The sequence below is a fragment of the Glycine soja genome, chromosome 11 (genome assembly GCF_004193775.1).
Source record: "Glycine soja cultivar W05 chromosome 11, ASM419377v2, whole genome shotgun sequence".
Taxonomy (NCBI): Eukaryota; Viridiplantae; Streptophyta; class Magnoliopsida; order Fabales; family Fabaceae; genus Glycine; species Glycine soja.
This window is the reverse complement of record NC_041012.1, coordinates 49,157,125-49,287,643: the sequence shown is the minus strand read 5'-3', so window position 1 is coordinate 49,287,643 and position 130,519 is coordinate 49,157,125. Positions and strand designations below refer to the sequence as shown.

Here is a 130,519-nt window from a genome sequence, read left to right as displayed (position 1 = left end):
TAAATGGTAGCAAATAGCATGTCTTTCTTCAATTCATTTCTCCTAAGTCCTACCTTTGCATGGATTTTGAGAGATGTTTTGAAAATCGAACCGTCCAGTTCAACCCGTCCAACCGGAAATTCGAACACTCTTAAAACTAAGATATTTTACAACCTGTAAAAAACCGACCAAATCGATCCAAAAATCAATAAAAATTGAAGTTGAATCAACATAGAGAACTAGTATCTAACTGGTATTCTTGATTTTTATTTTTAAGTTTTTAATTAATCTAGTTTTTAAGATAAATAAAATACATAATTTAAATATTTGAAATATGCATCAATTATTTTGTCTATTATTATTATTTTTTATCAATAAAACATATAATTTAGTCATTTATACTAATTTATAATTCTTTAGATCTTAATTTTTTACATATCTAAATTTTTTTATTACTTAAAATATTAAAAAATGTAAAAATGATTCGATCAGAGTTCAACTAGGATTAAATTAAACTTGAATTAGTATATTACCCATTCGATCATGAGACCGGTTTTAAAAAGGCAAAATTATATTTTTGGTTTCCTGTTTGTCTTCAATTTTAATTTTAATCTCCCTTAAAATTTATTCACAAATTTAGTCTTCCAATTATGTCAAATCTAGTAAATGTGATCTCCAAGCCTACTTTAAACATTGATTGTTACAAAGAAACTTTGACTTCAACGTGTAACATCCTGAACATGGAAAGGTGCATCCAAGAGTCATCTCTAACATTTTTTGTTCATCATCCACTCAGAACGTGACATGTGTTCGTCAACGTTCAAACGTAAGCTTGGGGACCATATTTACAGGATTTAACCTAATTAAGGGACTAAATTTGTAAATAAATTTAAAGAGAGACTAAAATCAAAATAGAAGATAAATAGAGAAACCAAAAATGTAATTTTATCTTTTAAAAATGTTGGTTTTGAGGCAGTGGTGGTTCCATGAGTATATTTTTTCCCTCTCCATTACTAGTGTGTACATCTTAAGAAGAGAATTCAGGCCCATCTTAGCGAACATACATTTGATAACTAAAATAACCATAAAGGTATAATCAGGCATATATGTGGTCATACAAATTAAGTGGTTTTGACACTTTCTTATAAAATGGAACCTACGAACATGACGTAGGATCAGTCAAACGAGAAAGAGAGAGAGAGCTATATTATCTCTTACATAATTTTGATTGGAAAATAGTTATTATTAATAATTGTTCTTTAAATTATTTTTTACCCATCGTCGTTTCTGTTTTTCTTTTATTTAATACCAGCCACATCATTCGTGCACACTTCGTAAAAAAATAAAATTAAACCAAACAGCACAATTAATTTTTTTTAAGAATTTATTTTGTATGTTTGTGGGTTTGAAGGAGATTGGAAATAAAGAATGCCTTAGCCTTAGACAAATGTAGACAATCGAACCTTGACACACACGCTAAGGGATAGTTGGGGATGAGTAACAGCTATCGACTCTTTTTTTTTTTATTTTATTTTGAAATTCTATTTATATATTTGATTTTAATTTATATAAAACAAATATGCATGCCCCAGTAGCAAAACAAAACAAAACTATGCATATTCCTATACTAAGTATGGTTTATCCGCAAATTATGATTGTAATTCCAAAGAGATGAAGTCTGGTTTTTTTTTTTTTCAGAAATACACTCTTTCTCCCAGATTTTCTTAATATAAACCGGTTTATATATTATTGTTCAATCTATATTTGAATTTTTAGAAGTCGGGTTTGGCCACCCCTGACGCCTTTTTTTTAATTTAATTTTTATTTTATTCTTAATATTTAAATTTAAATTATTAAAATAATATAAAATATTATAATATATAAAAATATTTTTAATTGATTTTAAAAATATTTTTTATAAAAATAATTTGTATTTGTTTAAAAATAAAAATATTAAGGATAATTATTATTTTTTATATTATTTAATTTATACAAGACTTTTTTTTAAGTTAATATTTAAATTTCTTTTAAAAATCTGAATTTTGTCTAATAATATTTTTGTTTTAATTCACAATCACTTCTCATGATGCAATATTATATTACAAATGAAACATATCACAATAAAGCGGTTTTTTGGATTACTTCTTCACCGATAACAAACCCAATAAGATTTCAAATTCCTTCGGAATGTATCATTGAAAAAACTCAAATATGTCATCAAGTAAGTTAGGCCGGTAAGGTTTCTCCCCTTATGAAATTCAGTAATCACAATTGGTCAAAACAATTTTTTTTTCACAACCACGACATACAGAACATCCAAGTAATAGAGTTGATAACCAATGAAGATGTGTTAAAGATGCTAATAGAATCCACCAATTGAAAGTGTTTTTGTGAAATAGAAATTTTAACTACTTCTAACAAATAAATTTCAAATTAAGATTATTTTTGTCATTTGCATGTTAAGATTGTTATTGTTATTATATTGTATTGTTTTCGTTTTATCTTGTTCTATTTATTATGTTTCAAATTCATTTTATTATTTTTAATTGTTATTTGAAAGTTTTAATCTCTTCAAAATTCTTATATAAATTAAATTTTATCAAACAAAATTTATTATCAATTAAGTATTGTATAAATTAAATAATATAAGAAAAATAATTATACTTAATAGCATCATTTTCTTAAACAAATAAAAATTATTTTAATAAAAAAATATTTTTAAAATCAATTAAAAATATATTTATAATATAATATTTGTATTATTTTAATAGTTTAAATTAAAACATAAATTTAAAAATAAAATAAAAATTAAATTAAATAAAAAAAGAAGGCGTCTACAAAAGTCGGAATGATGATACCCGACTTCTCAAAGGTGAGAAAAAATGGTGTAGACTATGCAATAATATACAACTGATTATATTAAGAAAATCTGGATAGAGAGGATGTATTGGTAGAAAAAAACCGACCAAGTGTGAAAGCTAGTTGGTAAAAAAAAAAAATAGATGGTTAAGATTTTTTTTTCCTTTTCACTCTCTCTGTCTCTGTTTCCTGTTTTGTCCTTCTCCCCTTCCGCGACTCCACTGTTCGTGCAGACCCCGCACTACGGCGCCTCTCTCTCCCTTCTATCTCTGCGGTGGTTTTTCCTTTGTCATTGGTTTCCTTCGATGTCGTCGCCGTGGTGATTGCGGTGGTGTCGCCGCCGTTGGTTCTTGATAGCGACGGCGCGGTGTGCTTGCTGTTGGTGGGTGGGGGAGAGGGGAATAGAGGGACAAAGTGGGAAAGGAAGAAAAAGAAAAAAAAATGAAAAAGTCTTAGTTTTTTATTAAAAAAAATAGTATATCCAGGAGTTAAAATAAACTTTCCCCCTGTGGAAAACTTGGCTAGCGTTCCCATTGTTAGACTTCATCTTCAAACATCGAAACTTGAAATACCGAAGCAGTGTCTCAAATATCAATGTCTCACCTCTTCCGGCCCACAATAGCAGAAATTTGGGGCAAAATTAAGCCCAACATTTTGCAGGAATGCTGATGTCCAATTCTATAATTCAAAACAAAGGCCCAAACATAATAGCCCGTTAAATAACAAAACCGGTAAAAACAATGCAGAGGGCATCGTTTATGTTCTTCTTACTATAGCTTTCAGGACATGTGTGCCATGATGATCATCTTATATTTATACCCAATCCACTGACGAACTCAAGCATGCATGCTCTTTTAGTAGTAAAATTTTATAATTAACGCATACTCAAAAATATTTATGCAAAGCTATAATAAAAGTTATTAGAAGAAGAAATCTCACTAAAAAATTATTCATCAACAAAGATATCAATAAAGTTGGTAGATACATCATATCTATAATATGATAAAAATAAAAAGTATTTAATACAAACACAAACTAATATACCTTTAAAATACTTGTAAAGAAATAAAAAAAAATGATAGTCATTATACAATAAATATGTTATATTATGCAATTAATTTACAACTATCAAATGTTTAGTGTAAGTATAGTATCAAGAGAGATTTATAATACTTGCACATTATATTTAATTAATTAAACTAAACTCTCTTGATACATATAACTTTTTGGAGCTGAAGAAAGATAATTTACTATTTCACAGCTAAGATATATCATTTTGAAGTTTTTCAAAATCCTAATTTGTAAAGTGGTTAAACTATTTGAGCTCAATCAAAGATGAGTTGAAAAGGGGGAAATCAACAACATTTTCATTTATTGATAGATTAAACGTCTTATGTCACTTCCAATTTTAAAAACACTTCTAGAATGAGCATTTGAATTTTAGTTGGAAAAGTTCTAACTCTGATTTGGACAAGAGGTCATTTCTTGTAGTAGTTTTTATTCAAACCATGTATTCAAGGTTCTATATAAGCTGAAATTCAAACACACTATATCATGAATCAATTATCTTAGAATAATAATAAACTGGGTGAGAAAACATAAATGACTTTACATTACAAGAAAAGAGAAGCTTGAAGATAAAAAGTTAGTTCACACTCCAATGCCAAATGGAGTGAACGGATTGACTTGTGTCGTTAAAAATTGGTGACACAAATGGAATCAACTGACTAAAACAAGTAGCACCTTTTTTTTTTCCAACCAAAGTGTTCGTCCTATATTTTAAGTTTATCATTTATTTACCATGTGGATTTCTAGATTACCTTTTATCAACTCATTTCATTACTTTAAAAAAAATCAGCATGCTAATAATAATTTTTTATGTATTAAATTAGAATATATACTTTTTATTGTGACTTATTTTTTAAAATATTTATTCTTAAAGAGTGACACATACCTTTTAACCTTTGTATTCCAAATTTAAATTCCTTTAAATTATTATACATGCTTTATTATTCTAAATATTTCTTATCTTAAACAGTTTCTCATTTTATTAAAATTTTGAAAGTTTACATAAAATTAAAAATTCCCGTGTAATATACAAAATTAAACTAATAGATCTTGCTTTATGGTGTGGCCTACATTAATTAGTTCAGGTGTGGAGCTTGATTAGGTTAGTATGGGCCATTTGGACTACGATTACTCCAGTTAGGGGTGATGTATGGGCCTTTTACTAAGTCAAAATGTTTTTTCTTTTAAATCTGTATCCCCGGCGGACTGAAAGAAAAAATAAAGGGTGTTGCTAAGCGCACCCAGCACTTAAGGTGAAATGACGAAAATACTCTTGATCCGTAAAAGGCTTACGGATTAACTTGATTCGTAAGCCTTTTACGGATCAACTTCATCCATATTTTTCCGTAAAAGTCTTACGGATCAACTTGATCCGTAAACCTTTTACGGAACAATACGGATCAACTTGATTCGTATCAACCTTACGGATCAACTTGATCTGTACGATTTACGGACCACCCTCACACACACCATCACAAATGCGAAAAAAGCGCAGGGGCAGTTTTAGTATTTTAAAAAATGCTGGGTGCACCAGCAATAATACTGGGTGCACCTAGCAACACCCAAAAATAAAATTCATTGAAGGTCCAAAACCCATCCTTACTCCTAATGAGTTAAGCCCATAAAATTTTGGTCTTAGTACTCAGGGTAAAAAATATGCCCATCAATTTTTGGTCTTAGTAGCCAGGGTAAAAATGTGTTTAAAACTAGAGGATCCCCTCCCAAAGAAAAATAATCTCTTTAAAATTTTGGAGTTGTTGGACCCCTTTTTTAAAAAAATAAAATGAAAAAGACAGGTTAAATTAAAGAAATAGACACAACTATTTTTTCTTTTTCAGCTTATAATGGTTTTAAAGCCATGTGAACTTTATCTTGACAAGTGATTACTGACCAAAAACAAATTGTGGAACCATGTGACACGAGACTCATAGTCAATAACACCATTCATGTTGTTACGATAACTAACATGCCTTGTAGAGAACCGTGTGGGGCCTCCTCTTGGGTACTTTATTCCATTTTGATGCCTAGTGAGAGTGGTAAACCTTTCCTTTTGGTGTTTGCTTAGACAATGATGCGCATTCTAATTAGTACAATCTCACACATATTCATATTCTTATTCTTTTGCTTAGCCCTCAATCCCTATCTTTATGATGGACAACGCTATCTATAATAATCAGATTTCACCTGGATTTTCCATGCATCTTTCTTTTTCTTTTTTCTGATTTTTTTGTTCCATTTCCTAGAATTGAGTCTCGTGAGGTGAGCATGGGTAGTAGGATAGGATGGCATATCGTATCGTCCCTACAGATCCCAATGCACAAAAAAACATCCCTTTTGGATATTGGGATTGTTGTTTGTTTAAAAATGAGAAGATGGGGGGCACGTCGCAATATAGTATATCTAAGGAACAATCACACTACCAAATACCAATCAAAATACCTCACATGCGAAACGATGGATCCGGTTCGAACAATGCGACAAATGTGCCGTCTTTTGTTTTTTCTCTTCCAGACCCAAAACTGCGTCCACCCACTTTTTTTTTTTTTTAATGTGAATTTTTAAACTTCTGATTTTGAAACATTTCACATACACTCAGTGAGATTAAATATACTGAGGGATCTATATCATTTGGTTAAGCATAACACGTGTATTGATTGTAAATCTTCGTCACTATCCATCTTTAATTGGAATGATTTCTTACGGATAAAAAAATGTTAAACATAAAAATAATCACATATTATTTTAGAAAATTAAAAATAAACATATAGTTAATTTCGTTATCAACTCAATTCAAATGTTGAGTCATTAGTTCTAAACTTTACGAAAAAAATTAATTACATAGTAAGAAGATAATTATACTAAGTTCTCTTTTAAGTTAGTGAGACTATTCTTAATTCAAAAATAATACTAATTTTATATATTATTTTTGCACCTTAACTTCTTCTTTTAAAATTACATGAACATTCCTTATTTTCATGTACCACTCATATAAATAGTATTATTAAATTAACAAAAACAAGAGACTTAAAAGAGATAAGTGTAATTTTTTAAACAAACAGGATCTAAGTACATGACGATAATCTTTAATTGCATGACACTACAAAATAATTATATTTTTAACATATAAAAAGATAAAATAATGTTATTTATTATTATACTATATGTATATATATCATATGATTACTTAACTTTGATTTGAAGAGAAATATTTTAAATGAGTAATTATTAACTTTTATTTTTACAAATATTGTGATCTCAACTATAAAAATATGGTGTATCTTCTAGTCCTAAATGGAGTTTTTTTTTTTAATTTCTTCACAAAGAATAAAAAATTATTTCTGTTATATATTTCAATATTTCAATTTGTCTTTTAGTATAAAAACGTTTGTTGAACATTAAATTATCTGTATTAATGAGTCGAATTCTATTATTAAGCTGGCAATTCAAATTTAAAATTTATGATAATGTAATGAATTTTTCTGTCCAAAAAAAAGATAATGTAATGAATTTAATATTAACTTTAGTTAAATGGGTCACCAAGGTGTATGTTAACCACCGCTTGGGATTCCAAAGATCTATAAAACATGATATGATTGGCGATGGAATTGACGACCCACCTAAAGACTTTAATAAAAATAAATATAAAAAAGTTTGGCTCCTCTATGTGATCCTGTTTCTAATTAATTTGATTTTTTTCTGCTTATAAATTCTGAGTTAATTAATGGAGCCCACACGGTTTAAACAAAGTTGGCATCCATGATTCTCTAGGATTCCTTCCGACATGTGTTACCCGTTAAGACCCCACTCACGGTGGACTTGAGCACTTCCCATTTTATGGATTAATCTCTTCTAACTTAATCAAAGGTATATTCCATATTTGATATAACTTCAAGCTTATTCAAAATATCGTTTGTTTGTTCCATTTATTTTAAATTTACAATTATTCATTTTACAAATGCAATTTGTTCAGCTCATCACATGTCTACAATTGCTCATATTCAAACTTTACGGACCTACACTATTTAAGTTTAATATATAGTAGTATTTGTTATTGTTAATACGTATGCATGCCTGAAAGTAACGTGTGGTATTTTTAAGTTTATCTAATTAGAAGGTTTCGAAGTGGACACCAACTTCTTACTAGGATTTGATTTTTAGACTGTTTTTAAAATAAGGATATATTGTTCAAAATATTAATGTTCTACTTGTTAATATAAACATCAATTGCTAAAGTTTTGTTTTAATATATTCTAATTGTAATACGAAAATAATATACTACACTTACACGATGAACCCAAAGTTTTGTTTGCAGGCTTATAGCAAAGCTGTGATGGCCTCACTTCAATGTTATTAGAGTATCCATTTGCAATATTTTTCATTGAGATTTGAGACTTGACCAACGATGGCCTAAGCTTTAGGTAATTAATTAGGTGTATCATGTATTATGGTATAGTGTAGGCATGTATGGCACTTAAAAGTGGACAAGTCAAAAAGTGTAGAATGTGCCTTTATCCAATCCAAGCACACTTTTTTTTATACCGGACTAGAGACTCTCTAAGTGCCCCAAAAGAAATTCGTTAATTCTTTTCTATAGTCACATTTTTCCCTTGCAGAACATTGCAGTTAACTTTTGGGATCACTTTGATGTGTAGCCCGCGAAATGATTCTTCGACTAGCAAACAGGGTTGTTAATAAGTATCATATTTTCCTTTCTTTTGTTATCAATACAGGTTATTAAAGCGATTCCCTTTGTATCCTTAACTTAAGCATGGACGAAAATCTGTTCTTAATCACAAGACGAAAAAAAAAAGGTTTGTGGTTTGAATAGCTAGGTAATATTATAAAGGTCAATATAGTTGATAATTTGTGATTAAATAATATAGGACCTTTACACTATTAGTAATAGTATATATTATTTATTAAAGTAACGAAAAATTACAATTTATTTAAAAAATTAATTCTTTTTAATTTAAAAAATAACAAACAAGTTCAAACACCAATTTTCTCCTCTTCAGCCCCAATGTCCTCATCTAGTTTCCCTTGCAATCCCATGTTTACGTGAAATTCCCTTTGTTCATAATGAAAATTATTCTTCTTGAACATCAAAATTGTACTTAGAACTCTCTTTTTGGAAAGACACACCAGCACATAATAAACTTAATAACAGAATAATAGGTAGTGGAAATAAATTTTTTGAAACTTGCAAGAACCTCCGAGAAACACCAATAAAATATAGAGCGTAAAATAGAAATCAAGAGCACACAAGAGACACAATTTATTTAAAGTGAAAAACCCCTCAATGCAAGGATAAAAATCACGGGTCGTCTAGATCAAAGAAATAACTTCATTATAATCAATAAAGATACAAGAAAGTCTCCAACAAGTGCACTGAAACATGCTATAAACAGTCAAATCAAAATAAAGTACCGATGCTTACAATAGAGACAAGAAGATGAAACTCCAAAATATAGAAAAGAGAATGTGAACTATTTATCTTCCTCTCCAAATAAGTTTTCAGCAATCCAACCAAACAATTGGAAGTATCACATGTGTAGAACCTGCTTTCCAAAAATCAGTTCGATCCAACGGTGAATGAATCCACAGTTACAATCTGAAAAACGCTTTCTAGTAGGTGTACGAAAATCACAATGATTTTTTCTCACATTTCTCTCTCAATGTTTTGTAACAGGTTTTTTCCTCACAAATGAGTCTCTCTCTCATCCTAATCTGACCCTTCTCCATTTAAATAAGTGAAACAAAATGAGTCTTCTCATTTGAGTCTTTATTCCACATAGGAAGGGAGAAAAAAAAACCCAACAAATCTCCCCTCACAACTAGGTGGAGGTGACCGCCAAATCGACGATCTCACAACAAGCTTCAAATTTCATTGCATCCAACCACTTTCTCTTTTCTTCACTTTCCATGGCCTCTCTAAAGCATTCAGGTTCTCCATCAACTATTAGGATCACATACTCATTAGTAGAATACCTCCTAGAAGGTTGCATCTTCCTATTGGACCTCTTGAGTTGAACTTGAGGTGGTTCAGTAGCATCACCAAGATTTTCATCTTGTGACATGTTATGCTCCTCTTAATCATCATCAACAGGAACATCTACCTTATCTCCAGGTTGCTGGACACCAACATCATTCTGAACATCAGTATTCAAATTCTGAATAAGCGACTGAACTGGTTTAAAATCAACCACACCATTGTCTTCCTTGGGTGTAGACTTCTCCACCTTATCAATGTCTTCAATGGTTTGGTCTTCCATGAATTTCATATCACCACTTCTAATAGGTTTCTTCTCAACAGGATCATAGAACCTGTAACCAAATTCATTCTCACCATAACCAAATCTGTAGTTGTAATCTAAAAAATGCTCTCTAATAGATGTGCAAAAAATCACTATAATTTCTTCTCTCAATGTTTTGTAACATATTTTTCCTCACAAATGAGTCTCTTTCTCATCTAATCTGACTCTTCTTCACTTAAATAAGTGAGATAAAATGAATCTTGACTTCACATAAGAAGAGAGTCTAAAAATCTCAACAACACACATGTAAATTTCATAAAAACAGACTTGTGATTCCTGAGATCAAAATCTCTCTAAATCTTTCATCTGCAGAAGAAAAAAATAACAACCCCTACAACATAAGAAATTATCTAATTTTATAATTTGAATTGATAAATATTAACTTCTTTCGAATCAGTATAACTTCATTAAAAGTGAACAAGTGACTTCTCTTGAACTGCAGGAGCATACACGTATATATAAAATCATTGGCAACATATTGTAGGATGGTGACAATTCATTCCAAGGGCACAGGCACATTTGATTATGATATTCCTCCGACGTTATTATGGATATATATCTTTTTCATTTAAGAGATCATTAATCTTATAAAATTAACTTCTAATGTGAGATGTGAGGATTATCTAAGAACTACATTATCAATCTACATCATCAATCTGTATGTTTGATTCCGCGTCGTATAGCTCTGGATTCATGTTTTTTACGTAAAAACTTAAAGATTCACCGAGTAACTTATGTCTGGAAGTGAAAAGTTGATGTAATTATGGCTGGACGTGACACAATACCAAACACACAATATATCTCTTTCCATGTGTGAGCTCAATAATAAGAATTCAATTTTATATTTATAGATGTAGATTATTATTATTATTATTTATAATTAAAAAATTTTAAAGGAGTTTTTTAGGCTAAATGAACACATTAATTCAAATACAAGCACTAACTTCTTTTAATATTTATTTATTTATACAGGTTATTATAAAAAACATTTATAAAAAAAAATACAATACGCCTTACCACAGACTTAGATATATTGGATTTTTTTTAATATAGATTTATTGAATTGTTAACTAAAATATCAGAATTAATTAAAAATCACCTGTTAGTGTATTTAAAAGGAAAAAAGGTTGAGATGAGAAATCTTGATACTGAAAATGTGCATGATGTGTTATCTACGAGCAAGAAAGAAGTATAAAGGATACATGTAAGAAAAAATAAAGTATAAAAAAGATCCCAAAGTATCTAAAGCTCAACTATGTTTTTTTTCCTATGAAAAGCAAAATAACTGAAATGGAAATGGAGTAAATGTCACTCCTAAGACATTGATGCCAAAACAATTAAGAAATCAATTGGCTCTCACGTGTTTGTGTCTTTGCAATGAATTTCTTATCCATGCTTGAACAACATCGACGTTACCATTTTTGGTCGGCGAAGTACTATCTCAAATTGCAACCTAAATGGGGGGACTTTGATTCGTATTTTTCTTTTTTGATTCCCTTAGTTGATAACATATCGGAATACTTTGTAGGCTTGCACAGGGTTCAAACTCATTGATTCTCAACCCTCGCATTAGAATTCTGCACTCAAAATAGCCAACCAGATCATAGCCTTTGATGCAATGTAGTAGTACTATATGGTCACTGAAGAGGGCACCATAAATTAACGATAACGTGGGGCCACGTTGAATTGGTCCCACTCCCACGAAGGTAGTATTATGGAACAAATTTTATAATTTATATAATTTAACGTATTAAAATATTCACAGCTTACTGTAGTGTGGGTAATTTATTTAATTTAGTAATTAAAGGTGATAAGGTAATGGTGCATGATGTCTTTCTCAAATATTTATTAACTAGATGAGGTCTCAAGATTGTATGGATTATGGCTTGCCTTTTCGTTAATATTTGATTGATTAATAATCATAATTGCTAGTATCATGCCATGTCTATCACTATTTTAAATTATGGCTTCATCACATGCCTAAGACATACAATTATATGTCGTTGACAACGGTAACTATAATAGTGCAACGCAACCTCTTGCAGTTGCTCTTGTATATCACCTCTTAGAGCAACCGGTATGCTAACTACTATAACTAACATTAAATTATTATAGTATATACTAAATGAAGGCTATGAAATAAGAAACACTGATTGTGGGTGGATACGAAATTATACTAGATACAAGTAGGAAAATGGCCTCATTTCACGCTTGCTAATTGTGTATGATAACATATGCCACACCCTAATCAATCAAGGGCATAAATTAATTATAAGATCACCAGTAGTGGACAGCACAAAGACCAAAAGCACCTCAAGGTATTTAATTAATCCTTTAAGTGGACAACATATCAAAGCTATCTCTTTGTACCATATTATAAAAAATGTATTCAATTATTCAATTTGAGAAAAATAAGAGGAGAAATCAACCTCACTATTCATACATGAATATGATAACAATTAACAAAAGGCTTAGAAACATAAGCAGGGTTTCAAGGTCCTTCCTGTCTGGCATCTTCCCCACCCAACAAGCTTATTGGCGAATTAAGTTGTCCTTGCACCAATGCTTAAATGTGCCGCTTCCTATACATTGATTGGCACCCTTGAGCATGCAGGTAATCTTCATAGATGTAACAATAGAGAAATTTTTTAGTGGTTCTAGATTATTGTGGTTTTTATTAATCTTTATATGATACATAATTAAATTATTAATTTTTTAAAAATTATAAAATTCAAATGAGAATTTTTAGCATACACGTATTTATCTTTTAGTTAAAATATGTTAAGAAGTTATAAATAAATTGTCTTAATATATATATATATATATATATATATATATATATATATATATATATTAATTTATTAATATATTATTGCAACTAAAAAATAAGGGAGCACATATTAATAAATGTTTATAAGATTTGTTAATTTATACTTTCTTATTTTTTAATTAAAATAAATTAATAAATTATAACTAAAAATTATCTTAAAATCAAAATGTAACTTATTAACATACTTTAATTAAAATACAAGTGTATAACAATAAATCTAAATTTAAATCGTGTTATATAAATATTGGTTGAGATAGTAAACAAATGGTAGTTTAATATTTTACATAAACAATTCTCGGTAAAAATAACCAGGCATAGACAGAAATCAAAACCAAGATGGGACATAAAGATGCGGCGTCCCATTTTATTCCCTTTTGGGTTTGGGCTTTTTATTGTGATTTGGATTTACTCTTCTCTTTCTTCAAAGTAGAAAAATTATAAATATGCAGTTAAAAGGTGACCTATGTGATGCAACATCAATGGATTAACTAAATTACCCTCATCATTTGTTTAACAGTCATCAGTCATTGTCTTTAAGGTTGAAAAAGTACACGTGTCTTATACTACAGAATATTTTTATGTTATAAACTTATAATAAGATGTAGGATACCCTGCTAACATAAATCAAAACTTAATAATTAATTAATGTTTCTACAAATTCCAGGGTTAGGGTCTTGATTAAGTCAAATGGAAGGCCCTTCCTTTCCTTACGGTAGGACTTTATTGTTTCAAAGGGGTCCATCACCTTTCTTTGGACAAATATTGGTGGGAAAGTTTGGTTACCAGCTCCTTTTTCTGACCAATGAAACTAATAATATCCCTAGACCCAACTATTAATATTACCAAGCAGAGTGAAACAGACTAACATAAAAAGGGGTAATGTCTATTAATTAGGCTTCTATACTGAGGTAGTCTGCTATAAGCACATGTAGGATACTTAACAAGTCAAAGATGAGTACATTGAGATTTTTCTATAAACGCATATTTTCTTTCATCTAACTTGGTTTGTCAAAAATGACATGCTAAGAAAATCAAGCTGTTTTTTTCTTTTTTTAAATATCATTTTCGAAGGACTCTCATGATACATTCCAAAATGCAAGTCAAGAAAAGGGTTATTGATTACAAGCACGCTTAATGACCGGGATTATATATATGATTACCATTCAAGAAATGTAGCAGTAGCATACTAAGTAACCAACATCTAATATAGGAAACAAGTAGCATGGAAACGTCCAATTAAGAGAACTTCAGCCTAAGATAGCGCTATATATACTCTTTGATTTTTCTCATCCCCTCTTTAATTTTTTCTATAACAAAATCCAAAAATAAAAATTAAATGATGCGTAATTTTTCTTAAGTATTTATGAAGGAATTAACCAATAAGTTATTATATATTATACATATCTGAGGGGTGGTTGGTTAGCAAATACATTTCTCTAGCCAGGTTATAAGTCTCTCTATAAATAATCTCTAGTTTATCCTTTCTTGGGGCCAAATGAGAGCATTTCTAATGATGGGATTTACATATTGTTTAATTTTAAATTTTATTTTATTTTTCACTGAAACATATAACATTGGTATTGTTTATATAAATAATAATTATTTAACAATATTATATCATAAATAACATATTTTCAAGTATTATAAAATTCATAAAATTAATTTAAACACTCGATCACTTTAACAATTTTAGTATTTAAGTGAATTTTTGTTTAAAATTTTTAAATTTATATGAAAGTATAAGACCTACAAAATTATAATAAATAATTCATATAAACAACTATACATTAGATGCTCTTAAGCATCTCCTTAGCACACTTTTTTTTCACAATTGAAAAAAGGAGGAGGGTATATCTCATAAGTCATAACCTATATTAATTAATATATTTTTTATTGGTAGATACGTTAAGCAATGTTGAGTTTTGATAAAATAAAGAATCAATTTTGAATTAATCTAGTTTAAGAGAGTAAACTTCATTGAATAGAAAAATCAAAGTCATTCCAAAGATGAAAGAAATATGTGGAAATGTAGAGACAACAGGCTACTAGGTTTTTCCTGTTATCAACGTCGAATTAGTTATTTTATTTAAACTAGAAAACATAGTGAGTATGATTAATCTAGTTTAAGAGAGTAAACTTCATTGAATAGAAAAATCAAAGTCATTCCAAAGATGAAAGAAATATGTGGAAATGTAGAGACAACAGGCTACTAGGTTTTTCCTGTTATCAACGTCGAATTAGTTATTTTATTTAAACTAGAAAACATAGTGAGTAGGATTAATCTAGTTTAAGAGAGTAAACTTCATTGAATAGAAAAATCAAAGTCATTCCAAAGATGAAAGAAATATGTGGAAATGTAGAGATAACAGGCTACTAGGTTTTTCCTTTTATCAACGTCGAATTAGTTATTTTATTTAAACTAGAAAACAAAAATTCTCTTGAAGTTCTAGTATAAGTTAGAAGAATCCTACCTAATTGCAAACTTATATGGTTGTTTAATGTGACTATACAATTTAACTTTGAAATTATTGATAAACTTCAATTTAACTGCAGTGGCTAGTCATTTCAGGCAGCTGCTGCCGGTTAGTATGATTGGACATACACACAGCCCCTTAAATTTGTCAATATTTTTGGCAAGTATTCCTCACTCAACTGCTGAAATCGTCAAGCAAGACAAAGATGTACAGTTATATAATTAATATATTAAGATTTATAATTATTACAAAATTTAAATTGCGATCTTTCTATTTGATGAATTGTAATATTTTTAGTTTCATATTTAAAATAATTATAAAATATATTATTTTATTTTTTCTACTATTGTATCGTATAATAACTATATCTGAGTTCTATTATTTGCATTACTTATGTAATTTCGTGATATCTCAAGAGATTTAGAAGGAGTTTCCATTTTACTACTTTAGTGATATCTCAAGAGATTAGCTTTTTACATATTGACTAAAGGATGCTTTAAAAATATTAAATACTTCGTTGACTAACAAAAATAAGTAGAATATAAGTGATTCAAAACTCAAATAAATAATCCTATCACAACCCTTATTTTAATACACTTTTAGTTTTTATAAATACGACCTTATTTTATTTTAATTATTTAAAATTTTCTTTAATTTTGATTTAATTAAATTAAAAAATCAAGTTGCTAAATATTTTTATTTTAATTTCTTAATCCATTAATATGAGATTAAACATGTAAATATTTAGTTAAAATCACATTAATATTATGTTTGGTTGATGAGATGAGAAAGTGAAATAGAGAAAAAAATAATATTTTTTATATGAGAAGAAATAAAGTGTATCTCATATTTTATTCATTCTATTTTAATTTAAATATCTCTTTTTTAATTTTATTTTGTTTATTGTTATCTTGTCAATAAAACACAACATAATTAATGTTTCAGGAGATTCTAAATAATTCAACCTAAATTTAAATACGTAGTAAATAAAGTCATATTTTTGAAGAACTTAAGAGTATATATTTGACAAAAAAACTCTCACGTCAGTTCAACCAATTGGAACTGAGCAGTACAAACAAAATAACGAAAAGAAATACTCTACGACGCAGCCCACGTGTGAGGGAAAAAAAAAAACCCCGAAAAAATACGTTTCCTTGCCCAATAATGGTTATATAAGCACTTAAGCATATCCAAAAACATAAAATTAATATCAAAGACAAAGTGCGTGGTGCACAACTCACGAGGACAAGACAAAGAATAAGGGTAAGAAACTTTTAGTAGGACTTGGAAGACCTATGACAAGAACTAAAATAAAGAAGGTCAAAGAAACTTTTCAACAAGTGTTAACCGTGCTATTTGAATTTAGGTCTACGTTAGAAGTGGAAAAATTTCAGATTATCAATTGTATCATCTTCCAAGAAGAGTAGAGGGTGCCACTTTTATTGAGTAATTTTATTAGCATTTTGTTAGTTGAAATAAAGGCTAAAACTTATGTTAAAGTGACTGTCAATTCTCTTTTGATTTACATCCCTTATAGACTTGTTTTAATTTAAAGAAATTAAGGTTCAATAAGATGAAAACTTTAGGATTGTGGTTGCCTCTTGGCTGACCAAAGAGTTGCACAATTTTCCATATGTTTTTGTATATTAATTCTAGTTTTAATAAGGTTTAATGACATCATCAATTGTTGTTATTGGTGATCAGTTCATCTTCTCAGTTTATGTAACTAACTTGATGTCAATTCCTATTTATAGGCTGCACATTTTCTAATAAAAAAACAGATCTTGAATTGAGTTTTAATCACCTTCTAAAGTGTGAGAGTAAATCTCCTTAGTTACTTGAATAATTCAAGAGATTGGTTTATTAAGGAACAACACTTCGTGTATGACACCAATTCTGAAGGAGTGATTCTTCCAACCACCTTCTTCATTTTCCTTATCCATTTTATTTTCTAAATTTCATAAAGTACAAAAAAAATAGAAAGAAAAACCTTTGAAGATCCATTCTTAACCCTTATAGAGATGAGTTTACATCAACAACAAAATGGTTTGCATATGTTTGGATACAGAGTGAGATAGCTGAAACTGAAACCCTCGCTAGCCATTTTTCTATTTAATATATTTGTGGAAAATCTTATGTTGGCATTATATTTTAAATGAAACTTGAATTTTAAGACCACTCATCAGAAGCAAATCTTAATAATCTAATATTTGTTGGTTTTTAAATTTTATATTAATATGTGCTATAAATTTATTTTTAAGTTTAAAGTTTTTAAATAGAAATTACTTTAATTAAATTCAATTTTAGTCAAAATTTATTTTATAAAATGAAAATCTTCTAAAACACGAGGTTAAACTCCCCCAACCTGCAGACATACATTTAATCCTCTTCCTTTAAAAGCACCTACATTCGTTTAATGACCAATAAAAAATAAAATAACAAAATAAATAATAATGAAGAAAGTACTAGAGTAACATACGTACAAAGGGTTCAAATTTAAATAATTACTATGTACATATTTTCTCTGTCTTATGTCTTATATATTGGTCACTTTTAACCGAATCATTAATATTAAGGAAGATAAGTTAAGTCATTAAATATGTCTAACAATAAAACAAGTTTTCAATTATACACTAACATAATTACACATTCAACTAATTTCACTAATAACTAATTAAATCTTTAGCTTAAATTATCATCTCATATTCTCTCTCTTCCATGTCATTATTAATATTTATCCATTATTTTACTATTCTCATCAATGAATATGGACCAATAACAACCTTTAATCTCAATATTTCTCTTTCCTAATAATGAAGTGTTGAGAATAGTATAAATGATAGAATTGAAAAATCATTATTAATAAGTTAGTTAGTGACTTATAAATAAGATCAAGTATTCCTCTTAGAATGTGATCAATATATAGAACCGGATGGAGTATATAATAAGAAAATTGTAAGTATATATTTTTTTTGTTAATCAAGTTTTAGTTAACTTTGTGTTGGAGTGAGGATCTGTGTCTAAATTTTTGCTCAATTTGTTGTTTAGGTTATAGTTTTTACTCTCTTTTGGAGTGAGTACCAAGTTTAGGTTTTTATTTGTTGGTTTCGTAGGTCTAAATTTGCCAACCTCCTATTAGAAGAAAAACCACACCTAAATGTTTATTTGTTATTCCTATGAACTGAAATATAAACAAAAAAAATTATGTGAGATAAACTAAATTACCAACAAATTTTAATTAACTTACCCCTATTTAATGAGTGGTACATATTTAAAAGTGTTGAGAGAATTAAATACATTACCGGAAGTTTTTTTTTTCCTTTCTAAATATGACTTAACATAGATATGAACACGTTCAAACATTTAATGTTTGGCTAGCGTGGCTTCACTCCAAACTGGTGTTGAGTAATAAATTTCAGATACGATATAATAAATGTAGTTTTCATGAAGATATGAATAAATCCTACCAATAAACTCCGCCTGAATTGATTACAACTCTACAATAATTCGGGAGACTTCTACCCTTTCAATTTTTAAAAGGGAAGAAAAAAATAAAAAGGATTTGAGTATTCCATCATTAGTCTTCTTATGTTAAATTAAATGTCATGTCCACTCCAGCTCTTCATTCTTGTTATTATTATTGTAAATTCTCTATGGTTGGAAGAGGGGATAACTGTTTTCCACGGTCACTACGGTCACTTTCATGAATTTCTTCATATATTTTTATTGATCATTCGTCTCATTCAATAATCAATAGTATGAAATGCAAAAGTGGCTAGAAAAGCAAAGTAATAGACGTGAAGAGGACGTGCCTCAGATACAGACTTCTTGTTCCCGCTTTTATTGCTGATTTTTTTTCTTCCCGGCATCACTACAATACTACCGATATTCCTTTCCCTTTGTGCCACCAAAATTAAAATCAAAACATTTCTGTTTAATACATGTTTTATTTACAGTTAAAATTACATGTATTTTAATACATATCTAACCAATAATGATAACATAAAAATAAAAATATGAGTCTTAATCTTTCGACAGAATAACTTTTACTTCAAAAATCATTTTACGTTCAATTTCCAAACATGCAGTTGGTCTACTAGGATTTTGCCTCTTTTATGTGCATTTCTTCCCTCAATAGCCAACAGTGACTTGGACTAGTTCTTATAAAAAGACCTTCCACCTCCACCAAAACACTCCTAACAAAATCTCTCTTTTTCTTTCTCTCTCTCTCTCTCTCTATTGTTGCCCACCCTTTTCTTCCCTCCATTTCCCTTTCCTCTTTCGAAAAAGCATATATTTATATAAAACTGTGATCTTGGGATAGTTGAAACTAAACTTGAGAAAATGGACAACCAACGTAGCCCTCTTCTAAGTTGGGCTTACTACTTCCAGGGAAAGGTTGGTACTTTGCTTACCCTTCAACCATTTCCATTGAACACACACATTGATAATTTCATAGTCCTTAGTTGTTGCAATATGTTTTAATTAGCCTTAAAAAAAGTGTAATGGAGCTTATAATGGTTGGAATCTGAGCACTAATTTTTCATTGTTGTTTGTTGTTTAATTGAATTGGTACATGCAGTCAATGGAGGAGCTGAGGCAGTCCCTGATATACACAACTCTGGAGCTAGAACAAACAAGGGTTGCAGTGCAAGAAGAGCTTAAAAAGAGGGATGAACAACTACTCAACCTAAAGGACCTCCTGAGCAAAACCATAAGAGAGAGAGATGAGGCACAAGAGAAATGCCAGAGACTTCTCTTGGAGAAGCTAGTTTTCCAACAGCAGCTACAACATGCAGCTCCTGTGTCTGGAATTTCAAGCATTGAGGATGAGCCGAGAAGAGGAATTGACTCCAACAATGGTCATTCATCATCAGATTGTGAAGAAAGCATCGTTTCCTCTCCAGTCATTGACCATTTACCTCAACCTCAACCACAATCAATGATTGAACTAACACCAGACAAACCATTACCAGAAAAGGGTAAGCTTTTGCAAGCAGTGATGAAAGCTGGTCCTCTCCTTCAGACCCTTCTCCTTGCAGGACCTCTTCCTCAATGGAGACACCCTCCTCCACCACTTGAGTCCTTTGAGATTCCACCTGTCACCATTCCCTCACCACCACCACCACCACTACAACTACTCCACCAAGACACTTTTTTTAACAAAACCAACGGTAGCAGCAGTACCACAACCAACTGTGGAAGACTCAGTAGAAAAAGGGTCTTCTGTGATGGCTCTGATTCTCCTACCGAGACCAAGTACCAAAGGCTTGTACTTCACTGACTTATTACCAAAAGTCAGGATCCACACACTTAGTAATTTCTAATTTATATATATATATATATATATATATCTTCAAAGTTCTTAGGATTAGAGGGTAAGTAAGTAAGAGTAACAAGCTAGTATGCAACTGATCTAGCTTCTGTACAGTGGTTGTTCACTTGTTCTAGGATACCAGAACACAAGTTATCCGGATTTAACTCATTCAGAGAGAAGATGAGAGGATGAAGAAGAAGAAGTGCTTGATTTTAGGCTTTCTGGCTTTATTTTGGTGAAGAATTTGTCAACTCTTCACATTTTGCTTCCTAGGGGCCTTGATTTCTCTTAAATTGTTATTGTGTTAAGTGTAACAATTAAAGATTACTGTAGTCCAACAGTTAAGCATGTAGTTTTAGTGTGTAGGTGTGGTTGTGGTTGTGAAGTGAGTTTGATTGATCTCTATAAAGATCGCATCAACAATTAAGAGAATGGGTGTGGAGTGGGTGGATTGGGAGATGATGAGTGTGACCAACGACCAAAGGGAAGGTCTTTGAGTTCTGCTTGTCTGGTTTGGTGGACCCAAATATTAGGAACACAAGATCTGTTACTGGTGTGGTGTATCATTATGTTAAAGCCTTTGTTAGAAATGTTATCATTATGCAGGTCTAATCTTGTGCTTTTCCATAAATTATTTCTATTTCCTTTTGTTTTAATTAAGTCCGTGTTTGGCAACTGCTCCCACTAAAAGTTTTTTAACTTACATGATTCTGTAACCTCAATGTGAGCTCACAAATATATTTCATCCTTAGAACTTAGAAGAGCAGAAAATGTTGACTAGTATCATGTTCAATGAAAGCATGGCAATTGGGGGCGAAAAAAGAGAGATTCTGCAGACAAACGTAACATGCTGCATTATTATGGTATAAAAAAGGGGTTGAATTATATTTTGCGAAAAAGAAAAGGTTAAATTATGTACTAATCTCTCAAAACGTTTCTTATTTTATGAAGCAGCAGGTTCCCCCTCACTTTCTTCCTATGCCACATCCTCTCCTAGTACATCGCTTTACTAAAAGAGAAATCATAGTATATTTTAATTTTGTACAACAATTTATATATGAAAAAGAAAGAATTTGAGGAAAAGAGAGAAAAATATATGATAAAAAAAATGAAGAAAAATAATATTGCAGAAATTTTTACAAGAATAGTCTCTATGCTCTTTCTAGAAGACTCTTATTGTTAATGAACTGTCTTGGCCACATTATTGGAAAAACCTCGTTACCGAACTGTGCGTTGGCTGTTTGTCTTAATCACTGTGGCGGCCTATGAAATGGATCCTCACAGTAGCTTTTGTTTGTTTAATAACAATTTCGAAAGGACTAAAATACAAAATGATTTTATTTTATAATTTAAATAAAATTAATTATATTTGATTCACTTGAAATATAACTTTTAAAATTGATAATTATTTCAAAATTAAATTATCAAAACATAAATTACTATTAAGCACGTAGATTAGTAGGCAGAAACTATTATAAATTAACTAGGAGTCTCTGGTTTGAGTCTTCAAAAAATGCAGCTCCCTTGTAAATTTGAAGGAAAAACTTTACTACCGTGTTGGACTTGAATCTGTCTGGTGCCTGATATAGTAATTAAATATTGGTGGATGTAGGATAAAAAAGGAAGGCAACTATAAATTTTTTGTCCCAACTTGGTTGTTTTGATTGTACAATACAAGAATGAAAACGCATCAGTTGGCACACAAAAGCTTGCAAAAATAGAACAAATAAGTATTTCTACAGTTTTTTTTTTTAATAATAAATGGTTGTGATTACTTTTATCTATTTTTCTTTCTTTATATTTTATCCTTTATTCAACGGCTCATAATTGTTTTTCCCGTGTCAGTGTGAAACTATCTGTGCATCTAAACTAGCCAGTAGCCACCTTATACAAATGTGGAATGTCTTACTGTGCAGTGCAAAATGTGCAATGGTGATATATGGTCAAGGCAAGGGAAGAAAAAGTCACATGGATAGTCTTCAACAGAGGAAACAGATAGATGTAACGAATGTAAGGCTATGCTCATGAATAGTGGATTGTTCTAAACGTTACACCATATTAGCTTTATTATTATAATGATTTTTTGTTCATATTCAAGAGCCTAAAAGTTCATATCATATGACATTTTGACCTCGGGTTTTTTTTTTTGTCTTTCTTTTCCCAATGGAAAGAAAGAAACTAAAAATGTGTTACTTTCATAGTTTCATATAGCTAGCTAGCACTGCTTTGAAACATTACATCGATACATCATTTCCAGTGATGGAAGCAAGAAGTCCTGAAAAACGCGCTTAAGCCACATTCTGGACAGTTGTGAAATAGGCCGCAAATGGCGCCACTCATGCATCACAAAACAACACAAGCATTCCAACTTTGGTCAATCAACAGGGCTAAGCTGCCAGACATATCCAACTAACTTGGACCTAAATTTGACATTACAAAGAAAAGTTCTGAGTTCACAAAGTCCAGGTCCATACAGAGGCCCAATTTCATGGTTTCTTTCCGGTGCAGACCCAGGTTAACAGTTTACCCTCGAGGAGAAACATAAATTCAGTGTGTTTTAACTTGTGAGAGTAATTCGTTGCAACTATATCCAAATAAAGGCTTTAAGCATGCTTTAACTTATAGCCAAAATTGTAAATTGGATCTCCTTATTTGTCTCATAATTTAATTTTGGTCTTCCTATCATTTAATTCACTAATTTAGTCCTTTAGTTTTTTATAATCCCGTTATTTGAGTTATCAACTCCAAAATTTGATGTCAACCTCAACGTCTAATAAAAGTATGACACATAACATTCAATTAAAGCACTACACGTGACTGTCAACGTCCAATAAAAGCGTAACACGTGATAGTTAGCATTCAATTTTGGGGTTAGAGACTGAAATATCGAGATTACAAGAAATGAGGAGACTAAATTCATGAATTAAATTATAGGAGGATCAAATTTGTAATTCTAAAACAAATAGGGGGACCAAATTTATAATTTTGTCTAACTTCTCAAGATATTGAAATCTATTTAAAGAATTGATCTCTATTAATTGATATTTTTCTATATGGTTGAATGTGCAATTGAACTTTTTATTATATCTTTAAAAGATAAAACTATTTGTTAACTATCTCACATCAAGTTCATTATTAGTATTATCATAATACTCTTTCTTCACCATCATGTGTTTTTTTAAGTATCATTAGATTTTTTAATTAACGATCATTTGAAGAATAAAAGATTATAAATAAAAAAGTATTGGAAAAATAAAAGATAAGGGATCAACTTATTTCTTATTCTAAGAGTAAAATATTACTCTTCATCCAAATCATTTATTACTCTTGAAGTAAATTGATCCATCTTAAAACGAAATTATTGTAATTAGTTTATAAAAAAGAAAGTAGAGTAATAGAAATGGGTGAAGTCTAGGTTGGATTATTCCACGGAACGCGGACGCTTGAAGAATTGCACCATCATATATACCAAATTGTCCAAAACATTAGGCAGAGTTCTACCTTTAAATCTAGTCCCTTTCTCTGGCTTCCAAAAGACCCATGGAGTACATAATATTCAATTTCTCTTCTTACTCAAGTCTATGGGGACATCACATTCACACATGTTATATTGAGTTGTAGACATCAATATCATGAATAACAAAGAAAAAAAATATGTAACAGCTGGAAAAGGACAGACATTAGTCTTTTAAATGAGAAATTTTATAAAATCTAATTCAATAAGAGTAGTAATAGATATATTGACACTTAGTCTTTTAAACGACAATAGTGTCTATCATTGCCACTCCCATTTACATATTTATTGTTATTATTTAAATGATAGAATATTTTAAATAAATTTTAAAAATCTAATTATATAAAATAAAAAATTAAAGAGGAAAATTTACATGATGCAATTAGGTATTAAAAATTAGAAAAAAGAAATATGCAACACTTGTAAATGGATAACCGGTCGACAGAATCTAAAGCTAACAAGAAAAATTAACGAGCAATAGGAGGAGCATATACTCTTTGATATACTACCTCTGTCTTATATATAAGAAATACAAGACAAATCATTAACACCAAAGAAAATGATGGTTACATTTAATTATTATAATTTTAAATTTTATTTTAAAAGTATTCTAAAGTTTAAATGTTATAAATGATGATCTCATCTAATATTAATATTTATAGTCTAATGAGTAAATGTTTAGAGTTAACAATGAATTAAGGGTATAAAAGAAATTTAACCATGATAAAAAGTTTGAAAATGAGTCATTGTTTCTTATTATTAGGACCAAAGAAAAAGTTAATTTGTTGCTTATAAGACCCGGAGGTAATATTTCTTATGTGATGATAGGTGAAAAATACTTCCAAAGGTGAATCGCAGGAAATTCATGGTGTCTGCTAACAACGTATGAGATTTGATTCGATTCTTTGCGGTTGTATTAAATTTGGTGCTTGTGGATAAGGTATTGAGTTTGAGGGTACTGAACTAGGGCATTAGCTTGATTCATTATCCTAGGCCTAAATCCTCTAAAGATGGGTTTAGAACAGTTGCAAAAAAAAGTTGTATATAAATAATGAACAAATAGAATTTTCTTTGATGGCCAAAAGGTTGGTGTTTGTTGAGATGCAGTCAAACTTGTATTGCAATAAATCGGTTTACCCTTGTAGAAGGGAAGAGCCCTCCCTTTTGTTGTCACGAGACATCAGGTCCTATCTCTGTCTCTTACACACTGTTCCTTGTTAGGTTTAGTTACCCTCGACGTGGGCAACTGGTATGATGGCTACATGATTTTCAAGTTGCGAGTGTATATGTAAATTTAGGAGAAACATACCCCAGGATTTAATGTCTCACACCTAAGCAAAAGTAGCCCCCTCAATGCATCAAGAGTTCAGGTTTTCTAACTCTATAATATATAAATATAAATTCTTAGAATGTGAATTTGAGATTAACTCAATCTTATATAACTGATTTATAAGATAAAGATTATCCTTCTCTTATATATCTTATTTTGGTTTCATCATTGGTTAATGTGGAATCTTTAACATTGCGTTAAGATCTGAACATGTTGAAGGCAAAGTTTGTAGGATTTTAACCTTATCACTAGTTAATATGACATCTCTAACATAAATAGAAAATATAAATGATGGACTTGTCTATAGCCTATCTGAAAAGGAATAATTTCAAGACTCCTTAAAAGCTGGCTACTGAAAAGGAATAATTTCCTAATTTGATTTGTGGTCCTCAGTTAAGCAGAGAGTTTTGTTATAACTTTACTTCATTTCAAGACTGCTGCCTTCATGAGTTGGGCATAGAGACGCATCAAATTTAATTAATGCTATGCGATGCAAGCAGGGAAATGTGAAGCAGAGTTTGGCTCAGTGGAATTGAATAATGCCAGACCTTTAAGGGACCAGCTGTGGCAGTTATCTGTTCGTTGGTGGTTAGTAATATACTATTATCACTTAAAAAGTTAAAAAGTGAAAATTGAGTAAAGAACGAAGAGAATGCACAACCTCTAATCCTGTTTTATAGTCCTACTTTGCCCTTGTTGTGGCATAGAGACAAAACATTAAAACCTTCATTCATCCTTACAATATAAGAGTTACCATTGATGGGAGAGTATATGCTGTATTTGATCACCATCAATGCTACAACCTACAATCAGAACCTTGTGATAAATTTCCATTTCTTGATGAAGAATGAGCTACTAATGCTTTTCGTTGTCACAATAAATATTCCATCCTACGATTTGAGGTATCTTCTGCAGGGACTAGGAGACAACAATTGTACCTGGCTTTTTAATGATTTTAACTATTGAAATATAATAAAGCCATGAGATCTCTCAGTATCCTTTATTCCTTTTACATGTCTAAAACCATTTGTTAAAATTTTTGTTGGGTTAAGATAATCCAAACTCAATAAGTAAAATAAATTTTGTAATAGAACTCCGAAAATTCACTAGGTTTACACATAACTACACTGGCTCAGCGTCATTCTCTTCATACTTCATAGTGCTTTAATACACTTCTCTTTTACTGTAAAATTCTTGAAGACCCCGAAAAGTAATGTAATTATAACTTCAGATCTGCACCACTTTGAATATCTGATTAATTAATTGGCTGATAAAGCATAACGAATTTTACTTTTGCACCTCGCTTCTTTGTAACGGGTGATTCAGAGTTGTTAAACAAAAAGGAACCTTCATGACGCCACGACACTGTCCCTAATCTTATGATGTCTAATTAGCCTTTTTTTAGTCAAGTACATTAACGAATTTGTTTCATGCACATACATAATTTACATATTTCGCACAATTGGTGCAATCTCTCTCACATTTTGCACATGCCCTTGTAAACTGGTTGTACTGACAAACATTATCTTATCCAACAACCTGTAATATATGATTACATGTTTGTTGTTTACTCCTTCCCAACTCTAATTACAGTATATGGAAGATGAAAATTAGGGGATGCAGCTAAACAAATAATTGGTGGGAAAATCAGGTACATGTATATATATTTTAATTTTGAGTTAACTTAGGGTCATTCAACAAGTTATTTAATTAAGATTCAATTTGAGAGTCTTCACCTTTTAAGGTTGCTTCATGGCTAACGTTCATTGGAAAGTGATGTTCAAACCGTTATGAATTATGATGATCAAGTGAAACCATGCAGTTTAATTAATTTGCCGGTGTTTAATGGTAATAACTAACAAGTACCTGTGCAGCTATGCAGGGGAACAGGGTAGTTGTTGAGTGAAGTGAAACCAATTGCCACAACGAGAAACTATAAAGTGAAAGCTTGCAATACAAATAACAATGGCACACATTATATGCATAAAAATTCGTTAGCCTAAGTTTCGTTTCCAGCTTTCCATAGCAGCGTAGCCTCATAAATTAAAGAACAATAAAGCATAGAGAGAAGATGAAAGAAAAATATTCCAACTATATTCCTTAAGTCAAAAAACGGAACCGAACATGTTTAAGTCATTAACAAGTGTCATTACCTTGTCATGACAAGTGTTACTTTTCTTTACACTTTCTCTTTTTCCCCATAATTGCCATTTTGCACTTTTTGTTGTACAATATTCTCAAATTTTTCATCTTGCGACCCTTCACCGTCAAAGGGAGCGCGAACTTCCACAGTTGCAGATTCATCTTTTTAGCTAACTAAACAATTAATGTGGATTGCTTATCCTGAAAGAAATGAAAGGAATTCGTTATATCAGATCTCTATCACGTGGGCCTTTGTTGAAGTTTATTTCTCTCCTACCCGATCGATTTATTTTATATTAAAAAATAAGTGAAATTTAAATCACAAATCACTTAATTAAAAAATATAAGCTGTTGTTGTTGATATCATTTTGGATAGTTACTGTTGTAATTTTTGAGTTTATGAGGCCCAATATTTAGAAGACTAGTAGTATGCAAGTATTATTTTAGATTTATATTTTACAAATATTTTACTCTTTTTTTTCATGTCTAATTCACATACATTTCATTTTTTTATGCAAAAATAAGGTAATGCAATTTGTAAAACTTCCACAGAAGTTGGTATTAGTTAATGTTATAAACCTAATTTAAATTGATTGATTTGAGCGACGATTCATTGAATTGGAGTTGGTCTATGACCTGATAATTAACTCTGGTGACCTTGGCCACTACACTACAACTGTATGCAAGAATAATGTTTTATTTTTATATATACACAGGAGCAAGCGGTTCAAGTGGTAATCCCATACCCCGAAGAATTGATGATACAGCCAAAATCTAATAACCTGATTGGCATAAGTGAACTCACACAAGTAATAATTGTATGGTAGTAATATTTAACCTCACAAATAGCTAATAAAAAAACTTAGGTTAAATTATTTTCAAAATTCATATAATTCATATCACTTATTTTTTATAACTAAAGTAATACCTTTAAACATCTGTTAACTTCCAATCAATTTCAAGTGACACCCATTTGCTTCAGTGCCTCCACTTCTACCTCATTCGTACCAGAAAATTAGTATTTTCAGTGTATTGAATTGATGATTGGGATTTTTTTATTTGATAATAAATATAGATCAAACAGCCCTACCACTTCCGAGCGCCTCCTTTACCTCCATATGTGGCAATTGTTTTGGTGACACAAAATATTCCGCCATCACAACCACATGCTTAGCATTTAGCAAACACTAGCACAACATCAATATTCAATACCAGTCATCGACTATAAGAATTTTAGAAGGGTTTTACAAGAAAAGTCATCCATTCAACGACATCGATGCCAACACCCGAACAGTGAATTTTTTCAATAACATTCTAACACCTATTGGAATTTTGCTTTGATGCGTAAAAGCAATGTTAAAGATTATGTCTTTACACTTTAGAAAAAGATCATAATTTTTGTCTACCGAATTCGAATCCAGTCGTTTATGATTATTATCATAAGACAAATTACCATGAAAACCAAGTTTACCAGTAAAAAAAATGATAATGATACGTTGACTGTAAAATAATTTTAAATTTAAAATTATTTTACACTTTTAGTGTATAATTTTTTTCCCTCAAAAGATGTCTTTCTTACTTAATAAATAACTTAACCAAGACTTTTAAACATTCATTAGCACCTACATTTTTTATAGACAAAAAAAAACAATCAAGAAAACTCCTCTACCTATGAATTTTGGGAAAAATATTTTTTTTTTAAAAATCTTACTTATATATTTATTAAAATTAACCATGTTAAAATGGTGATACCTACTAAAATAGGTGAACAAACACAAACCATCTATAAGCTTTGATGATATGTTAAATTTTATCTTAAAACTAATTGATAATAAATAAAGTTGTCTAACATGTATAAATTACATCCTAATGCTTTGTTTGATTTAATAAAGAAAAAGACAGGAAGAAAAAATGTAGAAGGTGAGATGATTTTTAAGTTGTTTAATTAAAAAAAGTGAGAGAAAATAAAGTTATATATATATATATATATATATATATATATATATATATATATATATATATATATAATATGACAGAAATATACTATATTAAAAAATAGAAGTACGAAAAGCAAGAATATTTTAATCATTTGTGCATAAAAATCAGCTTTCTTCCCATTTCTCTCTGTTTTGGGTATAAGATTTCATATCTGAGTCTATCTTTTATTTTTATCTTTTCTCTCTGCTTTTCAAGAAGTAAATAAAGAAAGAGGATATGTTTTAAAAACTTCCATTCCTCTCCTCTCCTTTCCTTTCTCTTTTAGCAAGAAAAAAAATATAGGGGTTGAGTGTGTGTTTTGATTGTTGTTTCAGCAAACACCTATTTGCACGTTCCAATGCATAAAATGGAGAAATAATCAGCATGTGAGACTTTATAACAAACCAAAAACACATAATAAATTCATATTGACCCGTGCATGTCCAAATTACACAATTTGATATCTTAAGAATGAGTTGAATTTTCATTGAATTGTAGCCAAATTTGTAGCATTAAGTTGATTGTGAATGCTAGACCATTCATTATCGTTTGAATTTTACCGCGCTTGAATGGAACCGCTAAGATATAGTACTAACGTGCATAAACAAAATTGCCATTTATAACTAACATTAATTAATCTTGAAACTAGAGCTTCAATTGTAATTACATGCTAATTAGAGAACATTTCAAAAGTGGTGAAAAAGGCAAAAGGAAAAGTGAGTGAACATAACTCGCATCTGTCCATCAAATCAGCCAAAAAAGATTACCAGGAACTAAGTTGCAACCTTCACTTCTTGTCTCGTCTCTGTTTCAATCTCTTTCCCAACGCTTTATATCGGGACTTTCAGTTCCCTCTTCCATAATTCTTCACACCTGTTTCTCTCTCTTCCATTTTCTTCTCATTCCCTCATTAACCCCCCAATTCATTTGGAATTTTGTAACACTTCACGTTCTTCTAGGCTTGATTCTTAATTTGCAACTAAACAAGCCAACGTGAGACTACATAGATTCCTGTATGACATTTCTTATTGGTCATTTTAACAAAGGTCTTTCTTTTATTGTTTAATAATTATTGCTTTGTTATTCAATAAGATTCATGGTGTGCTGTGAGTGATGGTGGAAGAGAATTAACAATTTAAACCCAGTAACAAGTTGTGGAGAAAGTTTGCATTTTGACAAGTTAGTGAATGTGGGAATGGAAGCTCGGATGAGGAAGTACCGGCAAGTGAGTCCAGAGAGGGCAAAAGTGTGGACGGAAAAGTCCCCAAAGTACCATCAGAACCGGAAGGTGCCGGTGCTTTACTATCTTTGCCGGAACAGGCAGCTAGAGCACCCTCATTTCATGGAGGTTCCACTTTCATCCCCTGATGGGTTGTATTTGAGAGGTAGAAAAGTTCAAAGTTTTTTGTGATTTTTGTTTTGTTTTTGTTTGTGGGGTGTGGTTTTTTGAGGGATTCTTTGTGTGCAGATGTGATTGATAGACTAAACGCTTTGAGAGGTAGAGGCATGACTTCTTTGTATTCATGGTCGTGTAAGAGGTGAGCAAGTTCTTTTGTTAATTAATTACTGTCTCCTCTTTATGTGGTGAGAAATGCAAAGGAGGATGAAGAAAGAATAATGATGAGACTTGATAGGATCTGTCCTTATCCCTTGTTTCGCTTTTGCATTTTAGGAAAAGTCAACGCTGCTTAATGTTTATTAGTTTTAGTTGGATGAAGCAATCTAGATTGTTAAGCTTTTTGTTGCTTGACTCTATGGCCAGATTGTTTGTGCTTTGTGTTCATTTTTCATATGTAGTTGTTTGTTTTTTTTTTTGGTTATTCAGAAGCTACAAGAACGGATTTGTGTGGCATGATCTCTGTGAAGATGATCTAATTCTACCTGCTCATGGGAGTGAGTATGTTCTCAAAGGCTCTGAGCTATTTTACGAATCAAATTCAGGTCAGGAATGTTATGTTTATGTGTTGTTTGTCTTCATCATGTTGTGTTTTCTTTGATTCTGGTGAAATCTTATGATGGTTGTGGATTTTGCCTTGCAGAACGTTTTGGCCCCATTAGCAATGGGAAAATACAGAGCCTGAAGCAGTTACCGGAGCCGGTTACTTGTAGGAGCCATGATGAGGCTTCCACTTCTTCTAGCATGACTGAGAAAGAGACAAGAAACTCCCAAGAAGATGATGACCTTTCCCCAAGACAACAAACCGGTTCATCTGATGTGTCTCCACAGTCTAGAGCTGGAAAGAGTGATTCTCTTAGCTTACCGTTGACAGAATACCAAATCTACAAGAATGATGGATTGGCAGATGCTTCAACTCAGACAGAAGAAAATGTTAACAAACCCGAAACCCAGAAAACTTGTACCAGGGGTGTATCGACTGAGGATGATGGGTCATTAGAACCTGAATGCCATGAAATAGGTGAAACTCAAGTGCCGCAAGTGAAATATAATTCTGAAATCTGTAGGGATACTGTTTCTCCTCCTCCCTCAACTCCATCCTCTTCTGGAGGGAAAACTGAGACTTTGGAGTCCCTGATAAGAGCTGATGTGAGTAAAATGAACAGCTTTAGGATTCTGGAAGAGGAACGCATTCGAATGCAAACCAATGCAAGGCTGAAAGCATCAAATCTATTGATGCAATTGATCTCGTGCGGGTCCATATCAGTGAAAAACCATAGTGTTGGCCTTATTCCTTCCTATAAGGATAGGCTTTCCCACTCGAAATTCCCCTCCCCGTTGTTCTCAACTTCTGTTACGTTTGGAGACTTTGATTGCGTAGCGGAGAAAGCAAAGGTGATGGGCCTCAAATTGGAAGACAAAGAATATTATAGTGGGAGCGTAGTTGAGTCTAAAGTACTGAAGGAAGGAGATGGACATGGTGTTCTGAAACGCTCTTCTTCTTGTAATGCTGAGAGGTAGGTTTTGCTTTCGATTCATTTCTTGCAACATGAAAAATTTGCACTAGGAAGAGTTACTACTTCCTTTCCCAAAATCATGGCTTATCTGCTAGCTGGATGGTTTATTATATACTGCTGTTTGGTTGGTTGCACACGGACTGCACTTGGTCATAACTTCGGAGAACTCTTGTTCAAAGCTGAGGAAGTGACTGCTAGAGGTCTGATGAAGTAGTAGGACTCATTTTTGGCATATACAGTCATTCTTTAAAAAGTGAATAATGCTAGATTAGGCTACATTAACATATACGTTGTGCTATAGTACAAAGGGTGAAAATGCTTGAATTCTGGTGTTAAAATGCCTGTTACTTTGAGTTTTTACCAGACTTGAAGTTTGTCCTGATTGAGCCAAATTCTCATTCTCTCATTAAATGAATGATTTTGTTGTTAGAAACAAACAATTCTCGAAGCTGCTTGTTAATTGTTATTACCTATTCGAAACTCAGTTTAAATGACTGCACTCTATTTCTCTACTTCCATATTTCGCTTATGCTTTCACTCCTTTTAAAATATAAACAAGATCACTTTAATCGCTTATTTGGATTAAAAAAATGAGCATATATCTATTCTAATTACTTTGCCAGTTCTGAATTTGTTCAAGGTGAAAGATTCTAAAATTTTTTCCGACTTATATTTTTGAAACTTGTTTTTAAAAGATTAACAATATTTAATGGAATATAATGCTTTCTCATGCTTGTTCAGATCTATATTCAGATAGATAGTATGGAAAGATGTTTGAAGGAAATGGAGGCTTCAAAGGCACAAAAGAAGGGGGCTTTATTGCTTTTTAATTAAGTTATTGTTCTAAGAAAAAAATAGATATCATTAGAACTTCCAATATCAGGCATCCTCCTGCGCACAGGGGAAAAGGAAAAAAGAAAACAAAATAAAAGTAAAAGAACAAAAAAGCCTGGACAAATGGGAGATTTGGATCCTTTTGAGTTTTTTATTCGTTTATTTCGAACTCCTATCATGTGAAACACTTAAAACTGATAAAAAGGACCCGTGGAATAATAAAGAAGAACAAGGATTTCATGTTTTGTATGCCCCTTTGAATAAATGTTGGGGATAACATCATAATTTGATAATATATTCTGCAGTAGAGTTGATGGAGGCCCCTTGGGAATAAGTAGAATTTCTCTTATAAATTGTTACTAAATAAAAATTGCAGTTTACAAAATTCTTCAATCTTCCTAAAGCCTTTTATTTTAATGTGATATAAAACTTGTTTTATATCACATGCTGCTAAAACTGGCTTGGGATAAAAAATTATTGTGGCCATCTTTGTGGATTCATGTTTTAGATTAATTGATTATGATTGGCATGTGATAGGAACACATTAGTCATCTCATCCTGGCCAATGTTTCATCTGTTACAAATGCGCAGGACATCTGAAGAGTTGAAATCACAAGACACAGAGGGGTCATCATCCTTAGGAAATTCAAAATATGCTCCACAGTCAGTTAAGGCTTCATCAACCAAGCAGCAACCAAGTGAATGCATGAGATCTCCTGTTTCTGATGGATCAAGAAATTCCACGGATAAAACTTATGGTTTAGGCATATCCCCAGTACCATCTATCGGTAGCAGCAAAAGAATCACTGAACTTTCAGCAGGATCAGGGAGAAAGCAATCTAAGAGGGTAGACTCATTTAGAGAAGAGGAGAGGGTGATCAAAATTGAAGAAAGTTAAGTGTTGACTTTATCTTTTTTCTACTAATGTTCTTAAAAATTGTTAGGACTTAGGAGTGTGTTCTTACTTCTTACAGTTTTCAGTCATTGATTGACGAGTTTGATTTTAACTCTACAGGCTTGCTTCAGGAGCTCGGGTTATAATCCAATCTAAACCATGTTGAGACACAGCAAGTAACAATGTTTTTGTTTCAGAGGTTAGGCAGCTCGCAAAAACTGCTAGTTTTCATCTTTTGTTTGAATGCAACATGATGATCGTATATATCTATCATGTAGGTACACGTGATATATCCGTAAATCTAAAAAGTGAAAATGTTGTGCCAGAATTATAATTTTTTTTGGTGAATATGTTGTGCCAGCATGGGGGGGCTAATAGTGCATGTGGTCCCAATGGTCCATTATTCATCCTGTAAATTTCATGTGTTGATTATAACCTTATAGGGACTGCCACCTGAAATGAAGTGAGTGCACATTTTTTTTGTAACTACACATACTATGTATTCTTTTGCCCCCAGCTTTTGTTTGCTTAAAGTTAGTGCATAGTACTTTGCTTGCATTTCCATTTTCCAAGGCTAAAATTTGCCACACCTCACAGAAAAAGTGCAGGGTCGTTTTCAAACCCATCCCCTTCTGGCACTGATGGTGGCGTTGCCAAACCAGATAATTAGAATTGGTGTGTAATTGGCTTGCAAATGAGTCTAGACCATTAACAAATAATTGGAATAATGAAAATGTCCTTTGGTGAGGAAATAATTGTTCTCTAAAGGTCTGTCAGGAAATTATATAAGAAAATGCAATTATAGATGTGAAATAATCAAGTGTGTGTCTATAATTACTTTTAATCTCGTAAACTCCTTCAAGCCTACAAAAGGAGACATCAAGAATGGGTCGACCCGCTGAGATGAAGATTAGTTGAATGAAAAATAAGAAATCCCAAATATCTTCTTGTTACACCCAAAAGGTTTAAGCTTTAAAGGGCAGGGGTTGATTTTTCGAAACATTATATAGCTTGTTGACTAGTAAGAGTAACATTCAAACTTGGAATTTCTATGCAACAGGTAAAGGTCCTTCTGAATAAAGGCACTATCCCAAAAACTAATAAGATTCTTTATGTTACCAGGACAATTTTATTCCAAAATTGTACGAATTCTTTGAACGGATGAGTTGTAATATTCTTGCATATACTTTCTAATAACATTCTTTATATCTATTTTTTTCTTCTTTATATCGCATTATTTATTTATTTAATAAACTCGCATCATGTATTTTAGTTTGCAATTCTTGTTTTTTCACTCTTAATTATAGAAAAATAATACAAATAGAAATTTTCAGCAGATAACAGTAACACGCGAAATAGCTTTCTTCTTCGAAAGCCTCATGCAAAGAAATAGGAACTCTCACCCAAACTGGAATCTAGTCAAAATGTTCTTTGTCTGGAAAGGTTATGGGTTACTGCTTTCATGCTCGTAAATGGCCATTGTGATCTTAAGAATCGAGAATTTGGATTTCACTATCACATAAAGCATGAAGGCATTGGTCTTTTTCTATGCAATCTCTCTCTCTATGTTGTGAATTCTTTTCATAACACAATTAATCAAGACACTTTCTTTATTGATGAATATAAATCCACATTACAAAACTCTTCTTTAATTTGTACAAAATAAAGTCTATTTATAGATAACTAGACTTAACTAACATTTCTAAGAAATAACAAAAAGTTAGTTAGTAACATAATTGAATAGAATGAATAGAATTGCACAGGTCAATATAGTTAACTAGACCTATAGTTGACTGGATCAAAACCTATAAATCTTCACCTTAGTACAGTAGCTATAATTTTTTTTTTTCTAAAGGATCAACACTATGGCTGCTAATTTTTTTTTTTGACAGAACAATGGACAAGGGATCACTTGAGTTGAATAAGATCCAAACAATAATAGAACTTGCTACTTGGTAACATTTTAGTGATCATGTCAGATGGATTATCATCAGTAGTAACTTTTTGAATAGTTACATCTTTGACTTCTGTAACAAAATGTAGCTTGATGTCCACATGCTTAGTTCTCTCATGATAGACTTGATTTTCGATGTGTATTGCACTTTGATTATCGTAGTGTACTATGATGATTTGATCTTAAAGCTTGAGTTCTTAAGCTATTCCTCTCGGCCAAAGAGCTTCTTTTACGGCCTCTGTCAGTGCAATATACTTTGCCTCTGTAGTGGATAAAGCCACCACCTTTTGCAGGCTTGCTTTCCAACTGATAGCTCATGTGAGTGATTTCCTGGTGTTAAGGCAGCCAGCATAACTAGAGCCCACAAACCCTTCTATTGCAGCTGAACTATAACTGTTCTTATCAGCTCCACCATAAACCATACCCTTCCTAAGTGAACCTTTGATGTGTCTCAGAATCCACTTCAAGGCTTGCCAATGCACCTTCCTTGGATTTGACATGAACCTACTCACCAAACTCACTGAGTATGCTATATCAGGTTGAGTAAACACCATGGCATACATCAAAGAGCCTACTGCATTTGCATAAGGAATTTTAGCCATAAATTCCTTGTCTCTTTTTGAACTAGGTGCTTGATCATTGCTCAGTTTGAACTGTTGGGATATAGGTAGGGTTACTGGCTTAGCTCCAGATATTCCAAACTTGTCCGACACTTTCTTTAAGTATGACTCTTGAGATAGGAACAAGTACTTCTGGTTTCTGTCCCTTTTGATCTCAATTCCCAAAATCTTATTGGTAGCACCTAAATTTTTCATTTCAAACTCCCTTGTAAGTTCAGCCTTTACCTTTGCTAACTCACTCTTATCGTTGCTTGTTAGCAAGATATCATCAACATAAACAGTAAGAAAACGAAGGTATTACGTGTATTGAATTTGAAGTAAACACAACTGTCATACTTACTTCTGTTGAACTTAATTCTTGACATGAAATCATCAAATCTCTTGTCCATTGTCTGGGAGATTGTTTCAGACCATACAAGGATTTATTCAGCTTACAAACATGATCTTCCTTGCCTTTTGCTTCATATCCTTCATGTTGTCTCATGTAGATAACCTTTTCCAGCTCTCCATAAAAAAATTGTCTTCACATCCATTTGTTCTAGTTCCAAATCAAACTTTGCAACCATAGCTAGGAGTATCCTTATAGACTTGTGCTTTACAACTGGTGAGAAAACATCGTTGTAATCAATGCCTTCTCTCTGTGTGAAGCCTGTAGCAACTAGTCTTGCCTTAAATCTATCATGTTCAACTCCTGGAATCCCCTCTTTCATCTTATAGACCCATTTACAACTTACTAACTTGGCGCTAGCTGGTTTCTTTACTAACTCCCATGTGTGGTTGTCATGGAGTGATTTCATTTTCTCATCCATAGCTTTTTCCCATTTCAATTTTTTCTTACTCGCCATTGTAGCCTTGTAGCTTTTTGGCTCATCATCCCAAACTTTACTAGCAGCTACAAGGGAGAAAGCCATCAGATCAACATAGCCAATTTTTTTTGGTGGTTTGATCTGTCTCCTCGTCCTATCTCAAGCTAGCAAGTAATCATTTGTCTTATCTTCAACACCAGGTTGAGTTCCTTCTAGACACTCTTCCTCAGGTGGTATGTTTTCATTTTGTTTACTCTGAGTTGTATTAGTAGGCTCCACCTCAAACATTTTTTTTCTGGAGCTGGATCCAATTGTCCCTTGTTAGTATTTGATGTTGTTTTGTAGGGCATTTCAGACTCATTGAACACGACATCTCTACTTATAATGCATTTCTTATGTCTATCTTCCAGACACCACAACTTATAGCCTTTGACACCTTTTGGATACCATATAAATATGCGCTTCAAGGCCCTTGGTTTCAACTTGTCTTGCCTTATGTGCGCATAGGCAGCACAACCAAACACTCTAAGTTTGTCATAGGTTGAAGGATGACCAAACCAGACTTCTTTGGGTGTTTTCATGTTCAAGGCCGTAGATGGACATCTTTTTATCAAGAAACAAGTTGTTGTCACAACTTCTGCCCAAAAGGTCTTTGGGACAGCTGCACTTGAGAGCATGCATCTAACTCTCTAAAGTATGGTTCTGTTGAACCTTTCTGCTAGGCCATTTTGCTGGGGTGTTCGAGCAACTGATTTATGCCTAGCAATTCCCATCTTCTTGCAATAATCATTAAAAAAATTAGAACAAAATTCAAGACCATTATCTGTATGAAACCTCTTAATTTTCCTTTCAGCCTGATTCTCAATCATTGTTTTCCAATTCTTGAAAGTCTCACAAACCTCATTCTTAGTTTTGAGAATGTGAATCCATAACTTCCTTGAGAAATTATCTACACAAGTCAGGAAGTATCTTGTACCAGAATGAGATAGAATTCTAGAGGGTCCCCATAAATCAATATGTATCAAATCCAAGGTGCCTTTAGTTCTTTGTTGACCAACTCCAAACTTTGCTCTACAGGCCTTACCATAAACACGATGTTCACGGAAATTCAGTTTCTCCACTTTGTCACCACATAGCAAACCTTGTTTACAGAGCTCCACTAGACCCCTTTCACTCACTTGCCCCAACCTTTTATGCCACAACTTAGTTCTTGACATGTTTCTTATAGAAACTAAAGCTACTAACCCAACTACTACCTCTCCTTCCAATGAGTACAAGCCATGCTTCCTCTCACCCCTCATGACAATCCTTGAGTTCTTCATAACCTCCAATGTGCCATTTTCACCTCTGAACAGATAGCCTTTTCTGTCTAGTTTGCCAAGAGAAATTAAATTTCTCTTAAGATCAGGAACAAATCTTACCTCTTGGATAATCCTTTCAATCCCATCATGAAATTTAAACCTAATTTATCCAATACCTTGAGTTTTACATGGCTTATTGTTTCCAAGTAACACTGACCCTCCCTGTAGCTCAGTGAACTTCTCATACCAGGGCTTATTTGGTGTCATATGGAACGAACACCCAGAATCCATAATACATTCTCTATCATATTTCCCAGAGCTTACCATTAAAGCTTCTGCAGATTCATAACCATCTTGGACTATCGCTGCAGAAGCTGCAGAAGATGTTACCATCTAGGACAGAATCTTCGAGTGTGACCTTCGTTTTTGCAGTGGTAACATCTTATATTAGGCACATTTCCACTATTTTTAGACTGTGGCTTTGATTTCTTCTTCTCAAAACGGTTGTCTTTCTTGGTTCGTTTTGCTCAGACTATTAAACCTTCACCACTCACAGAAGCCTTTTGCTCATTTCTTTAATTCAATTCCTTTGAGTTCAAGGCTGATTGAACCTCTACCAGGGACAAATATTCTCTCCCATACAAGAGAGTTTCTTTAAAATGAGAGAAAGACTTTGGTAAAGCATACAATAGTAATAGGGCTTGATCTTTGTCATCAATAGTCACATCTATATTTTCAAGATCAAGAATTAGTTTATTGAAGATATCTAATTGAGATTCCAGAGTTCTATCTTCTTGCATCTTGAATATAAGGCTTGTTTAAGATAAAGACGATTTACCAGAGATTTGGTCATGTACAAACCTTCCAATTTCGACCAAATTCTAGCTGCTGTCTTTCTCCTTCGAGACATGTCATAGTACCTTGTCTCCAAGACTCTAGATGATTGCATTGTGAGCCTTATTCATCAAGATCTTCTTATCCCTTTCCTCCAGCTTTGCATCAAGAGCGATTTCACCTTGTAAGGCTTCTTCAAGACCCTAATGAACAAGCAATGCTCCCATCTTCAATCGCCATAAGCCAAAATCATTTTGGCCTGTGAATTTTTCAACCTGCAGATGCCATGATGTTTCTTTCCACGCTCACCGCACCAATTTGTTGTGAATTCTTTCAAGAGTACAATTAATCAAGACACTTTCTTTATTGATGAATATAAATTCACATTACAAAACTCTTCTTTAATCTCTACAAAATAAAGTATATTTATAGACAACTAAACTTAACGAACATTTCTAAAAAATACCAAACGGTTAGTTAGTTAGTAACAGAATGAGCAGACTTGCACATGTCAACATAGTTGACTGGACCAAAACCTACACTCTACATTTCAAGTCATGGTGGATAATTCTTTTTTTCTTTCTTTAATTTTTTAGAGTGGCAGAGCCAGTATGTAATGACAAAAAAAAGAAATTCAAGGTTGTTGAATCATGAATGTAGAGCCTGATTTCGTGTCACACGAGCTCTACCTGGACGATGACCAAGGGCAATTAAGTCAATTACGTTCTGTAATATTTGATTATTATTAATAAAAAATTAAAAATAATAATGATCTAAAAGCAAATTATATAGATGAGATGATTGATCAAAATTTTCCTCCGAAGCATGGAATATCAAATTGTCATGCAACTTTTATGAGAAGGAAGAAAGAGATACCCGAAATTCACAATTTCAAGTTGCATGGAAAGAAGAAAGTTATCGGAGAGATGGCTCTAAAGAGTGATACTATATATTATATGAGAAGGGCAGAGACAACGGGCGGTGAGAAAGACGAATACAATAGATTAATTGATAAATCGGGTGCATCAAACACGGTATAACTATAAGAAGAATTTGATTCTAATTATATCCCTTCGTATCCTTCGTCCTCTTACTTTACTCCCTTATTTTATACATTTTTATCTTATCATACAGTATTTGCTACTTGGTAGGTCCTAATTATTAATTAAAGATAGTAAGAGAACAAAAAGTGAATATCTGAAAATGGCTATGCCAATTTTATAGAAATAAGTAACAATGCCATTATATGAATTATGCAGTGAATAAAGTTGTCAAGGTTGATAAGTGACATTTGACTAAATGAAAAATGTTATTTACACCCTTTTAATATATTTTGAAGTTATTTTATTATTAATCAGAATACTAATACAATCGTGCAAGTCTCACTCTTTATTTCATGAATTTTATAACTTTATAAGTTTTAATAAATTTTACTTAATAACAGATTCCACACATAAATCATTTTACTATAAACTTAACTTTTATATATAAAATAAATTTTAAAAATCAAGTTTGTAAATGTCTGCTCAAACGCACTCTACAATATGCATTTGATGATTGCTCCCTGCTGGAAGGAACTACTAAGTCTGACTAGAGCAAAACATTTGGGACTTGGGAACAATATTGAGCTAAAATGAAAACGATTTTATCCCAGTTGAGTTTTATATATTTTTCAATTGATTTGTGAAATCAGATTCAGAAGTGCCAAAACTAAACTCCATCTATATATGATGGTTGTCGAGTCTTGGGTTTGGAAATTTTTAACTTGACCCCAACATTTTTTTTCTCTTCCCAAATTAAAACTCATTATTTTTTAAATACTTTTATAAATGAATTCGTTAAAAAATAAATAAAAATATTTTAATGCCACCTAAACTAACATGAATTTGTTAAGATCAGTTGGGATGTATATCCTCATTGTGATGCATCAGCACTCCATTTTCAAAAAAAAAAAAAAATTAATCTTGGAATTTCTCATCAAATTCAACCAGCTTGTAATTCTATACTGTCTGGTCTATCACATCACATCTATCAGAGATGCTGTTAGTTACACTCCCCCAATTTTACGAATCAACATTCTTTAATTTCCATCATTCATAGTTGAGACTGAAAAATAATGCAAGGGTTGACTCCATTTAGTTATGCAAAAGAATAGAATGGGTCATGCAGCAGCCAAGACGTCGCATGAAATTAATAAACTATGATACCTAATAAACAAGTTATGATTATGACCCTACCATATTCTTTTTTAGGGTAGAATATGCCTACTGCTTATTGCTTCTAGAACCAAAGCTAGAAATAAAATTAATTCCTATTTTTTATCATATAATTAAGGTTGCGGCTATGAAGCTTATGGTATACCCGTGGTAGGATGAGATGATGGAAATAAAATGTAGATAATGGACCGTGGCACGTGTAAGCATCAGCTCAAACTGTTGTCTAGCTCACACGCCCCTTTACGTGCCTTCCATAAGGATTGTTCAAAAACAGTGAAGTTTAATTAAAAAATTGCATTAGTTTTGCGTGGTTCTTCCTTCTTCTGTTTGTAACTATGCTTAGCAGGTATAAATAATAGAACAAAAAAAGAAAAAAAGGAATCAAAATCGTGGTCTCTGATGTCAGGTTAGATTCTTCTCCCGAAAAAAGAAAAGGTCAGAGAATCCAGAGCTTCAATCATTTGATTTAAGTCAATGATCAGGGCAACATGTAACTACAGGGTTCAATTATTTACTCTTGACACCCTTTAATTAGGGTTCACATTGCATGTTATGATGTAAGCTACTATATAGTCTTGAGGACCCAGCACCACACATTAATTAATGGAGTGCAAAGTTTGAGGGCTACTATGATTGTGAAATCACTAACTTCCTTCCACAGTAGTTTCCATTTAATAAATAAAATTTAAAATATATGTGAGGGACGTCATTATGTTCCCAATTGATTCTGTTCACACAACATAGTAGACTCGCATAGGTATTTATTTATCCCTAACAAGAAGTTGTAGTACTCATCATTGAAAGTGACCTTCGTGATAATGAGCTTGGCAACAATGTACTTAATATAAAAGTCGAGAAAAGCCCATCATGCATCGACTCGGTTATACAACAGAACTAAATAGAAAATTAATCATGTATAGATAAACCTGCAGGAATGAATTGATTTGCCCAGATTCAACCTCTTCTAAAGCGGCATAAAATAGTGATACGTACTAATGCTAGCTAGCATGATATGAAAGTGACCAGGGTTATTTAAAATTGCTTCTGGTGGAGAAATGTTACTTGGCATCGTCTATAACATTAACTTGAACATCCACAGTTTTCTTCGTGATGGTTTGCATTGTTCTTGCTATTGACAATTAATTACTACAAGTTATTTCATTACAATATATATTTGTACAGAAGTTGAAAAGTAGAGATCAGCTGCAACTAGTTTGATTTCAATTCATATATACTTAAAATAAAAAATTTAGAATTCAAAGTTGTAATTTATTTAAGATAAATGCTAGCAACAAACTCTTTTAGAAACTACAAATTAAATCATGAGTGAGATTCATTTAATAAGAGGAGAAACCTATAAAATTTTGTAAATTTTCACCAATAATAGAAAGTGTGTTGTTAGTATTTCTTTTTCTTCAATTCACCTGCCTCCAAATTAAATTTAATTATACAAACATCCAACAGAACTATCTGGTGAGTTTATTAATAAGTAGGTCACATCTTTTGCTTTCCTTGGACTCATACTAACTAAATAACGGTTATGGCCATGGCCTGTAGTTAAATGCCAGAACCAGACTATAGAAATCAACCACATTGATCTCTACTCTAGTTAATTAACAATCAGAAATAAAATAATAGACCCGAGTAACATGAAAGGAACTCATCTTATTCCATTCACACCAAAACTATAAATTAATAATCATGTCAATCTTCTATATATTACAATTAGACCTCTAACTATCCAAATACCAACTACGAACACGATGGATGTTCACGAAGACACACTCAAGTACATGAATGATTTTGAGCTGTACGACTTTGTTGCTGATTCAAATTTTGATCAGTTCATCAATTTGATCCGAGGGGAGAATGAAGATGCCAACTGTGATCATTTCGGTTCTGACCTTATCAATGATTGCTTTGTTAACAATCAGCAGCAGCCCCTTTTATCTCCTGCAAACCCTTTTGATCAGAACAACAACAATAATAATAATGATGCTGTGAATGTCTATGATCCAAGCTCCACATTCAGTTCCTTCTCTTGTTTTGATGGGGAGCTCAAGGGAGAAGGAGAAGAAGAAAATGATGGTGAGCATTCTTCTGGGACAACGACAACGAAGAATGCTGATGGCAAACCGAAACTAAAAACTGATAGGTCAAAAACTCTCATTTCTGAAAGGAGAAGGAGAGGCCGAATGAAGGAGAAGCTTTATGCATTGCGTTCTTTGGTCCCCAACATAACAAAGGTATGGGTCGCCATCCATTAATTAAGCCTTTTTTAGATAAATTTTTCTATGAACACTTACACAAAAAGAAAATAACAAGGTTAAATGAATTGAACTTCTTGCATAAGCTCAATTCTTCTTCTATAAGTATTTATGGTCCAAACAAGACCTAAAAATGACATGGTTTTTATATATATTTGAGAGTGAAATGTAACTGACATAAGTATGCCCACAGATGGATAAGGCTTCTATAATTGGAGACGCAGTGTCATACGTGCATGACCTTCAAGCTCAAGCTAGGAAGCTGAAGGCAGAGGTTGCAGGACTTGAAGCATCCTTATTAGTGTCTGAAAATTATCAAGGATCAATTAACAATCCCAAAAATGTGCAAGTGATGGCCCGTAATATTAGTCATCCAAACTGCAAGAAAATCATGCAGGTTGGTTTGATAAAATTAAGAAGTTCTTGTCAACACCGTAAGTTAATTTTCAGTTAGCTTATGTATGTGCATGCATTACTGTAACAATATTTGTGCGTGCTGGTTTGTAGGTGGACATGTTTCAAGTGGAGGAAAGAGGGTACTTAGCAAAAATAGTGTGCAATAAAGGAGAAGGGGTGGCTGCTTCACTGTACAGGGCTCTCGAGTCTCTTGCAGGTTTTAATGTTCAGAACTCAAACTTGGCTACAGTTGGTGAGAGTTTTCTACTTACATTTACGTTGAATGTAAGCTGTCCTCTCTCTTTTCCAATTCAATCTTTTTATACTGTTGAAATGAGTTATTATGATTTTTGCTTATGGATTTAGTCATATTGATGTATTGAAAACAGGTAAAAGGAACTGAACAAGAAATTAACCTGCCAAATTTGAAGCTATGGGTGACTGGCGCTCTTCTGAACCAAGGCTTTGAATTCGTGGCATCTTTTCCTGCTTGACTCACTGCACCAAGTATGACGTAGAAGCAATTGCATTTTAGAGAATATGATGAGCCATGAAATATTACGTATAATATCCACGCCAACATCTTGAGCTAGTATGATATCACTTAGTATTACCGCAACACCGTTGCTACCTTCGTTCTGTGTAATTCTCCAGTTTTCAGAACAAATAATAACACTACAAAGACTAGCAAAATATATATGAAACCACAAACACACACACACACATGTTCATAATAAGTAAACTTCAAAATTATTCGTGCAGTCAACATATTTCGTACAACAGTAACTGGAGTAATTGTAAACCAACAAAACTTGCAACAACAAAAATATCTCCACCAGTAAAAAATAAGTCCTTATTTAAGCAAGGGTCACTTTTCTGTGGATTATTGGACGTGCTTATTATCATTGATTCCCAGAGCATAAAAAAAATAATGTTAAAATTTAATGAATTGTTGGTGCAGCGGTAAAGTTGTGCTTTGGTGACTTGTTGATCATGGGTTCGAATCCGGAAACAGCCTCTTTGCATATGCAAGGATAAGGCTGCGTACAACATCCCTCCCCCATACCTTCGCATAGCGAAGAGCCTCTGGACAATGGGGTACGAAGTTTTTATCATTTATTTTAAACATCCCGGAGTAATTCGCGTATCAAATTCACACAAGATTATGAATATTTTCTAATTCTAGTCCCGAAAATTGCACACGATGATCATTGTGATCTTTTACTTTACAAAATTTATTTTATTCGACTTCATAAATTGTCATTCACTTTACTTTTCTTTAATGCAAAATGAGAGCGAAAAATGAAAGGGGGGGGGGGCAGAAGAATGACTTAGTTTTCAAAATAAAGGACTAAAGTAAAGATGTTATAAAATCAAGAAATAAAAAAAAGCGACCAATTAATGTTGATAATCTCTTGGACAAAAAATGAAAGTTTACTAATGAAAAAATGACACGGTTTGATCCCCTCTAATGCATAAACCAGTAGTTTCAACATTATAAAGAACACTCGATTTAAGCCTTTCCCAAAGACTTCAGTTCAACGATTTTTTGCCAGCTTGATGATCGGCAAGCTTAGAACACCAAGAAATTCCCCCCAGCCCCCGGGGAAATCAAGAAACACCAATGCGCATGGTTTTTCCTTGCTAGCCCACGCTTGCCCCTTTTATCCTTTGGTGCCTCGTGTTGAAGAAAAAGATCACTACATAAAAGATATCAATCAGTGTCCTGATTACATGATCTTCCATGTACATGCTGCCATCCACCCTTTTGTCAACTACAACTTTGAGGGGCTTCACCTGCAAGCAAACTTCGCCTTCATAGTAAGTTTAGCAGTTGAATTTCTATAACGGGCTTCAAACTAAATTAAGGAGTAGCTTGTGCAATTAACTGTGAAACATACAAATAATAAGCCATATCAACATTTCCCCCAACCTTGCATGATATAACAAACTGCACCTGTTATTTGCTTATTTATGTTATTTTATAGTTCTATTACAACAAACTGCATAATATTGATTGAATGTATTAACTAATCAAATTATTAAGATAAAGATCCAAGCAGACCACACAACAAATTTACTGTCAGGAAGGCTAAAATGTAAAACTTATAACAAATGAAGTCTTTTTAAGTGTGGGTCATTGAGAAAATAAATATGAGAAAAAAAAAAGACTGCATCTATAAAACAGTCACATGCCATTACTAGGACCATTCTAATTCTCTGGTTACCATAGAATACTTTCATTTGTAAAGGGCAGTATCCTCCAAATCAATCCAGACAGCTTACCTGAACCATGAATTTTCAGTTACCCATTTGATATACACGAACTTATGCACAAGCAAGAAAACCAAGTACAAAGAAAGCCAACCACAGATCTGCAAATAACCAAGAGGTCCACAACTGAACCTAATTAAAAGGCTGGTGATTTAAGTACAAAGAATTCACAATATCAGAAATTCATGTTACCAGTTCATGCCTGTGTAATGAACTCCACTAGTTTCCATTACAGCTCAGTAATTCAATTCCAGACCATATACCCATCATCCACTAAGTTACTTGTCCTGCACACACATCTCCAATCCCAGCAAAGTCACAAACAATTATTTTATGCAAGATAATAATTAAGTATATCAATTTAATCAGCATTAATGGCCTAATGTTTTGATCTGAGACATTTATCAATTAGTTCTAAACCTTCAAAATTTGTAGTCAATCTTCATAAACAAAAGTTTTCCTGTAATTTAGCTAAAAAAATAAAGAATGCAGAAAACTTCACCCATCCTTTTAAGGGTAAGGACTAAAAAGTTTAATCACAACTTGCATTATTCTGCCAAGAAAAAATGAAGCGAAAAGAAACAACACACTTGTGAAAAGGTTTCCACTAGTCCTTCATGGTAGATACAACATGTCGGAGCCTGATCATCTAGACGCTGTTACACAGGTTTTTAACTAGATGGGACCCTGCCACAATCCTTTTGCTAATTGCTTCCTATTATATACCTTTTTAACTTGAACAAACATTTAACATTTCCTTTTATGAAAAGGCCAAGGGCATCTTGAAAGGGCACATTATAATTATTTCCTTTAACATAAAGGATCTAGTTTCTATAATGAATAACTATTGCAAGGTGCAAACTTTTGCCCATTAAATTTTCAAAACATGATGTTAGCTAAAAGAAGAGGGGGCATGAACTGCACCTGAGTTTTGGAGAAGCTATTGACATCCTTTCCTTTTCACTATAGCAAAGACCACTCAAAGATTCAGTAAGCTTTTACTGTGTTTGATATCCCTCATCATTGTTTCCCTTGGACAAGATCTGCAGTACTGTGCCCTTGGTAATCCAGGCTGTCATTTCAGGCTGTTGTTCAAAGGGGTTAAGAGGATGCTTGTTTCCATCTTCAAGCTGCACGCCATACACAAATGGTAATTTAAGTGTAAGGAAGCTCTCTGGTGGCAAGATCACTTCACATCCAAGGCTAAACTGCAATTTTTGTTCACGATCTGGAACTGAGGGAGGCAAGCATGACGTCTACAAGGCCAAAATAGCTAGAAATATTACACAATTGAGCAGATAAACAGAAAGTACAACAGTCTTAATATAATTTCAAAAGTACAAACAACAATGCCGAAAAAAGAGTAAACAAGCATGCAAATAGTACAAAACAGAAGGTTGTTCCCTTCCATCATAAAGCATCAATTTCTAGACAAGTTTAACTCTATAAAAAAAGCCTTAGCATTTTAAATATGTGAATTGTTGTTAATTTACATTCAAAATTTCAAGAACTCCACACCTGAAGAAGAAAGACATACCTCAAATTGTACAACAGGGCACGTTGCTAGTGTCACTGGAAATGCAGGTGTCACCTAAAGTAATATCTATAGATTAGTGTCCTGATATGATATTAATTTAAAATAAAATGATTAAACACAACAGTCAACATCAATATCATGTGGCATATAATACATACACCAGCTAAATATATATGCATGATTTCAACTACTGGGGGAAATGCCCAACAAACAAGAAATAATGATAAACTACTTATCAGTAATCAGTTAGTTAATTCAATCATGAAGATGCCATACCGTAAAAGATAAATCCCTAAAAAGTAATGAATGGTTTGTAAGATTTGTTTAAAAGAAGAAAACCATTGGTGGCTCCTTACATTGAGGTACATCCAGAGAAATTTTAGTTTATCTTAAGCAATAAAAAAGAAAATGAAATAAGTAAATGGAGATGAAAGTATGAGTTTATTACCCTAGAAAATTACATCCCATTTTTTACATAAAGCAAATATGTGAAAGGTGCAGTTAATAGACAAAGTCTAAAAGACAAACAACAAAAGGAAAATTGTGCAACCCCCATGGGTTTATAAAAAAAAAAGAAGAAAATGACAAACACACTCCAAAGTTAGAACATGTTTCAATATTAATATGCATTTTAGTAACAGGAAAAAAAAATCAATGATACTAATTGAAACATAATTTAATGCTTATTAGAGCAGCAACTCATACCAGAAAAATTCTTTTAAGCTGTGAGATCCCACTGGCAAATTTAACCTTTGGTGTATCCTTATTATTCCTAGAATGCTTGCAGTGAGGACACATCATGTAGATAGGCAAGTTTTGATTCAGCATGGAGAATGCAAGATCATCACCATCCATACTAATAGCTTGAAGATCCCCTCCAAAATCTTTTATAAGATTCAGGGGTTTTGCATTTGCATTCATTGATGTCAAATTATGTAGTGGAATGGAAGTATGTATTAATCCATCGGAATTCATATCACGATTAGGAATCATTTGATTAGATTTGTTCACATCTCTTTCCTTATTTGAGATTGCAGAAAGAATTTCATTTGAGCTTCGATGAACTTTGTTCCAGGAAGCATTCTTGCTTACTTTAGTATGAAATGCCTGATTTCTGCCAGCAGGCTCCATAGAAGATATATGAGATTCTTCAGATAATGAATATGCAGATCCAAGTTCGGTGAGATGTTCTGCATTCAAAAGAAAACGGTGGCCACGGGGGCATTCATGCTCAAATCCAAGATATACTATAGCATGCTTTAAAGAATGTGATGTGTTCCTTTCACCACCATTCAAGAATACAGGTACTACATTGCTACCAATCCTCAAAAAAGGATCACCATCCGTGCAGATATTATTGCCATTAACATCAAGAGGTCCCTGAGTAGAAGATACATGTTGAGAATTTTGAGATATTTCATGATCAATGGCTGCATTAACCTGTTCAACAGTCTGACTAGATGGCCTGCTTTGTTTCATACCCTTTTCTGAACCTGGTGTAGGCAATTTCCTCTGTTGAAGAGGAGGGAATCCTGAATCACTAGCTACTGATCCAGCAACAACCTCAGAAAAAGGTTTTCTCATTTTGAAAATAGGGAAACCTCTACCAAAACTTATCTTTTTATCATCAGCCTTCATGATATCTAAAGATGGTCCCTGGTCTTCCACTCCATTCTGCAAAGTGGGGTGGGCTTGTCTAACATCAGTTTTCTTTGCATCTACAATATATTCAACCTTGGGTGCCCTAATTACAGAACCTTGCTTCACTATACTCTCTGTAGAACCATTTGGTATTTTCTTTTTCTCTAGGTATATCGTCCATTTAAAAAGAAATTTCTCAGTGGCACAAAATCCACTTTGAAGTAAGCCTTCAGAAGATTCATAGTATTTTGAACCCCCAATACGAAGCAAACTCCAAGCAGAAGATTGAACAGGTCCTGCAACTTGTGTTTCGGGTAATTTGACTGCAGGAAGTAGCTTATCACAGTCAGAGAAGCAACTAGCATCAGCTGATTCAAAATCAAAGGGATCAGGACGCAACTGTCGGGAACGACCACAAGCACAAGCATGAAGGAAAAAATAGCCACTTGAATGTGGCATGGGCGGGGCTCCCAAGTCTGAATTACTGGTTTCAACATCATGCCTTTGGTGCATGCATGGTTTTCCTGTCAAACTAACAGCATCGCATAGTTGCCTTTCTGATTTCCATATGGAAGTGCATTCTTCTTCCAACATTTTTGCAAATAGTTCCACTGCAGGTCCTTTTACCATTGAGCGAAATGCATGCAAAGCCTTATTTAAATGGACTTCATGTTGTGAAGTAGGATAACAAGCAGGCAAATCTTTCAAATAAATCTCCTTTGCGGCCGGAATGGCTCTTTGGCACCACAAAGTTGAGAATTTAGTGTTCAACCCTCTACCACTTTGTAACCATGATACTGCAACATCTAAAGGATTTGTACTCTTCGAAGATCCTTCCACTGTTGATGAAACAGTATTCCTTGGACGAGGTTTTCTTTTGATAATTTCAATTTCATCCAAACAACCACCTTTTGCACAGAGAACTCCACTCAAGATATGACGACTAGAAGATAACCAAATTTCAAGATTTGGAAGATCGGGAGTAGTAAATGTTTTCCCAGATGCAGCTGAGGCAGCAGCTGCAGCTGCTGCAACAGCAACCATACCAACACCTGCAGCTGAGCCACTGTTGGTATTAATAACCCCCCCTCTCCCTCTCAAAATATCAGATTGCCTGTAAATGAACTCCTTAACTGATATTAAATCTTCTTTGCTTGCACTTTGACCATGGCTTTCAAGCAAAAGGGAATCTGAAGTTGCTTTACCATTTAAGACATCATCAACAAGTCCACTGGCAAACTCAAGAGACTCACCTCTTTGATTTGAAGACCGATCTAACAAGACAACTGTCCTTGATGCATCAAGTGAAAACAAAGGTGCAGAAGTTGAGGTACCCCCAGTTCTCACACTCGAATGAGTTATTTCAGAACCTGATAACGTCCGACATTTCTTAACAAGAAAGCGAATTTGTGCTTCAAGAGACGACTGTAATTTCTTCCTATATCCACCTTCAGATCGACTTGCAGGGCGTGCCAGCACAACTACCGAACCAGAACCTTTTGCAGGCAAGTTTCCCTTGGCTGCACCACTGAAACTAGAAGACTGATTAATCAAAGAGCCATCGGAAGATTCCTCCCCATTTGCACTGGAATTCGACAAACTGGAGAAGTCATCGATGAATACAAACAGTGTGACAGGTATGCACTGTCCTGGAAACAAAGAAGCATAAGAACCTAAACCTGACATGAGAGATATGGCTGACACATTGCGACCCAAGTTACCACCACCTCTAACTGGTGAAGAATTGTTTGCCGACGAAACAGGTCGGGACGACGGCGAAGGATGCGACCTAGACGGTAAAGGCGGCATAGTCTGGGATCTAACAAAGGGAGCCATAGCATGCTTGGCTGCTTGCAGCACCCGAAAATTCCTCAAAATCCTAGTACCAAAATGTGACCCATCCTGAATATATATTATAACATGACAAACCTGCATTTCTAACTCGTCAATTACACCATCAACTACGCACAATTTAAAATTAACAGTATACACAGAACACACCCTGTAATTTCAAAAAACTAACTACAGCAGCTAAAATTAGAGTTCCTAATTCACTGAATGTAACAGTCATAACTCTTTCATGATATAAATTAGTAAATCCTACACTAATTCTGCAAACTTCTCGCTAAAAATAAGCAAAAAATTATCAAATTCTCTATGTCTGTAATTCAGACAAAGAGATTAGGTTGTTCATACTTAAATATTCTGCATAATATAAGATGTTTAGAAGAGTGAAGAAAATGACTTACAGAGAACATGAAAAGCATTCCCTGGAGGTCGCCGAACTCGTGCTCTTCGACGGCGGAATCGAATCCCGGCGGCGCGGTACCGTCCGCGGCGGCGTGAATCGCGGGACAGCGAGTGGAAGAGAACTGAAGGAACAAAATCCCCTTGTCGTGGTCGTGAAAGTAGCTGATTCTCCTCCGCTCGAACCACTCCTTCGCCTCCTCGTCGTCGACGAGCAGCGGCGCGTCGAGGTTGCCGGAGGCGAAGGCGTTGGAGTCGATGACGCGGTTGAGGAGCTGCGCAGAATCGTCGTGCCGCCGCGCGATGAAGCCGACGACCACCACGCCGTCGGAGGAGCGAGGGAGAGACGCCGCCGGCGCCGGAGAAGGATGGTCGGAGGAGGTGGAGGAGGAGGAGGAGGGAGACGACGGAGGGCGAATGAGGACTCGAACCGGTGACGGCGACGGAGAAGGGTTTCGTGGCTCCATCGTTCAAATGTCAATGCCTTCTTTGCTCTCCACGATTTCGATATCGATTTCCAACTTGATCACATTTTTTTTTCTATTTTTGTTGAAATTGTGTTTTACTTTTTGGGAGTTGGCTTCGCTTCGCAGTTTGCAGTTGCAGATGCAGTGCGCTATTTGTAACGTGGACTTTGGGGTTCGAATGTTCGAGTTCGGTCTCAAGGATTCAACTCTAAATTCCAAGACATGAGTGAAAAAGCCATTTGCATAATCTCTCATCTATATATTATCTAAGCAAGTTGTTACTTTTTCATTTCTAAATTCTAATACCCTACAAAAAGTTACTTGGATGGTAGAATTACACTCAATTATTTTTTATAAAGTTATTATTGTTTTCACTTATTTATTACTAATAAAAAAATTCCATTTTTAAATTTAATCGATAAGAACATAATTTTAATATTTTTCCTGTCACAAATGAATCAAACAAACAAAAAATACTGTGAGGATTCGCAGCCGTAAATAATGTCAGGAGAATATTATTTGGTGATTCTTCTTTTATATGCTGGGGGAAGATTGGCATGTGGTATGGAAAAAAAAATGAACCATGATAATTCTGTTCTTTCCAAATTCATCAATCCATCCAGTCGGATATGCTTATATGTTATTTGATTCACGTTTTGTTTTTGTGTTCAACAAGAACTAATTTTCTATAACTTTGTGATTAATTTTGTTTCTTTGATAGAATGTCCATCACGATAAAATTCCCAAAGACCTTATCATAAAACGTTTCTAAAAAAATATATATGCATGGTGCTTATATGATTCAAAAGTAATGTGTAATTTTCAAAAGTTGTGCATATGACTCTGCTGAATAAACAAGGTCCTGATATAACTGATGATGACAGCTAAGTTGTGCGTATATATGATATTTGAGACTTGCAGTAATGATATAGACATGGGATTGTTCAATAAAAGCAAGATGTTCATATCTCAGATTCCCTTTTTCTTGCTCCTTGGATATAATTTTTTTTTTTAACTAATCTATAAATTAAACTATGAAATTTCAATTAAATTTCATTGACTCCTCAAACCTAATATTTGGCCTGGAAAAGCTTTGCCTGCACTTATCGTTGATCATCTTGTCCAAGACATGGACAATCTCTTTTCATAGTATAATTCAGAAAAAAGTGCTGCTTATTTTATGTCTGTAATTGTCAGAATGTTATAAATTTCTGTATCATAAACTTAAAGTTTCTCCTTTTTAATAACATCTCTGTTGTGCTTTCTTGTTTGCAGGTAAGGTTGGTTTGAGTCCAGTGTAAATGCAACTAAATATTTTTGTAGAAGTTGTGTTTTATCTTTTGCCTGTTTTTCATCAATTTACCCATATAAACTCTGAAGCATGACATCCTTCTAAAGATGTATGCAAAATGAAATCGTGGAGACATGTAGTACCAGAGATTCGTCTCAGTAAAATTATACTTCTGATGAATTTCTGGTGAATAAACCTACTGTTGAATGTTGTGACTGCAGTATTGCATACTGATGTTTACTGAATGACACTATATTGCATGTATATAGAAAATGGCTTTTGTAAAGTTTGGCTTGTGTGACAGATTCATACTCGGAGCATCTTCAATGAAAGTTGTTTATGGGGTTCTTAAACTCAAGAGCTAGTTCTTACATATTACATAAGAATAGTTGCTTGTATAAATAGTAACTTTTCAATGTTCTTAAGGATTGCACTGTTGGAGAGATTTTTTTTTTTTTTATGAAAATCTTAAATCCAATGTGATATTGTTGGGCCTACCGAAAACTGAGTTAAGCAATTTCACTGTTATTACACCAGGAGATGCTCTTATTTGCCTTTTACCAGCTACTTGTCTAAATTTCTTTTGTTCTGTTTGGAGTGTAAGACTTTTGGCTTAAACATAGGAGTTTGGGACTTTGGGTGGGTAGAGATAAATCATAAGTGATTCCAATTACAATTATTGATCTCATCTCAGTTTTAGTCTAGTGGGCCTGCTTGCAAGATGTAATCAGGCCTTTGCCAAAATAAACTTGGGCATTGTTTGTGCACCCAGCATAGTTGTCCGTACATCCAACAAAACAGTCAAATTTCATTTTTGTCCTTCCGTAAAGCTGATATGGATTCGTCAATTCATATGAGGCCCAAACAATTTAAAAAAATAAAATAAAAATATGTTTTAACAATTAATTTAAAATTAATGGCCCATGCAAGAATTTCGCATTATTGACACAATGTTCTACCCAATTAAGCTAATAGGTTAATTATGTTATAAAATAATTAATGTTGCTATATATAACAATAAAATTTCTAATGTATATTTAATGCACATGTAAATTTAGATAATAAATTTTGTGACAATTAATTTTTATATAATAATTAATTTGTTTACAAATATAAATTTTGATCTAAATTTACATATGCATTAAATATACATTAAAAAATTTATTGTTATATATAGCGACATTAATTATTTTATAATATAATTAACCTATAAGCTCAATTGATTATAGCGTCGTGCTAATAACACAAAAGTCATGATTGGCTAATTCGTATTGGACTTATGGATTCGCCAATCCGTATTATCTTTATGGAAGGTCAAAAATGAAATTTCGTTGTTATGTTGGGTGTACCAGTAATTGTGTTGGGTGCACAAAGTAATGTCCAATAAACATGTAGTTGAGCCCATAGAAATAGAATCATATTTCCCTTGTTTTCTAAAGGGGTGAAAACTCCATTATGTTGTACATTGTTCAACAGAATTGAGTTTCTTTTTGCCTCTTCTTCTTCCTTTGTGCTTCACACCCACACCAACATATCTATGTGCCACAACACCACCGCACAACGGGGAAGTCATGTGCGTCCAGAACCTCAGAGGTTGAGGTCACGCACGCAAGGACCCTCAAAGATTGGTTCACGAACGCAGATGGAGGTGTAATGATGATGTGGCAGTGGCATGGTGGTGGCTAGGCCAAGGCAGTGATGCACAATGTTGTTCAAGAAGAAGGGGGTTGTGCACGCATATTTGGAGTTTGGAACAACGGAGATGAGCAACAATTAGGGGTGTACAAAAACTAGTTCGTTAAAAAAAATTGAACTGAACTGATTTTGAACTATTTTAACTGGTTTGATTTTATATCCAAGTAGTCAAACTAATTTAAAAACTAGTTTAAAATTGAATTGGTTTTTAAAAACTGGTTCTAAACTAAATTAGTTTTTAACTGGTTTTAAGAGCTGAATCAATTTTAAACTGATTTTCAAACTAGTTTTAAATTAATTTGATTAACCGAACTGATTTTGTAGAAACAATTCTATTAATTGGATTAGTTTTATAAAATAGTGTATTCAATTTTTCTTGAACTAGTTCAAAAAAAATCAATTTAATTTAAATTCGGTTACAATGATTTATTGGGGCCTTGGGGGAATAGGGAAGGGGAAGAAGCAGGGAGAACTGAAAGGGGTAAGAGGATTTTTTTTTCTGTAGGGGCCAATAGAAAAAGTGTAAGGATCAACAGTAACACCCTATCAAAAATAATCTTGTGGGCACACTTTGGCTCTAATCCCAAGATAGACTAATATATACTTATAAAGAAGCTTCTCTAATATTAATTATGGTTACTCCTGTTGGGCCCTATAACATAATGATTGATTGATGTAGAGCCATGCGTGTTTAGTTGTGTTTTGATCCATGCTTATATATAGAGGAGCCCTTCCACTACCGGGGAACGTTGATTATGAGCACGATCTATCATCAACTATGGTCTTGTATGCAATTTGATTAACTGAATCAGAACAAGGCAATCACGGCTTTTATGAAATAGATTCTATACAAAAAAAATGAAGAAAGTAAAAGAAACAACATGCCCAAGACTTGAAAAAGTATCAAATTGATCTCTATCACATTAATTTTTTCTTTTACAAGCAACAAAATTCTTTTAAGTATTTATTTTTTACTATTTACCGGTATATAACTATCATGATCAGTTAATATGCGTATCCAAACTTAATTTCGACTTGATACATCATGTGTTCCACCTCCAGCTAGGGATTGTTCTTGCATGATTATGTCAAGTCAAAAGAGATTTATGTGAAGTGAAAAATAAACAAGAAACTGAAAGAAAAAAAAAACGAGGAAAATAAATCCAAATGTATCCACAAGACAAGTACCACTTTTAGCCCCCGCACCTAACTTCCCTTATACATAATTAAATCTACATGTGGAATGTATTTTTTCTATATTATTACTATTATAGTTATACTGAAGAACTGTCCATTTTGTGGCTTAAGAATGCTTCTGTCAGCATAATTAAATATTGTGGTTTTGAAAGGTTCAGCTAACTCCTTCCTCCATTATTAATTATGAGTGACGACTACTATCACAAGTAACAACTTCTTGTATACGTAGTTAGCAGTTGGGCTCAAAACAGAAGCAACCTACAATTAGGTATCTACCGGTAAATACACCTAGCTAGCGGTAACTCTAGATTTTGTACTCGTATAATTTTGCACCCACAAATGTAACTCACTATATTGTGTTTGAAAAGAACAAATTCATGTGATGCAACCTAACCTCAAACGCACCAAGCCACCAACCTTATTGATATGTATGATTATGATAGCTAGAGCAACAAATTAAGGGTGCTAAGCTTAGATTGGATTAGCTTTTAAGTTTTCGGGATTTTTCTATTGAAATAATTATTTGATATTCTTAATTTATTAAAAAAGGATTTGCAAGAAGTTTATTTATTTATTTATTTTATGCAACCACAATGATTTTGTATGAAAACAATCTTGCATAAGCTAAATATGATCATTTAAGCGGCAAAACTCTTTCTCGCTGAATATTTAATGTACTTACATATCTAGAATTTAAACTTGATATGATATGTTAAATCGAAACAATCTCATATCAGTTGCATACACCTCTCATTAGTTTTATAACTTTATTATTGTTGATAGAAAAGTTACAAGATAAGATTTGATATTGATTTTATTTTCTTAATTTATTTTAATTTCTTCTTCTATAAATACGTGTGGTGAAATATATTCAGACTGAATGGAAGCCCGTATGGGTTTGGAAATTAAGTTGGATGCTAGGGCAGTAGGTATGGCAGTTTCTTGCTTTCTCTTTTTGGGTTTATGTTATGTGTTATTGTGAAATTAAGTATATATGGGTATTGGTTTGCACTTGCAGTTAGAAGATGTGGTGAAATTTGGATGGAAAAGTTTGCTCACGAGGTAGGCGTGAGAAATAAAAGTATATAGTATAGTTAAGGGAGTAGTGAAATAGTTGTGTTCTCTGGAAGCAGTAAACCTAACATAAGGTTGAGTCGGCACGGAGTCACTTTCGTTCAAAGAAAGGGTTGAATTAGCTGACCCGTGACCCTCTTTCCAATTGTGCAACTTCCATTCAATTGAGTTCGATCATTGATCTCATCATAACCTCCACCATTCAATAATCAATTCTAGATATATAGATTGAAACCTTTTTTCTTTGGTTTCAGTTTTCACTTATTATTAGCGCCTGAAGTGGCTGTGGGAGTGTCTTTTTTCTGCTGCGTGTGAAGAAGACATGAAGGAGCATCATGAACACTTTTAGATAGAGAAAGGATAACGCCAGATGCTTATCTTAAAGAAAGTTTGGAGGTATAATATTAAATTGTAGTGTGTTCAAATTTCTCTTATTAATAAAAATTAATGAATTATAATCACTAACATTAACTGATAACAAAAATCTTAAAGAAAGTTTAATTGCAATAGCTAGCGGTTCATAAATTGATGGAATAATGTTAGAAAGGCTTTCAATAAAACATATAAATGATGTAAGGTGTGTATAGTTATTAAATTATATCCCTAATTTTTTATTTTTCAAATTTTATTTGTGTACATTTCTCAATTATGTACAGTCAATTATGAGACAAGAAATTTTATTTCCAAACAAATAGCAAGGTTTTACCAAGTTACCAACAACTATTTGGTGCTCAGGTTGTACTAATGTTTTTTTTTTTTACAATAACTTACTTATAATTCTTTTTTAAAATCCACTATTCATTTATAATTTTCTTTTCTTATTAGTTTAATATCTGATATGTGGATCATTGATGCGCATCGTATTAAATTACTTTTTTGATGAGAGGGTCTAAACACAATTGCTTGCTATTGGAACCCTCAAGTGTCGCCCATGTGTTGCACTATGGCCTGACACACCCTTAAAAAAATCATTCATTCTCAGCAATATGAAGCTTGAAATCAGTATTTCTCTATAAATACTAAAATAGTTAGTACCCCAAGGAGGACTTTGTAACTTGTATCAGTATGGGTGTGTGAAAATATGACAAAGGAGAAGGGGGAGAAAATACTTATTTTATGAATTTTTGAAAATATATTGTGAGCTCAATTTTTGTATATTATTAGTGTACTATTTACTCGTAATAATAAAGCAAATTACGAAAGTGATTATTAGTTAGAAAAGAAGCCTAATGAAAATGACGATAGTTGAAGCACACTGAAATTTCAAAATTGATCGAGCTGCTGCTTGTCAAGTTCGATTAATTTTAGTACATTAATCAGAAAAAAAAAGGATAAATCAATAAATCCCAAGTTTTAATTTTCTAAAATTTCCTTCCGTTAGTATTATTGTAAACCTTTGACTTATAATTTTTTAGTCATTTAAAAATGGATATCAAATCTTAGAAATCCCTTTCATATTAGAAAAGAAATTATTATTTTACCTTTTTAGGCAAATGATTGCAACATATTTTACAGATATGCTTATATAGAATCTATTAAATTAAGATCGTGTTGTCAAAGCAGGTTGATTCACTACGGAAATATTGAATAAAACAAAGGGATGAGTGCAGAGAGTCTTTGTTTGCTATAATGTAAATTCAAGGTGTTTCAAGCTTAGTTGCAACAAACTACCTTGTCTTCATCGCCATGAAGTGTAGTGAGTATTAGGTTTACTGGTTTTCTTTTCACCATTTCTCTCATGGCTTTTGAGACAATCAATTCCAAACTAATTCACTTGTACCTGTACTAGTTGTAATGCCTAACAAGTGACAATTTTAACTTTTCCCTTTATTGCAAGCTAGATACTGTTTCGATGGAGAATTTAAATTTTTTGGGGAATTTTAAATATTTTATTTAAATAAAATAATTTAAATTTTTATATTTTAAATTCTTTATTTGGATAAAATAATTCAATATGTATCATATGTGAAAAAACTTTTAATATGTTTGTTTGAAAAATTGAAATTTTAGAATAAAATTTTACTAACCATATACGTTAACTAATTCTTAAATAAAAAAGATACTTTTGAAATGAGAAAATTTTACAAAAATAAAATAATTTAACTACATATCAATATTCATAAATAATAATCAATAGCTACAAAATTGAATATTAAATTGCATGCTAAGTCAATATTAACATAATCTATAACTACAGAAACATTGTTTAATATAAAAAATTAAATATTAATATTAATAAAAGTAGACACTTGTATCTTATATTCTTTTATATATATATATATATATATATATATATATATATATATATATATTTGTTAATAGATAAGAATAGAATAGAAAGAGGTGAGGAAGAGAGATAGACGTGCGAAAGAGAAACGGAAGATAGGTGCAAAATAAAGGGGGAAGGGAGAGAGAGAGGTGCAGGAAAGAAAGGGACAGGGTGGAGAAAGAGAGAGAAAACATGCGCAGGATAGACAAAATGAACAATAAAAGTTCAAGGGTGAAATATTTCATAATAAAACTATATATTGAAGAACAAAGCTTTCTAAGTTATTCCATTTTAAGCATTATTTGAAATCTTTTTGTTTTACTTGAAAAGAAGTTCTCTATCAATTTTCATCATTAAAGTTTTTGCATGCAAACTTTTTTTTACACAACAGTAACAAGGTTTTTGAATCTAACATTTTATATCAAATATTCAAGGGGGTGTTTGGTTTGATTATTTCCTGTTTTTATTTTCGCTGAAAATAGAAATTGTGATGAAAATATATTTGGTTGGATTTTTAAAAATATTTTTTGTGAAAATGAAAACAAGAAACAATCAGAAAATGAAAACAATAAAATATCATTTTTAGTGTTTTGAGTTGAAAACAAAAATCTCATTTCGCGTAAAATGAAATTATGATGACAATAAATGTAATTTTAAACAAATATAAAAATACAAAAAAATAAGAAATCAATATATAAAAAATTTTCATATTTTATTTCATGAAAACAGAAAACAAGAAATCAAACCAAACATATTTTAAGAATTTTAAATATTTTTCAAAAAATAAAAATACAAATTAAACACACCCTAAATATCTTACCACCTCATCAATCTTAATAAAATTTACATATAATATTTACCAGGTTTACTAATAAGCTACTAACTTTTAGTGAGATGTATTTTCTTTTAATTACATTTTTTATTTATAAAATTTAAATTTAAGAACTTAAAAGATTTAAACTTGGTATACACAAATCAATAATACGATATAATATATAGTATTTTAAATTTAATTAAAAATTAAATTCTTTTTAATTTTTCTCATCTAAACACAATATTAATTATTCATTTTTTGGTACTACGTGACATTTCTCTCACAATATGATCGTCCAACCACATATATCATCATACAAAATTACAAATATCCGCGACCAAACAATTTATTAGCACGACAATTTATCCGTGGCATATTAAGAGGAAAATAAAAATAATTGGAGCATCTTCCACGAGGGCTCAGAATTACTTCAAGACCATTCTGCAACTAGCAATAAAAGCATCTTTTTGTTATCCCAGAGGAAAAAGGAAAAATAAGAAAAGTTGACAATTATGCATTTATGCTAGCTAGTGAAGTGGGTATTTTTCCCAAAAAGAAAAAAAAATCAAGTGGATTGTTTTGGGCCTATCACCGTCTTCAGTCGCATGCAGCATGCGTTTGCCATACTAATACTGTTTATTTTGTTTATATATATATATATATAATATTGTCCGTTCACTGCTGACCAACGAAAAACAAATATATATAGAAATAGATATTAATTTTTACACACATTAGTATAGAATAATATTGTTAATTAATGAAAAATTATGAAAATTTTGATTTTTAAAATAATTATTATAAAAATTAAAAAAATTATTATACATAATAATTTATGATTTAATAATAGAATAAAAATCTTATGCTCCATCAGTATATGAATTATTTACTCGCATACATATATAATCATAAAGGATTAAAATTAAAATACAAAATCGTGTAATTTTTTTAGTAGTTATGTAATAATTAAATAACCTTTAATCTTAATTATTCATATTTATATTTTAAATTTATTCCTCTCACCCTTTATCTTTTAATATATACTACATATACTAGGTGCTTTAGCTACAACCAAGTTGTTTGTTCTAATTACGAGTGGTTCACAAGCTTCTCCCCTTGAGTGACGTGAGAACTGTTAAAGTGGAGTTGGAGTATTAAGTCCACTACTTTCAGTGTCCTGTGCTAATTGCTAGTGTAGTGTGTGTAATATCTCTTGTTTATTTATATCACTTAAATATTTATATATATGAGTTCCACCTAAACTTAAACAGTCCCCACACTTCATCTCAAGAGCGTGTTCACCACTACCCCAACCCAACTATTATATTGTTCTCTACTTTTATTTGCAAATTAGATAAAATGAATACCTGAATTTATTTGTAACCAATAGAAGATGTCCCTTTTGCTCTCTCTTTCTCTACTCCTAAAGTCAGAACTCACTCTTTGACAATTGAGCAGTCCTTTTCATCCATTAAGGTAAATATTTAGGAGGATACCAGGACATCATACGTAAGATGGAAACATGAACCATCTTTTTTTATTTTGTCTTAATTGATAAGTTTATTGCATTTTCATTTGACGAATTCAACATTTTTTTTCTACTCTTAGTGAGAGAAAAATAAAGAGTTTGACTAAACTATTCAAGTATTTATTCATGTTTTTTTTCTTTTGGTGCTCAGTGACATCTTTGTTGAGAATCGAAAATTACTAGATTAATCTTCAAAATATAAAATCATATAAATGTGTTTTTTTTTCCCAATAAAATCTTCTTTATACATACAATCAGGTAATTAAATCTTTGTCAATACGATTAAACTCTGTTGGACCTATGTTTGTAGTGCGTAGTAACATAAGATATGCGTATTTAGTATGTTAAATAAACAAAAATATGGTGTTAATTTCCTCATAAGAAAAATTCAAATTACGCCGAATTAGTTGAAATTGTTAAATATTGAAGCATGGTCTTTGGAGCAAAAGGCTGCGAAGTCATCTCAAGTTGAGTAAGGAAGGGATAAGGAAGAATGCTGTACTTTCCAAACCACCACCTCTTGCCCTTTCTTTCTTTGTTTTTTTTCTTCCACTAATTAATATTTTCTTTTCAAAAAGGAAATGGTGGAGGTAAAGGCAGAGCAGAGCAATTTATAAATATACGAAAAAATGTCACTAACAGTTTATGGCAGTATCCAATCCTCACGTTACGTGCCTCACACTAAACAACTTACCACATTTAATTTGTTACGCTAAGAATCTGCTGTCCTTTTGCATGATGATAATTTCTATTCTTTTTATTCAGAAGACTTCACTGTACATTGAACCATCTGCACTGGCTGCTACAAAATGCATTCCACTTACATATACATCGCTCTGTGATGTAAGGAGAGCGCTGATTAGTTCTCCGTTGTTGCATGCACTTTAGCATAATTGGTGGACGGTGGTAGAAGTGCATGCATCAGAAAGAAAAACAAGATGTTTCAGGAAAAAACTTGCCCCCATAAATAGAAGAAATTTATTAGAAAAAATAATTGGTATTAATTAATCCAAATGGAAAACAGTTTTAAATGTCATTTGAAAGTTAGATATAATTGAATGAATTGACTTGACCTTACTGAAAAAACATATAATTAATACAATGATGTAGGATTTTATTGTATTTATATGTGATAAATAATTTATTTAACAGTCATGCATTACAAACAAAATTTGTTTCTAATTCAGTAAATTAAAAGATACAAATGATCTTTGACTCGAGACAAATAAATAGAAGGCATTTAAAAAGAATAATAAATTAAAAAAATAAAAAATATTTTTTAAAGGCAATTAAAAATATTATTACATAAGTTAATCATCTTCTCTTTTAAACTTCTTTTATCTTTTCATCAAGAGTGTGACTTAGTCACCATATTTAATTTTTAATAAGTGATCTATTATTCTTATAACAACATAGGTTTTAGACTTAATTTAATTTTATAAAATCAGTTTATAAGATAAGAGTTATTCTTTATTTATATAATGTATCTTGACATTATATATTTATAATCAATGTAGAATTTCAACACACTTTTTTTTGTTGGTAATTATTCATCATAAATGTGAAATTTCAACACACTCATCTTCTAACCACCAGGGCTACTAGGGGTGATTCCAATTAGTGTGGCTTTCCAACAATTCTCAATTATTCTATTTGCAACAAGCATTAATGGATATACTAATTTCACGAGCATGAATTGAAAATCAAAGGCAAAGATATCGATCTTCCTTGTTCCATATGACTATCTTAGTTTCTTTAATATTTTAGGCATATAATTGCAAGGAATTTCTTGAATATAGTTCATTGAGAATACTAATCTTTTTAGAAGGATTTAAAAGCATTTGAAAATCAAATGTCTCTTTTCAATTGAGTTTACTTTTATACGCAATTATGAAGATTTAAATTTTGGATCACTTGCTTAAGAAACTTAAACTTATTACTATTGAGATCAATCAGTTATTAATATATGACCATAATAAGATTTGTTGTTTATATTATTCTAACCTAACTCAAATAGAGTTGTTTATACCTAAAAAAAATATGAATACTCTTTTTGTTATTTAAGGAAGAACTCAAATTCAATAAAAAAAATGTATATTTACAAATTAAAGAATTATCTCATCCAACAAACTTGCTTGATCTTTAAGCAATTACTAATTAATTAGTTGATCGATAAGCTATAGCATGATCTTAAGATGTGAGTCAACGGTACATGAACCCGATAATGGACTACTTTAGATCTATGCCAGCAAACAAATCCTCACACCAAATGGAAGATGGTAACTACTAACTAGTACACCAGTAATAATGTCAAGAGTGAAAAGTGTCTTCTCTATCGATGCCACTGGGACGCCAATAGACAATAGTATTAGTGCAATGATCATCATAATATAACTATTGATTTATAGTAGATACACCAAATGCAGTCATTTGAAGACTTCAGTTGCAGTGAACTATACATGTACCGACGAAGAAACTTTTTCCCTTTCACTGTTGATATTAGTGGTGAGTGTTATTCTTCTTTTGAAGGGTATTACACATTAATGGGTAGTATATTGCTCACCAACTAGTGGACCATGTCTTAGTAAAGACGATTAAGTCAATGATTTGAGATCCACTTAATCAGTAACTAACATTTTATTAAGCCAGTATTGCTGGACCACTCCCCTTAGAATGAAATGCTTCAACCTTTGCTCTCATGGAGTCTTTAACCTATACTAATAATGTAAAAACATTATGCATGTTGATTCCAAATGAAACAGTTTTTTTTCTTCCTTTTCCTCTTTAATTTTACCTAGAATACTTAGTCTCATATTTTATTAGATTTGTAATTTTGACCTGCCTATATTAACAAAATCCAGACATTTGATCCTTCTATTTTTTAAAATTAAATATTTTAATTCAACCATAAATTTTACAATTAATTTTAAGGCGTTGACGGTTAATAAGAAATAATCGACTTCTAAGTCACTATCATGATTCTATAATATTGTGCTTTCTAAATTATTAATTAATTTTTGGTATTATTTTTATATTTTTCATTTATATTTTGATTCAATTGTTATGAATTTTCTTTTTTTACTAAACTACTTAAGAATTGTTGCTATATCAAAAGCAATTAACATAGATATATCATTATGTGTTGCATAAATATTATAATTATAATAGTATTAAAGAAATCATGGATTAAAAAATTATAAGCATTTAATTTATTTACTAAGAAAAGTAATGTTTGTGTATAGATGTCACTTATTAATTTTTTCCAACTTTATTTTATCTTTCAGTTATATAGTTCAATTTTTATTAATTCATATAATTGACATTTTATTTATTATAATTTCAATTAATTTTCTAAAAATTGATCTAAAGAAAATTAAAAATCAATTTATCTGCATCGCATGGATTTATGAACTAGTCAGTATAAACATTAACATGATGTTAATCTAATAATACTACATGATTTAATATGATGCACATTGCACTGGTGATACGTATCTATTTTGTATATTAGTTTTTTTTTTTAAAGAATTTTGTATATTAGTTAAGTTTTATGTTATTATAGGTATGCATTATACTTTTTAAACATTTATTATCTGTATTAATATAGTTTAATTTATATTAAATAAAGATTATGCTAACAGATTTTTTTTAGGTCACTAAAAAATATCTCTAATAACTAAATTTTTTTATTAGCCATTTTTTATAAGCTAAAAAATTTCATTAATTAAAAAACCAAACCTGACAAAAGGTGTGATCAAGTTTAGATAAAAAGGGTACAAAGCACAAATATATTCAAAACGGTACAAAATTACACAAAATGCGTGACGGCCTTTTGTAAGGCACAGTATTTTCGTTGATAATGAAATAAAATCTTCTTTACAAAACCACACTTTTTCTGAAGAAAAAAAAACAAACTTTTTTTGTGTGTGTGACAGACTGAGTCTTTACAAACCAAACTAAATCATGACTTAACAAGCTTTCAAAAGTCCCATTAGGCATGAAAAATCATTTACATTTGGTTTCGCAATAAATGATGATTATTATGACAGATTAGCTGCAACCTCAAGTCCTCGACGTACCTTTAAGCAGAAGATTAATTTTTTTTTTTTTTCATAAGCTAAAATATTATTGAGAAAGAGAAAATGTTTGAATTGAAGCACATAAAATAGTTACCGTTCCTTACACAAGATCGATGTGCTCAATTCAAGATGCAATTACCGTTCCTTACTTAAAATAGATAAACCAAACCACCCCTTTGTCCAGAAAACAAAACTCAATAAATAGACACGTACGTATTAGAATTACACACCTTTAAGCAGAAGATTAAGCCTAACTAATTAAGCAATTTAATCAAAGGTAGTTCTACTCAAAGTAGGAACCGTCCTATAGTGCTTATGTCATATACTTGTATGCTACAAATACATACCCTCCTTACTCCATAGTCCTTAACCGAATCCTATACTTAATCACATGCTATTTATGTCCTTTTCTTTTCTAGTTGGACTGCTTATATATATATATATATACTCCCGGATCTCTAATAACTCCATCTAGATTAGTACTTTTCTTTGAAACCGAACTAAATGACGGGATGACATTCTTTTAAGTTTAACGTGCCATGTTTGCTTTAATGGGTTTTACCCCTCCCTTTAGTTGACCTAAATAATAGTTAAACTAAATGAGAGAAATGCTAAGAATATATTTCCTAACATCTTCTTTTATAGTAATTAAAATTTATTAAAAATTATAAAATTTTGTAGATCTTTTATCATGTTTAATAAACATTTTTTCTGATTTTGTAATTTTTAATAAATATAAACTAATAAAAAATTTATTTGAAAAAATGTGTTAGCTCTCCTCACCAAAAAGAGTGAAACCGACTCAGAACATTAACATATTTTTCTTGTGTAAAGGTTTAAACTAAAGAATTTATGTAAACCACACAAACTTTCTACGGTTACGTCAATCTTATTGCGTTAGAGTGTTAACATTTAATAACAGCATTTCTTTCTTCAACGCTCTTATTAAAAAAAAAACAGTTAACAATTACGTAAATTAAATCGACTTCAGCTTCCTCTAATCTCCATATCTTACGTTTCAATGAGTACGTAATTAATTAATTAATCCTGGCCACTCGCAAGGTATGAAAAATTAAAAACACACACAAATGACATGCTCCTTCTCATTAAATTTGAACATTAATTACAAAATACAGAGCATGTTTAATCATTAATGAATCATACGCATGCAGTACTGTGGTGTCGAAACACTGTGCTCGGACACAAATTTGAGGAAAATAAAATATTCTTTCGTAAAAGGTACTCCCACCCTGAGCAACATCATAACCATAATCATAAAAAAAAAAAACAAAAGAAAAGAAAAAAAAAACAATAGCAACAGTAAGACAGAAAATGTGGTCATGATTGAAGCGTGGAGGCACGGACTCTGAAAGGCGCGTGAGCAAAGAGAAGAACTTTTCTTGTTAGCAAGACTTCCAAGGTTGGAAAAGCAAGGAAGATTTTGGGAGTAGCTGCTGTGTAACATAAACATAACAAACCCCTCCCTCTTGCTACCAATATATATATAACCTGTTCACACACTCCCTCCTCCATATAAATTCTACATGTCTGTGTCTCTTTCTCTCTACTATTACTACTAGCTATATCCATCTTCTCTTGCACAACCAAGTTCATCACTCTCTGGTATTCATAGACATCACTGTTTCATTGTCTTTGTTTAAGGATTCTCTAATGTTGTCACAAATGGACATGGAGGAGCTTGTCTCATGTAACAACAACGATGCCACCAACATAGCCAAAGGCAAGCGCACAAAGCGGCGCTTGAGGCCTTTGTCTCCTTGTGCCGTCGTTCCTACCACCACCACCATCACCACTGTCACTGCCGCTACCACCCCCATCATGACATCTAGCTGTTCAAGTGCTTCTTGTGGCGGTGGTTCTTCTTCATCCACAACCTTTGAGGAGGAAGAGGAAGACATGGCTAATTGTTTGATTCTCCTAGCACAAGGAAAAGTAGGAGGGGACCCTCCTCATCGTCACAAGGACTTATATGGTAGTGATGTTAAGACAGAGAAGCTGGGTAGCACCAAAGTCGATCATTTCTATGTTTATGAGTGCAAAACATGCAACCGAACATTCCCTTCTTTTCAAGCACTAGGTGGCCACAGGGCAAGTCACAAGAAGCCCAAGGTGGAGGAGAAAAAGTCGTCATCACCACCACTGTCGTTGCCGCCGCCGCCACCACCACCACCACCGTCTTCGTCGTCACTATTTAATTTTGAAGAAGCAAAACAAAGTCATCACATGAAGAATATTATTAGCCCTTCTGTTTCCCTTCAATTAGGGTGTGGCAATAATAACAAGGTTGGTTTAAATTTCCATGGCAACAAATCCAAGATTCACGAGTGTTCCATCTGTGGGTCAGAATTCACATCAGGGCAAGCATTGGGTGGTCACATGAGGAGGCATAGAGCATCTACCAATAATAACAATATTGTTCAGACAACAACAACAACTTCTAATGGTGCTGTTGATGTTAAGCCTCGGAATGTTCTAGAGTTGGATCTTAACCTCCCGGCGCCGGAAGACGATCTCCGGGACTCCAAATTTCAGTTTCCGGCGACTCAGAATTCTATGATGCGGTCGGCTGCTCCGGCTTTGGTGGGATGCCATTATTAGAAGCCGGGGTGGGAGTTAGATGGAGAGGGGGGAAAAGTTATATTATTTGATCAATGATCATTGTGAATTATTAGCTTTATTTTAATTTACAACAATTATTCTTAATTATCGATTCTTTGGATTATTTTTTCGGTTTATTAATAATTTCCCATTTGGATGATCTACTTGTTCAAGTTTTGGAATTCTCTGAGTAAGTGGTTAGTGTTCATGGTTGCCTTTCATTCAAGAAAAGTGATATTAATTGAGTCATATAGAATCTTTTTTTTTTCTTTTTTCCCCCTTTTTTCTCTCTCCCTTTTTTTATTAATTTTAATGTTTTGGGTCTGTATCTTATTCTAGTTTGGATGTTTCTTTTACGAGAGAGCCATAAGAGGAGGAAGAGATCGATGGAGCAGTGGCATGGATTGGCATGGCTAGAGTTTGGTTGCATCATCACCACAACCAAAAGTCATGGAATAGGCTTCCTCTATGTTGCTTTTTTGTTATTAATATTATTATTAATTTCTTTAATTAATAAAACTTGAAAGATATTCCCTTTCAGTCTCTGTCTTCCTCACTTCTCACTTACTCTAGCTATCACACTCTCACTCTGTTTCATTTACTATTAAGAATAAAGGATTAACAAAACAAAGTTTAAAAAATATCACTGTGCCATTAGCAAAGTACTCAATTATTTTAAAATCCACTCATAAGATCAACTGTTAATATATATATATATATATATATATATATATATTTCCTGGTCCACTGTCCCCTTCTAATATAGTCCTTTATTAGAGCTTTAAGCATAACAATTTCACCTAACTAACCACCTTTTAGTTCTTATTTTGCAAGTAAAAGAATCAAACATCACTAGATTAAACTTGTTTAAATTTGATATTTTTTTTCAGATAATTTGAAAATTGAATAGTTGGCTAGCTTTGTGTTATGTGATGGAAGTTCCAGCCCATACAAAAGTTGATGCTTCCAATAAAGATACCGCTGACTCTCACACCACAAACGTTTGATTAGGAGCTATACTATGGTCCACTATTTGGACCCATCAACCATACTCTTTATCTGTCTTTCTAGTTTCTAGTTATAAACTTCGGCCTTGTTTATGTAGTTCACAGAATGAAGATGAGAAAAGGACCCGACAAATGACATCATTTTTATTTTTTCTCTTCCATGAAAAATAACAAAATTATTAGAATAGAGATACATAAATTAAATGGTAGTAGTAATTAATATTAATTTGGCTTAGCCTGACACAAGGGCATAAATGTCGACACGTATTATATACGGTGCGATATATAGAGAGATAGAAGACTTTTTAAGTCACTTACACTAGCCACTTATCTAAAGTTAGTTATGTGCACGTTTTGGTGAATGCTGTTAAGCGAAGCATGTGGACACATACGTTGCGTGAGGTGTCCGAATGCATAAGAAATCGGAGAGAAGTGATCACTCATTGACATTAGCACATGTAGGTTGGGAAGTTCCTTCCATTACATATTCTCCTCTCTATAAATTATATTATACTAATATTCTCATTACACTCAAAAATGAACTTCATTATACGCTAATACTATAATAATTAATCATTGCTTAATTTGCTTCTTTTGTTAATTAGGCCTATCCTAATTTCTGGTCACTCAAACATTTTCTTCAATTATTTCACCAATATTGCCACAAACTTCGCCATAATATGAGGACGCGCAAATATCATTTTTTATACACTCTTTTTCAAATAAAAACAGAACCCAGATTTTTATTTAGCCGTTGTGTATGATGAACCCAAACATAAGCCATGTTTCTGAACTGAGTTTTTTACTTTGCTTCTTTGCGTGCTTGTGCTTCAAATGGCTTTAGTCTCAATATTCCTCAATTACCAGTCACGGTGAGACAAGGCCTGGTATGATGAGATGTCCATGTCCTTTTCAGTAAAAAAAATGGAAAAAGAGGAATAACGAGTATTTTGAGTACTATTATTTTAATCAGTTATGATATTCCCACGTTATTTGTAATTTTGTATCACATCATTTTCAAACAATTTTCTTTCTAGTTCTAGATAATAAAACACACCCACACCACAGAAATGACATGTGTACATACAACACATTGACATTTTCACTTCTTGTCTTGCGTAAAATTAGAGTGTTGTGCTTTAACGATTTAAATTCTACGTCAGAGTTAACATGGTAATTGATCACATTTAATTGTTCTACACTTCTAAGTTCTACCACATATCACAATCTGATTTGCACAAGATTAGAGTGAATACGAATTTTCTTATCTTAAAGTGGTTTGCCGTGCTTTCCAATCTCAACAACCGAATGGCTGTGATTGAATAACTTGGGAGTATATAAGTTGTGTGGGAAAGTACTCAACCAAACTGAAGCATGGATTAATTGTGTAGCTGTTATCCTCTTTGCTTTATATATTTAGTAGAATTGGTTCACGGTTTGGAGATACAGACAAAATCCTCAAATGCATGAGTTGGTTTACTATGTGGCTTATTGTCCCTACTTTGTAAGCTAGCCCATGAGGCCAGGACCAAAAAATCGGGCTTGCCTATTTGTGTTATTAGTGTTAAACAAATTTCCACTCAACCGAATAATTGCTTCCATCCCTTGCTTAATCCTCTATTTAGTATCTTGATTCTTGACCATCAACATGATTAGGTTCAAAAATATCATAACCAAACCATGATCAGATCATTATTATTTTATTACTAATTGGATTTGGTATATATCCAGCGATGGAACAATTAATAAATGTGGATTTAATTTTCCTTCTTTTTCATTATTATAGTGTGGTAGTTCTTACTTTGGTGGAATGTGGCTACCTAAGATCTACCTCACTGGTTTGGGTTTGGTTGGCTTAATTTTCATGACTACAAATTAATGGTAGTTATAAAGTGAAAAGAACCTAATAAGTAGATTTGAACATTGCTCACAAATTAAAGTTGTGGGCGTAGCAATCTACACATTGCAGATGCATGGTGCTATTGTCACTTGTCAGAAAAGTAGCCTTGTGAAAGAATTTGACAAAACCCTTGTGCAAACCATAATCAAGATTGAGTTCGAATTTTTTAGTACTAGAGGATTTATGAACTGTTGTGGCTAGCTGGAATCACAAGCAATTATAACGGCAACTGACAAATGTTTAAGCAATGGATCGGATAACTCAAACAGTCAAACCTTCGAGATGCTTGTTGTGAACACAATTTTGTTCGAAAAATCATAAACAAAAGGTATAAAGAAAAGTGGCAAGTGCGATATGTGGTATGATAAAAAAAATGTAGAGGAAGATAAGAGAAAAAAAATGTGGTTAAAGTGAGATGTAAGAGACTAGGATGAATGTTAAGCAAGACTCATTCTGTTAATTTTTTATATACTTATTATTTGTAAGAGACTAGGATGAGTAGATTTAAATTATGGACTTATTTTTAATACATTATCCTTATAAAGAATTTTATATTATCGATCAATTAAAAATCACTTTAAACTTAATTTTTAAAACCCATTAATACAAAAGTTGCTTAATTTTTATAAAGTTTGATACAAAGAACTAAAGTAATATATAATTATAATTTAACCATTGGATATTCTATATCAAGAGATATCAAATTAAACTACTATAAACTATACTATTACATTATTTAATAATATATTATTATATTATAAAATTGTTAATATAAAATTAATTACATAATGCTGTCCAGGATCAAGCTGCAGCAACATATTTACTTAATTACATTTCAATTAGATATAAATAATGTAATAATATGTTTCGCGGAAAGTATTTCTTTAAGCAAATATTAATTTATAATAATTCTTTAAAGTAGAGAAAAATGAAATCGTTTTCCAGCAATTTTCTTAATAAAAATATTCGCGTCATCTATCTTAAAGAAACATCATTATCCAAATATATGTATTTTAGGTGGAATCATTTCATTTTCTTGAAAATGCTTTTTCTTTTTTGCAAATGTTCATGAATCTCTAGTAGAATAGATGCAGAAATATTACTTGGTTGAGTTGGTTCCATATCTTTAGGGAGGCAAATAAATTAGTAAAGTAGCAAATTTGCTTGCCAAGCATGTGGGAAACATGTGAAAACCCCACAATATATATACACTTTGATAAACATGGTCTACAATGTATTAAACAGTTGATTGTATAAGATCAACCACCCAACTTCATTCAGGGCAATCTCGTAGGCGATTTAGCTTCTAATTTTTGTATTTGCAGTACTTAGTCCGGGCTTTTAGCCCCTTCGTTAAAAAAAAAAAAAAAATTGTCTGGCTTACAGGCTTAGCATATGCCACTAGCTTAGATGAGTCAAAGTGGATCTACCGTTGCCCCAAGTGGATAATTACTAGTTGGAGTAAAAAGCCGTCATACTTTTAGGATAAATCTGTAGTTATTTAAGGCTAAAAATACATTACATAATTAAAAAATATTAAATTGAATTATTATTATTAATGAGAAAATATAAAGTTGCTCCCCATCCCGGTTTCAAATCCTAAGTTTTGAAAATAAGTTAAACTTATCTAATATTTTTTATAGAATTAAATATATTTTTATTACTTTAAATTTGGATAATTATTTTTTTAGTCCTTAAAAAAATCATTTTTTATTAGTTCCTCAAAATTTATTTAATATTTAATATTTTTAATCATATTTGTAACATCATTAACACAATAAAAGAGAGATTAAAAGTAATTTTTCAAAAATTTGAGGGACCAATAAAAATAACTATCCAAATTTAAAAGACTAAAAAATATTTAATTATATATATATATATATATATATATATATATATATATATATATATATATAAAACAGCCCTTAAAGATCAGAAACTAATCTTAATTTAAATTAATAAGCCTGACTTAATCTAACTCATTTTGATCCTTACAAGCTAAAGCTAGTCTACGAAAATAATAATTTCTAACCATGAATTAGAGAATATTTATAGAATTTATTTATGCATCAAAATATTTGTATACATATATCTAATAAGAATCTATATTCTATTATCATATCATATTAATAAATAGGAGGATATGATAAAATAATCAAATTCTATTGAATGATTGTATAAAAAAATTTCCTTACCATACATATAACTACATTCATATTATTCGTAAAAAAAATATCATACTTAAAAGAAAAAAGGAATTTGCATCCGAAAAAATATTTTTTAAAATTTTTTCAAATGAGGAATAAGAAAATGATATGAACTGTTAAGAAAATTTAATTCAACTGCTTGAAAATAATGTATGAATTATTATAAATTTTTTAATATTTTTTTATTTCTAGAGATAAAAAAAAAGGCATGGACTGACTGATATGGATAATTAGCTGGCCTGGATGGCAAGGTCGCATGAGTTTTGAGTCTTTTGACTGTTTGGCTTTGGTAATGGGTAGGAGTAAGTTCATGTCATGCCACCATGATGCATGCTTGCTGGCTGAATTTTCCAATCGAAAAAACATGCATGGTGCTTTGACATGTCTTTCGAATAAGATTTTCCATACGAAAATTTCAAACTTAGCGCATAGATTGACTAGATAAACCTAAACGAATAAAAAAAAGACGACAAACGTGTACAAAGATTGAATATATTTTCAATAAATATAGTTTAACTTTTTTTTTCAGTTTTTTTTTTTAATTTTAAAAAAAAATCTATCACGGTGATGTGACTATGTCACAAGCATTTCATTGTGGTAATTCTACCAACAAAAATTTGAGGTATTACTTCGTCTAAGTGTAAAGATACGTGCAAATGTCCCTATTATTTCAAATACTTGATCTTATCCTTCGAAGATGGGTATCGATACATGCAAAAAATATTTTGATGATCAATTCAAGTGGTGTTTTAGATGTTCTAAGTTAGGAAGGAACTAGAACTTACTTGTGCACTGTGTCTTTTATACATTATTATTTTTTCCTTTAGAGGTGGGTTTGATTCGCAGGAGAAAAATGATTGGTGAATATATTTAATGTATTATTTAACACCTAGAGATTGAATAATAAAAGAAAAAATATAGGTATGATAGGATTTTGGATTTATAATATAATAAAATGAGAGAAATAGAGATAAATATGAGAGATGTTGATAAGATACATAAAATATGAAAAATAATTTATGTATTACTATTCTTAGCAATAATTTGATCTCATTTCCTTTTTACCACTTTCAGCTCCTCCACAAGCTAACTAGTTAAGCTGTGTACACCCAATTTATCCAAGCACGAGAGGTCAACAACTTAATGTGTGTTTAGATTGCAATTAGAAACTTGTTAAAAGAAAACACACACATTCAAATGCATCAAACTAAGAAGCAAGTATTTGTCTCATTGTGATAAATGATCATTGGCTTATAAGTCAAATGTTTTTGAGAGTTTTTTATATTAATAATACAAAAAAAAATTCTAGTATAGAAAAACTCTTAAAAGTATATCTAATCTTGTATACAAATAGACCCAAAAACTAGTTACATTTAATGTAATTTTTATCTAAACACTCTTGTGTAGGCATTAGATCATTCTTTGACTGATTAACGAGCTTAAGTTACCTAGCTATCCCAATACCAAGGCGAGAATGTCTAAGTTACCAGTTCGGCCAATGCAGTTATTAACCTAAAAAAACTACTTCTCCAATACTCTTTACAAGTTCAACCACAGAACAAGAACAAAAATAGAGCATAGACCCGAGGTTGATTTGATTATAAGTTTAACAAGTAGAACCAAAAAAACATAAGAGGTGTATCATCCTAAAATTTCATACAAATTATATTTTTGCTTGTCTTTATATGTTCGATATGAGACTTTATGGTTCTTTGGCCAATAAAACACATGTCATGCTATAATTACTTACTGACATAAATAACTTTTTAAAAAATTAAAATTTAAAGAGACTAAAGATTAATATATAAAAAAATTATAAAATTAAATCTAGCTGTGTTTACATAATCCAAAAATATATTTAAATATAGGAGAAAAATATTTCTTTAGTCCGATGAAGGAGTGAAGACAGACAGAAGCATATAGGGTTTACAGATCTAAGCAACCTATAATATAAAAATACAACATGCATGTTAAACTTAATGCCGGGAAGTCCAATAAAGTTATGCCTTATTGGTCAGTATCTGTCACTTGCAATTTCTTTTCAATTTTGAATAAAGAATGGCCCCACCCTGAGATTGGGCACATACAAGGGAGGTCGTAATTGGGGAAGAAAGAACTTCATGTTATATCTCCCAGTTGACTTCTCTCTCTTATTTCTCACACTATCATGATGATGCCATATCATGATATACATCATATATGTTTAGTGCTTAATTTGCTTCTGCGATTTCATATAAAGGAAACAAATTAAGAATATATATACTCTCTCAATATATAATATCTTTCTTTCAATTAATCAAGAAACTCATAAGAACCAATCTTTAGAAAACAGGTAGCTTGCTAGCTAGTACGTACTATTGGAAGAAGATAATTAAAGAAGCAATTCAATGATTTCAAGGGCCACATCTAGCTTCCCAAGTGTCCACCACCAAGGGCTTCAGATGTTCCCTGACCCGGAAGGTTTTGTGTCACCCTCTGAGGAATCAGGCTCATCAGGTACTACTTCACACTCTAGTTCCCTCCTCTTTAATCTCTCTATTCTGAAGGACAAGCTTAGTGAGGTGCAGACCCTGGTAGGTGTTATTCTCTCGCCAAATCAAAGCCTACCCGAGCCAACTTCCATGGCCATATCCAGCATGAACTCCATTATCCAAGAAATCATAGTCACTGCCACATCAATGATGTTCACCTGCCAACAGATGGCTCTCACTACCCCTCCAGGTACTACTAACAAATTGCACCAGCAGAACAAGTCGTTGTTGCCTCACTCAAATAATAATTCTGGCACAAATACAAGTGTACTAATTGGTAACAACATAGGCACAGATAATATTAGTGACCATCAGGGTTTGTTTTCTAGTACTGAGTCAGAGACACTTGACTGGTTTAGTACTGAAAGCTATAACAATAACATTGATAATAGCAATAGCAATATTAGTAAGGTTGCAAATATCAGTAGTGAAAACAATATTATTAGTAGAGGAAGGGATGAACATGAACCTAATGAAGAAGAAGGGTACTATAGAGGGGTTTCACCGAAGATGAATAGTGATATAATTGAATTGGATGCTGCGGATTTGTTGGCTAAGTACACTCACTATTGCCAAGTTTGTGGCAAAGGGTTCGAGCGTGATGCGAATTTGAGGATGCACATGAGGGCTCATGGGGATGAGTACAAGACCAATGCTGCTTTGAGTAACCCAATTAAGAACAAAGGGAACTTATTGGAAGGGGGAAGAGAGTGTTTGATGAGTACTGTGAAGCCAAAGTATTCGTGTCCTCAAGAAGGGTGCAGGTGGAACCAGAGACATGTCAAGTTTCAGCCTTTGAAGTCAATGATTTGTGCCAAGAACCATTACAAGAGAAGCCATTGCCCCAAAATGTACGTGTGCAAGAGGTGCAACCAGAAGCAATTCTCGGTGCTCTCTGATCTGAGGACACATGAGAAGCACTGTGGGGATCTCAAGTGGCAGTGCACGTGTGGAACCTCGTTTTCTAGAAAAGACAAGCTTATGGGTCATGTGGCTTTGTTCGTGGGGCACCAACCAGCAGCAGCTATCAACAATAGTAATGCTCTCTCTTTCTCGGCCAAATTAGAGCAGCAGCACACATTGCAAATGCAGATTGAGGATAGCTCAAGATGATGTTTATGTCTCTATATATCTATCATGATTGATCATAAAGAGGTGCTCTCCCAGCTTCATGAACCAATGCTATTATGGCAAATGTTATTAATATATATATATGTTCAGATAAACTTTTCTAAGAATTTATAGGAAAAATAAATAAAAGAGAATGTAAAATAAATAAGTTGAAATTAACCTGTGTATTCTAATTTTTATAGAAGTTCTGTAATTAAATTTTTCAAAAAATAACATGTATATATGTAAGTTAATTTTAACTTACAAAAGTTTAATTCATTTTGTTTTTTTTTTTGTCTTCTTTTATATATATTCTTACAACTTGTATTTCCTTCATACTTTTTCTGTGTTTGATGAATTAAAATTACGCTATCAATATAGAAATTAAACTTTCTTTCATACATTAATATTGTGTATATATATAGTTCACAAGAAAAACAACCTAGTTATTTAATCTCCTTTAGATTTTCATCAATATAAGTTTAGGTGCAGTTTCTATATATATTTGTACTTGTGATTTTGTGCGTGCATTGTTGATATATATCTGGTCTCGCCACATACAGTTAGCCCCAATAGACTGGCGATGGCACGGGTCTCTTGGATCTTGGAATGAAGATGGGAGAGTATTTTGTCTTGCACTTCCTGAGCGGTATTTCTTTAATTGATCCATAACTTAGGTCACTAGCATGTTCTTGTTATAGATATACCCTCTCTATTTTCTGAGTGGTGTTTAATTTTCTGCATATTACTCGGTAATTATATTCCTTTAAAGAGAGTAAATAAGTGCGCTGTACCATTAAATCACTATAAAATCCATGTAACACTTCTCTGAAAAAGTCCTATATATGCAACGTCATATTGTTGTGTAAGAGTATAATGCTTATACTAATTTAATAGTTTAGCATATATTGTAACCAAAATATTTTGTTAAAAAAGAAAAAGTTTATAGCAGTGGAGACAAGATAAACGAGCAATTTTTCATATAGAACTTTTTCATGTGAAGTGATATACTTGTTTAAAGGTGAACATACCTTAAGACAATCTCACTAGATCAGTTTTGTCGGAATTCCTTGGTGTTGTCTAACATTGTACAGTGTGTGGAAGAACTATAACTATTCATGGGACTAATTAATAATGTTGTATACAAAGTTTGTGCATAAACTATATAACATGTGACATGTAAATTAAGTAAAGATAGTTCAAGAGATGTCATTGCTATCTGTCTAGTGTTTGCTAATGATAATTGTGTATCCAAGAAGTCTTATAGTTATATAAAATGAGGGAAATAATTTTTCTATTTTTTTCACTGTTTTGGCTCACGTTGGTGATCGACATTGGTTGAAATTGAAGAAAAACATTTATTTAAAAAAAATTATATTTTATAGACATCTTGGTGTAGAAGCTTATATGATTTTTTTTCTCCTAACAAAATTATCTCTAAGTTATCCTCAGATTTTTTAATAATTTTTTCCCTTTCAATTCATACAATACCTTTTTCATATATATGAAAGCTGGTTTTTCTTTGTTATATCCAAACAAAATTAACTATGTTGAACTGTTGAAATCTCTTTTCAAACAAATTACCAAAAAGAATGATTTTGATTATAATCAATTATATATATAATTGAAAATACACTCTAATTCCAAACACTTCATTAATTTCATCACGTTGAAATACAATGCTAATTATTCTTACAGATGTATTTTTACACATAATTACTGTAGCAGATTTTTTATATTATTGTTTATATATATACACTAAATTACAAAATATTTATCAAATGAGTTTAGTTTAATTGGTTAAAAAATTACAAAATATTTTTTATTGAATGTAATGGCAGTATGGCACCGTTTACGAAAAGAAGACTAAAAAGATAAGCTGGACGAAAACATTAGTTACGGAGTAACACGAATTTGTTGGAAATTAATTACCTTTTTTTACTTCAATCCACCATGCATATGTGGGTACTTAATTAATTTGGTCAAATAAAATTTCGTCGCTTTTTGTATAAAATCCTTCGTAGGATCAAATTATTGTAAAACGAAATTGTGATATAAATTAATTAAAATTTAATGTTTATATACTAAGAGTTGTAAAATAATTTTACAACATCATTCAATCACAAATTATCATTTAAATTATTTTATAATAATTATTTAAAAATCAATAAAAATATAAATTGTTATTAAAGGTGTAAACATTATCGTTGTATAACCCTATTTCTCGATTAATTAACTTGGTTTTATGGGAGACGGGAGACTATGATTTCATACCTCCAAGTTGCATCACCAATTCCACTGATTTCAGCTTTTGTCGATTGGCTATATCTAGTATCTAGGATATTGTTAAAGGAAAACAATAAACTTTCACTCTATTATCTATTTCTACAATATTGATTTTAATAATTATTTAAATAAAAAAAATTTAGAATTATTATTAAATATTAGTAATTTTTTAATAAGAACATTGCAAGAGTTATTTTTTTATATAGGCATGCAAGAGTTATTATTACTTTTATCAAGTCACATAACATATCTTAATCTCATTAAAAATGTTAATTAGAACAAAATAGTTTTCATAAAATTGAACAAATCCTTTTTCAGTTAAATCTTGTTTGATACTATTAATTTTTTAATTAAGCTCTATTTAAAAGAAGGGTATTGGTGCTCACTCTCTATTTCTCTATTTGTGTATTTCGTACTAGTTTTCTTCCTACCAAATAGTGTAGTTATAACTTGAGGATGATGGATCAAATTATTCTAAAAATAATTTTAAAAAGAGTTATTCTTTTTTATTTTTTTAATTTTTTTTAATATCTAATGGTTGATATTAATGAATTATTATCATAATTAAATTTCAAGAAAATAAAGGGTGAAAGTGAGAAATAATTCTAAAAGAATTACTGTTAGAATAACTTTATCCCTCCTCTAATTTTATATATTGAACATTTAATTTAATTTAACAACTAGATAAAAAAAACATCTTAACCCACTTTTTTTATCTAATTTGTTTGCTTGATATTCTTAATCATATATATCTTTCAATATATTTTTAAATTGAATTTCAATGTTTTTGAAAAAAAAATATGAGTAGTTAAAAATAAATTTGTATCACAATATAAATTATTTATTTTAGTCTAAAGTATAATTTATATGTTTAAAAAATTGATTTACTTAGAATTTAAATTATAAGACTAATCTTTTTTATTAACAAGTTAGTCCACAATGAAAGGGTATTTGTTTTAACGGTTAAGATAAGTGACATAAAGTTGAACATGTATTAACTGTTAAAGAGTTTGACATAAACGTATGTTGGGATGGACACTCCAAATACGCACTAAGTCATATGTAAGTCAATCCTTACGAAGATAAGAGGGTAAGTTGCTGGTTGTTTGGCTTATTTTTTCACCCTTAGTGCTCACGCTGACAATAAAGAAAATGGAGGAGACGGAGAAGAGAGCCAGAAAAAGATATCGGAAAAGTGAGAGATATTTAATCTGGCTCTTGATTAAAAACGAGACCAAGCCATCACTTATAAAAAAGTTATTAATTGTTTATTGCTAAGTGCCAACTTTTATTTCGGTAGTTTACTGTAATGTTGGTTGGACGTAAAAATATTACTCTACATGTATTTTTAAGGCCACTCCAAACATGTTGTTCAAACTTAATTTTAGTCATTACTTATCATGATTGCTACACCTAAGATCATAGATATGCCCAAATTAAAAAAAAATTGAATATACCCGACAAAACTCGTAATATAAACCTCATAGCCATTATCTGGCTGATTTTATTTTAGTGTTTATTTAATTGTACAATTTTATATTTTATTTCATTCGGTGCATATTATCCTCAAGCCGCTGGTGATTGTGTAATTGCACCCACCATATCCAGTGCTACGCAGGGCTGGTCAGTAGGTACCTGCGGCAATTGAGTAACCAAATAAATTACTGAGACAAAAGAAGAAAATCAAATTAAGGCACGCCTGATGTTTTGACAAATACCTCAATTATTATTATTATTATTATTATTATTATTATTATTATTATTATTATTATATATTTCAATACAAAACTATATTATATATAGTTCCGTTAAGATTATTATTATGAGCCACTCGTTTGAGTATTAATATTAAATACTTTTGTAGATGACAAAACTGACAGTTAATATTATATGCACATATTACATATACAATGTGTTATATGCACAAATATATAATAAGCCATGAAGGTGTTAAAATATCAACTGTTAATTTTTTATTAACTACTAATATTATTTATTTTATTCTTATTCAGAGTTTAATATATGCTTAAGTCATGTAAAGGCTATGAATGATGTTCACTTACAAAATGACCAGCTCCAAGGATCCAATAGAATTGTAGGTTTTTGTATGACTTAAAAAACCCTTTGGTCGTTTTGTCACTTCCACAGTAGAGGGGGGTTCTGTCTTTCTCCAAGAAATTTTGAAGCCCTGTCCACCTACACAATGGACCACAAAAAAGGGAAAACACCTTAACGCACGTTGATGTTTGCTTTCACCAATCTTGAAACGTTGCAATTGCATATATTAGATAGATATTATAGGATATATTAGTTGCTTACTCGAGTTTTTTAAGCCAAGCTTCAGTCCCCTTGGTTGCACAAATGAGATCAACCTATAATAATCACACAAATTTTAATAATCCCATGAAGGAACACATGTAATTATTTAAAATTAAAAAGATAAATATACAAAACTTTTTACGTAATTATTTAACCATTAGTTAACTTTTAATCTTAATCATTCATGTGATTGTATATTTCAAGTTTATTGTTATCATTTATCACACCACAAACAAATTTGGGATGAATGATACTTTTTGAGCCCATACACAATGGGATGAACAACGCTGTTTTGAACCAAGACTCTGTCAAAACAATTGGAATGAACAACGTGAATAAGTAGGATCAAATTTAGAGTCTCCTGCCATCAGTGTTGGGGAAAGGGACACTTACTTGGCCACTGTACACAGTCACGTTGACCCCAAGAGCCAGCAGCTCATCAACCTGAGAAAATTAAACTAGAGACATCAAATATATATATATATATATATATATATATATATATATAATACCCATTTTAATTATTTTTTAAGTACATGGAATATCATTATCAATTCGACTTTAAGCCCAAAATGACTAATGAAGCGACTAATCAGATTGTTTAACACATTATTATCTTCTTACCTCACTAATTCTTGGCTTCATAAAATCAGGTACTAGACTTTCGAAAGCATCCAAGGACTGCACTGCATACCTGTCATCATCACAGAAGCTGTGAGATCACGGATTTGAATTGGAATTTGAGCTATATTTTCTTTTAATTCAAAGAAATTATGAACTCACGTAACATTCTCAGGAATGATCTTCAACTTCTTCCTTATGACACCATTTAGTAATCTTTCAAGATCATCATCCTCACTGCCAAGATATGAAGTCTTTGAACTAAGATACTTGGAGTATCGCATCATTGATACTTCTTTGAATAATCCCAGCTCCATTGCGTTTAAGGTGTCCGAATCACTTTTTGAATCTTGTAGAAAATTATAGAAATCCTGGAATATCCAAAGTTAAGAAATTTAGGAGCTGTGGCACAGAACATTTTAAGAATTTAGTTTTGAATCTAACACAACCTCAAAAGTTAGTTAATGACAAGAATTGTTTTTTTATTTATATACAATATACAATAGTCCATGTAGGATTTCCAGCATCCCTCTGAAGCTGAGAACTATACATCTCCAACATGAAATTTGGAGATCTAAGCATCTACATGTGGCCCGTTGTAACGGTTAGATAACGAGTGACCTGACAAGCTTAACAATAATCGCTAAGTTAGGATCTGATTCTCATTTAAGAATTTGGATTCAGGATTAAATTAACAACAAAATCTAGCTCATGAGGTGAGGGTAGTCAATCACTGGTTAACATGAATCTCCAACACAACAAAACTTCAAAGCATTGTGGATTATAATGAGATATCGTTTTAGGTGATTAACTAAAAACATGATGAAGGAAAATTATAGTACCACATTGTTGCTGCTAGCGGCAATCTCATTCTCAAGATCAGCCCATGAGTAAGTTGCATCAACAAATTGACCTGCCTCAAGTTGCTGCTTGATCCTCTCAGCTATACTGTTTTGAAAAATGTATTTATTTATCAGATAACATAGAAAATGAACATCTTATATATCTTATATAATACTGTAGTCCAACTCCTACATTTTTCTACTGAGAAGATGGAAAAAAAGATGTACCTGTTTGCTTTTTGCAGTCCATTGTCGTCAATTCTAGATAGGTCTTTAAGCAGAGGACCCCATGAAAACTTCAAGATTGAATTGAAATATTATAATTGTGAAAGCTGTAAGTGTTAACATTTAACTACAACAATTCTCGTACTTACCACAAAATCTTCTGGGGAGATCCAGGTGTCTCCTAATACCACACCTAAATAAGAAAAATACAGTTACTAAATATCATACACTTTTTCATGCATTTAATGAATGTTACCTATTTAAGGTAAAAATAACAAAATTAACCATATTGATATATAAGAATGGTTATTTGTATTGGGACTTGGATGGTGCTAATCTGGAAGGAATATATACCTCCAAGTGTAAGCTTCAACGTTCCGTGTTGAATAGCTTTGAGAGCCGATAATGCAAGAGCAACAGCAAATTTGCCACCATAAGACTCTGCCACAATGAACAGAGGACTCTTTTGGAGACTTGCATCATTGTTGTATAATTCAACTAACAATGTTGTCAAGTCTGTGGTTGCCTCTTCGTCTGTTTTGGCATAGAGATTGGAATCCTCCACGTAACTGTACCCGGTTCCAACTGGGTTGTCCTATATATTATAAGTGTATAACATGAGCAGCATTGAATGATCAATGATGAGAACCATAGTGAGAAGCACATTAGAATGCAAAATTAAATAGGCACTGTAATCATCTGCTTCAGGGGAAATAAAAATTAGAGTAAAGAGTTACCACAAACAAGAGATCTGCTTTTCTCAACCATGTGAAATTTCGTGGCTTCAAATTAGCATCCAAAGGACCAACCTCTCCAAAATTTCCAAACCCAACTCCTGAAGAGCCCTGTATTGAAAATTCATGCCATAAAAACAGAATTTGGTTATTCTTTACTCATATCGTAGCCCAATTTAAAAAATGAGCATTGAAATGTTTGTTAGAGTGAGAATAAAGTAGACACAAGTTCATAGTTACATCTTATACCATTTTTTCACTAAATATGCAGTTGACATCGAAAAAGAAAAATCAGAATATAAAATCACAATTTTAAAGATATGTCAATTTAATATCTGACTTTGGCAATTATAATCATCTTGGTCCAAAATAATTCATTGAATCAAATTTAAAAGGAAAAATTCAATGACAATTATGAAAGCCATGGACTAAAACCAATGTGAGAGGTTTAATAGGTTTTGTCTGAAAAAATACATACTGGTCCTCCCTGAAGCCAGAGAATGATTGGCCAAGGCTTGGAGGGATTCTCCACTCTGTATGGACTTCTGTAAAGCCACCAGAACAAGTGGGCTTCTGATAAAAATTGATGAAATAAAACACTTGTAAGACATGTACAGTGGAAATTTCAGAAGTGTAATGTAATGGCACTTGGCTTACTTGGTCTAACTTGCACATATCCCCATTCTTCTGATCCGTCTTCATTCTTCATACATGTTACCAATCCTTCCTGAAATAGTATGACAAGAAGGAATACAAGGGCGAGCACAGAAGCATGGAGCTTTTCCATTTGAAGAATGGATGGGTAAAGAGCAGCAGCAAAGGGTATGCCAATTTATAAGGATCAAAAGTTATGGTGGTCGTGGTCGTGATCCTTGTCCTTAAGGGCACGACTCATGGGTATAGCGTTTCCGACATTTCATTTTCAGATAAGACTGTGCATCATGGTGCTCGTTAATAATTTTGCTGGGGTTCAAATTTAAATTAGTATCTAGACATGACTAAGATATACGTTATCTTGTTATTTTTAATTGAAATTCGTAAATTATGTTATAACTTTTTTTTTTCTTTTTTATTGAAGTTGTAAAATATTGGATGATTTTAATTTTTTTTTCAATATGACTTTAAAGTCAGTAAGAGATTATTTTTCTATTTTCACTGAAATTGTAAAATTTTTTACAATTTTTTTTCAATACGACTTTAAAGTAGTAAGGGTGTTTTTTTTCTTTTATTTTTTATTTTTTTCATTTATCATTTCAATTTTTTATTTTTTTAAAGTTGTAAATTATTTACGAAAAGTCATGAATAATTTTTTATTTTAATTATTTAATGAATAATGTATATTTTTCTTTTTATTTTTATTTAATATTTTTCTATATTTTGTATATTATTTTATTTGATATTTTTCTATATTTTTATATTATTTTATTTAATATTTTTCTATATTTTTAATTTTTTACTATGTTAAGGATTATTATTTTTTTGTAAATTAAAAAATAATACAAAAGACTTAAATTTAAATAGAAATATTAAAATCTACACACATATTTGTCTAACAAAAATATTAATGACCTCAATATTCAGGTCCATATTTTATGCTTAATTTTTTAAAATGATAATTACTAATCATATACATAATGGAATAGATAAATCAATTTCAAATAGGTTTAAGAAATATTCGTTTGCACAAAATTGAAAGATATAATCATATTAATTATGTATACAAACAAGTCGATGAATAAATTATTTTTACTTTTTAATTTTATACTTATGTTTAATTTGTATTGTTTATTTTATATTAATGTATTGTGTTGATTTTATTTTAACAATTACTTTTATTACTAAATTATTTTTTGTTTTTAATATTAAAACAATTTATAAAATATAATTAATTAATACTACTGTACGAAATTATTAATTTATTTAATGATAATGGTAAAAATTAATTAATATTTTTAAAAAAATAATATTATTTGGTAAATTCTAAATTAATATTATCTGTTAATATTGGTAACAAAATATTTTAATATTTTTATTTAAATTTAACTTTTTTATATTATTTTTTAATTTATAAAATAAATAATAATTCTTAATATTAGTAAAATAATATTAAATAAAACAATTTAAGAAAATACAAAAAAATATTGAATAAAACTAAAAAACAAAATATATTAATTCGTTAAATAATTATAATAAAAAGTTATTTCTAATTTTGAAGTCGGAAATAATTTATGACCTTAAAAAAATTACAAATTAAAGTCGTAAATGAAAAAATATATATTCTTACAATTACAATTGTAAAGTCCATTTGAAAAAATAGATTGTAGTTATAAAGTATTTTACATCTTTAATGAAAAAATAATTCCTTATGACTTTAAAGTTGTGTTGAAAAAAAAAATTATCACTTCAATAGAAAAAATCGTAAAAAATTTTCACTTTAAAAGTCGTAAGGCTTATTCTTTTTTAGTATTAATTTAAATTTTATTTCATTAAATAATTTTGAAAATAAAAATGTCCCCTTTCCGTCGTTGCACCCTACTCCCAATTATAGCGACATTTCATTTTGAGATAATGCTCTGCATGTGCTCGTTAATAATTGAAGCCACGATTATCACGAGTTCTTATTTATATTATTAGTTTATTGAATTACCTCAATCAGTTCTGATTATTAAAATGAATTGGCTCAATCAGTTGTCACGCTTGAAGGAAGTCATAAGATATTTCAGTACTTTTTTAAAAAATACTATTAGAATGTCTTTTATAAATTTTTTAGGACAAATACATGTAGAATATTAATAAATTTATTTTTAAAAGATAAAAATTTTAACTTTCAAAAGTGAAAAAAATGTGATAAACTCATCTATCTATATGTTAATTTTTGTTTGTCTGTTACCATTAATAAAAGAGTATATATGACATAAAGGATAAAAATGTCACAAAAATAATTATAATAGATTGAATCAAAATGTCAATAAATTTTCATTAGACTAATTTGTCAAATCTCACTTTGTTTCATTTAAAGATAAAATATAATATAATTTTCATCTTCTTTTTCTTTTCTTTTTTTTATCGTTGCAAGCATAACATTACACTTAAAAAAAATAAGGTAGTAAGCATAAATTAGAATAAACATAATAATAAACATAATATTGATTAATAATCATAATCTGACTATTATTCTGAAATTTTTATTATAACAATATTAAGTAGTGACAAAATCAAACCAAGTCTCATTTTTTTATAATGTTTAACTTAATAGTTGTACATTTTTATTTGAGTATCATATTTTAGGTAAGGTATTATCACTTTAGAAATTTCAGAGTAATAGACAAATCATGCTTATTAATCAATATTATGATTATTATTATATTTGTTTTTTTGTTTTTTTAATAAATAAGAAAAATAAAAAAATTATATTTTATCTTTAAATGAAACAAAATTGGAATCCGATAAATTAATCCAATGAAAACTTATTTACACTTTAGTCTAACCTATTTAGTAGTCATATTAATAATTATTTTTGTGACATTTTCATCCTTTTGTGTCACGTAAGTTTTTTTATTAACAGTAACAAACAAAAGTTAATTAATGGATGGATTTGTTACACTTTTTTTACTTTCAACAATTAAAATTTAAATTTTTATCTATGAAAAAATTATGCGTGCTTTATATATTCAGAAACAAAAAATGACTAATTATATTTTTTTTATTGTATTCATGAGGAGGGATCTGATTAGTTAAGTGAATTAGCTCAATCAGTTGTGCCACTTGGAGGAAGTTCTAGGATAATATATTTCAAACTTGTGGCTCCTCTCCAATTGTGCTGCCCATGCAGAAATTGTTTGTATTTACCATCCGCGTGTAATAGTTATAAAAAAGTTAGAATATAAAATTAATGTTAGTAATATTCTTTTTAACCTTCTCTTTTTAACATTTTTATTATTATTAATTAAAATTGATTGAAAATTATAAATTTTTGTTCAGTTTGGTTTTGCTTTAATTTTTTTTTATCATAATGCGAACCAAACTAACATGATGTAGTTCATTTAATTCGGAGTGGGTTGCATTTTGGGTTTAGTAATAAAAAGACCAAAATGTTTAAAAAAATTAAAAAGAGAAAAACTCATGTACAAACAATTATTATAGAGTTAAGTTTTCTTTAAAAAAAAATATTAGCTATCTAAGTAGTAGCCAACAACTATAATATATTTTTCAATATGAATATGTTTTTCAAAAACAACAATTATAACATTCAATCATCTATAACAAAAAAAAAAATAAGAGTTGTATTGTAAAACTAAAAAACTAACATAACACTGTAAATTGTATGACAATACTTTTTATATATAATATGTCAATATAGCTAAAACTAAAACAAAAAATGTATTGTTTGGATCAATTGGTTTGATTTAGTTTCTATGAGTTTTAAATTATCTAACTAATAATAATATTTAACCTTATTTTTAAAATAGATTAGAAAGAAAATAAAATAATAAAGAAAAGTTTAAAATATCAATTAAAGATAAAATAAAAGGAAAAAATATTATATATATATTTTTTCAATTTTTTCCTCGATAAAAAAAAAATATACTATTATAATTCATGTGCGTTTATTTTTCCTTATTTTCTCTTTGTTAAAACATATTATTATAAATTTAAATAAATACAGTTTTAAAAATTACATTCCCTCTAATTTTTTAACCTCCGCACATGACTAATAACCTCGTAGTAATTTTCACTCAGGAACTTTTCGTCCATTTAAATATTTGCATACCTCGCCATCGAGGAAAAACTTGAAAAGTGAAACTGGACCCGCTGAACGCAAAACCAAATCAGTCCGTCGAAACACTCAAAACAAAGATCCAACGGTCCACGTCATCGATCCGCTCCTATCCCTTTTGACCAATCAAATCCCATCACAACAACCTTTATATACAACACACACTCTAACCGTATTAGATCACAACACAAGTATTCAAAATATCATCTCTATATATTCCCTCCATTTCTGAGAATGGCGAAGGCTGCGGAGAAGAAGCCAGCGGCTGAGAAGTCTCCGGCGGAGAAGAAGCCTAAGGCAGAGAAAAAGATTCCGAAGGAAGGCGGTGGCGAGAAGAAGAAGAAGAGGTCGAAGAAGAGCGTGGAGACCTACAAGATCTATATCTTCAAGGTGCTGAAGCAGGTACACCCTGACATCGGTATTTCTAGCAAGGCCATGGGGATCATGAACAGCTTCATCAACGACATCTTCGAGAAGCTCGCGCAGGAAGCGGCGCGTCTCGCCAGGTACAACAAGAAGCCTACTATTACCTCCAGGGAGATTCAGACCGCGGTCAGGTTGGTGCTGCCCGGGGAGCTTGCCAAGCACGCCGTTTCTGAAGGAACCAAAGCCGTTACCAAGTTCACTAGCTCTTAGAGTTAGGGTTTTTTTTTTTTTTTTTTATGTAAAGCTAAGTCGTATAGCTAGTGGCTTCTTTTCGGATTCTATATGCCTATGAATTTGTGATTCTATTAGTCCCGATGAAAATTTATATTCAGAGTAATCGATGCTTCCCGACTTAGTCGATTTGACAAGTGAATAATACTCGCGTTGCAGGAATAGCATTAGCGACGTTCGTGTATGCGCAATAACACATTAACGAGTGATTTAAGCACTTGATTTTACTTTTTGGAAAGATATTGATGATTAAACTATCACAATGTAGTTATGGTGTTATTTACATTAGCGAAAGATATTAACAAACACATTATCGAAATGCATAAGTTTTCAAATTGAAACCAGACATGCACTATATTGAACATTCTTATTTGTGTATGTCAAAAGCATAATGCTCGGAGGTCCATTTTATGTGATAAAAATATTGTAAAAGTTGAGTATTTCAATTACAGTTCTTGTCATCTGAAAGATACTTTGGTGCAATGCTAAGAACCCGACTAGACCAGAACACAGCCTTCCATCACCGTAACAGCCTTCCCACGCAAAAGCACTCTCTGGATATGTTCATCAAGATGAATATTGAGAACTCCCCCTCTGGGTGATGCCTGCACAAATGTAATCTACATGTTAGTATGACACTGACAAAGATAATCTTTAATGCCAATGATAGGAAGAGGAGTACCTGATAAGCATTCAAATCGAACTTCCCAAGCTTGTTGCTCCAATAAGATGCTAATGCACAATGTGCACTCCCACAAACAGGATCCTGAAAGGAAATGAGTTGTATTTAACATTACCTCACTAATTCTACTTTCATATATTGAAACCAAATACTAGATTGAACCTGCTTTCTGCAATATCCTTCGCTTTCTTCTAAATTATCCACCAATGGACTATGTAAAATTTAGGTGGTAATACTGACATGTGCATTCAGTCAAAGTTTTTTTTTTTTTTTTTCTAATACAGTATAATTTAATATGGCCAGGTGCTTGCTTTAAGGGTATGTTTGACCCAACTTATTTTTTACTTAAAAAGTTACTTTTAAATTTAAGTTAGAAACTAGAGCATAAAAAGATAGGTAAAAGTTGTTTGGTAATTTTTAATAATTATAAAATATATAAGTTGTTTGGTACTTTTAAATTTTTAAGTTAGAAACTAGAGCATAAAAAAATAGGTAAAACTAGCGTATATTCATAAAATAAAAGAAAAATATATAATGAAAAGGTATATATGAATTTAAATTGTGGAAAATTATTTTCTTTATATAATTACTTTAATAATTATAAAATAAATAAAATATTAAGATAAAAATATTTAAAAAAATTTATTTTACAAAGTCAAAATTACTTTAATTATTAGAATTTTATGTAAACGATGATATACAAATAATATATAATAGTAAAGAAATTTAAATATTAAATAAAAATAATCATGTGCTTAAGTTATTATATATTGTTTTTTTAGGGGAAGTTATTATATATTGTTATTCAATTTTCTTAATACAAACCTAACTTCCAGTTGCAAGTATACTTTTTGTTTTTGACAGTGTTGTATACTACTTACAGATAGGTAGAGTGTAGGATTTAACGAGGAAAAGAAAAAACAAAACAATGAACACAATTTTAGAATTTAAAAGCAAGTAATAAGTAGAAAATAGCCGGTGATGAGATTCGAAGTGGAACATGACAAAAAAGCTGTGTAAGCTGATGAGAAGCTCCTCCGAGAAGCTTTTTTAAAAGCTCTTTTTTTTTTAAGATTTCTTATTAAAAAATAAACTCCTTATAATTTTAGAGCTTTTGTATATATAATGTTTGGCCTAGCTTCTACTTATAAGTTGAAAAAAAAAAGTCACAAAAATTAAAGCTGGGCAAAACACACTCTAACCCTAAGACTAGACCTCAGATCTATAGATTGTAGGACAATACAAAAGGAAAGAAGAGAAGTAGCATTTTTAAAGGGTTTATACAGCCTCCAAAATTGCATTAACACTGATGACCACAAAATCAAATTCTAAAGCATACCTTGCTTGTACCGTCTGTTTTTATTTGTTATATAAGAAAGGAGACATTTGCCAAGGCATTTGGAGGAACATTATAGAAAGAATTATCAGTCACTTACCTCATTGATTCCCAATTTTGGGCAGAAGAATCGACTATAGAAGTCAAATCCCGAGCCTGGAGGAGCAATCGCTGAAACAATTACCCCCCTTCCAGGACATCTAACTATTGCATCAAGTTTTGGCTGTAGTTCTGAGACAGCTTTTACAGATGTGAGTTCAACCTAGGAAAAATTGCAAGTTTTATAATGTTGAATGTGCACAAATTGCTCAAAACACATGCTATTTTACAGGTAAGATGCATAGATATATATTGTTCTAATTCCAAGAATCCATCAGATACGGAAGATGCATCCAAAGATAAGACTGATGAAAAATGGTCTTCACCATATAGCCTGCATCACTAGGTTATGTTGCTTCCAAGGTAATGACCAAGCTGTAACTGATGTGCACTAGACAATAATAGAAATGGAACAGGGCAGATATAGGACTTACAAGTAAGTCATCTCCAATTTGTGTCCTCTTTACATCAATTATGGATGCACCGTTCAATGCCTCAGAAAGTAGTGAAGTACTCTCATCAAAGCTGAATTCTGTAACAGGATCAACCGGAAAATCCAATTCAATATAAAATCCATCCTGAGCACCGTTTTGTGTGTCTGAGGCACTGGTGATATGGATCGCTGAGATCTTTTTGGCAGTTAATACTCCAGATAGTGTCACAAATTCAATAACATCGGTATCCACCAAATCAGATGAAAATAGTGCGTGCGCAGCAGCTAATGTGGCATGACCACAAAGTTTAACCTGCACAAGGGGGTTCAAGAAAATGCTAGTGATTTAATAAGTCATGGACCTCAGAGATCCAATTTCATCTAAGTCAAGATTTTTAATGTTTGCAAAACTAAGCATATGCTAGTTGTTAAATAAAGGTCTAATAAGAGGTGGTACAATAGATCCAACAAGATAAATTACAAGGATAGATTCCGATACTCTCCTAGAATTTCAGTTTGAAACTAGTTCAAACCCAAAAGTTAGTTAAGTGTATAGAACCGAACATATGCTAATTGTTTGGTAATGACCTATTAACAAGTGGCCTAATAAGTCCAACAACAGCTAAAATAGACTTTGATATCATTTTGAAATTTGAGTTTTGAGCTAACTTAACTTCAGAAAGCTAACTCATGGGAAGCTTGCAAGACTAAACATATACTAGTTGTTCGATAATGGCCTAATAACAGGTAGAATAGACTCTCTGATATAATTTTTTTTAAAAAAAAAATAGGATAATAAAATAAGGATATCTTGTTATTTCGGGCATATGATATGATTGGTGAATCTAGGTATACATTTTACCTCAGCAACAGGAGTAAACCATCTGAGACGAAAACGGGGATTAGAGGTTCCATGGAGCGAGTGGGTGATGCGTGATAAGTAACAAGTCTCAGAGATATTGAATTCAGCGGCTACTGCTTGCAGCCACTCCTCATCTCTCTCTTCCTCTAAGAAACACACAGATGCAGGGTTCCCCTTGAATGCTGACTCAGTAAACGCGTCCACCTGCTTTTCTAACTCAGATTCAGCGTATGCCAACACCACCTTAATTCATTCGTATGAAAAACATTAAGGAAGAATTATGTTCTCTCACAAACATACCACATAGTATTTCACGGGTTTCTTTGCCATTGACATACCAACAGATGTCTCGAGTCAAGCCGCCACCACCAACATCTTTCTCTGCCATTTATCACTTCATCAATAATGTACAATTTTAAACTATACTTTTTTTATCAGGTCACGTTATCCTACACTGTACCTGTACCTAATGATGTTCAAGATAAATTTATTGTGGATTTTTTTTTTTGTTTCGATATCTGTTTTCAATCAGTTTTTCATTAACTAATTAATTTTAATTCTTTGAGAAAAGTAGCTATTTTATGAAATCACGTATTCTCATTCTTCCCACCAAATAATAATTATGATTTTCGTTTGTATATAGAAATAATTAAAAATTATATTTGCTTATTAAGTTGCAATTAGCATTCACACGTGTTTCTAGTTCTTTTTATGATTGAAGCAAAAACGAAATATATAATAATATTTTCTCTCTGTTTTAGAGAATAAATTCATAGAATATATACAATGTAAATAATTTTTTAAAAGAATCAGGATTTATATTCATAAAATATTTGTTTCATAAAATGCAGAAAGAAAAATATGAATAAAAATACAAAACGTAACAAAAAGAAAATTGCGGTGAACATGAATTTTCCTTGCGTGAGCAACATCATTAATTATTTTTAAAAGACCATTTTAGTTATTTATTTATTTTATGAATTTACAATCTAAAATAATTAGAACTGTAATTATTATTTTGGGGAGAAGAGAGAATACATTAAGCTGATTTCATAAAATAAATAAAAGAGAATCATAATTAATAAGTTAACGAAGAATTGATTGAAAATGAATATTTAATGACTCTAAATATGTGTAAAGTGGATATTTAATGATCTTTAACTTGTGCAAAATAAAAATCCAATTATTATTGACATGAATAAAATAAAAATTAGGCTCAAATATATTTTTTATTCATAATATTTTTTTCTTTAGTTCATTATCTAAAAAATATTTTTTTTATTTTACTACTTTATGTTTTCAAATTTTTGTTTGTTATCAATTAGTTTAAGTTCCTTAAGTGATAAGGTGACATTTTATTAATCTATCACGTTTTCACACTTTATTAGTTTGTCACACTTAATAAATTGAGATTAGCTACCAGTCTCAAAGGCAAAAGTTTGGAAACATTAGATAATAAAATTATTTTTTTAAATAGTAAACTTAACTGATATATTATAGATATGAAAAATATGTTCAAACCAAAAAAATTATTATTCACAGTAAATTTTTTTCTGAATTGTTAATACAATTACTATTCAAATAAATTGGAACATTTTTTTTTTCTAAATTAGAAAAAAAAAGGTACTTTGTATTTGAGATTATCTCAACAGCGCTTATGAAGTACTACTACAGAAAAAGACACAACAAACATCTCATTCAAATTTAACCAAAAACTTATTACAACATTATGTTTATACGGCTTTCATTGGAAACAAAGAATATAGTAAGAGGAGAAAAAATAGACCTCAGCACACATTTCTTGGGAGATAAAAAGGAAAAGTCTCTCCATAAACTTGATATTTTTTCTAATGATACAAAACATCAAATACACACCCCTTTCTTTTACAGGAAAATTAGGTATACTAAAATCATACAAACAAGCTAATTAACTAAACTTAGAGAATCTTGGATCTTTAACATTGTCTAAGACAGGCATCTAGACTGGCCCGTTGTAGAATCTGAAGAACTCTACGACGGTGTTGTCCCATTACCGTCGTCGACTTTGGTGCAGTTTAAGACGGACCTGTCCAGTTGCTCGTCTTAGAATTCGAGGATGTTTACGACGGTTTGCAACAACCGTCGTTGAAATCGTCACTACTTTTCACTACGTCCGAGACAACGACAGTTGTTAACCAATGTAGAATACCGTTCATAACCGACGTAGAATGTTGCTTTTGTAGTAGTGCAAGAATTGTTCTTCTAAGAATCATAACTAGACTACAAGAGAATATCTTCATGATGGAGGATCAATTCTTCTGGAAGAATCCTTGAGAACTCAACCACTTGCAGTCAAAAATTGATTTTCAAGTTTTGTGTGAACACTCTAAAGAAGTAGAAAAATAGAAATGTAAAATATAATGACATCACTCAAATAAACTCAAGAACTTAAAATTTAGATCTACCACTAGAGTAACTAGTCCAAAAGTTCTTAAAACTCAAATATCACCAAGAAACTCATTCAAAAGTGGTTAAAAACTCAAATTGAGTTCTACCACTAAACAAAGATGTTCTTAGCAACCAAAATACAATTTGGATTAATTTCTCAACAAGTATATGTAAGGGAAGAAAATAAAAAAGTAAAAATAAATTAAATTTCTCAATAAGTTGGATAAAAGTTTTTTTTATCTAGCTTTTTCAAAGTTGTGTACCTAGGTTGATTTTAACGTACTTATAAAATAATTTTGATTCATTTTGTTTCTATTTTCTTCTCTATGTACTTGTTGAAAATGAATCACGAAATTTCTTAAAAATTATTGACCAAAATAAAAATCGATGGAGTATTTTATTAAGATACATATGGTAGATAGTAATGGTGGTGTTTAATTCATCGTAGATCTAAAATATACAAAAGACAGTAAATGTGACAAAACGACATAGTCCAGTATTTTTATTGTTTTTTGGACATACTACTATGCACCACAATCTTGAGACGTAACGCATCAGTCTCTCAATCAATCAACATAAATCTCTAACAATTTAGCCAATAATATAAATACAATATTCTTCATCTAATTATTTCAATAAGCTTGCTACAACTACAGTATATAGGTAATTGTTGCAGGAACAATTGAATATTGGATTCAAAGATCTCTCTCCTAGGTTCAGTCAAATTCTATTTCACTTATAAGCTTCAAGTTATTGAGTTTTTCTACTTGTCTGAGACTATTGGATGCTCCGGAAAACATCTAATGAACGGTGCATAATAACCACTTTTAGAAGCAATGGACTCGATAACCAAGAGGCTCGTGAGTCACCATAGCTAGCTAGCAAGCTTAATGAATATGGACAGCCAAAAATCAATAGCCTCCAGGGGCGAATTAAAAATTATCGGGTTTGAGGGTAATGACCATCACCAGATGCACGTGCACCGCATTATCCTCAAATAGTTACTACTTCCTTCTCATATTTTTTCTTAATATGAGTACAATTAAGGTATTAAATGAAGGTATTTTAATCTAACTATACCAATTTTTAGTTTTATTAAATATTCCTTAAGTGCAATAATCTTAAACTAGTTATAAAAAGGGGATAGTACTATTTTAATCGTTCAATTCACTTTATATTATATCTACAGATTAATATTGAACTGCCAATAAACGGGCAAAACTCCGCCATCGAATTTCGCACACGATCGTTCATACCCGCTAAATTCTGAAGTATTACCCATCTTTTTGCTTTGTTCATGACATGGACATATGTATGAAGCAAGGGTGGTTCCCTGTATATAAAGAACTCCCGATAATCATGTCAGTGTACTTTAACCCGATTAAGAACTAAAAATATTAAAAATCTAAAATGTGTTCAAAGAAGCAAATAATGCACAACTATAATTAAATCAAATACGTATATCTCTCACTTGAGTAAGTCGTAAAGCAACCGCGAGAATTTGCATTTGCACTAATGATACCGAGAAATACATTGATTAAACGATAAATAATGCAAGGAAAAGGAAAATCGCTACACTATAACCAGGAGGTTAAAAACAATTTGGCCAATAATAAATGAATTATAACATTAACCAAAATTTTGGCTAGTTTCACAAAATCCCCTTGTCCTAGCTTTTGCTCTATTTTCAACTCTATCCCCCTTTTCATTCCTTTGCTAAGAAAACAAATAACAGCTAGAGGTGGTTGTCAGTTTTTCTGTACACCAAAAAAAGCCAGATCCCTGTACAATACTAAACCGCCTGTGCTCTGCAACCCATCAAAACAACCAAGAAAATAGTCTATTGCATAAGGGGCCTACAAAAAAACTTTACACAAACTCCAGCTAGAAAGTAGCTCAGAGTGTTTCAGGAACAGGCTTCTGTAACACTGAGGTCCCTTGAAATATCATCATGCGATAAAATTTCTTATATTTGTTTATCTGTAACGAGGACAGCAGTTAGTCTAATATAATGAAAAGTAGCAAACAATGAAAATCTAAACCAAAGAACAAATGAAGTTGATACACACCTCATCTTGGGGTAGCTTTGTAAACCCAAATTTACCAGTCCATATTGACTCAGCTTCATCGGCAGCTGGTAGGACAAGGTTTTTCACATTTAAAGATCCAAGTAGCGTCTCAATACAAGAAAACAGGCACTGAAAATAACCCTGAAAAGAATATAGTTTTCAGTTAGAATATTTCACAAAATCTTTATTTACTTTAAATAATTAATCGAAAACACTTGGGAGAGTACGGTATATAATCATTCAAGTAGGGGAAAAAAAATAACCTGTCCTTGATGATCAGCAGTTGTCGCAACCAATGGAAGCTCAGCTATTTCTGACCCAAAGACACGAAATACTCCAGCAGACACGATATCCCCACTGCAAAACAATAAAAGTATACAAAATCAGGTAATCCTTCCAACCAAATTTGCACCTCTATAAATAAATCATCCACCTTCTTACTTACTTGACAGTAAGAACTGCACAGTATATTCCACTAAAATCCTGACCACGAATGTTCCTTCTGTGGAAATGAAACCAACAAGTAGGAAGATTCTAATGAAACCACACGCATACATATAACACTACAGAGAAAAATAAACCATGCTTACCCAAACAACATGGTTGGAATGAAATCACGGCCAGATGTTGAATCAACTATAGGATCAAACCTCTCCTGGAAAACAAAAAAAATTCTAATACTGATTAGAAGTGCACATCCATCAAGCTTAAAATAAACGTCGTCTTCAAAATCCAAATGTTAACTATCTCAAAATTTCATAACTAAAGACAGTAACTGATTCAAATCAAAGACTAGATAAAGCAGGAACACTTGCATACTCACATGGAAAATGGCAACAGCTTTTGAAAGCAATTTCCTAGTTTCAACAGAATCATCAGAATCAGAATCTAATTTCCAGTTCATAACCCTCCATTTAACATCTAGACCAGCTCCAATTTCTAAACTTTTTTCTTCATGCTTCTTTTTAATCAAACTTAGAAGGGGATCTGGGACATCCTTCTCCTTAGAAGCCACCAGATCTGTCAGAGCAGTATGAATATGACTGCAATTTCCACTACAGAACCAATTTCCTTCAGGCAATTTCTGTAAAACAATCTCCGTCAGAAAATCATTACACCAAGGACAAACTAAGTTTCAACAAGGGGAAAAAAGAAAAGAAGAAACTATGGTACCTCTAGGTTCTCCATGTTATGCTCCTTCAAACATCCAACATGATATTCTTTCTCACACTGCAAGGACATAAAAATCAGAGATTCAAACATATTATGATATCAATAAAAGCTACTAACTAGTAAGGGCTTGGCTATCTAAAATTCTGATAAAGCAGTACCTGATCACAAATAATTACTGTCCGAGGACCAAAGCTTTTACTGAAATTGGGGCGACTGTACATTACATCAAAACATCAAGAAGGTAAAATTAGCTGGCATATTATACTGCTTGAATAGAAACTTGCCATTATAGAAGAAAATAGAAGTAGCACAAGATTCAATCCAAAAGAAGCATCTCAAATTCCATGCATCAAACCATAGAGCCATGTCTAATAACATCAAGTTTTACATTGGCTGCCGAAGGCATCACACAACCCCAAGGTCACAAATCCCATGGCCAGAGGAACTCAACTTTATACATAATATACCTTGAATCATCATACAGCTTGTCTGACTTGACAATATATAAATAGCACAGAATTACCTGCATAAGGCACATCCACCATGGTCAACTTCTACAGTTTTGACAACACGAATGCATCTTTTGTTCATCAGTTCCAAAATATCAGGGCCTGCAATCCTTCCAGCAGCCGCCAGAGCATTCACCTCATGTTGCCCATGCCTGTCTTTCTGGAAAACATTCTGGCAATACTTACAATACCAACTACCACTAGGAATGCATGGTAAAGGGACACAATCTGAAATTGTAAAATGAGACAGTTGGAACATTGACTATAAACACCAGCATCAAGTTCAAAATGCAGAGGAAAATAATTACTTTTACATGAAGCACAACATAACCAAGAATTAAATTCCACAAACAATTTCATGAAAGATTCAAACTCAATCACCATAAATCCCAGACTGTTAGAAGACTTGCAGTTAGAAAGGTAATAAACTTTTTTTGGTACATTTTAGGAGGGAGAGGGGATTGCCCAATTCCATAGCCAGGGGAGTGCCCTGCCACAAGGACTAGCAGGGTTTCAAGATCTTACAGAAGACTTATCAATGAAGGATAACCATAAAAAACCAAACCCAAAATTATTTATCTCCATTGTTTAATAGTGCAAATTAGTCCATAAAGCAGTTCTCAACCATTTGCCTATGTCTTTTCTATATCAACCTGCTTGTTTTATGTTCTGATCACCCAACATAATGCTTGGCATAACTTGGAAGTTCTTTAGTTATTTTAATGTAGCTGCTAACTTTTCTACACTTTAAGCTATTAAGAATAGCATGAAATAAAACAATCAAACAAGAAACAAAGTATAACCAAGAAACCAATGAAATTCATAAGGAAAATAAATAATCAATGTTGGAGACTCGAGATCACTAAGAGACACATCATATGTACAACATGTCATTAAACTTGCTTTGAATTACTCTATGGCCTCAGCTATAAGAAATTCTATAGAGATCTACAATCTTGAAAGATGATTTGTTCACTTCATGCAACTTAACACTAGTAAGTTATATGCCACAATTTGAAGAAAGGCTAAAGTTAACATGTGTTAATCCAGAACAGATTTATACAAAAAAAAAAAAAAAAAAAAGCAAACAACATTTCACCTATGTGAAAAGCTCTAGGGCATCCATCACAACACAAAAGATCCCCTCCATCTTCGCATATGATGCAGAGATCATCATTGTCATTGTTGGAAAACCTCCGATGATCTTTTGATAAAGAGATGGACAACTCATGGAGTGAGATTCCATTAGATGTGTATATGTGCAGGTAACTGCAATACAATAACTCAATATTAAACAAGAAAATATGATTGATGGTCAATTGTACAAAACACTATCCTTCAAATCATAAATTAACGGCAAACTCATGCAGCCCTAAGAAATTGGAAAAACAAAAGAAAAAAAAAAAAGAAAGTGGTCTAGTTTAATTTTAAATATTTTTCCTCTCAAATACGTTATCTTTAGATTTAAAATTTAATTATATTTTTCATATTGTACCAGATCTTGAAAATATAAATAGAATGCAAAAGTAAAAAATAAATAGGCAAAGCTTGTGATGAGCAATTTAATGCAAAATCTAGATAGACAACGAAGGTACACCCTGTAATTGCATTTAATAATAAGATAAACTCATGTGAAGAGCATGAAAAAAAACTCATGACAAGCAATTTAATGCAATTCTAGATAGACAGAGCAAGTAAACCCAACATCAAATAACAAATTAAACAATAACTCACGGCTTGCGTCGAGATGCCCAGCCAGCATGAGCTTCAAACTGAGAGGCACTGACCTGCTCATTGCAGCAGGTACAAAAAATTCCACATCCCTTTTTGTAACCAACCAACAGTTTCTGACCACAACCACAAAACAAAAATACAATCAAGAAAGGCAAAAGTCATAAATAATAGGAAAAACATAACCCATTTCAATCAAAGCAACCTGCCCATGAGCATAGTAGGCTAGTTCAGTTCCATCTGGCAAAACATCTGCTTCAAATACCAACTTATGCAAGCGCAAATCCCTTTAAAAAAATCAAAAATAAATGGACAAGAATTAAATCCCTGATAAGACTAAAGCATGACATGTTAAAGCATGTAAAAATATTCATTTCCAAATTCTAAGTCAAGCAAATGTTTAAGATAAGTGCTTTACAAACACACTTACTTCCTAGTTAGTCTTCCCTGACTCTTACCACGAGATGCACTGTGCTTCATCCCATTGCTAAACGATTTTGGCTGCACCCCAGTGTCTAATGAATTTGGCTGCACCTCATTGTCTAAAGAATTTGGCGGGACCTCATTGTCTAATGAATTTGGCTGTACTTCATTGTCTAATGATTTTTGAATCACAACTGGTTCTGGTGATCTGAGATAGATGGAATGTGCATGCATTAAATAATCATATGCAATAAATTCAGAAAACTTTTATAATATCACTATCACACCACATGTACTATATGTTTACTCAAATAAAAACATGCAATGGGTTGTTCATTTGTAGTTTGGAGCAAAAGTGAAAGAGACATTAAGCAAATTAACTTGCCATCCTATACTATAATAGGCTGATCATTTTTAGCATGGTATAAACAGGAAGTGTAAAACGGTTGACAACTATTACAATTTACAATATTTCACATCAATTTTAATGAAGGAAATGTTCCCAAACTTATCCTAATTTCTTATTTTTTGTATTTTTGATAACGTACAGTTAAGTAGTCATTATGTTTAACAAATAAAACGATACCTGGGTTGAACTGGTTGTGAAATTACTTTGCGGCTAGCCATGGCTGTTTGAGGGGGGCTTGCTAAGCACAAATCACATACAAGCTTTGACACGCCCTTGCATGCTCCTAAAATGAACACTAAAATTCATCAATATTACTTGTTTCATGGCCTGAAAATAAGTATGCAAAGCTGCGAACACATTGGGGGAATCAAGGGTGGGAAATCAAACATATGCATTTCAAACCTCTGCAGTTCAAACAGATGGAAGATTTCTTCATTGTGAAGTCACCAAGGAGCTTTTGGACGGCTTCATCCATGGACTCCAATGGAAAATCGCAGCAGCAGCAGGCATTCATGACATCACGGAGAGTTTTTCCACAATTCCCATCATGGATGTAAATATACTCAGGGGGCCGCTTGTTTGCACTGCCAGCATGCAGCTCAAACACAGTGGGCGTGACAACCTATTTTCACCGAAAATCAAATAAAAAGAAAAGTGCATTACAACGCATAATCTGTCAGACACTAAAAACTAACTCAAAAAGAAAAAAGAACCTATTTTCATCTTACTCACCTCAACCCCATTACAAATCTTACAAAAGCACAAAACACCGGAGTCTTGAATCACTCCTTGAAGCCCCTTTTCTCCGGCTTTCCAACGTGTCTACAAACAAAATCCTCAAACACATCAAACTCATATTTCAAGCAGAAAATCCCTAATTCCCTAATATTAACACTCAAAATCCATGATTGTTATTAAAAGAACCAAACAATACCTTCGCTCCCTTCATGTACATCACTGGCAGCCCCTCAAGAATCCCTGTTGCCAGAAGATCCTTCAACTTGGAAGGAAACTTCTTCAACCTAGAATTCGAAAATTTTGCCGAACTAGGAGGAGTCATTAACAACGAAGCCTCAGCTGAGGCTTCAGTTTCCCCCTTAACACCATCATCATCAATTCCAGCCACACCAACATGTTCCACATCATTTGTTTCCTCAGATTTTACCTTCAATGCCGACCGCGTAAACCTTCTCTCGGACTGAGGCATCTCCAACCGCTTCTTCATTCTCCTCTTCTTCTTATTCCCCTCATCACCATCATCATTAACCAAAGCTAGGGCTACCCCATTAGAATCTTTCTCCTCCGAAACACCACCTTTCTCCGGTTCCTCTTCACAAAGGGGTTGTTCTGCCATCTCATCCGAAACACCCTTCTCCGATTCCTCTTTACAAAGGGGTTGTTCTGCCATCTCATCCACAACCTCTTCCTTCAATGTCTCAGCCACGATAGGCTCCTCTCCCTTCAACGTCTCGGCCACAACAGCTTCCTCTTCATTGATAACATCATCCAACACCTTCGGTTCCTCTTCGCTGATAACAGGTTCAGGTTTAGGTTCCAACATCTTCGGTTCCTCTTCACAAACCTGCATTGCCGCGGATTCTGATTCTCCCACGTGATTATTATCATCGCTCTGAAGATCCACCACGTCGCTCTTAACCTCTTCCTCGCTCATAGCATCCTCCGAGGTTTTCGGCTCCTCGGACTTCCTCGACCTTTTCCGGGCCGAGGCAGGCTGAACCGGAGCCTCGACCCGGTTCTTGCTGGCACGCGTTCGGCCCAGAGAACCGCCGCATATCTCAGATTGGGCCTTCATGGCGAATGCGAACTCTCTCTTGAGACCCGTACGAACCCTAGAAAGCACCACGAACTCGTCGGAATCGGCGCCCTTGGCCATTGAATGAACCTATTGATGAGACAAAAAATCACGATAACAACGAAATCAATTACGGAAGATTCGAGAAATTGCGAGGATTGCACATGCGCGTGGGGGAGGATTGTTGTTGGGTTTGAAAGGGGAAAGAAAGTTAGGGTTTGGAAAAAAGGGAAAGAAGAAATAGTGAATGATTTGATTTGAGATTTGGGGTCGTAAAATAAAAGACAGGTTGGGTTTGGTTGAAGAAGGGCTGAAAGAGATCTTAATGCCAAAACTAACCCTGCGATGGGGATGCGTTTTCTCTTCCAGATTTTGATTTTCCATTTCGCCTTGTGTTTCGTGATTTTCTTGTTTCTGCTTTCTTATTTATACGCCCCATAATAATTAACAATAACAATTAAATATACTAGGCTAATGCTTAAAACTCTTGTTTGACGATTTTGATAAATTTTTACGGGCCTCTCTTCTCATGCACTATGTTTCACGATTTTAATGGACACATAATATATCGATTTAATGGTGAAAATAGAGATAAATATGCTAAAATCTTTTCAAATAAAATTGTATTTTGATAGAAAAAATGTTATTAATTATATTATCTTCTTGGAGATATTCTTCTCTTCTTCTTCTTTTTTTAACTTGTATGTTGAATTGATTTAGCTATCTTACTTCTCTCACCTAGGTTTTGTGAGAATAAATAATCTCTTCTTCTTCCTTTTACCTCAAGAATAAATTATCTCTTATTTCTTGGAAATAATGATTTTTTATTATTCTTCTCTGTTTAATTTTCATTTTTTTACTTTCATCACTAACTCTGAAATAGCAATAACTACAATTATTATTGAATATTTAATATTTTTTCAGATTTTCAACTTATCTCCTAATTTTAATTTATTCATGTTTTCCTTTATTCTTTCATCTCTCCAAATTTAAATTAATTTGCCCCTCTCATGTTTGATTTCATGGGGATTTTTTTCTAATTTTCTTAGATAAATTATGTTTATCTCCCTCATTTATCCTTAACTCTTCTACCTTGCATACAGGTTTAATTTATTTTATCTATTATCTAATTTAAATTTCTCTATCTTTCACATGTTTTAAACCATCTCTTTACTCTCATCTTCAATCTAAAAAATATTTATTATTTGTTGGAGATAATAATTTATTATTATATTTTCACTTATCATATGAGGATAATTATTGTTTCTTTATTTGAATTTATCACACTTTATCGTCATCATTAATTGGAATCACAAGAATTACAATTCACATTGAATTTAAATGGTTTTAATTTATAATATTTATATTTAGTGTTTTGTGTTTTTTAAATCAAATTGTTAAAATTTTATCAAGGATTTTGATATACATTTACTTTAATTAATGTTATGAATTTAGTCTATTTTTTTATTCACTTACCGTGAACAATGTTTTATTGGTAATTCATTATGTTTATTTAACCATAAATATTAATACTTTTATAAATTATTAATTATTACATTGATTCCAATTATACTTTTATGGTGTGTATGAGCCTATGCGCGCTTATGCATGCGTGTGCGCACGGGATAATGTTTGTGTGCCAACGCCTATATATATACATATATAAAGTTATTAATAAAAATATGTTTTTACAACATTTATTTAATTTACCCTAAATATATGTTTTTACAATGTTTTATTTAATTTACCCTTCCATCTATGTGATGAATGACCTTATCTAAAAAAAACATAACTCATTAAATTTTGATATGCAACAATTTTTATTCTGACAATTACACATTTTTCCATTCTATTATATATATTTTAATATTGGGTTTGTTGATAAATATGTTTTTTTAAGATTCAAACGTGGATACACTTTTATAAGTTTATTCATCCAAAGAAAACAAATTGGGCACAGCCCACACCAAATAACATGTGGCGTTAAAAATGTTCAAAGGTTGAGATCTAATTAATTTTTAAAAATAAAACGAAAAATTCTACCCCTCTCCTAACTAAGCCCATCTCTTTCTCTCTCATTGTTATGAGACTGAGTTTGTTAACATCACTAGCTCCCTAGATATTAAAATAGTACCAAACTTCTAATTTGTGTTGATATTGAGTCACTGGCATTTCTATTTCTCATGTAAATCTTAGTACGAAACTTATCTGTTGAGTGTTGGGTAGTTCTCATTTTAGTGTGATTTTTCAGCACACAATAAGTTTATTTTTTTTGTGAATAAAGTTTTTATTAATTTGAACACTCGAGTTCAGATTTTCATATAGAAAACTTTTTGTTGTTGAAAATTCATATAAAAACCAATGTTAATTGTTAGCTAGTGATTTGGAGGGGTTTAGGGAGCTTTAGCAATATAGTTTTGTTTTTGTTACATGTAGTTTCTTGAAGGTCCATGACCACCCATGGGTTCCAATGATAAGCATCTCACAAGGACACTTATAGTAATAAAAAGAAAAAGAAATGTGGGTAGTCACGGGCTAATAAAATCTCATTCTTTTTTATTTTATATCAAAAACTACGGGTGTTTCTCAATCTATTAAGTTAAAAAATAATCTCATTTGCAGTATATGATTGTCGTTGATCTAAGAAAATTTTACACTCAATAATAATCAAACACAAATTTTCTCATTAAATATATCAACCATATGGGTTCTAAAGCCTCATTGTTAGATCTATGTAAGTGATAATGGACCTAATTTGAAAAATATAACTATTTACATTTTTGGTTGGGAATTGTTATTATAATTTCTATTTTTGCTATTCAATTCTTATGTGTGCTTTATATTTTGTTTTTCCAAAAATATTATTTTCAAGAAAACACATTTTTGTTGACAAAATTCACAATAGAAAACTTATGTTGTGTAAGAAAGGGTGTGAAAAAATAAACAACAACAATATAATTTCATTGTCTATTTTATCAATGGAATTACATCTGTATTAGGTAGTTTCTTTTGCACCTCTTATATAACAAAAACATGTTTTGTTGATTAAATACATGATAGAAATGTGATTTTGTCATGTATTTCTCTCAATAGAAATGTGTTCTGGTCATATTTTTTTAATGAATTTTTAATTAATTATGTATATAAATTAGTTCATTTTAAATTAATTAAATTAATGGTGATACAATTTGATACTTTAATTAAAGTATCATATAAATTATATTCTATAATTTAAATTAGAATAATTAAGTAGAAGTTATAATTTATAAAAAGAAATAAAATTAATTAATAAAAAAGTAATAAACTAATTATTAATTAAATTACCTTTATTAATAGTAATATAATTAAACATTATACTAATTTGTATCATAATTATTTCAATAACAACAAAAAAGGTAATTCGTATCATTATTAATTCAAATTTAAATAGAAAATGTAAGTTATATCATAATTAATTATGCGTTATTTAAAAATACAATGTTTGTTGTGGTTAAGATAATTTGTATCATAATTAAATCAAGAATAATTAAAAATATATTATTAATTATAAAAAAATTAATTATATCTGCAATTAATTATATTTTTTTCATAAAATTAACAACATGAAAACATGTTTTTTTTATATAAGAGGGTGTGCAAAAAAAATAAACAATAAAAATATGTTTCCGTTGTATAAAGTATACAACAAAACTATATGTGTTGTGTATTTTTTCACCCTCTCTTACAACAAAAACACATTTTTGTTGTGTATTTGTCAATATAATCAAAGGGTATTTTTGGACAAACAAAATTCAAAGCACGCATAGGGTTATAATAGTAAATTTGGATGTGAATATAGTAATTTTGTTTTGGGCTTCAATTGGGTCTACTAATATGGGCCAATTCCATTTAATGCTTAGGCAATGACTTTATAAACCCCATTTTGTTGCTTGATGCACATCCAAAATTCCTAATATTTCCTTTTCACCCTTCCTTTCCCAAGCAAATCCTAGCTCCTCTCCCCTACACGTCCATGACCACCACACGCACCTCCACCCAACCACCACCAATGTTATCTCCACACACACAAGCCAACACTACACCACCATGCACATCATTGTGAACCACGAGCCCCCACGTCACACCAAACCCGCCATTGCGTCACACCATCCAAAACTATATGGAGGAGGTGCAACGCAATGGTGGGTGGCAGTAATTGGTGTTTAGTGCGGTGCGAAGGTGACATTGGCTGGTTGCAGTGGTGGTGTTTAGGTGCAATGGTCATGAAGATTTGGAGGAGAGACCACTGAGATTTACTTGGAAAAAAGAAGATAATAAGAGAATATTAGGAATTTTGGGAGTACACAAAACAAAAAATGAAGTGCATAAAACAATTTACGTATATTTGATTGAGGGATTGGGCGAAAGAAAGATGTATAATCCAAATGTAGTTCTAGGTTCTCAAATATGTCCTAGAAAGTAGAAACATAAAAACCCCTAGTATCAATTGTATTGGTTGCCGGTGAAGAGTAGTTGGTGGTGGGGCTTGACCTGTGACAACTAATCCTTTCAATTCTATATATCAGCTTTGGAGTAATGATGAGAGGCCCGATCAAAAATGAAAAATGTAATGATTAGAGGAAATAGGCCTCACAAGCAAAGCAATACTAATTACCTCAAGGAAAATGACACTTGGGAGTAGGACATCTCCTGACACCATTTATGTTGTAACCCCTTTTGTCGATCCCAATCACACTGATATATTTCTTCTCACATCACAATAATTGATTAAATATTCTATAGCAAACGGAAAAAGTGAAAAATAAAAACGGTTTTCATATATCACGCCTCAAAGTTCAATTGGAAAAATTAAATTCAAAACTAGGATTTTATGCTCCCCCAGGACCTGAAGTTTCACCAAGCATGTAGTTATCACTTATAAGTAGTTACAGATCCTGCATGATCAACTGCAAACTGTTTCGTGGGGTTTACGATAGATTCATCCAGTAATGGACCAATTCCATGTGACCATGCTTTGAAATGAACGGAATGCAGTATTGTGCAAAGGAAAAAATTTATTACATTTTCTTTTTTATCTTAACCTTCTGTTTATAGAAAAAAAACTTCTTACTAATTCAAAATTTGATTAGAAGATAAATAAAATTTTATCAAAAATTATTTCTATCAAAAATTAACTCGAATAATACTCAAAAATTTTAATTTTAATTTTAACACATTAACCACTTATATTTAATTATTTGATTTAACATAATTTTTTAGATACATCTTTAATCTATTCTCATTAACTTTTAAAAGCATAACATCACCTTTTCATTTTTCTGATATACTATTAAATTTTATTTTTTGCAATTGAAAACAATGATTCTTTTATATGCCTTCTCTGTTCCAATACCGATTTCTCATATATAAAGTATTTCACATTTTTTTTATCAAATATTATTACCTAATTTTAGTCATCTTTATTGACCGAGTCATTGATAGTTAAATTTTCTATATCTATAAACTGAAATTCATAAATTTAAATTTTAATAATAATAAACCATATCACTATATTGTTGATTTAGACAATTTCTTTCTTGAATTAATCATTGATTGTGAAAATCTTATTTTTTTTATTATTTTATTCTTGTAATAAAACCTTTATTCTTGATGATGAAGACATTTATTATCTTTTTTCTTAATTGTTTAATAATAATGATATTGATTTTTTTTTATATTTTTATTTACATTTTCATTTCATGTAAATTTAAAATTACGTATGGAATGTATTGAAAAGTAGCTTGTGTATGCCAGAGTTTGTTTAATTTAATATCCCTATATTGCTAAATGATTTTATAAAAAACAATAGATTGTAGTAAAGTCTAATTAATAACATCAATTGATTTATGTAAGCAATTCCATTTGATTTGATTGTTATTTTAACAACAGTTTTTGTATATTTTTAGTATTGAAAGCCACACCTAAAAAAGAAAAAAAAACACAATATATAATATAGTGAATTTGACACCATAATTTAATATCAAATTCTTAAATTTATGAGTTTTTTTATTTATATAATATTTAACCTTTTCATTCACATATGAGATTTTATTTTATATTTATACTTAAAAAGTCACCTTCAAAGTCTTAAAAAGTCACGTAACATTAAAAAAAAATCTGTAGTTGTAAGAAGCTAGTCTCCATTGAGATGTAGAAGATAGATAGATGCATATGTATTACAAGAATTGACGTGTAACCAGACATGCTGGTAATATCTGGTGCACAAAGATGTCTGACCAACCCGCAAAGATTAAATTAAAACAAATTAAGGGAAAAAAATGTAAAATTTGGAAATTAAAAATTACAAAATTCTTAAACGGGGGATAGATGTGGCTCCAAGCAGCTAGCAAAGGGAGGGAAATCTGTATTCAAAAGTGAAGAAGGTTGCTTGGTGGTGGTTCTGCTCCGTGGCCTACATCATTTCACATCCAGATCATACTCAAATAGTATATGAATTTTGGCATGTTATTGGTCTGGTGCCTTTCTTCAATAATATATCTTCGGGGTATCCGCCCATTGGACCAATTAATGCCGATTAGATAAGAAAGGATAGGACTCAAAGAAAGCTAGCTAACCTTTTCACGCCACGCACCACTTTCCTATCTCAGTGCATTTCTATTAGATTGTTAGATGTTAGATGTTGGATGTTGGATGTTGGATGTCAGAGCTTTATTTTTAGGTTTAAATTCTCTTTTTCTCTCAAATTTAAGTTATTTTTGTTTTTTATTTTCTTAATCTAAATTTATTTTTTCAGTCTTTTAATTTTAAAAATTGCTATTCTTAGCCCATTTGTTAGTTTAAATGTACAATTTTAAGTTTTTTTTACTGCATAATATATTAAAAAGAATATTTTTTGAAGTGAGAAAAAAAATTAATTTGAATAACTAAAATAAAATGATCAAAATTTAAGAGACAAAGAAAATATCTCTTTTAGGGTCAGGATTACAAAAGACCAATAACTCTTAAGAATAATTTATACGAAATTTACACATCATTTATCAGTACAGAAAATTGGAGATTTAAACTCGAATTACAATTAATTAATGTTCAAAAGACTTGGTCAAATATGCCAACTCTTGTTAGTGAGATTTGTTATTATTATTATTTTATATAGACGAAATACTCATTTTGCTTACATCATTGGTGATTACCAAGAGATAAATAATTCTCATTTTATTTTATTTTTCTTTTCAAAATAAGATCATAATATCTTGAGTAACTTAAAAGATTGACACTATATATTTTATGAGATATTAAGATCCCCTGTAGTAGATCCAATCTTCACTAATATTTGGTATTTAAATTAGTTTGTTCAGTTGTGCACATGGACTGAGAAATTCATAAAGATATTATTTAAAGTTATTTTTTGGTGAAAAGATATCATTTAAAGTTGAGTTACGAGTAACTAAAATAATTATAATTCAAACCTATATGTGGATATATATAAATGTCTTTCTCTATATATTACATGTTCATCTACCAGTAAAATAGCTGTTTTGAGTTGAGATCATAGTGAAACATTAAGAGAAAGGACCATGCATGCCTATTCCCGCCTCTTTCGGAGCATGCATGCAATGTGTTCGGAAATTTGTCACTCAACAAAGGCAATCATAAATCAGAGGCAGAAATGTGGGGCTGAAACAAGGGACCTTAATTTAATAGGGGATGTGGTCTTTTTTATTGTTTCTTTTTTGGGGGGGAAAGGGGCAGTTTTCCAATTTTCCTTGATTTTCAATAAGAATATCTCTGCTGTGTACATGTTATATACAAAGCAATTAAGCTGATCGATGATTGCGTTGAAGCACCTTTTGGCAGACATGTTTAGCACATCTATGTTTTATATAAGGCTTTCTTCAACTAGTTAATACTAAATTAACACATCCAAATCTATCCACGGATTTTAGGAACTTAAATGAACCAATTAATGACCAATGTAAAGTGAGGCCTCCTTCCACAAAAGCGTCATGTGTTGGATGCAGCCTTTTGTGAACATCATCATGACCATACCTTCTACCAGAGGCAGAGGGTTAATTTTCCAACTATCTTCATACATTCTATTATATATTTAGTTAAACATTTTTTATGAATAATAAAATTGTTGTAGTATTAATTATCGTTCTGTAAAAAAATTCTAGTATCGTGCAAAACTTATAAAAATATTTAAAAACTCTTAATTATATTATACATTTAATAGGACTTCTCGTGCAAAAGTAATTATTTTCATGTATATATAGTGTAACTTTAACTTAAATGGCCATAGGTCAAACCAAGTTTGCAATATTTGGACGGTGGACAAGGCATTTACTATGCTGTAACTACTCCCTGTGATGATTAATCTGCCTCTTTTTGCAGTTATATGCTCAATGTAGCCACATAAAGAGGAAACCAGTTGTAGAATTGGATGCGATATAGTATAAAGAACGACCGCATGATTACATCAATTATCTAAAGAATATATGCACCATCGGAAACATATATAGCTCTCTTCATGATTGACAATAATCATTTTTTACTGTTTGAAAACTAGTTGATTAATTAGCTTTTCCTCTTATTCCGGATGTAAAACATTTCTTTACACCTGAATTTTATACTTCTTTTTTCCCAATGAAATTTGTAGTCTATTGATCATAGCTAACCTAGTCCCCCCATTACTTTGTGGTGCCCAACTTTATTTGACATGGGGTGAGGGTAATAATTCAATGCTCATAATTAATTGAAGTATCTTATAAAAATAAAAACGTAAGCATGACTGTATGATGAGAAGCTATAAAGAAATGGTTGTGTAATAAAAAAAACAATTTAAGTGAAACTTTCGTGATGATAAATTATTTATATCTACAGTCGTAAGTAGTTACTGAAATTTGTGACGTTTTAACCATAAAAACCAAGAAGTACTATAGTATCTTCTTCTGTTAAAGTTTTATTTATAGAAAAAAAGAACACTAAACAAATTTCTTTTTTTGAATCGTACTTATCTGCAAATGCTAATCTAAATCCCATGCATTAAAATAAAGAGCTTATTGAGACACGTTTCCGATTTTCACTGTTAAGATGTTTTGTGTTTGGTGGACTAAAAGGACAAGAAAAATATAATTAATTGTTCTGGTTAAAAGGAAAATCATGGAAAGAGATTTTAAGATGTATATGTGTAAGTGCAACTGTATAACATAATGAAACGAAGTCGTTTAGGATTTGGCTTCCACCAAACTTCACGTTTGATTTAAGATTTGGAACGTTTCGTCAATTGCCCGGAACAAAAGAGGAACCGCCACGTGTCACCGAAATGATAGCTGCTTTTTTTAAGAAAAGAAAATTCTAAGAAAAAGTCTCAGACGCTGACGTGTCTACATTTATGACTCTTTTCTAAACTCGCAGCTGCTCTTCCCTCTCTCTTTTCGCTGTTTCGTTCTCTACTGTGTCTTCCTCTTCCATTTTCATTCTCTCTGATTTTTGTTCTGAGATTATTAGGTTACTTTTTCTTTACTTAGAAATCAAAGGCAGAACTTCGCTGGTACGTTCCTTTTCATGCTTCACGCTTCACTGTTGAATTTTCTTCCAATACTCGAATGTTTCTCACTCAGTTTTGCTGAAGAATTCTGTGGAATCACATTCCTGTTTCACTTTTGCTTTTTTTTTTTTTAACTATCGGAGAATTGAATGATCTCGATGCTTTTTTGCTTTTCTGGAAAATTCAAGATTCTCATTCTTTGAGAATTTTAGCTTAGCAAAGCTATTTATTTAGCCAATATGGAAACTCTCAAACTCAACTCTCAAACTTACAGTAAAAATTGAAGAAATTGATTGATTTGTTATTCCTTTATTATTGTTGTTGTTATTTTGGCAGGCTAAGGTTGAGTTAGCAGTAATTCCTTTCCATAGCAAATTTTGTGAAATTCTAAGTTTGTAATTATTTTCCTTGATGAGGCTAATAATACTGATGATGTTGATGATGATGATAGCAGGGAGAGCAATGGTGACAGCAAAAGTGATTCAAATCCATGGAAATGTAAGGACTATTTCTGAGTCTCTTTGATTTTCCCATCTGGTATGCAAATTTTAGTGCATTTGAGTTAGATGGGTTGAAAAGATCTTTGTGCTTGTTATAAAACTAAATTAGAAATGGCAGTTGCTGGTGTGCATAATGTGACTGTGCTCGAATCTACTTTCCTAAGGGAATCCCATTCCCAGCCATCTGGGAGGCAAGGAGATGGAGGGAGGGGAGGCACCCGGTCACCTTCGGTCTTGCAAATGTGGCGAGAGATTGAAGATGAGCAGGTAGTCAGACAAGTTCAAGGAAGACCCGGGGAGGTACAAAGGAGTGATGGGTTGGTTGTGGACCTCTCACAGGAAAATTTGCCCGACAGCAGCAACCAGAGGGAAGAGCATATGATAGAGGATGCAGTTTTGGGTGAGAATGATTCTGAAACCTGGTCACAAAGTCAGAATGAGTTCCATGATGAACAGGAGGAATTAAACAATTCTAGCCGTGAAAACTCCTCTGATTTTGGAGTAGTTGAAAGGGAAAGAGTGAGGCAAATATTCAGGGAATGGATGAATAGTGGTCCTAGGGATCATGCATCAAATCATTCCCAAGGAAATAATTCAAGGGGAGAATGGCTTGGGGAAACTGAGCAGGAAAGGGTGAGTGCCATAAGGGAGTGGGTACAGATGAGCAGCCAGCAGAGAGGCGTTTCTTCTGGGGAAAGTAGGGAAGAACAATCTTCTGAAATTGGTACCCAAATCGAATGCGTTCGTGATGGATTTGTTGTTAATCAGAATGAGGGCCAACACCAAACTGAGCATACACGGCGGGGAATCCGTAAATTACGTGGTCGACAGGTGTTTCTTGATATGCTTAAGAAAGCTGAGATGGAAAGGCAAAGAGAAGTTCAAGAATTGTTGAACCATCGAGTTGTATCTCATTTTCCCCATCGCAATCGCATACAGGTTTGCCTGTTAAATGGTTCATTTCTTGTAGGCCATATTTCTTTACTTTTCCGGTACCATACGCGCATAATGTGTGAGCATTGGATCTTTTTTTCCCCATATAATGAGTAGAATATTTGCTTCAGTTGAGTTAGAGTGTTAGAAGGCATTCTTAAGTGAATTTGAACTGTAATGATTTTAGGGGAACTTGTAATTATTGGTTTTATTTTTATGCTCAAATTTGTTGAGGAACATGAAGTTTAATGATTTCATCACATGCATAGTGAATGGAGAACTGTACTACACAATATAGAATAGAAAAAATCCTAGAATCTGGAAAGCTATAATTGAGAAAACCTTGGAAAGAAGTGGGAAATACTATAAATTTGAGTCCATTTGAACCAAGAATCTAAAATATAGGACTTGGTTTGAATCTAAGCTTTGCTCTTGCAATTGATGATTGTTTGTTAAAATATTTTCAGGCCTTGCTTAGAGGCAGGTTCTTGAGAAATGACAGATCGATTGATAATAACAAGTCCACTTCCATTGCAGAAAGTGAATTAGGCTTATTGAGACAAAAGCAGACTGTATCAGGTCTAAGGTATGCAGTTCATATTGCCATTTAAGTTGAGAATAAACTAAATATTGATTTTATGTGGAGTCTTCTGGATTTCCTTCTTGCTCACTTAACTTTTTCTATTATCACCTAATTTTCTTTTATTTTACTTAAATAGGTCAAACATCTTGTGTTGACTTTCTTTTCTATTTTGAATCCATACATCTGACGTGTACTGAGATTCTGCTATTCATTTTCCATCTTCTAAATGTCTTGTGAGTTTATTCTTGGACATATATCCTTTACACTTTCCAACCAAAAAATATAGGGGCAGATTGGTACACATCTTCTGTATTTGTTCAAACATGTGGTTGCTTGAATTTGATATAACAAAAGATAAACTTCTGCTAGTATAAGCATGTTTTAAGTGAATGAAACAGTCAAGCAAGAATAATGTAAGCATCATCTAAAATATTTTTATAACAGTATACAGAAACTATGTCATAGGCACCACACACATACTGGTTTATTTATAATCAGAGAATGATAAAATAATTACAATGAATAAGAATCCCTGCAAATTAGCTATACAGTAGTTTCCAAGCTTCCCTATTTACATCAAATCCAATCAGATCTTTAACAATTTTAATACAGTTATATAACTTCTAAATATGATGGTAAATTTGAAATGGTGATTCTTTTTGTGAACTATATTATGTTGGTAGTGTGTACTTTGCTGGAAAATGACAGACCCAGGGTTTAAGGCAACCAGTGCATGAAGATCATTTTGAAAGATGTGTTACGCCAAATGAATCTAAATTGTTATTTGTTGAAACAACCTTCTCTACCTTATTTTCCCATAATCCAAATGAAAGTCTAACTGTTATTTGTTGCTTTAGTTTTATTGCTTAAAGCTACCAGTGCATTTTCCTTCCTCCATGTTAAATTGTTATATGTATCTGCTTTATGCCAATGATGTTAACTTCTGAACAGGGAAGGTTTCGTTTTTAGAAAGGACAATTTTGGTTGCAGTCAAGCAACCAGTAACACATCTGATACCTCATCTGAGGACGATATTGATGTTAATACTATTGAAGAAACTGGAGCTAGCAGCTCACAAGCAGTCCCAACTGTACATTCTCAACAATCTGAACCTAATAACAGGGTAAGTGACGGACTTGAGATATCAGGTGATCAGATTTGTTCACAAGGAACCATTTGTGAGAATTTAGATCGGCAAGGCTCTTCTGCTCATGTGGAAACAAGAGATTTGGAATCATCTTCTAGTACCAGGTTTGAAAGAGAAGATGGCACTGGAGGAAATGTTGATACGATGCCAACTGAAGATCCTTCTAATGGCCTTACTCAACCAAGCTTGCAAATTGAAGATACAGACCAAGGCAATATGCATGAGTTAAGTGAGGTACATACTGAGCAATCTCAGCGGGGTGATATAATTAATGATGAAAGCGATATAGTTGATGATGTAGATTTGATTGAATCTATTGCTCTGGAAGGGGAGCAACAGGAAGAAGTTATTATTGAAAATGACGGAAGTGTCTGGCATCAAAGTGTGGATGATAATCAGCTCGGTAGCACAACAAATGAATGGCCCCAAAACATATTGGGAGGTGAAGATGGAGAAAATTCTCGTATGCAGGAGCAAGAAGCCCCTGAAGTGTGGCAAGAGGATGGTGGCTTTCAAGAAGCTGTGGAAATTTGGTTAGGAGGACCATCTGATAATGAAGTAGCTCCAGTTGGTAGAATTCATGGATTTTATTTTCCTGAAGATGACAATGTATACAGTGTTGAGCTCAGGGAATTGCTAAGTAGGTATGTTGATATGATTGGAGAGTTTCAGCAAATCTCTTTTGTAAATGAAACAAGAAAATTAGAATAAATATTTATTTTCCTTTGGCAGGAGAAGTGTCTCAAACCTCCTTGGCAGCAGTTTTCGTGAAAGTCTTGACCAGTTAATACAATCATATGTTGAAAGGCAAGGTCATGCTCACGTTGAATGGGAGCTGCAAGAGACAACCCCTTCCCCCTTGGCAGAACAAGTCTCACGGCAACACAGTAGGGATCCAATAGTTAGTCCTCAGGCTACTGTTAATAGCTCACTTGACCGACCCTTGCCACCAACACCTCCGCCTCAGCCTTTATGGGATCGGCACTCACGTCATGACAATTGGTCACAGAGTGACATAAATAATCAGCGCTTAGGAATTGTGCGTTCATTTGCAGGACATAACTGCTTTTCTTTAGCTGATGTACTCTTTAGTCTTGACATTCTAGAGCTTACTTTTCCCATCTCATAATCGTGTTATTATTTTAATAATTTTCTGATTGGATTTTTCTGGCAGGAGTGGGATATTGTTAATGACTTGAGAATTGACATGGTTAGGCTACAGCAAAGGATGAATAATATGCAGAGAATGCTGGAGGCCTGTATGGATATGCAACTTGAGTTGCAACGCTCAATAAGACAAGAAGTCTCTGCAGCCCTAAATCGCTCAACTGGTTCATCAGGTCAGATTATTTTTGTCCTTTTTTATTTTATATACTTTTTCAACAGCCTATCTACCTGACTTGTAACATTATTGTTTAAGAAAAATAACTTTCCTCTATTAATAATCTTAGATGACCAAGTGGAATTCATCACAGGAATACATGACGGTGTTTCAACAGACGATAAATCTAAATGGGAATGTGTGAGGAAAGGACTTTGCTGTATATGCTGCGAAAGCAATATTGATTCTTTGTTGTACAGGTGCTATTCAGCCTCACTTTGAAAATCAGCAATTTTGTTTTGTTTGTACTTGATGTCAATCACTTACATATTGCTATTTTATTTGTCTTGCAGATGTGGGCACATGTGCACATGTTCAAAATGTGCTAATGATTTGCTCCAAAGTAGAAGAAAGTGTCCAATGTGTCAAGCACCAGTGGTGGAAGTGATACGAGCTTATTCTATACAATAGTTTTGACATTAAAGGGTCACACATATAACAGAATACAAGATCCTAACAAGTTCTATCTCCTGGACGTTTCCAGGTACGTTTATTTTAATAAAAATTTTTTCTGTTCTTGCCGGTGATTACTATATTTATGTCGAGTGCACCAATGGAAAACTTGATGTCTCTTTTTGTGGCCATGATTCTGAAATGATTAAAAAAAGTATTTTGTTTGATTTGGTTGTTTGAGTTTTTTTTCTTTCAATTCTATATTGTTATCAAAATCAGATCGGTTGTCATGTAAATTTGCTTTTTCTGTTTTCAGCGTATTGTTTGTAGGTTTCTTAATGAAGAAATAGCCGAATTTATGTGACAAGTGACGGCTCAGTTCACGCTTGGGTTATGTACTATCTAGAAAAACATTTTTTTCCCATAACTATTTGACATTTTGTTTTTGTATAGAATTGACATTTTTTCCTTATATATTTGATATTTCTTACATAAGGTACTTGTTCGTTTTGGGAATTTTGTTTTTTAAAGTTGAGAAGTTAATTTTAATGCAAACTAATGACCAACCCAAATAATAAGTAAAAAAGAAAGTGGCGAAACTCTTACTGACTATTTGGTTCGAAAGAGGGGGGAGATGTGAGGAATTTAGTTGGAGGAAAGGGGAGGGAAAGGCAAGGGAGGAGAAGGATTTTGATTAGAGATAATGTTTGGTTGAGAGGAAGAGAGGGGAGGGATTTTAATAAAGATTTATGATAGTCATTTTTTCAGTTTGGTTCACAAGTAAGGGGAGAGGTTTTAAAAATAAATTTATCTTGTATTTTTATAATTTAAAATCTCAAAACACAAGCAGATATTTTAATTATTTCAATTGAAATATTTTAAGTTTTCTTTCATTCTCTTCCAAATCCTCCCAATATTAGAGGAGAACAAAAAATAGACAAGGAGCGATTTTGTTCCCTTTTATTCTCCTCTTCTAAAAATTAAACCAAATAACCAAAATTTAAAATAATCCTCTCCTTCCATTTGTTCCCTCCAACCAAATACTATGTTACAAGAGACAAGAACTTCAAAAAGCCTAATAAAAAGCCCAACCCAATAAATCGGCCCAAAACATGCTACTAACAATTATATACCTAAAAAATGAAAAGGAGACTACAAGCACAATTGCTTTTGAGTACACAATGAATTAAGGGTGCTAACGTCTAAATCGAAAAAAAAAATTGAAAATCAACCCAGAAAGTCAAAAACTAAAGTTGTGGTGAGGGGGTGCACTAGTGGGTTTATTTTGACAGAAACATAAGAATATACTAGTGTGTTGTTATTATTTGTACCCCTTTTTCTATAATTTACCTCTGCTGCCTTCATATTATAGTTATTGTTAATTTTTAGTTTTTAATGACTAGTTTTTTTTTTATTATGTTCTGTCCCTTTTATATTTTATTTGATTGGACATTTTACTGTATTTTTTAAAAAAAATATTTCCCCCCCACTGAACTCTTCTGGGCACTGGTTTTCAATTGGTGCTTTCTGCAACCGAACCAAATTGACATTATTAACACTAATACTAATGTCAATGATGTGTGTATTATGTATACGATAGTGCGTTTTATTTTATATAAATATGTTTGTTATACTTTTTTCTTTTACTTTGAAAATAGAAACTCTCACCCAACTTTCAAACATGTATTTGTTGATAAATGATAATTAATTTAAGATTAAGATTTAAGAGTACATGTTTAATTTAGAAAACAACAGTTCTTATGTGAGCATTGCATATTGCATATATAATTCAATATTTTTTGGTATTTAATATAATTCAATATTTGGGTCTAAACGCGTCTAATAATTGAAATTAAGGAATTAAAATATTAGTAAGGATGTGTTGGAAAAATGAATCATATTTATTGTAGTCAAACAACAAATTTTTAACCTTTAAACTTTTTGTTAAGAAATAATAAAATATATTATTACATTAACTTTAATGGTAGTCAAAGTCAACCAATGAATTTCTTAAACTAATTAATTAATTAAATTAATTGACTAAATTAATTACAAATTGAATAAAATTTCTAGTATTAATTATTTATGAAAATTATTAACTAATAGATATTTTTTATTTATTTTTACATACTTTCAACATCAAATAATAGAAATATATATAATTAATTATGATAATTAATTTCTTAAATAATAGCCATTAATTTAATTAATTGGTCAAATAAAAGTAAATTTTACCAATACAAGCATGCCAAATGAAAATATTAGAATAATTCAGTTTTCTGTTAAAATTTATTTTATTTTAATTATTTATTCTACCAATGAATTTATTAAATTAATTAATTAATTAGAAAAGGAACAAAATTGCTACTATTAATTATTTATGAAAGTTATTAATTAATATTTTTATTGTTTTGCATAATTTCAACAACAAATAATAGAAATATATAATTAATTATGATGATTTATTTATTAAAGTATAGCCATTTAATTTAATTAATTGCTTAATTGATTAAATAAAAGAAAATTTTACCAATACAAGCATGCCTAATGATAATATTAGACTTTTTCTTTATGGTAAATATTAATTGTTAATTTTTTTTTATTAATATGAAGGATCCAACTCAAAATATTTTTCTCCTTTTCTTATTTCTTAACCATTCAACTAGTCTTGCATCTCCCAACAATATTAGACTTAGTCGGTTTTCTATTAAAATTTAATTTTTTTTAATTATTTATTATTTACTATTTTTTTTAACATTATTATAGATTAATAATAAATATGTTCTTAAATTAAATGAAGATCTTTCTATTATTCAATTAATATTCTACAAATATTTTTAAAATTAGTTTTGAATATCCCAAGTAATACCAATTAAAAGGATATTTATTCCTGGTCAAACTTTACTTATTTTTTGACCGAATTCTGAACTAGTCAATATATCTTTCTTTTGATGAATTGAAAGACTAAGAAAAAAAATTAAAAAATATTCTTTTACAACAGCAAAACAAAATTACAAGTTGTGTTCATAACATTAGTTATTAGGAGGGTGTTCATAATATTAGGAGGTTGTTGATGAAGAATAAAACTCTCCTCTCATGAGGCCACAATCTTTGCAAGCATGTCATCTCCACATCATCTTATTGTACCAACTGGGTAGTATTTAGTAAAATTAATCATTGAGTTACATTAGTAATTTATAATTTCAAAATTTTTAGTTAATTTTATATTCTCATTTTTAAAAAAATTATATTTTACTAAAAATAAAAATGAATAATGTAATAAATAAAATAAAATGTAATATTAATGGGTAACTTTTTTTAAAAAATAATGTAATATAAAAAAAATGTTTGTTTAAAAACTCAAAAAAAGGAAGAAACAAAAAGTTTTTATTAATTTTTACTCTTCTCATTATCACAATGTTTGAAAAAAAAAACTATTATAAGTTAACGAAATAAATTCGTTTATTAAATAGTTTATTATTTTAATCAATCAGAGTTTAATTCAAACCAATACATAGTACTCCCTCATATATCTGACCTTTTGTTTTTATCCAATTCATTTATTTTACTTTGATAGATATTTGGGTACCACATGTCTTTTCTCTTTTCCTTGTATAATCATTACAAAAAGAAAAAAAATCCATTTATTAATGATTTGTTATTATATTTATTTTTGTTGGTATAGTTTTTATTTAGTAAAATTAAACTGTTATAAATATTATAACTCAATATCAATATTAAGATAACCAAAAAAAAAATTAATATCATGATAGAGTATATAAAAAAATATTTTTGTTAGTATAAAAAAATAATATATATTATCATTACGTACATAATATTATTAGTATATTTTTTTACTATTAATGTATTTAATGGTTTAATTTCTGTTAGAGAAAATAGTTATTAGTAGAGGCTAAGAATATGTTTGGTAAAATTAATTGGAAGTTAAAAAGTTACCTGATACTTGAATATGAAAAATTAACTTATTAAATTATAATTATTTAATAAAATTAGTTGTTAAAATAAATGAAAAGTGTAAAATAACAAAAAAATAATAAATCATGATTTATTTTAAAAAATAATATCAAAAGTTAAAATATCAAAAGTTAGAAGTCAACATTTCAAAAGATGTTATCTCAAATAGTATTTTAAAAAAGGCTAGAAACTAATAAAAAAATTATTAAAAAACTTATTTATTAAATAATTAAACAAACTTTTCTAGTTACGAAACAACAAAAATATTTTGTTAAATATAGTCTAATCAACCAATAAAATATTCCAAATGAAGGCATTTTTTGGTAGTTTTTTACCCTAATCGTTGATGTAAATTAAATCCAGGAGAGTTTTGAGGTTAAACATTTTACATTAGTTCCATTATGAGATTTTTTTTCTTAATTATGTTTGAGTGTTAGCAGAGAAAGAAAATAAAAAAAAAAATGAAAAGAACGTGCAGACGGTTAAGCTTCAAAATTTATTTTGGAAATATGTGCAATCCTCTAAAATCTTCAAATTTAAAGAACTAAGAATATTTATCAATTTTGGAAGATTCCTTCAAAAAATAATTTGAAAGATTCCTTGAGCCTACCCCTTTCATTTTAACTGATTTTTTTCATCCCTTACTAGACGTTTTAAATATGATGCCTTAGACGAATAGATTGTGCTAACTGTTTAATACCAAAACTAAGTTAGGATTAATATAGAATAGAGTAGAATGAAATTATGAAATAGAAAGATATTAAATGGTAAAATAAAATGAAACAATATGCAGACTTAGCGTAATATTTAGTTTACTTGATTTTGATATCTTAGACATTAGACAGTGATACGATAATTAATCAGGATTGAGTTTAGCAGAAAAAAATAGTTCTTAACAACATAGCAAATTAAAGTTCAAATTTTCATTAAAAGAGATGTTCATCTTTAGTTTGCAACTGTATTTTAAACAGAAATTCTTCTGAGAGATATAGATGCAGAAAATCAAAAGACACAACATAAAAACAATTAATCGTTTGAGTTTCTGTAAGACATAAATTTTTCGGTCTTTTATCTTTAAAAATGCGACTTGCAATTAGTATCAGACATTTACATAAGGAATTATTAGATTTTAGTTATTTTTTTATAGAAAAAATTAAAGCTGTTTAAAATAATTAATGTATTTGGAATATCAATTAAAAAATGTAATTTTTTTAAAAATTTGTTTTCATGTATCTAAAATTTGAAATTTATCAGCAAATATTTAAAAAATGTTATCTCTAAATTATTCGTAAATTTTCCAACATTTTTTTGTCTTTCAACTTTTTTTTTTCTCAACAACTTCGTATCTTTTTCATAATTGTAAAACTTGATTTTTTTTATTGAAACGAAATTAATCATCTTAATTTTTTTAACAAATTTACTCAAATAAAAATTAATTCTAATTACAATAGACTGTAACAAATAGTGAATTGAAATCATCCAAAATCGAGTCATGGCAAGATAATAAAAATCTGTGGGTATTGGTCGAATAATACAATGACAATAAATTTCATACATTAAAAAATTGCAATAAAACGATATGATCCATTAAAATTCAAACATTAGTATTATCCATATTATTTCTACATGTTCTTCTATGTCATAGAAGCTAATCTTACATGGACGACAGTCCTAGTCATAAGCAACCACTAAAATCCTAACATAATTGGGAAATTATACATGTAAGACTACTTAGTACCTATCCACCCACAATTATGCATCAAATTAAAGTAATAAGAATTAATTTCATAAACTTTTGCATCTCTTGTGAGTCCTATTAAACTCATGCATGGATTGGAAGAAGAGCTCTACCTCCTCTGACTTGATCTCTTCAAAGAAATTCAATTGACCATGATCATCAATTGCTGATAATTTTCTCGTATTTGGTGAAGTTGGCCTTTTCTTTCTTGGTGCAGGTGGGCACTCCAATATGGTTGGTATTTGGTTCCCTGATTGTGGGGTCTTGCATTCTTCTATCTCCTCCTCCTCCATCACTCTTTGTGGTTGAGTCATCAACTTTGGCTTCAAATAATCATTTTCTCCTTGTTTAGGACTAGTGACCATTCCTTCAGTTTGTGGACTACCTTGCCTCTCACTTGATCCAGTATTCATTGAGGAATCCACTATCAAAGCATAAAAATTAAACAAAATGTCTCTTATAAAAAATAATAATTTAAATCTTTCAAAAAGAGAATAGATAATTGGCTGTTTTTTTGCTATTAATGTGTACCTTTTTTGTTTGTAGGAAGACTTTCTGATACTCTCAAGTTTTTTGGTTTTCAAGCTTGAACCTTGAAGGAATGATAGTATTGTGTAGATATAGTTGTAAAGGGCAGACCCATGTGAAAACAAGTCTATATGCTAATAACAAAGCCACCACTCCTCCAAAGCTATTTGAGTAATTAGAGACTTTCAAATTGAAATCTTGTGGGAAACTTACCTTATATATGTCTGAATTTGTAGAAAGTTACTCTTGAACTTGAAACAATAAGTCTTAGTCAAAAGTGTTTTCCTAATATGATTTCATCAATTCATATATAATCTCCAATTTAATAGTTTCCTAAAATATATATGCATTGTTTGAATTTTTTTTATGCCATGACTAATCCAATCAATAGCTGATTTGGTCAAATACACGTATAAGGATAAAATATTTTTTTGGATTCAGGTTTAAAATTCATAATACAAATAATTCGTTTTTATCTTGAATATATGATTAATATATCACAATATATTGAGGTATGATGCATGAATGTACCAAAAGCAATACGAATCTACCCAAAAAATATTTTGTTGAGGCACACGCTATTTTAATCTATAAATTAATGAATATAATTGAAGATATTAACACATTATATCTGCAATATAGAGGCTTGATTGTTTATTTATAAAATAATGGTTATTGTTGTTGTTATCAACAAAATCTAATAAGGCCTAATATGATAAAAAGTAAATAAGGTTTGTATAACTATTGAACCCAAGCAAAAAAGAATTTAAACAATCTTATCTTCAATAATTAATAAAATTTAGACAATTATTTTATTTTAAAATTTTATAAATGCCATGACTATCACATTTAATGCATCATTTTAAATTTTTTTTCATATTATTTATGTGTAAAATTAAAATTTTATATTTCTTAATAATTATTTTTTTAATTCACTTTAGGTAAATAGTTATTATAAAAAACAAACTTTTAGTAATTAGTTTTCATTTATTTTACAAATTCTAAGTATACTACTTTAATCTTAAAAAAAAGAATAATACTTTAAATATTTTTCCAACATTTTATTATAAATTTTAATTAATTTATAGGTAAAGAGTATGTAATTTTTAATTAAAATTTAAGATAAAAATTAAAATTACAGTCATATATATTTTTCCTAAGGTGAATAAAAAATATAATGATTAAAAAATAATTATTATGATTTTAATATTTTATAATTTTATTATGAATATATTTATGTATTTTAGTATAATTTTAATTATTATTTTTTAATTAAAAATTATAGAATTTTAATTTTACACATAAATGATATGAAAGATAAATTAAAAATGAAACATTAAATATGATACAATTAAATTCAAAATAAGATAATTGTCTATTAAATATGAGTTATTTAACCCCATTTTTACTTACAACCAATAATAGACAAACCCGATTAAATAAAGGATTAATAACGAGACTTAAAAAGAAGTAGATTTCGAATTTTAATGTCGATTTCGTGATAAATAAGACTTGGCAATTACTTGAGCGAAGGTTATTTATTTTAATTTACAGTTTATTAAGGAGAAATATGCTTGTAAAAAAAATGGAGAAATTTAAAACAAAATTTAGATAGACTGGATTAGTGGACAATATATTTTTCAGGATTAAGGTAGACAAAAATTGCGCTAGAGTATCTTTCTCTCTATATATTATTAATTTGGTTACATTACTAATATTGAAGATTTTACTTATATAAAATATTTTTTTTCATGCAGAGTATTAATTATTGTACTTATGAAATCTAATAAATATAATATGCATTTATAAAATTTATGATTTTTCATCTCGCTCTCACTTATAAGGGGTATTAGTAAAAAAATAATAATTAATATTAGATTAGAAAACTAACATTACACTTATTTTAAGACAAAGTATTAAATAAAAATTAATTATTATAAATATATATACATTAAAATGAAATTTTTTATTTTGGTTCAAAAAATATTTTTATAAAAAAATTAAAATAGGAAAATTTAAATATATATTAATTTAGCATACATAAGTAACATGTATAATATTTTATCTCATGAATCTCATCTTTAATTATTATTGTTCATAATTTTTTTTGAAAATAAATAAATCAAAAAGGTAAAATAAATTTAGTACAAGTATCAATGTAGTATTTTAATAAATATGTATTTATTATGAACATCTTTTTTTATTAATATGTAATATATAATTAAATTCAATACATTTATTGAATTTAATAAATGTCATATATATATATATATATATTAATAATATAATTTTAAGATACATAAATTCATTTGAAAGTATGACCTTTCATAAGAATCCACATACTTTAACATAGAAAATTCAAATGTATTTTGATATAAGATAAATATATTTGGTAAAAAATTTAGATAAATATAAAATAATGATTAATCTCCTAATTTAAATATTTTATTATTATTATTATTATAAACAAATTATTATAAATAATTCTTATTTTTAAGTATTATTCAGAAAACATATTTTAAAGTAATTAAATTATGATTTATATTAATAAAATTTTATTTTTTAAGTTTTTTTATATCTTAGCACAATTGATTTGATCTAATCATTTTTATTTATTATAATTTTCTTTTATTCATATAGTATAGTAACTTGAATTTTTTCATTACAAATAATGAAATGGATTTAAAATCCTACATATTATACACTATTTAGGATAATTTATATATCAGATAAATTAAGTCATATTATTTATATAAAATAAATAAAATAATGGAATTTTATAATAAATTTAATTTTCAAATCTTTCATGTATCATTTAAAATTTTCAATATATAATTTTGGTGACCATGATCCACAATAGATATATTTTTTAATTATAAATCATTTTTTTATAGTTAGCGGCGGCCTCCGCTTGCTAAGTTCTTAATTATCAAATTTAAGTTGGAAAACAAAAAGAAAAGTTAGCGACGACCGTGACTCATGCTAAATAATATCTATTAAAAAATATTTAAAATAAATTATACTAATTATTTCTGAAATTTTATGAAATTAAACAAATTTAAGAGTACTCATACTCAACATTTAATTATATAAATAATTAAATGTTGAATGTAAATATCTTTAATTTGTATTCATCTTCAATAAAATGTCTTTTCTTAAAAAAATAATTAAAATCTTTCAAAAGGTTAATGTGTACCTTTTTTCCCCTTTCTTGTTGGAAGACTTTATGATACTTTCGCATCCTTTTTTATTCTCAAACTTGAACATTGAAAGAATGATAGTACCATGCAAATACGTACAGTGCTGATTAAAAAATAAAAACATGCAAATTCAGTTGTAAAGGACAAGCTCATGTGAGAACAATACATTGGCAAGAAAGGCACTCCTATCCAAAACTATTATTTGAGAAATTAAGGAGCTTCACATTGGAATCTTGTGAGTAACTTAGCTTTTATAGGCCTGAATGTTTAGACCTTTAATTTGCTCTTGAATCTAAAATGGTAAATTTTATATTTAGTCAAAAGCTTTCCTATATGATTTCATTAATTTATATCCTCCAATTTAATAGCTTACTAAAATATATATGCATTGTTTGAATTTTCTATTGCCATGATTAATTCAATCAATAGTTAATTTAGTCAAATACGTATCAACATATGAATAAAGAATTTCTTTGGATTTTGGTTAAAATTCTTAATAAATAATTCATTTTATCTTGAATATATATATATCACATATTATAATGAGACATGAATGTACAAAAAACATATTAAGGATGCATTGCTTTAATCTCTAAATTAATGAACATATAAATGATATTAACACATCGTAACTGCAATATGGAAACTAAATGATTATCTATAAAATAATGGTTATTGTTGTTGTAAAGAAAGCCTAATAAGGCGATCATATGATAAAAATAAATAATTAAAGATTTGGATATATTTTTAGTTCTTTAAATTTAATATAACTTTGGCTTTTATCCTCCAAATTTAAAGATGATCTTTTTAGTCATGTAATTTAATAAAATATGTTTTAGTACCTCTGTCTAAACACCGTCAGAATGAACACTTTGAAAAAAAAAACACAAATACTGAAGGATGTTTGATAATAAGAATAAAAATGAAAGTGAGTAATTGTCATGTGAGCGACTTGTAACCTGTTAGTAACATAAGCAAAATCTCGAATGGTGTTTGAATAGAGGGACTAACTTTTTTTTTTTTAATTTATAGGATCTAAATCAATTTTAAATTTAAAGGATTAAGAATAAGTTTATTTCAAAAGTAAGGATTAAAAACTTATTTAAGTAAAAAATAAAACAAAATTTGAGTAGATTTCAAACTCATGATAAATAGGACGGGTCTCAAAATACTTTAGCAAAAGTATTTTAATTTAGAATTTACATCAATAATAATATATGGTTTCAGCAACAAAAATATCAAATGGAAAATAAATGTAATTTCATAAAAGAAAAACATTTAAAATGAAGTAATTTTGTTGTAATTAAGATGATATTATTAAAAGGTATAAATTATTGTTTATTTAGTTTTATAATATTATATTGTTTATTTACTTCTAAATGTATATGTAATTTTAGTTTCCTCACATTTAAGTTATATATATATATATATATATACTGAGGTAACTAGTGTCCTAGTGATCTCATGTTTGATATTAAAGCATGGGATAATGGATTTAAATCCCGCGTTGAAAACTTTTTTTTAATTTTCAAATCTCATTTTGAGCATCACAATCATGTTACTGTCACATCACCTCTATAACACAATATTCATGTCTTAACTAACTGCTAACCCCTCAAAAGTACCTAAAAACGGCTTCACAAAACAGCTGAGACATCCCCTAGATCTGAAACATGGAAATGTCACATTTGACAAATAGATGATTACTAACTTCTTTCACCTTCTCGCACAAAAAACATAGTATTATGTGTTCCCCTTGTAAGACTTAATTTGTTTCTAAATTGCATCTGCATGGTTGGGATTTTATTCTGTATTATTCTGCAGATAAATGTGAAAAATG

General features: G+C 31.1%; 11 protein-coding genes and 1 pseudogene across 34 annotated transcripts; 8 read left to right on the top strand and 4 right to left on the bottom strand.

Moving 5' to 3' along the window:
• The first annotated feature begins 19,714 nt into the window (after nt 1–19,714).
• Nucleotides 19,715–21,472, top strand: LOC114374326 (arp2/3 complex-activating protein rickA-like). Its single transcript, XM_028331963.1, has 2 exons — nt 19,715–19,922; nt 20,107–21,472. The coding sequence occupies exons 1-2, from the start codon at nt 19,869–19,871 to the stop codon at nt 20,806–20,808; spliced, it is 756 nt and encodes a 251-aa protein (XP_028187764.1). The 5' UTR covers nt 19,715–19,868; the 3' UTR covers nt 20,809–21,472.
• Nucleotides 21,473–30,484: 9,012 nt separating this feature from the next.
• On the top strand, nt 30,485–35,658 carry LOC114373871 (protein UPSTREAM OF FLC-like). Of its 5 annotated transcripts, none has more exons than XM_028331425.1 (7): nt 30,486–31,189; nt 31,273–31,342; nt 31,630–31,745; nt 31,844–32,717; nt 34,143–34,445; nt 34,567–34,645; nt 35,507–35,658. In XM_028331425.1, the coding sequence occupies exons 1-6, from the start codon at nt 31,000–31,002 to the stop codon at nt 34,610–34,612; spliced, it is 1,599 nt and encodes a 532-aa protein (XP_028187226.1). In that variant the 5' UTR covers nt 30,486–30,999; the 3' UTR covers nt 34,613–34,645; nt 35,507–35,658. The 5 variants fall into 5 exon arrangements, with proteins under 5 accessions (XP_028187227.1, XP_028187228.1, XP_028187226.1 ...); XM_028331423.1 differs by lacking the exon at nt 35,507–35,658 and having other exon boundaries at nt 30,486–30,817; nt 30,897–31,189; nt 34,567–35,004; XM_028331424.1 differs by lacking the exon at nt 35,507–35,658 and adding an exon at nt 34,725–35,004.
• Nucleotides 35,659–43,891: 8,233 nt separating this feature from the next.
• LOC114374452 (transcription factor FER-LIKE IRON DEFICIENCY-INDUCED TRANSCRIPTION FACTOR) lies at nt 43,892–45,671 on the top strand. The gene is made up of 4 exons (XM_028332092.1): nt 43,892–44,423; nt 44,638–44,841; nt 44,952–45,125; nt 45,230–45,671. Exons 1-4 carry the CDS (start codon nt 43,941–43,943, stop codon nt 45,332–45,334), a joined length of 966 nt encoding a protein of 321 aa, XP_028187893.1. The 5' UTR covers nt 43,892–43,940; the 3' UTR covers nt 45,335–45,671.
• A 500-nt stretch (nt 45,672–46,171) lies between these two features.
• LOC114374451 lies at nt 46,172–53,221 on the bottom strand. 4 transcript variants are annotated; one of them, XM_028332091.1, is made up of 7 exons: nt 52,542–53,221; nt 49,357–52,221; nt 48,652–48,705; nt 48,039–48,370; nt 47,307–47,413; nt 47,127–47,215; nt 46,172–46,637 (listed from the first exon to the last, which is right to left on the bottom strand). In XM_028332091.1, exons 1-4 carry the CDS (start codon nt 53,004–53,006, stop codon nt 48,113–48,115), a joined length of 3,642 nt encoding a protein of 1,213 aa, XP_028187892.1. In that variant the 5' UTR covers nt 53,007–53,221; the 3' UTR covers nt 46,172–46,637; nt 47,127–47,215; nt 47,307–47,413; nt 48,039–48,112. The 4 variants fall into 4 exon arrangements, with proteins under 4 accessions (XP_028187892.1, XP_028187891.1, XP_028187890.1 ...); XM_028332090.1 differs by having other exon boundaries at nt 46,172–46,654; nt 47,307–47,401; XM_028332089.1 differs by having other exon boundaries at nt 46,172–46,648; nt 47,307–47,401.
• A 5,831-nt stretch (nt 53,222–59,052) lies between these two features.
• LOC114377791 lies at nt 59,053–59,225 on the top strand (annotated as a pseudogene).
• A 9,252-nt stretch (nt 59,226–68,477) lies between these two features.
• Nucleotides 68,478–69,841, top strand: LOC114374632 (zinc finger protein ZAT5-like). The gene has a single exon (XM_028332299.1). It carries the CDS (start codon nt 68,625–68,627, stop codon nt 69,570–69,572), a length of 948 nt encoding a protein of 315 aa, XP_028188100.1. The 5' UTR covers nt 68,478–68,624; the 3' UTR covers nt 69,573–69,841.
• A 7,068-nt stretch (nt 69,842–76,909) lies between these two features.
• Nucleotides 76,910–79,134, top strand: LOC114375424 (protein SENSITIVE TO PROTON RHIZOTOXICITY 2-like). 3 transcript variants are annotated; one of them, XM_028333201.1, is made up of 2 exons: nt 76,910–77,182; nt 77,264–78,508. In XM_028333201.1, exons 1-2 carry the CDS (start codon nt 77,074–77,076, stop codon nt 78,328–78,330), a joined length of 1,176 nt encoding a protein of 391 aa, XP_028189002.1. In that variant the 5' UTR covers nt 76,910–77,073; the 3' UTR covers nt 78,331–78,508. The 3 variants fall into 3 exon arrangements, with proteins under 3 accessions (XP_028189002.1, XP_028189001.1, XP_028189003.1); XM_028333200.1 differs by adding an exon at nt 78,891–79,134 and having other exon boundaries at nt 76,911–78,372; XM_028333202.1 differs by having other exon boundaries at nt 77,099–77,182; nt 77,254–78,508.
• A 2,848-nt stretch (nt 79,135–81,982) lies between these two features.
• LOC114377248 (serine carboxypeptidase-like 51) lies at nt 81,983–86,299 on the bottom strand. The gene is made up of 13 exons (XM_028335680.1): nt 86,012–86,299; nt 85,833–85,927; nt 85,358–85,465; nt 84,975–85,215; nt 84,770–84,813; nt 84,624–84,691; nt 84,396–84,501; nt 83,716–83,924; nt 83,557–83,626; nt 83,326–83,376; nt 82,933–82,985; nt 82,677–82,809; nt 81,983–82,248 (listed from the first exon to the last, which is right to left on the bottom strand). The coding sequence occupies exons 1-13, from the start codon at nt 86,139–86,141 to the stop codon at nt 82,180–82,182; spliced, it is 1,377 nt and encodes a 458-aa protein (XP_028191481.1). The 5' UTR covers nt 86,142–86,299; the 3' UTR covers nt 81,983–82,179.
• Nucleotides 86,300–90,314: 4,015 nt separating this feature from the next.
• On the top strand, nt 90,315–90,964 carry LOC114376472 (probable histone H2B.3). Its single transcript, XM_028334613.1, has one exon. The coding sequence runs from the start codon at nt 90,366–90,368 to the stop codon at nt 90,765–90,767; it is 402 nt and encodes a 133-aa protein (XP_028190414.1). The 5' UTR covers nt 90,315–90,365; the 3' UTR covers nt 90,768–90,964.
• A 134-nt stretch (nt 90,965–91,098) lies between these two features.
• On the bottom strand, nt 91,099–94,637 carry LOC114376471 (uncharacterized isomerase BH0283-like). Of its 2 annotated transcripts, none has more exons than XM_028334612.1 (6): nt 94,501–94,637; nt 94,201–94,404; nt 93,340–93,651; nt 92,907–93,068; nt 91,471–91,554; nt 91,099–91,393 (listed from the first exon to the last, which is right to left on the bottom strand). In XM_028334612.1, the coding sequence occupies exons 1-6, from the start codon at nt 94,534–94,536 to the stop codon at nt 91,286–91,288; spliced, it is 906 nt and encodes a 301-aa protein (XP_028190413.1). In that variant the 5' UTR covers nt 94,537–94,637; the 3' UTR covers nt 91,099–91,285. The 2 variants fall into 2 exon arrangements, with proteins under 2 accessions (XP_028190413.1, XP_028190412.1); XM_028334611.1 differs by having other exon boundaries at nt 94,201–94,407; nt 94,501–94,619.
• A 3,576-nt stretch (nt 94,638–98,213) lies between these two features.
• Nucleotides 98,214–105,159, bottom strand: LOC114375303. The gene is made up of 17 exons (XM_028333078.1): nt 103,876–105,159; nt 103,674–103,763; nt 103,344–103,563; nt 103,119–103,224; nt 102,540–102,740; nt 102,315–102,396; nt 102,113–102,225; nt 101,478–101,647; nt 100,393–100,606; nt 100,028–100,082; nt 99,870–99,926; nt 99,520–99,780; nt 99,287–99,351; nt 99,142–99,198; nt 98,960–99,053; nt 98,697–98,837; nt 98,214–98,607 (listed from the first exon to the last, which is right to left on the bottom strand). The coding sequence occupies exons 1-17, from the start codon at nt 104,833–104,835 to the stop codon at nt 98,524–98,526; spliced, it is 2,970 nt and encodes a 989-aa protein (XP_028188879.1). The 5' UTR covers nt 104,836–105,159; the 3' UTR covers nt 98,214–98,523.
• Nucleotides 105,160–114,151: 8,992 nt separating this feature from the next.
• Nucleotides 114,152–125,681, top strand: LOC114376197. 14 transcript variants are annotated; one of them, XM_028334180.1, is made up of 10 exons: nt 114,152–114,304; nt 114,756–114,799; nt 114,966–115,740; nt 116,202–116,320; nt 117,269–118,108; nt 118,197–118,545; nt 118,639–118,804; nt 118,916–119,045; nt 119,139–119,329; nt 119,555–119,733. In XM_028334180.1, exons 2-9 carry the CDS (start codon nt 114,792–114,794, stop codon nt 119,254–119,256), a joined length of 2,505 nt encoding a protein of 834 aa, XP_028189981.1. In that variant the 5' UTR covers nt 114,152–114,304; nt 114,756–114,791; the 3' UTR covers nt 119,257–119,329; nt 119,555–119,733. The 14 variants fall into 14 exon arrangements, with proteins under 14 accessions (XP_028189981.1, XP_028189984.1, XP_028189976.1 ...); XM_028334183.1 differs by having other exon boundaries at nt 114,920–115,740; XM_028334175.1 differs by having other exon boundaries at nt 114,911–115,740.
• Nucleotides 125,682–130,519: the final 4,838 nt, after the last annotated feature.

Excerpts from the sequence above, each read along its gene's own strand:
- LOC114374326 (XM_028331963.1), top strand. The coding sequence starts at position 19,869 with ATGGACAACCAACGTAGCCCTCTTCTAAGTTGGGCTTACTACTTCCAG. Across the intron at positions 19,923-20,106 it reads CTTACTACTTCCAGGGAAAG|TCAATGGAGGAGCTGAGGCA; the intron begins GTTGGTACTTTG and ends TGGTACATGCAG.
- LOC114373871 (XM_028331425.1), top strand. The coding sequence starts at position 31,000 with ATGGAAGCTCGGATGAGGAAGTACCGGCAAGTGAGTCCAGAGAGGGCA. Across the intron at positions 31,746-31,843 it reads ATTTTACGAATCAAATTCAG|AACGTTTTGGCCCCATTAGC; the intron begins GTCAGGAATGTT and ends TTTGCCTTGCAG. Across the intron at positions 34,446-34,566 it reads GTGATCAAAATTGAAGAAAG|GCTTGCTTCAGGAGCTCGGG; the intron begins TTAAGTGTTGAC and ends TTAACTCTACAG.
- LOC114374452 (XM_028332092.1), top strand. The coding sequence starts at position 43,941 with ATGGATGTTCACGAAGACACACTCAAGTACATGAATGATTTTGAGCTG. Across the intron at positions 44,842-44,951 it reads ACTGCAAGAAAATCATGCAG|GTGGACATGTTTCAAGTGGA; the intron begins GTTGGTTTGATA and ends GCTGGTTTGTAG. Across the intron at positions 45,126-45,229 it reads TACTTACATTTACGTTGAAT|GTAAAAGGAACTGAACAAGA; the intron begins GTAAGCTGTCCT and ends TATTGAAAACAG.
- LOC114374451 (XM_028332091.1), bottom strand. The coding sequence starts at position 53,006 with ATGGAGCCACGAAACCCTTCTCCGTCGCCGTCACCGGTTCGAGTCCTC. Across the intron at positions 48,706-49,356 it reads AGCTTAAAAGAATTTTTCTG|GTGACACCTGCATTTCCAGT; the intron begins GTATGAGTTGCT and ends ATATTACTTTAG. Across the intron at positions 48,371-48,651 it reads GCCCTGTTGTACAATTTGAG|ACGTCATGCTTGCCTCCCTC; the intron begins GTATGTCTTTCT and ends TTGGCCTTGTAG.
- LOC114374632 (XM_028332299.1), top strand. The coding sequence starts at position 68,625 with ATGTTGTCACAAATGGACATGGAGGAGCTTGTCTCATGTAACAACAAC.
- LOC114375424 (XM_028333200.1), top strand. The coding sequence starts at position 77,074 with ATGATTTCAAGGGCCACATCTAGCTTCCCAAGTGTCCACCACCAAGGG.
- LOC114377248 (XM_028335680.1), bottom strand. The coding sequence starts at position 86,141 with ATGGAAAAGCTCCATGCTTCTGTGCTCGCCCTTGTATTCCTTCTTGTC. Across the intron at positions 85,928-86,011 it reads ATATGTGCAAGTTAGACCAA|AAGCCCACTTGTTCTGGTGG; the intron begins GTAAGCCAAGTG and ends AATTTTTATCAG. Across the intron at positions 82,249-82,676 it reads TCCTTGGAGCTGGTCATTTT|GTACCTACTGACCAGCCCTG; the intron begins GTAAGTGAACAT and ends CAATTGCCGCAG.
- LOC114376472 (XM_028334613.1), top strand. The coding sequence starts at position 90,366 with ATGGCGAAGGCTGCGGAGAAGAAGCCAGCGGCTGAGAAGTCTCCGGCG.
- LOC114376471 (XM_028334611.1), bottom strand. The coding sequence starts at position 94,536 with ATGTCAATGGCAAAGAAACCCGTGAAATACTATGTG. Across the intron at positions 94,408-94,500 it reads AACCCGTGAAATACTATGTG|CAGGTGGACGCGTTTACTGA; the intron begins GTATGTTTGTGA and ends GAGTTAGAAAAG. Across the intron at positions 91,555-92,906 it reads CAAAATTGGGAATCAATGAG|GATCCTGTTTGTGGGAGTGC; the intron begins GTAAGTGACTGA and ends ATTTCCTTTCAG.
- LOC114375303 (XM_028333078.1), bottom strand. The coding sequence starts at position 104,835 with ATGGCCAAGGGCGCCGATTCCGACGAGTTCGTGGTGCTTTCTAGGGTT. Across the intron at positions 103,564-103,673 it reads AGATTTGTAATGGGGTTGAG|GTTGTCACGCCCACTGTGTT; the intron begins GTGAGTAAGATG and ends CGGTGAAAATAG. Across the intron at positions 98,608-98,696 it reads CAAAGCTACCCCAAGATGAG|ATAAACAAATATAAGAAATT; the intron begins GTGTGTATCAAC and ends TCCTCGTTACAG.
- LOC114376197 (XM_028334177.1), top strand. The coding sequence starts at position 114,913 with ATGGCAGTTGCTGGTGTGCATAATGTGACTGTGCTCGAATCTACTTTC. Across the intron at positions 115,741-116,201 it reads CCCATCGCAATCGCATACAG|GCCTTGCTTAGAGGCAGGTT; the intron begins GTTTGCCTGTTA and ends AAATATTTTCAG. Across the intron at positions 119,046-119,138 it reads ATTGATTCTTTGTTGTACAG|ATGTGGGCACATGTGCACAT; the intron begins GTGCTATTCAGC and ends TTTGTCTTGCAG.